General features: G+C 39.4%; 16 protein-coding genes, 1 long non-coding RNA gene and 1 other non-coding gene across 29 annotated transcripts in view; 7 read left to right on the top strand and 11 right to left on the bottom strand.

The window, feature by feature from the left end:
• The window catches only part of LOC104435389 (cytochrome P450 CYP82D47), a 3,032-nt gene extending 1,892 nt beyond the window's left edge, over positions 1 to 1,140 (top strand). Inside the window, exon 2 of the mRNA XM_010048147.3 lies at positions 253 to 1,140. Coding sequence (XP_010046449.3) covers positions 253 to 876 — 624 coding nt within the window. The 3' untranslated portion in view covers positions 877 to 1,140. The remainder of the gene's footprint in view (positions 1 to 252) is intronic.
• Positions 1,141 to 7,666: 6,526 nt separating this feature from the next.
• On the top strand, positions 7,667 to 10,914 carry LOC104432917 (WAT1-related protein At4g15540). Of its 4 annotated transcripts, XM_010045508.3 has the most exons (8): positions 7,675 to 8,048; positions 8,152 to 8,217; positions 8,373 to 8,486; positions 8,975 to 9,221; positions 9,323 to 9,481; positions 9,572 to 9,723; positions 10,115 to 10,325; positions 10,400 to 10,914. In XM_010045508.3, the coding sequence occupies exons 1-7, from the start codon at positions 7,855 to 7,857 to the stop codon at positions 10,275 to 10,277; spliced, it is 1,095 nt and encodes a 364-aa protein (XP_010043810.2). In that variant the 5' UTR covers positions 7,675 to 7,854; the 3' UTR covers positions 10,278 to 10,325; positions 10,400 to 10,914. The 4 variants fall into 4 exon arrangements, 3 of the variants coding, with proteins under 3 accessions (XP_010043811.2, XP_039161829.1, XP_010043810.2); XR_005548024.1 differs by lacking the exon at positions 9,572 to 9,723 and having other exon boundaries at positions 7,667 to 8,048; XM_039305895.1 differs by having other exon boundaries at positions 7,674 to 8,048; positions 10,115 to 10,914.
• Positions 10,915 to 11,767: 853 nt separating this feature from the next.
• Positions 11,768 to 15,071, top strand: LOC104432916. Of its 2 annotated transcripts, none has more exons than XR_005548766.1 (7): positions 11,768 to 12,163; positions 12,249 to 12,311; positions 12,476 to 12,576; positions 13,582 to 13,831; positions 13,921 to 14,079; positions 14,389 to 14,540; positions 14,698 to 15,071. It is a non-coding gene; the product is annotated as a WAT1-related protein At5g40240 (transcript). The 2 variants fall into 2 exon arrangements; XR_001984725.2 differs by having other exon boundaries at positions 11,882 to 12,163; positions 12,463 to 12,576.
• A 2,569-nt stretch (positions 15,072 to 17,640) lies between these two features.
• LOC104432915 (pre-mRNA-splicing factor SLU7-A) lies at positions 17,641 to 22,045 on the bottom strand. Of its 3 annotated transcripts, none has more exons than XM_039307632.1 (11): positions 21,885 to 22,045; positions 21,484 to 21,647; positions 21,271 to 21,383; positions 20,374 to 20,796; positions 20,039 to 20,174; positions 19,645 to 19,944; positions 19,235 to 19,451; positions 18,882 to 18,985; positions 18,445 to 18,513; positions 18,224 to 18,345; positions 17,641 to 17,868 (listed from the first exon to the last, which is right to left on the bottom strand). In XM_039307632.1, the coding sequence occupies exons 1-10, from the start codon at positions 21,898 to 21,900 to the stop codon at positions 18,268 to 18,270; spliced, it is 1,620 nt and encodes a 539-aa protein (XP_039163566.1). In that variant the 5' UTR covers positions 21,901 to 22,045; the 3' UTR covers positions 17,641 to 17,868; positions 18,224 to 18,267. The 3 variants fall into 3 exon arrangements, with proteins under 3 accessions (XP_039163566.1, XP_039163567.1, XP_039163565.1); XM_039307633.1 differs by having other exon boundaries at positions 17,641 to 17,891; positions 18,247 to 18,345; XM_039307631.1 differs by having other exon boundaries at positions 17,641 to 18,345.
• Positions 22,046 to 25,435: 3,390 nt separating this feature from the next.
• LOC104432914 (protein LSM12 homolog) lies at positions 25,436 to 29,065 on the bottom strand. Its single transcript, XM_010045504.3, has 5 exons — positions 28,793 to 29,065; positions 28,443 to 28,602; positions 28,247 to 28,327; positions 26,093 to 26,216; positions 25,436 to 26,004 (listed from the first exon to the last, which is right to left on the bottom strand). Exons 1-5 carry the CDS (start codon positions 28,950 to 28,952, stop codon positions 25,960 to 25,962), a joined length of 570 nt encoding a protein of 189 aa, XP_010043806.2. The 5' UTR covers positions 28,953 to 29,065; the 3' UTR covers positions 25,436 to 25,959.
• Positions 29,066 to 30,267: 1,202 nt separating this feature from the next.
• On the top strand, positions 30,268 to 35,551 carry LOC104432912. The gene is given in 4 exon segments (XM_010045500.3): positions 30,268 to 30,922; positions 30,925 to 31,066; positions 31,652 to 31,934; positions 35,146 to 35,551. Coding segments are annotated over 3 exon segments (939 nt in total). The 5' UTR covers positions 30,268 to 30,396; the 3' UTR covers positions 31,923 to 31,934; positions 35,146 to 35,551.
• Positions 32,187 to 36,381, bottom strand: LOC104432913 (probable serine/threonine-protein kinase PBL28). 6 transcript variants are annotated; one of them, XM_039307304.1, is made up of 7 exons: positions 35,943 to 36,381; positions 35,572 to 35,798; positions 35,127 to 35,325; positions 34,874 to 35,046; positions 34,694 to 34,798; positions 33,231 to 33,353; positions 32,547 to 33,163 (listed from the first exon to the last, which is right to left on the bottom strand). In XM_039307304.1, exons 1-7 carry the CDS (start codon positions 36,154 to 36,156, stop codon positions 32,906 to 32,908), a joined length of 1,299 nt encoding a protein of 432 aa, XP_039163238.1. In that variant the 5' UTR covers positions 36,157 to 36,381; the 3' UTR covers positions 32,547 to 32,905. The 6 variants fall into 6 exon arrangements, with proteins under 6 accessions (XP_039163239.1, XP_039163240.1, XP_039163238.1 ...); XM_018868881.2 differs by having other exon boundaries at positions 32,547 to 33,142; positions 34,883 to 35,046; positions 35,943 to 36,183; XM_018868883.2 differs by having other exon boundaries at positions 34,883 to 35,046; positions 35,611 to 35,798; positions 35,943 to 36,183.
• A 9,264-nt stretch (positions 36,382 to 45,645) lies between these two features.
• Positions 45,646 to 46,996, top strand: LOC104432911 (MLP-like protein 423). Its single transcript, XM_010045499.3, has 2 exons — positions 45,646 to 45,898; positions 46,570 to 46,996. Exons 1-2 carry the CDS (start codon positions 45,712 to 45,714, stop codon positions 46,839 to 46,841), a joined length of 459 nt encoding a protein of 152 aa, XP_010043801.2. The 5' UTR covers positions 45,646 to 45,711; the 3' UTR covers positions 46,842 to 46,996.
• Positions 46,997 to 48,333: 1,337 nt separating this feature from the next.
• Positions 48,334 to 52,594, bottom strand: LOC104435388 (WAT1-related protein At1g70260). The gene is made up of 7 exons (XM_018868880.2): positions 52,380 to 52,594; positions 52,195 to 52,257; positions 49,960 to 50,076; positions 49,553 to 49,802; positions 49,274 to 49,432; positions 48,994 to 49,145; positions 48,334 to 48,484 (listed from the first exon to the last, which is right to left on the bottom strand). The coding sequence occupies exons 1-7, from the start codon at positions 52,592 to 52,594 to the stop codon at positions 48,334 to 48,336; spliced, it is 1,107 nt and encodes a 368-aa protein (XP_018724425.2).
• Positions 52,595 to 55,750: 3,156 nt separating this feature from the next.
• Positions 55,751 to 58,920, bottom strand: LOC104432909 (WAT1-related protein At5g40240). Its single transcript, XM_010045498.2, has 7 exons — positions 58,632 to 58,920; positions 58,484 to 58,546; positions 58,221 to 58,334; positions 56,987 to 57,245; positions 56,739 to 56,897; positions 56,277 to 56,428; positions 55,751 to 56,119 (listed from the first exon to the last, which is right to left on the bottom strand). Exons 1-7 carry the CDS (start codon positions 58,808 to 58,810, stop codon positions 55,966 to 55,968), a joined length of 1,080 nt encoding a protein of 359 aa, XP_010043800.2. The 5' UTR covers positions 58,811 to 58,920; the 3' UTR covers positions 55,751 to 55,965.
• Positions 58,921 to 60,584: 1,664 nt separating this feature from the next.
• On the bottom strand, positions 60,585 to 63,582 carry LOC104432908 (WAT1-related protein At5g40240). Its single transcript, XM_018868877.2, has 7 exons — positions 63,438 to 63,582; positions 63,265 to 63,330; positions 63,009 to 63,122; positions 61,662 to 61,908; positions 61,402 to 61,560; positions 61,160 to 61,311; positions 60,585 to 60,768 (listed from the first exon to the last, which is right to left on the bottom strand). Exons 1-7 carry the CDS (start codon positions 63,578 to 63,580, stop codon positions 60,606 to 60,608), a joined length of 1,044 nt encoding a protein of 347 aa, XP_018724422.2. The 5' UTR covers positions 63,581 to 63,582; the 3' UTR covers positions 60,585 to 60,605.
• A 4,556-nt stretch (positions 63,583 to 68,138) lies between these two features.
• LOC104432907 (WAT1-related protein At5g40240) lies at positions 68,139 to 70,857 on the bottom strand. Its single transcript, XM_010045497.3, has 7 exons — positions 70,554 to 70,857; positions 70,391 to 70,456; positions 70,126 to 70,239; positions 69,403 to 69,649; positions 69,150 to 69,308; positions 68,722 to 68,873; positions 68,139 to 68,477 (listed from the first exon to the last, which is right to left on the bottom strand). The coding sequence occupies exons 1-7, from the start codon at positions 70,739 to 70,741 to the stop codon at positions 68,327 to 68,329; spliced, it is 1,077 nt and encodes a 358-aa protein (XP_010043799.2). The 5' UTR covers positions 70,742 to 70,857; the 3' UTR covers positions 68,139 to 68,326.
• A 3,918-nt stretch (positions 70,858 to 74,775) lies between these two features.
• LOC104435387 (heavy metal-associated isoprenylated plant protein 3) lies at positions 74,776 to 76,415 on the top strand. The gene is made up of 6 exons (XM_039307097.1): positions 74,776 to 74,784; positions 74,894 to 75,062; positions 75,358 to 75,557; positions 75,705 to 75,795; positions 75,902 to 76,102; positions 76,175 to 76,415. Exons 1-6 carry the CDS (start codon positions 74,776 to 74,778, stop codon positions 76,306 to 76,308), a joined length of 804 nt encoding a protein of 267 aa, XP_039163031.1. The 3' UTR covers positions 76,309 to 76,415.
• A 14,156-nt stretch (positions 76,416 to 90,571) lies between these two features.
• LOC104435386 (auxin-induced protein 6B) lies at positions 90,572 to 91,357 on the bottom strand. Its single transcript, XM_010048144.3, has one exon. It carries the CDS (start codon positions 91,247 to 91,249, stop codon positions 90,854 to 90,856), a length of 396 nt encoding a protein of 131 aa, XP_010046446.1. The 5' UTR covers positions 91,250 to 91,357; the 3' UTR covers positions 90,572 to 90,853.
• Positions 91,358 to 98,368: 7,011 nt separating this feature from the next.
• Positions 98,369 to 100,322, bottom strand: LOC104414997. Its single transcript, XR_005547982.1, has 3 exons — positions 100,149 to 100,322; positions 99,821 to 100,067; positions 98,369 to 99,734 (listed from the first exon to the last, which is right to left on the bottom strand). It is a non-coding gene; the product is annotated as an uncharacterized LOC104414997 (long non-coding RNA).
• A 9,078-nt stretch (positions 100,323 to 109,400) lies between these two features.
• On the bottom strand, positions 109,401 to 115,059 carry LOC104432906 (dolichol kinase EVAN). Its single transcript, XM_010045496.3, has 14 exons — positions 114,671 to 115,059; positions 114,006 to 114,118; positions 113,629 to 113,835; positions 113,276 to 113,380; positions 112,935 to 113,005; positions 112,733 to 112,813; positions 112,445 to 112,656; positions 112,003 to 112,192; positions 111,831 to 111,896; positions 111,250 to 111,338; positions 111,048 to 111,162; positions 110,518 to 110,569; positions 110,343 to 110,443; positions 109,401 to 109,907 (listed from the first exon to the last, which is right to left on the bottom strand). The coding sequence occupies exons 1-14, from the start codon at positions 114,868 to 114,870 to the stop codon at positions 109,794 to 109,796; spliced, it is 1,716 nt and encodes a 571-aa protein (XP_010043798.2). The 5' UTR covers positions 114,871 to 115,059; the 3' UTR covers positions 109,401 to 109,793.
• A 2,921-nt stretch (positions 115,060 to 117,980) lies between these two features.
• LOC104432905 (UDP-glycosyltransferase 86A2) lies at positions 117,981 to 120,006 on the top strand. The gene is given in 3 exon segments (XM_010045495.3): positions 117,981 to 118,771; positions 118,889 to 119,206; positions 119,209 to 120,006. Coding segments are annotated over 3 exon segments (1,470 nt in total). The 5' UTR covers positions 117,981 to 118,224; the 3' UTR covers positions 119,814 to 120,006.
• Positions 120,007 to 120,061: 55 nt separating this feature from the next.
• LOC104432904 (ABC transporter G family member 3) lies at positions 120,062 to 127,999 on the bottom strand. Its single transcript, XM_010045494.3, has 12 exons — positions 127,659 to 127,999; positions 126,472 to 127,076; positions 126,289 to 126,368; positions 125,125 to 125,411; positions 124,262 to 124,433; positions 123,924 to 124,037; positions 123,530 to 123,658; positions 122,731 to 122,922; positions 122,391 to 122,477; positions 121,049 to 121,321; positions 120,680 to 120,787; positions 120,062 to 120,355 (listed from the first exon to the last, which is right to left on the bottom strand). The coding sequence occupies exons 2-12, from the start codon at positions 126,941 to 126,943 to the stop codon at positions 120,098 to 120,100; spliced, it is 2,172 nt and encodes a 723-aa protein (XP_010043796.1). The 5' UTR covers positions 126,944 to 127,076; positions 127,659 to 127,999; the 3' UTR covers positions 120,062 to 120,097.
• Positions 128,000 to 138,698: the final 10,699 nt, after the last annotated feature.

Below are 138,698 nucleotides of genomic sequence, written 5' to 3'. Positions count from 1 at the left end.
CTTTTTAACATGTACCGAAAAAAGGTTCTACCCCTTTTGTGTGTGTATCCACCTATACTAATCAAATTTCACGTGTCACTCATAATTTGACTTGCACATAAGAAAATGTGTTGAAATATCCCACATTACTTAACAATGGAATTTATACATAGTTTATATACGTACAATCTCCCTTCACCTATTTATTTGAGTTTTTGGTAAGCAAGGCATCAAGATTCGTGTTCGAGTTGTCGACCATCTGTTACTTTGTAGGCACTTATCTTAGCTGGCTCAGACACTACCTCAGTCACTCTGACGTGGGCCTTGTCTTTGTTGCTCAACCATCGTGAAGTTCTAAAGAAGGCCCAACACGAACTGGACACTCAAATCGGTAGAGAAAGGCTAGTAAATGAATCGGACCTCATGAATTTGGTCTACATCCAAGCCATCATCAAGGAAACCATGCGTTTATACCCGGCGGCCCCACTCGGTGTCCCGCATGAGTCCATGGAAGACTGCACCGTGGATGGCTACCACATCCCGAAGGGCACTCGTCTCCTCTTCAACTTTTGGAAGATCCATCGTGACCAGCACATATGGCCAGACCCTCTAGAATTCCGGCCGGAGAGATTCTTGACCACCCACAGGAATTTCGATGTTCGAGGTCAGAATTTCGAGCTGATACCATTCGGGAGTGGTCGGAGAATGTGCCCCGGAATCAATTTAGCCATGCAACTAATTTCGCTTGCACTTGCTGCTCTTCTGCACGGGTTCGACATTACAACATTGGCAGATGAACCGGTTGACATGACCGAGGCAATCGGAATGACAAATCTCAAAGCCACCCCACTTGAAGTCCTTGTGACTCCACGACTTCCTGAGCACGCATACCGGTGACTCTCCTCTATAAATGGTGAAATGCTCAAGCTCTACATCTGTAGCGTCTCTCTACCATGTCCCACTCAGGTGGTGAAGTACGTTTCTACAAATAAGTTGAAGAGAATACTGATATATGGATAATTTATTAGTCGACAGTTTCACTATGGGGCATGCTTGATCATGTCTAACTTTCATGATTTACTTTTTGTGTTATATGGTAATCATTAAGGATGCTGATGTGTTAGTTTGTGTAACAGTGCAGTTTGAAATATGGACTATTATTGGGAAGGGAATTACACAGTTAATTTTTTTTTTTCCGTGACAAAAGAGCTATATATATATGGTAACACGATAAAGTCTGCAGTTATGTTAAACCTCACGGTGTGCTGCGAACTATGCTTGACTCCTTGCCTGTGCAAAGTATGCTTCGAAAACAATATTAGTTCATTGTAGTAGCGGATTGAAAAATATAAATTGGATATGGAGGGTATTACTTGGGTAGGTTATCGAGGACTTATACGATGCTTTGATTGTGGCCTTTAAATCTATCTTCCCCTTTGTCCATTTAAGTTTTTAGATCATATGAAAAGGTAACCATCATTTGCTAAAAGTACATCTTGAGTTTGTGTCCAGATTGAAGGAAATGTGTGAAAATAAATAGGTAAAGAATTGAAGTGTCTGAGTATTGAACCCTAAATTTCAACATCCCATTTAGTCATTTATTGCATGAAAATTAGGGATTGACCCCATCCCCTAAACAAAAAATAATCAAATTGCATATAGATAAACTCATAAAATTGCATTTAATTTGACCGGCGATGGATGCACTTACTTAAAGGTTTTGAACTTAATTGAGTTATCTAGACTAAGCTCCTAGAGACAAAGCTGTTTGGTAAATTATAACTAAAAAGCTTTGGGCCCGTTTGGTTAGTATTTTTAAATTGCAAAAGAAACAATGACTAAGTTTGCGTTGGGAGCTTTGGGAAATGCCTTGCAAGGGAGAATGCAAATACCTTTGAGGTAAATGGGTTTTCCGAAATACTAGACTGTTTGATAAATTATAATTGAAAAGTGTTTTAGGAAATGCAAGCACCTTTTGTTTGGTAAACTATATTTGAAAAGTCTTTTAGTGTAACCAAATTAAATATTTTAGTTTTAGTATTTTTAAAATTGCAAAAAAGAAACAATGACTATATAACCTTTTATATTTTCATGTTTAGAGTAATGTAAAAGATATGTATTAGTAAATTTATTTAAAAATTATATTAAAAGAATTTGATTATAGATTAGATGCAAAGCTCAAAAAAATTAAGTTTTTTTAGTATCTTTAAAATTGCAAAAAAGAAACAATGACTATATAACATTTTACATTTTCATGTTGAAAGTAATGTAAAAGATATATATTAGTAAATTTATTTAAAAATTATATTAAAATAATTTGATTATAGATTAGATAAAAAGCTCAAAAAATTAAGTTTTTTTTTTTAGTATTTTTAAAATTGCAAAAAGAAACAATGACTATATAAGCTTTTACATTTTCATGTTGAGAGTAATGTAAAAGATATATATTAGTAAATTTATTTAAAAATTATATTAAAATAATTTGATTATAGATTAGATGCAAAGCTAAAAAAATTAAGTTTTTTTTTAGTATTTTTAAAATTGCAAAACAGAAACAATGACTATATAACCTTTTACATTTTCATGTTGAGAGTAATGTAAAAGATATATAACACAAAAATCTAACTGGAAAATAAAAATGTTACGATCCCTTTTCCATGACATGAGATAAAACCGCCTCTTTGGCCAATTCGGATACTTGAGGAGCGAATGGTATTTAACCACCTCGGACGTGTAGCTCATCATCAATCAAAAAGAAAAAACAAAAGAGAGAGACGATCTGCTCCTCTCTCTCTTTCTCTCGATCGCTCGATCTCCGAACTTCGATTTTCTCTGAATCCCTATGCAGCTAAGAGCTCGACCGATTGTAGCTTTCCTCGATGGTGTTGTGCTGAGTTCGTACCGGATAAATCATGGCGATGGCTTCTGGTGCCTACCGACCGTTTGGTTTAGCATTCCCAAGGGGCTTTCTGGCTACCGAAAGCCCATTGGGAAAAATTTAGGTGTTTGGTTCAGCATTTGGAGGTGTATTTGGCCAAATGTTGAAAGCCCAAAGCAGTGGGGACTTTGGGCTGCCAAAGATTTCGGAAATGCAAGTCAACATCTACTGTTCATCCGTTGACTTATTTATTTTTTTTAAACCAATCATCTTACCCACATCCCAACCGCCGTTGATCGGCGACGGAATTTCATCGGATTTTATTTTTATTTTTTTAAAAAAATAATAAAAACCCTTTGCAAATGTTGGGTTCACCTTTCTTCTTCTTTTTTTTTTTTTGTCATTTTTATCTTTTGACAATCAATAGCCCAACTTTTATCAATACACTAGAATGATCATTACTTAACGAAGATGATTAATACTACAATAATTAAAAAAAGATTATTCAAAGTTGAAAACAAACCTAAAAGAACCCTAAGCCAAAAGTTGAGCTTTGCATCTAATCTATAATCAAATTCTTTTCATATAATTTTTAGATAAATTTACTAATATATATCTTTTATATTACTCTAAACATGAAAATGTAAAATGTTATATAGTCATTGTTTCTTTTTACAATTTTAAAAATACTAAAACTAAAAAAACTTAATTTTTTTAGCTTTGCATCTAATCTATAATCAAATTATTTTAATATAATTTTTAAATAAATTTACTAATATATATTTTTTACATTACTCTCAACATGAACATGTAAAAGTTTATATAGTCATTGTTTCTTTTTTGCAATTTTAAAAATACTAAAATAACTTAATTTTTTGAGCTTTGCATCTAATCTATAATCAAATTATTTTAATATAATTTTTAAATAAATTTACTAATATATATCTTTTACATTACTCTCAACATGAAAATGTAAAATGTTATATAGTCATTGTTTCTTTTTTGCAATTTTAAAAATACTAAAATAACTTAATTTTTTGAGCTTTGCATCTAATCTATAATCAAATTATTTTAATATAATTTTTAAATAAATTTACTAATATATATCTATTACATTACTCTCAACATGAAAATGTAAAATGTTATATAGTCATTATTTCTTTTTTGCAATTTTAAAAATACTAAAAAACACTTAATTTTTTGAGCTTTGCATCTAATCTATAATCAAATTATTTTAATATAATTTTTAAATAAATTTACTAATATATATCTGTTACATTACTCTTAACATGAAAATGTAAAAGGTTATATAGTCATTGTTTCTTTTTTGCAATTTTAAAAATACTAAAATAACGTAATTTTTTGAGCTTTGCATCTAATCCATAATCAAATTATTTTAATATAATTTTTAAATAAATTTACTAATATATATCTTTTACATTACTCTCAACATGAAAATGTAAAATGTTATATAGTCATTATTTCTTTTTTGCAATTTTAAAGATACTAAAAAAACTTAATTTTTTGAGCTTTGCATCTAATCTATAATCAAATTATTTTAATATAATTTTTAAATAAATTTACTAATATATATATCTATTACATTACTCTCAACATGAAAATGTAAAATGTTATATAGTCATTATTTCTTTTTGCAATTTTAAAAATACTAAAAAAACCTTAATTTTTTAGCTTTGCATCTAATCTATAATCAAATTATTTTAATATAATTTTTAAATAAATTTACTAATATATATCTTTTACATTACTCTCAACATGAAAATATAAAAGGTTATATAGTCATTGTTTCTTTTTGCAATTTTAAAAATACTAAAATAACTTAATTTTTTAGCTTTGCATCTAATCTATAATCAAATTATTTTAATATAATTTTTAAATAATTTTACTAATATATATATATATATATCTTTTACATTACTCTCAACATGAAAATGTAAAATGTTATATAGTCATTGTTTTTTTTTGCAATTTTAAAGATACTAAAAAAAAAAAAAAACTTAATTTTTTGAGCTTTGCATCTAATCTATAATCAAATTATTTTAATATAATTTTTAAATAAATTTACTAATATATATCTTTTACACTACTCTCAATATGAAAATATAAAATGTTATATAGTCATTATTTCTTTTTTGCAATTTTAAAAATACTAAAACTAAAAGATTTAATTTGGTCATACTAAAGGGCTTTTCAAATATATATTTACCAAACAGTCTTGCATTTCCCAAAAGCACTTTTTAGTTATAGTTTATCAAACAGTCTAGTATTTCGGAAAATCCCTTTACCTCAAACAGTCTTGCATTTCCCAACGCCGCACAAAATAACACCGAAAAAGCTCCAAAACAAGACGATGATCACTTTCCTTTGATTGCAGAGCGAAGTGAAATCGAAACAACGAAATGGGGCAAGCTTCAAAACTGTTTGAGAAGGAAAGAACGAAATCAGCCATGACGATAGGAATAATTTAGGGTCCGTTTGGTTCAGCTTTGGGGATGCCCTTGGGAGAATGGAAATACCTTTGAAGTAAAGGGGTTTTCCGAAATCGATTGGCACCAGAAGCCGTCGCCATGATTTATCCAGTGCGAACTCAGCACAACGCCATTGAGGAAAGCCACAATCGGTCGAGCTCATTACAGACAAAATCGAAACTTGAGTGATAATGACGACCTTATAGACACTTGAGCAGATTGAGAAAAAGAGAGCGCACTATCTATCTGATGCAAATCGCTGTGGTTCCGTCCGAAACGAAGTGATGGCGGAAAGTTATAAGAGGTCGAGAATAGAATAAGGTTTTTTTAAACGAAAAACCAGAGAAAATGCAGGGATGATCGGACTGCTCGGAGGAATGAAAAAAGAAACACCGAAAACAAAGTCGATCAATTGGGATAACATTTAAAGTGGAAAAATTATCCAAAAAAAAAAAAAAAAATCCTAAATCTATTTTATGAATGTAAATTCCAACTATAAATTTTTCAATTGTATTAATTTAGTCCTAAATAATTTGATAATTTGTCAATATAGCCATTCCAGTCAATTTTGGCCTAGAATTACTTATATGGATTCCAACTTTCCTATGTGACATTATTGGTACTAAAGTAGACAATATTTTGGAAATTTTTTATAATTTATAATTTTTTCACTTTTTTCACTTTTTTTTTTTTTAGGCCAGCGAGGGGCGAGGGCTTGCCACTGGCTATGGTTGTGGGCCTCATTAGTCGCAGGCAACGGTTGCCCTTTCCCAAGCAAGGCTAACCCTTGTAGGCTATTGTTCGTGGTTTGTTGCTAATTAGCGAAAAGGGAAAAGAAAAAATAAAAATAAAAATTCTAGAAAAAATTTAAAAAATTATCCACATCAACCCGACCATGTTATATAAGATTGTGGGTGTGCAAAACGGATCGCTCGTTGTAGTTTTTAAAAATAGAACCAGTATTAGGACAATTTAATTCTTGATTCTAAGGGAGAACTAATTTAATTTTCTTAAAATAAAAATAAAAGCAAATTTTTTTTTTTTTAAATCCATTTCTTCATAATAGAAGGCATATAAGCAGTGGGAGAAAAGAAAGTGATTGGCTCCATTGCATTGGACTAGGAATCAATCACTCCTAAATAAGATAGCTGATATTGACTGGATTGTCATGTCGGCGATTTTTTGTTAGAATTAATTGCAATGATTAAATTGACACAATTCGAAAATTTAAAATTAAATTGACTGTTGTATAACAGGTTTAAGAAACCCCAAGGTCAATAGGTTAAAGAATGAGAAAGCCCAAAAAGTGGTGTGTGCATTGTAGAAAACTTGGGAATTTGTTAAGAAATTTGTTGAGACCATAATAAATTGTTTTAAAACTTTAAGTCGTTAAATAAAAACGTGATTAAATATTTGTATATTTTAACGTTTCTCTTACTCTAATACCAGATAAAATTTTGATGGTGCCTGTTGACACCTATTTTTAGCAAATCTAGGAAAATAAAGAAAATAAAAATTATATTGGAAAAAATGAAAAAAAAATGAGGGAAATTAATTTGATTGATTATGCATGGAAATTTGAAATTCTGATGAGCATTCGGATTTCGTTAAATGCAAAAATAATTTAAAAATTATGACATAAGCTTGTGTTAACACTAAAATCCTTCGAATCCTTCTTACTTTTGGGGGTTTCCAACTTCTATTGTCTCAACAAGATCACGCTAAAGATATGTAACTACAAAGGTACCGAATTAGAACCCTGAAATTGGATTCAGTTCGGTTTAGTATATTGTAACTGAAAACGGATCAAAGCTGATCGAGTATGACTAGTTTGGTCTAGGTTCACGATCAATCGGAGACCGGGGCACACCCCAAACTCCCATTGCAACAACTGTTCAATGAACGTTTTGCTAAAGGTAACCAATTAATGTAAAGCAATCACTTTGCGAACACGTACACGTCTAGGCAAGAGCCTTAGAAACTTCTCTCTTTTAACCATTGCGACATGATGTCCATCACAAACTCGTACAAATCCCAAGAGACTTTGACTTCTCTCGCTCTCACACCTAAAACGCCCCGCCCCTTTTCTTACAACAGTAACTATGCGCACGGTTAAATTTGCTCACAACGTTCAGTATTTCTCCTAGAATTTATACTTCTGCACGGTCCCCCGTCCATCCCGAATCCGAACTTGTTACACTACGAATCGTATCGTGCAAAAGGAAGCAATCACGCGTGTTTAATTTATTATGAACTATAAAAAAGCCGCGTCAATAAAGCTCGCCCGCGTTCTTTTCGCGGTTGTTGAAATCGTCCTCTGGTTCGCAAGCTATTAAAATATCACAGCGCATCAAAAGTTGGAGGGAGAGATCTTTGTCTTCCGTCAGTTTTAAAGTCAAACAAAAGCATCCAATCGATGGCGGTCCGTAAAACGGAGGAAAGCTTCTCGGGGTCCTCCAATTATTTCACCCACGAACTGAGAAGAGAGCTAGAGAGCTAGAGAGAGAGATGGAGATGGAGGGGAGGGCCGGGGGTTCGCTGCCGTTCGTGGGGATGATAATGGTGGTTCTGGTTCAAGCGAGCAGCATGGTGGTGGCGAAAATGGCCATGTCCGACGGGCTCAACAAGTACACCTTGGCCTTCTACTGTAATGCCCTCTCCTCACTCGTCCTCCTTCCTTGCCCCTTCATCATCTCTCGCAGGTTCGTGCTCTGCTCATGCCTGTCACTCGCTAGCTCCATTGATGGCAGGCGAAGGGGAGAAGGGTTTTAAGTTCCTGACTTGTTTGTTTGCTCTGTTTGGCAGGTCAGGGTCGTGCCCTCCTCTCACTTTCTCCGTGCTTCGCAAGATCTTCTTGCTCTCTCTGGTCGGGTGAGTGAGTGAAGTGTCCTCGTTTCGCATTAATTTGTGGACTTAGTGGATTTTGCTTTTCTTGGAATTCTTTCGAAGCGAAACGTCTTGATCTACTGCTGAGAGTTTGATACGGGAAAACAAGGTGAATTTTTTTAGTGATTTGGTCGATGCAGATCCGTCGGGCAGATATGCGGGTATGCCGGGATCGATTACAGCTCCCCTGTGCTGGGCACGGCCATGATGAACCTCATCCCAGCTTTCACTTTCATTCTCGCCGTCATTTCAAGGTTCGTTCTTTCTTTCTTCTCGTTATCTGCAGTGCACTTAAAGAACCTCCATTTTAAGAAAAATGAGAGAAGCAGATGCATAGGTTCTGCTTAAAGTTGGGAATGCTTTTAATCGAGTCTAACCAAAGCAAAATCCATAGTTCCTGTTTCAACCAGGCCCGGAGAGATTCACTTCGTTACGACTTAATTCACTTCTCATTTTCTGTGTGTCCGTCCTTCTAAATTTCTAATCTCAGAGATTATGAACAGTTCTATAACTTTTATTTCTGATGATGCTGGATCCCTAAAATTTCTGAGATAGGTGTTGCTCTGCAAATGAATAAATCCCTGAAATGGGACAAAAATCAAGAAAGTCCAGTGCTTCAGCAAGTGGAGGCTGCGCATTCAAACGAAACTGCAAAACACAGCACTGCACAATATGTCTGTCGGACAATGAAACAAGATAAACTTATCTTACTCTTGAATTTGTTCATGAATTGAAAAACTAGGATGGAGAAACTGAATTGGAAAGGCTCGAGCAGCCAAGCTAAGCTTGTGGGAACCGTTGCATCAATTCTTGGTGCATTGGTAATCACTCTGTACAAGGGTCCGACGATTCTCCGCTTGCCTTCGCTGCCTTCTTTTGTTCATTCCCGTCACCTTGTCTCTCTTCTCTCACGACAATTGAATTGGGTTCTGGGTGGGTTTCTCCTCGCGGCCGAAGCTTTCTTTTTATCATTGTGGTTCATTATGCAGGTCAGTACCAACAATCCCTATTTTTTCCCTAAGAATATGAATGACAATAGAACGAATTTAAAAAAAGACTTGACAAGTACAAAAAATCTGTAATCTTGCAGGCATTTATCCTCAAAGATTACCCCGTGGTGTTGAACATAATGTTCTATCTAATGTTCTTCGCAACAATTTTTTCCGGGCTATTATCCTTCATTATGGTGAGAGAGCCGCAGTCTTGGACTCTGAAACTCGATGTGGGTTTGATCGCTATTTTATACTCGGTAAGCGTGTGATTTTGCTTCTCTTAAAGTTTAAACTTTTGGTCGACTTCGAGTTTGAAGATAAAAGTCGGATTAATATTGTAAATGCAGTCTCTGGTTGCGGGTGTCTTTAGAGTCACATTGTGCACATGGTGCCTGAAGAAAACTGGACCTGTCTTTGTTTCCATGTTCAAGCCCTTGGGAATTGTATTTGCCGTGGGATTGGGGTTCATATTTCTAGGGGAAAAGTTACACCTTGGAAGGTACAAAGGCTCTCTCCTCCTTTCCATTGAAATGCCTATACCTCATCTTTTTCTACAATCAATAATCTAGTTCATTAAAAGAGATTAAGAAAAAGATGTGTTCATAAGAGAAAAAAGCTCATTCACGAGCTCATCTCAAACATAGCAACAGATATTCTTAAGATATAAAACATAGATTGCCTTGCTCTTCAGATTAACTTTCTAAAACCAAACGGTTATTGCTCAACTCTGGCGATTTGCCAGAGACTATGTGAAAAACCAGAGTCTCTGTCATTACATGCATACGCGAAGGAGCAAAACAGGGTCGGAAGATGAGCCGCACGAGGACTACTTTCTAATTGTTAAAAAAGTATCTGATTTGGTCCTTTACTTGCCTTCTGGTTTTTGGCAGCTTGATTGGAGCAGCAGTGATTGCGATGGGATTCTACGCGGTCATGTGGGGAAAGTCCAGAGAGGAAGAGAAGATAATCGAGGACAGCGGTGGGGCTGATGGGAGCCTGGCATCCTCCAGCCAAAAGATTCCTTTGCTCCAAAGCAAATCGTTGAGTGCGTAGATACTCTTGGCCAAAAGAAGAGAAAGAATCAAAAGGAAAGAGACAAAGGTGTGTACACATCTACAGAGATGTTCCCTTTTTTTGTCCTTTTGAAATGGATTCGAATTGATTTTTCCTTCCAGAATAGTGGCAGCACCAATAAAATGACAGATTTGATAGGAGTTTCGATTGTGTGTGGACATCGACAACAGTATGATATGCTCGTCTATAGCTACGTAATATTTGATGCTGACGAGAAGCGAAGGGATGTTCAGCAAATATCATGATTCATCGACAGAGCCTACCGGTAACCAGCTAATCTTGAAATTTGGCCTAGCGTTGGACACAAAAAGGAGAGCACATTGATCAAGGATGTCAAATGGAAGCACCAATGCAGAGTGACGGTCGAGTGTCCTAGTGACCTCCGGATTTGTAACTTCTTGTGGATAACAATTGTCAATGCATAACGGGCACACCGGAAATCTGAGGAAAAAAAAAACGTGCACTTGTTTTACCACATAGGGTGATAAGTACTTGTTGTAATAGTGATTAGCAAAGCATAAATACCGATAGCATTCGTTGTAAAGAGGATGGTCTTCTAAACGCAAGCAGATTCCTAATGTCATTTAATCAATGTATTAGTGTGTCTTTTTTATCATCAACACTTGTTTTATCATCTCCAGTACTATATATTTAGAATTTACGTTTTACATCTTCATTTTAGAAGCTTTCTTTTATTTTTTGCCTACAATCACCATAGAATGCATTTCCATTAAAAATCAAGAATGAACTTTTTGGTGAAAGATTTTTTCACTATTTGGGTGCATTCTCGTTTTGGCAAATGGATGTACAGACATTAATGTATATGCTGCTTTTAAAAATCTATATTTTGCAATTAGAGTTTCATTATGAGATTTCAACTTGTATATTCTTCTCACTATCCATATTCTATTTTTGTTAAATGTAGATTTTTAAAAGCAAGTATATACATTAATATTTGTACATCCTCTACAGAAGGCTTGTGCCCGCGGTCAAGGTGAACTATGAACAAAGCTCATGGGATAAAGCTTTGTCCCGTAGAGTTCAAGCCACGAGCTCTTATCCCAAAAGTAAGATTAACGCAAATTCAAATATACCAATTTTACGTGAAGGTGAAGTTATATTTTTATATAAAATCTCGCAATCATGTTTTTTTGACTTTATGAATGTTAAGTAAATGCATAAGATGAGGAAAAAGATACATAAAAAAGTTCAAGAAAATGAATAATTTCGAAAAAGAAAGTGGGAATAGGTGAAGATGAGAGTAGCATACATGTTCGGTCAATTTTTAGTCAACCTACCAAATTTTCATGCATTCAGATTTCGGTCTTGGTCATGCTTAATGTAGAAAATTCATCATATGGTCCAGATTCATTAGTTCATACGAGCTCCATGAATCTCAGCCGTTGAATCGCGTGAGATTCAACGGCTGTGATCCATCGACAAGTGCTCCTCGTACATGCTGAGGTGTCGGCCCGTACCAAACGATGCTGGAATCCCCCAACCAATCAGCTGTGATCTGCATCTTCCGCTTTGCGCAGAAGAAGACAAAAACCAAACAGCTCCAAGAACAGCTCGTCAAACGCAAAAGCGAGCACGCTTCTTGCTCTGCCCGGCGCGGCGCTTCTTCCAGCTCCATCTCCATCTCCATCTCCTCCTCCGTTGAGGTCGGCGGCGGAGCGACGACCGATGGGGACGAGGCTCGCCGCGCCGGTCGCCGGCATGGTGATGGCCGAGTGCGCGCAGGTCGGCCTCATGATCGTGAGCAAAGCCGTCATGTCCAACGGCATGAGCAACCTCGTCTTCGTCTTCTACTCCAACGCCTTCGCTTCTCTCATCTTGCTTCCTGCCTCCCTCATCTTCCACAGGTCATGCCTCTCCATCTGGTAATCGTGAGGTTACCGGCGTTTCTATTGGTTGATTGTCACGAGGCTTTTCCCCCACCGTTTGCAGGTCGGGACGTCCTCCATTGACTCCGTCACTGGTTCTTCAGTTCTTCGTGCTCGGCCTCCTTGGGTGAGTTCGGAGTGAACTGCTTCGATTGGCTTCGAATGGGGAAATCTTTACGTGCCTTCGTTTGTTCTTTCGGTCGATTCCTACTGTTTAGATGGATTTTTCTTGATGCTGGGTTTTGCCTTCGGTGTTCTCTCTTTTTTCTTATATACAGTTGCTTGGCACAGATACTTGGGTACGCCGGGATCAATTACAGCTCGCCCACGCTCGGCTCGGCCTTGCTCAACCTCATCCCGGCTTTCACCTTCCTACTTGCCATCATTTTCAGGTCACTATAGTAGTTTTGATTGGCTCAGTGCTTCTTTATCGCTCGGTTCTTCGCCCGTCAGATGCAGCGAGCTAGTGGTTTTTCAAGTAGAACTTTGGCCTATACCACATGTACCTTGATCATTGTATGCTCTTGGTTGTAACTGAGGGACGGGAAAAGGAGTGGGGAGTACCGCTTGTCTTGAAAGAGGCGTGCCGACTGCTAGGAGCGCATTGTGAGGCTGTTAACCGTGGAGCCGGATATCGTTTGAAGCATTCCCTTGCCTTGTTCTTTCTCTATTTTATGATTGTAAAATGTTCTCTTTGGTAGTTATGTTTGGAAATTGCCAACGAAGTGCAGAATTGGCTACTGACTAACTAAATAAAGTTCGTAATACAATTACACTTCCAGCTTATATCCTGGATTCCTAAAGCCTAAGTTATGTTAGAGAGTATAACATGCCTGTAATACAAAAGATCAGTTTATCCAGATACTTTTCAGTAATGTGCTCCTGAATTTAGGGGTGCCCCTTAATAGGTAAATTGATGAAAATTACGCTGGGAATTACGCTGGGAAACTTATCTTAAATATGTAGTTCCGAAGTATGTCTCCTTTTCCAGTTCCATAGGTAATCTCTTGTCTAGATAGCTTGCACTGAAAACATCAAATCACGAACTGAGGGGTCGACCATTCTGTGAAGTTGTTTGGCTTGTTGCCCTTGGTTTTTTTTTTTTTTTTTTTTTGTACTATATAGCTTCCATGCTTGATATCCGGATGAGGATCCTTCCACCTGTCTTGGCTTGAAAAAATAAACGGTCCTTGCTAGGTATTCAGACTGGTAACAAGTAACATTGAAATTTTTGTATGCTAGAATGCTAGAATACAAAAATGGTGGACTGAATTTCTTGGAATAACCATTGGTGCACACTTCCGTTAGTTGTACATGAAGGATTGGTACACTTGAGGATTCTGGTAATTTCATGTTGTCTCACCTGCTGATTAATAATTACGTGGTTGGTGCTTCAGATTGGAGAGATTAAACTGGAGCAGTTCAAGTAGCTTGGCCAAGTGTGCTGGAACCATAGTATGTGTTGCCGGTGCATTTGTTGTCACTTTGTACAAGGGGCCAGCTATTGTGACATCCTCTCTTTCAAACTTGCATAATGAAGTTTTCAATTTGCATCATAAACTTCTGACACCAGAGTCAAACTGGGTTCTAGGAGGTTTGCTTCTTGTAGCTGATTGTGTGATGGCTTCATCATGGCTCATTGTACAGGTAAGGTCTAGAGGAAACTCAATTGAAGTCTCACTTAGTCAAACCATATTAATTCTAAATAGTTAGCCTTCTGCTTTTAATGCTTCCAGGCATCAGTGCTGAAAAAATATCCAGCAGAGTTGATTATAGTATTCTTCTACTGCTTCTTTGTGGCCATCCAGTCTGCCGCGATATCTTTCTTTGTGGAACGAAAGTCAAGTGCTTGGAGCTTAAAGGACAACATGCGGTTGATGGCAGTTCTTTACTCAGTAGGGTCTTCTGCCAAAATATTTTTCTATGCTAAATTTGGAGCTTGATTGACTTATACTATAGAAGCTTATCCCTATCGTATTAAATGTTTATTTTTAACTTATTCTGTCTTTGTTTCATGTACTGGAGCAATTTTGCTCCAGGTAACCTTTTTTTGTTTTCATTTCATGTAGTGTAGCGATTTTGCAAGGATATTGGTGCCGTGGTTCCATTTGTAGTGGATTTGCAGTTGTTTATTGCCATGTCGTCACTTTCTACCTATGTTTTCTTTTGCAAAATTAGTTGGTAACTTTAGGTTTATGATGTAGGCCGTTTTTGGCTCTGCTTTCCAAGTTGGTGTAAGTACATGGTGCCTGCACAGAACAGGACCTGTCTTTGTATCGATGTTCAAGCCCCTGGGGATTGTCATTGCAGCTGTTGCGGGTGTTCTATTTTTGGGAGATAACTTTTATCTTGGAAGGTATTTCTAATCTATGTACTTGCTTTAATCCAACTTTGTGATGCCCATGTGTTCAATGCTGCTGTTCTTGCAACTGATAGCTTTCCCTTTCTTCTATAATTTACTTTTGTGTTAGTAACTGTGACAGCTTCATTAGTTACATGTTTCATCTTTGCAGTTTGGTAGGATCGGTGGCTATTGTTGTTGGATTTTATTCTGTGATGTGGGGTAAAGCCAAAGAACAGAAAAAGGATCTTGCTATCTCAGTGGGTAATGTGGAACCAAACAAGAAAAAGGTCCCTCTTTTGCAAACTATTGTTGAAGAGATGTAAATATTTAGCAAAACTTTTGTTTCTGGCCATGTAAATTGTGATGAAAGAAGAAATTCCTTTGGACAGAAAATGATACTTTATCCATACATAAAGATGTGGGTTGTCTACATCAGAAAGGTATTGGCAGCTTCTCTATCCTGTACTGGGTTTCAAGGACATTTATGTGAAACACAGAAACTGAAAAAAGTAATAAAAAAATGTTGAGCCCTATACAATAGTCGGTTGTTGGTGGAGAGCAATTCAGTCTTTATCCTACAATTAATCATTCCTCTATTTCAATTTGCTTTCACTCAAACAGCATGCAATTGGTTTAGTGGTTGAGTAATGGATATGTGTGTGGATAAGGCATCCCGTACATGTTCAATTTTTTATACCAATGGTCTTGTGTTTGAGCTAGTAATATGGGCGTTAGCATGTGTTTTACTAAGCCTGCAAGGTTAGTGAGGATACTTCTCCCAATTTAGCTACCTGAGATAGACTTCCTTGTCCTAAGAGTGAAAAAAGAAAGCAAATTGTACATGCCACAGAGCAAGGATACTGAACATCTTCAGCAAGTCAAGTTTGTTTAATGTGCTTGACTAGTGTTTGTTTTAATAGAATGGAGACAGCTGCATTGATGACATGACAAAAAGGAGGCTCTTCTCAAGTCAAAGCTTTCCTTTTTCTTTTTCAATTATCCGCAATCTAGATCACACTATTGCCTGCTGTGGTAAGATATGGTGTCTAAGATGATCTATGTACTTCATGCTTGATTACCACCACTTTTGCTGGAATGCATATTGTGGTTATAAACTGAAATGGTTGTGTTCAAAATCATCGTAAACCCTTGCTGCAATATGAAAAGATAGCATCATGGTTGATCTTCGTGGCTCACAATTCTTGTCATGGTCAGTGTATGTGTTAGGCAAATAGCGGAAATTCATTAGGCTGGGATCATAGGCTAATGTTGGTTCGGTCAGTGTAGAAGTCTCAAGTAGATTGTATCGCTGGGGAAAAGTGTGACTTGGACCATTTTCCCCTAGGTTCACCTTGCAATTGGTGGATATTGGCAACAAAGGAAGAGAGATGTACTTCTGAATCTGATTATTTCTGTTTGAGTCGAATGCTTTGCAGAATTTTTGTCCCAGCTGACATTTCTTATTGAGAAAGAAGTAGCTTTAGCAATTGATAATTATTGTTTAAAGTTAAGGTGTTAGGGGTGTTACCCCCTATATCAATATAACATCTGGCCTTTTCTTTTGCCCTTTTATTTTCAGTATAGTGATACTGATTCTGCCGCTTCTGAGCCAGAGGAGACAATTTTGGCATCTCTTCTGTCCTTGATTCAAAAGAGTCGGTATTAGGCATGTATATATAATCTTAGCTAATTTTATTGTACGCTCAACATTGTTTGAGTTTTAGCGGGATTTTTTAAGCAAGAGATTTCTATCCAAACGCTCATTCAAAGAACAAGATCAATGCACCGGTGGTCAATATTGACTTTTAAGTTGTCTTCTTTTAACATGCCAATCGGTTAGGCTTTGTGTAATCGTGCATGCTTGTGTGATCATACGTATATCTATGATGATGCATGCCCATTCCCTGCTTCCCATTTCCTGTGACAAAAAAAAAAAAAAAAAAATTGGATCTGTTGACGTTTAAAAGAATTTTGTCCTATGGAATGAAATGTATCTTTGTGTCGAAAGCTTATCTTTTGGTGACAATTTATCCTGAATGTTATTGCATTTACTGACCATTTAGGTAAGAAGCTATAGTTTCGTCACATTATGGGATACGTTTTTTCCCTCTAAATGAATGATGTCCATGGACTGCCTTACAGAGAGTCATGCTAAATATAAATTGCGTGCAGCTGTCCCCAAAACATGGGAGGCACGATTATGCTGAGTCTTCTGCAGTCTTATTAGTATTCCTACAAGTGTGGCTTCTATTCCTATCATACCCACTATTCCTGTTGAGTCCCAGACATATGTTGAACGAAGTTCGAACTGGCTCTTAATGCCTTTGAGGGGTCGATTGCTTTGCATTTTTTCTCTTGTTCCTGAAAATGAAGAGACTGGCTGCATACGGTGTGGCCTTTTAGCTGCATTTAGCCTCTTTGCCCCACTCGGCCGCATGAGAGGGTGACTTTGCTTTTGCTGCAAAAATTGCACGTCTGCTTCTTGGCCAAATCAAACAGGCACTCAAGTGTTTTCAAAGGGTCGACTTTAGAATCGGCCAAAAAGTAGAATCTGGTTACCTATGATGCCCATCTTATAGGAGATTCTCGTATATAATTGATTTTTCTTTTTCATATAATTGAGGAGACTACAGACCTGTCTAGTCTCTCCCTTATTACGTTTGGGTCAAAATAAGCACACAGAGCCCTTTCAGTTTGGCTCGGGTCGCATGAAAACTCAACTTGAACCGGACTGTTAGACATCCCTAGCCCGCGCCATATCCATCAGGCTCAATAATGGGAGACAACATCCAAATGAATCGGGGCACAGACTTAGAAAGGCATTGCCTTTTTCCTTTTACTCCAAACACAACCACTATTCTGTTCAGAGTCACGAGGGACTCCTGAATAACAGGATATGCAACCAATGAAGGAATGAATGTACGTTAGTCGATCTAGAGGCGGAGAGAGTAGTAAGTGTTCAGGAAAAATGGGTCTCCCTTAACGCTATGAACTGGACATATCCCTCATCAGGTTCGGCAAAATACCACCACACGTCGCAGACAACTCAAAGGAGGTGAAATGAGGCACCATCCAAACACAGGAAAACAAAGAAAGTGCAACTAAACAAGACTTTATTGAATACATCACCTTCATTATATCAATAAATAAACTAAACAACCAAAAAGCATAAGAATTCCCCAATATTCAGCTTTGTATTCATCCTGCAGCAGAAACAATTGCCAAACAGAACTCCCAACAGATGCCACAAGGCTAGATTCAATACAGAATACTAGGGGAACACACTAGCATATGGTTATTTTGAGGCACCACAAATGATCACATAACATCGATAGTGTATGTGTTCCGAGTAGACCAGCTGACCATTACATGCTATCTATCTACCTAGCTGAGAAAGGCTTTCATTGGATCATCATGGTGTATCTTCTTCATCCGATACACCAGGCCTTTCGGCCTGGCCTCTTCATTCCCTTTTACCTCCCCCGGAGGTCTGGGGCCCGGCATCACGAGGGTCAGAGGGGGGTCCCTTACCCCCCATTTTTGAGGGGGTTGTGGCGGGAGAGCCCTGCGGGATCTTACCCTGTTTTAACGTCTAGGGAGACCCAGTAAGACGGAGCCTTTTAAAGTCCTGCTTGGGACTAAGCATATGGTTATTTTGAGGCACTACAAATGATCACATAACATCGATAGCGTATGTGTTCCGAGTAGACCAGCTGACCATTACATGCTATCTATCTACCTAGCTGAGAAAGGCTTTCATTGGATCATCATGGTGTATCTTCTTCATCCGATACGCCTCCATCTCCTCAGCAGTAACCTGCAGGTAATAAGTAATTGTATCAACACATAAACCACAAAAAATTAGAGTGGAATTCCAGTTCTTCAGTGGTACTCCAAAATAGAGAGAAAGGAATACCTCATCCTCCCATCTGACATTGTACTTGCGCTTCCTTTCATCTTTCTCTTCTCGCTTTCTTATATCCTCCTGTAAAAGTGAATCAAACAAGAATTAGCAGAATTAAACAAGGACTGTCCACGACTGAACCATCGCCTTCCCACTGCTTCCCAAATTCGATGCGTTTACCATACGTTCTGTCACCTTTCCCCTATTATTATACTGAGCCTCCCCTCTGCAGTACGTTATACACTACTAAACTAAAAACTAAATTTATTCTGAGCAACAATGACTAGCTACCCTCAATTTCATTGTCGACTTTCAATGGTAGCCAGACTCCAACATTGTATTTGTTGATGATCTATATGAATTCCCACTTCTTTCTTTAATTATCAGAGGGAATAGGTCGGAAAGGAGAAAATAAAGAACAGACAGAGAACTGAAAATGGTCCAGTTACCTTCTTAAGTGCTTCAGCAAGAAGTTTCTGGTCCAACTCCAAATCATCAGGGACATCAGTTCCCCAGGTAGCCAGCCTCTTCTCCTCCACTGGGGCAGCTACATCTGTTTCCACATTTAACCGGTGCCAGAGCAAAAATCAGCAAAGTGGTTATAGTATCAAAATTCCACTTTAAAAAAGGATATTACAATGACCATGATAAAAACAAATCAAGCGACCAAGAAGCATCTGATAATTTTTTGATCAAAACAATCAACAAAGCTGACTGACAACTGTAAAACTGAGGACAAAAACTTTTTTCCAGCAAATGATCCCCTAAAGGCAGAAAAATTCGGGTGAAAAAGTGGACTGACCTTCTGTGGCCCCTTTTCGAGCAATATTTGATTGCATTAGTTCATTTACTGCCTCGGCGGCTTCAATTCCAGCAGTGCCCGTACAGTAGCTATTTCTGATAGTCTGTTTGCAGCACTTGTAGCCCCATTGATGATCCTTCCACCATGAACCCCAAACACAAGTGTGGTTATTAATAAAAATATCTTCCTCATACTTGCTTCTGGGCAGTGCTGACTCCTGAAATAGCAAAAGAAGCTGATTAAGTACCTCAATACTGTCACATATATCGGTTATATCCTTATGATTCAGGAAAAGCAACCCCGATATTGTCAAGGAGAAAGAAAAATGACATAGCCAATTCAGGTGGAAAGTTTTAGCCTCTTTCATGATTGAATTTGACAACTAAGAAAACCTTAACTAGAAACCCCACCTGCCCCTTAATGATCCTACCAGCACGATCATATTCCACTTCTCTCTCACTCTGTCCCAAGAGCAGCTCTCTTGGGAGCTCTTCCTCTGCAGCTGCATTGCCATACCTCTCCAGGATGGTATCCTTTGTTTGATACTTCAATTTTTCCTTAATAACTTTATAATTCTTGTAAAGCAACTCAGCTTGAGATGGCGCTGATTGCATGTGGATGTCTTGCCCTTTCTCAAATGCTTCCCAAGCATGTATATTAAGCTGCTTAAATTCAAGAGCTTGACCGCTATTCCTGTATTGGTTATCACCCTGAAAGTAAGAATTGATTGATTAGTAAAATATTTATGCCTCAGAAAATAAGGAAATGAGCTAGAGTTACTGCAAAAAACTTCAAAGAACTTACCCCATAAAACTTCTCATTTGGATCAGCATCTGGGAGGGGATCCTCACGCATGGACCGAGTTTTAGGATCATAGTGAGCTGAATTGACATCTAGATTCAGAAGGTACTTTGCCGTATCCTCCCGAATACGAAGGTTCCTAACAAATAAATCAACTTAGTACTGTCCAGAATATGAAGAAGAATGTGGGGGGGGGGGACTCATTCATGTACACTTCGTAAATCTACAAATAGTCACATAAATACTAACAGTTTAAGAAGTTTTAGTTGTTTACTAATGTTCCTAAAACATTGAAAGAAAGAAAGACTGATAATATCAAAGCAAACCGATCCACCTACCTAACAGTTCCAGTACTTCCACCACCTGTTGTGCGAACACGCTTCTCAACCTTTGCAAAGTCCATCTGCTTGCTTTCATCGACCTTTGCCTCATCCACTCTTAAGTCGTCATCATCATCATCTTCCTCATCATCATCTTCCTCACCATCCTCACCATTTTGGTTATTGTTCTTCTCCTCTAATTTCTTCAGCTGTTGTTCCTTAAGATATTTTCTTCGAGCATTATCCCTAGCTTCATATCTCTCAATCACAAGAGCATAGCTTGACGCGTCATAGCCATTCCACCGGTCTCTCTTACCATCATAGTCAAGCTCAAAGGTCTCTATCTTTTCATCAGGTGCAATGTGTGTGTTTGTATATTTGGCTCCCACTTTCCGGGGTCTTTCCATGCATGCCTTCGAATCATGAGTCATGGCACCACAGCTGCAGGAGTCAACAAACAATTGCATTTAGCCACCGTTTTCCAGCTAATAAGGGTACAAGACAAACAAATCACAGTTGACAATATAAAAAAGGTAAAGGCCAGGATCAGATTAAACTAAACACCATGAGGGACCAAAATACCTCATGATTCTCTTCCCCATTGAAAACCAACAACAGAAGGAAATTGAGCATTAAAATAAGTTTCTGAAGAACCTATATTTGCACTTTGTTAAGCCATAAAAACACAGGAAAAAAACTACAAGCTTGCTTTTTGTAGATCCAAGGAGGAGACAAAGTGCGAATAAAGAACTGAAAATGTCAGCCCATGAACCTCCTCAAACATTATTATAATTAAGTCGAAGAAACAGTTCATGGTTTGTGACTCCTGGGACATATGGACTTAAACAAAAGGAATCCCCTAGACTGGCTAGGGGGTGTGCACCCACAAAGAGAGAGAGAGAGAGTCTTCCTTACTTCTGGCATGCACCTTTCCGGTACTTGTCAGCCTGAAAATTTTTTGCGCCTCTGTCATACCAAGATTTTGTGTAATTTGGATCTGATTTCCATTTCCTTTGATGTTTCAAGCTCTGACAACATAAGAAACATAAGTCGATTCAGCCTTTTCTATCATACGCAGTGTCATAAGAACGTATATAGGAAGCAAGAGGAAACAAAAATTCAACTTACAGGTCTCTCGGCATTGAGATACCATGGCGCAGACGACATGTACTGCGGAATATGAGGATTAATTTCCTTGCCATCTTCATCAACCTCAGCTGGAGCGAGTCCGGCTTTTCGTGCTTCTTCCAATTCAATCTGTTTCCTGTGGTCCTCCCTAGATTTAAAAGCCACTGCAGACACCATAACATAAGCTGCCTTTAAAAATCAAAGCAACATACAATACAATTTAATGTCTTCGATCACGGCACCAACAAAAATCCCGAGACAAGGAAAGAATAAACCTGACGATAGGAATAACTCCATCATTCGCACAAAATCACCGGCAAGCAGAAGAAGAGCGAAGAAATGAAACAAAATCGAGAGAAGGAAAGAACGAAAAACAATAATTTAGGGTTTCGGTAGTGTACCAGAAGCCGTCGCCATGATTTATCCGGCGTGCGAACTCAGCGCAACGCCGCCGAGGAAAGCCGCAATCGGTCGAGCTGCGTAGGAAGGGATTCAGAGAAAATCGAGCGATCGAGCGAAAGGGAGAGAGGAGCAGAGAAAATCGTCTTTCTTTTTTATTCTCCTGTCTTTCTTTTTATTCAAATACATTGGCTGAAATTTAAATAGCAAAGGGAGGAATTCTGAACTTTAATTGAAATGAATTTTATCCCATAAGATCTAGAATCAATATTAGACTTTGAGCTTAATTTAAATTTTTTAAACAATATTTTTCACGAACATGATGAATTTAATTTTTTAAACAATATTTGTCATGTCTTACTGTTAATTATATTTTTATATTATTTTATTCCTCCATAATACTTTTCGGTCATAAATTGTATATTTGAATCAACTAATTAAATTGACAAAAGAAAACACGTTCTTATATTAATTCTTAAATATAGAAAAAAAGTGCGACAGTAATTCATCATGTTCATATTTAAAGGATAGGGTAATGAGGGAAAATCAAAGAAAATACTACAATTGATGTGAATTTTTTCGCAAAGCATCTTAGCACCCGCTTTAAATTCTTATTCTTTAGGGTGATCAACTTATCGCTTACAAGAGGAGCTTTATATTAAAAAAGATAAAAGTTTGAGATAACTTTTTTCAAGTGATGTTGAAGATAGTTTTAAGAAGTCTCGATCAATAGAAGAGATTTTTGTCCTTATTGCATCGAAATTCTCTCCATTAGTCTAAAATTCTACATAAGCAAAATCACTATTTAATAATGGAAAACCAAAAACTTCTACTTTCAAAAATAAATTATGTAGAATTTTTATTTGGGATAAATCGATTTTATACGCACCCATCCAAATAGTATTTTCATCTGAAAAACAATTATTTTACTTTTAAAAATAAATTAAAATAAACGTCTATATAAATGTAACCAAACCGCATCTTACTTTTTGTCAACTGATTTGGCAGTCCAATTGTTGCTCATGCTCTATGTAAAGTATATTCCTTTAATTTAGGGATTAATGAAATGATATAAATTTGATTCTCTTCTTCTTCTTCTTTCGTTCCTTTTTTTTTTTTTTTTGCTTTTGTCTTTTGAGCAAGTTACTTCATGATGAGCCTGGATAAGGGGGATTTTAGTACAGAAATATGAGAGAGGCCAGTGGGCAAAGTTGTGTGCATGGGAATAACGTTGCATAGAAAAGGATGGATTTATTCATTTTTGGGGTTAAGTGTGCATTTCGCTCCCAATTTGAGAACTGTGCATTGTATATCTAATCAAATTGATATATTAAGCAATGCGGCTTATTATAGTCGAGTATTCAATAAAATTCACCGATTTAAATGTTCACTTGTCATTCATCTTGTCATTCAATATATAAACTCTATAAGCTAGTCTAATTTATTTTAGTTTTTAGCTTTTCAAGTAGCAGTTGATAGACAACTTTTGTCTAGTGCCGATTGGTGGTTCATAAAGACGAGCATCATCCATATTTATTTTCAATCAAATGTATATGTAGAAAGACATCCTTATTCGTAATTCGTGATTATAGATTAGGTTGAAAATTAAAAAAAAAAAATATGAAATTCTCCCCAGCATGAATAGACAAAAAGATAGGTCCTGCTTTTCTTTCAGACGTGTCTGGCCTCCTATTTCAAGGAGAACAACTTGTGACCGGTACAGATCTCTTTCTCCCTTTTTCAGGTCCTCATAAAAAGTTGCGTTGAATAAAATAGTTGCAGGATGCACTCACTTCACGAGTCCTCTGTTACAACCCTCGATTACCTTAAGTTTCGCCTAAGTTTAGGGGCATCAGCAACAAAATATGCAGCGAAAATCTAGTTTCTGTTTCACTAAATGTCTCTGTGCATCCAGAAATCTCAAATGGTCCAACTTTAATTTGGAATTCTACGGAAAAAAAAGGTATTATATTGCGTGAATGAAAGTTATTCGACCATGCAAGGAATGAAAAGGACAGTCAGGCTGCTTTTTCTCGATTGGATGGCGAGTTCGTTTTCCTGGGACGAACTTCTTGTATCCTGTTACAAAAGGATTGCCTCATTTTATCCGAATGATATCGACATCCGAATTTGTCTTCTAGGACTATAGTTGCAGTTTGGGTTTTCCACATTTCTGAAGTGAGAATTTCTAATATGGGCTCCATCCACCAAATACCTCATGATCATGTCCACTCGGCAATATAGTATACTTAGTTTATTCATCAATCTTCACATGATTCGGAAAAAATTACCTAATGAATCTTAAATTTATTATACGAATGTTAATTTAAATCTAAAATTTTCAATTTCACTACTTTAATCTTAAACTTTTGCACGAAATTTTAATATAGCTCCTGTTCAAAATCGTTAATGTGACAATCAGTCATCTCTTATCATCTCACTTGAAACATCGAGTAATTTTCTTGGCTAAAGAAACCGCAACATCAAGCCTTTTATTTCAACGCCAATCATGAACTCATGACCATATCCATTTAAAGTCTACTCGATCTCTGCAAACAAGGACACAATGGTAAGAATCCTATAAAAAGAGGATATGGTAGTTAGTACGGCTTTTTACAAACAAGGAAATAATTAGGTAATTCAGCTATTGCTTCCAGGCAGATTTCGAGATACAACCTTATAAATCTAAATTAATTCTAGTATTTAATTTAGGAAAATAGGAGAATCGCCAGGATGAGAAACTTTTGTCGCTGGAGTGCTCAAACGAGTTTGTAACATTCGAATATTGTGATAACTGCACATAAACGCTGGTTTCAGGATACGAGACATTTGATCAATTGAGAGCAATGCACAGTTTTCTTGCAAATCACATATGATGGTCAACATAGACCATTGATTCCCCTGCGATGTTCAATACCTCTTAAACCAGGTGCAGCACATTTTTTTTCGTGCCATGAGAAAAAAAGATATTCCAGGAAACCATCGCTCGTATTGGTGGGAAATTCAAAACTCGAGTCCACGCGAAATCGTCACGATCGATCCATCTCATAACATTCGAGTCCTGGCAAGAAACTTCCCCACATGGAGAGATCAGAACCATTACAGATTCCACAGTCTCTTCAAAGAGTTGGCCTTTCAATGGGCCTCTCATCACCCAAAGAACCTGTGAGCAATAGATCAATCGGGCGACTATTGACCGTCAGAGCTATATCAAAGATTTGCTCAACGATCGAGGGCACCGCCAGTGCTCCACGGTCTGCTCTCCTAAAAGCACAAACAGTAACTTTACTCACTGCATACGCCATAGTATTTGCCCATCATACATCATATTCTCTTTGTTTTTCCACCACATTTCTTCTGCCTTCTGAATTGATAAGAATCCGTAATAGTTCGCCTCCTGACCAAGTAAGGAGCCCTGTCACCTTGCCTTAACAATAAAACCAGCCATTCATCCGAAACAAGAAAAGCCTAGTTCTCTGCAAATGGCCCAAACATAACAGCATCACAGAAGCAATTGGAGCTTCCACTTGGTCTTATGGTCTACGAGAACATGAGGCATGAAGATATGAGCATAGCATACCACGGAATAACATAGTAAATCTTCTACAGACAACACACAATACCAGATAGACAGGTATAATATAAAGCTTCGATGTTGTATCTGCACCACAGGTTGATCTGATTCCACAACAAAGAAGGCAACAGAACAACTGCGGCTCACCTGTGTAAGCTTCTAACATGTCGTCAATTTCTTCAGCACATCTCTACCATCACGAGTCACACAACATCGTAGCAGATACCGTTACACAAACTCTCCAAGTCAAAATACAAGAGGCATACAGCAGACAGATGTCTTTAATCATCATCAAAGCTCAACGGAACTGTCTCGAGTCTTCTCCATCTGCACACCCATCTCACAGTGAACAAGAGATTATTTGATGCAGATCAACTAAACCTGACATTGATAGGTGAAAGAAGACATTGCTCCTTGTTGCAGCCCTCAGATTTCCCTTGCCAGTGGATGGCAAATCCGCCTAGAGTTGGTAGAAACCCATGAATTTGAGTATGCAGAGAAGCTCACTGTGTCGGACGCACTTGCAATTTCTTCCTCTCCAATTCCAACTAAGAATAAACATGGACAGTCCGTTAATCACTTTATTAGTCAAGTAATAAAAGCAGATGACTAAAGTAGTCGCATTTTTTTCCTCACCACTTTCTTAACCCGTTCGTTGGCAATGGAAGTTCCTCCACTAACAGATTCAGGAACATATGGGCTGCTGACACGCACTTCATTCAACACAACTATGATACTCTTATCCCAGCGCACTGGCAGCCTGTATGTGAGGAACTTAAAGTTAATAAATTGCTTCTACTGTAAAGCAAATTGGCAAGTTCCATTTCCACATAGCCTACACATTGAAAAGTCTCAACCAACTCGAGGCTTCCTAATCAGCATTTTATGGGGAAAATAGGCAGAGTATTGACAGGGTATACTTACTTTTGTTTGGATACAAAAAGTGAGACCAAGAAAAGACCAACTGACACTAAATCTATAGGATTCACAAAATATGATGGCATTTTTCTCTCCACATGCACTTATTTCTCTTAGCATAATAAAGGAAATAGTGGAAATGCATTAAAATTTGTTCTTGCTTTCGCTTCCTTTTCCTATCTCTAACTCAAACATAGGCTACAAAGCCATGAAGTCCATATAGATGGATAAGAGGTCTACCTCTTCATGAGTGAAACATTGACAGCGTAGTCAAAGGCAAATGGCACATTAAGGCACTAGGGCCCTGAAATGACTAAGGTGAGAGGCAAAGTAAAAAATAGCACGCCCAAGCAAAGGAAGGCGCAATTAAGCAAATCTTTTTAGCATTAATCATCTTAAACGAGAATCAAATTTACATTTTAAATTTAAACTAGTCCAAAAGTGTAAATAGAGAGCATGCAAGAAAAGCGTGCACTTGGCCATAAGGATGGAGTGCAAGATAACCCAAACATAAAGTCATTTAGCTTAGAAGAAAACAAAGCGAAACACCGATTTCTTCTAGATCTAAGAATTATGATTCTAGAAATTTACTTTTTTCTGGGTCCTATCTTTCATCCATCTTTCTGAAATAATGGATAAAAAAAATCATTCAAAAGAAAGACTCCTAAAGGTTTCCATAACCCGCAGTTCGCATCAGGTGAGTGCCTTGTGCCCTGTGTGCCTGATGGCTTAGGTAAGGAAGGCATGCCCCTTGTTGAATATGCCTCGCCTAGACATCGCAGAGGTGAAAAGCCATCGCCTTGCCTTGCCTTCACTTTGTGCCTAGGTGTGCGCTTTGTGCATTTTCAACTACAATGACGTTTACCATTCTACATGTAATGAGCTATAGAAATTATGTCAGCAACATGTACTTGTAAATTTTAACAGGCTAACCAGGCCAAAGCAGACTTAACTCTAATTATATCCAAGAGCTTCGATACAATCTTACTCCAAATGCTTATGAAGAACCCTCTGATGGGTTCAACATCCACAACTATCAGATAAGGGTGTGAGTTAGCTAAACACTCATAAACCAAATTTAATAATTTAACTAGCAATCAACAGCAATGTGCCACACAACAACCTTCTCTCCATATTCTCTATCTCTTCTCCCCTTCTGTGATTTGATAGTTAATTGAACTTCTTATTTTTAGACCATCAATCACAACATATTGAAGTCCCAGGTTCCCTCACCCATTCATCATTGACTTTGTTCCTTGCCTCGAGATTCAAAGAAGAGCTAGAACTGAATTAGTCCAAAATCCTCACTCTAACATGATACACTTCTATGCGCCAAAATCATCAATCTGACAGGTGACAGTAGTTAGTCTGGACAATTTACCACCAATGTTTCCATGATACAGCCGTAACCAACCACTCTTAGACACACCATTTAATATGATAAACCCAAAGCATTGTCCCAACATCTTAATGAGGAGAACAAACTTCTTCATCAGAGTTACTTTCTGTGTCACCTCATATGCCTTTTCAAGATCTTTTAACTTCCACGAATAACAATTTCACATCCTACCATAAGAATTTCGCACCTAAAATCACAAAACATAGGCAAGTAAATGGAAAGTGAACTCTCTTTTCTTAAGAAGCAAACCCCAAATCATCTCACTACCTCAAGCACATCCTATTCCAAACCATACCAAAAAGAGTCAACACATCCTGATCTGAATACTGCAGCATGTACAAGCATGGAAAAAGTCACTATCTAAAACTGGAGAGCATATTCTACTAGATGCTATGAAAAAACCCAAGTAACCATGTAGCAAAAATTGTCAGAATACGCAAGTACTAAAGGGGAAGAAGCGTGAGACACTTTACGTTTTAGACAGTGCATCGAAGATGCTTTGAGCCTCGCTGGTGACACCCACTCCTATCCTCTCGGCCCCCGCTTCGGCCTGCCTGCAGAACCAAAAACCATGGAAACTCCAAACCTTGTGTGGAAAACAGAATCACGAAAAAAGGAAAAAAAATTCGGAAACAGCAACGGAAACGGCGCAGATCACCGACGCCAAACCTCAATGCCGATTGCTCTCGAGCTCGCACGGTGTCGAGATCAATGTAACACTTGCTGAGATCGAGCGGGTCTTCGCCGTGGCGCAGGAAGGTGAAATGCTTGATGTAATCCGCCTTGAGCAGCCGCAAGTTCCGCCGAGACCCAGCCTTGGAACCCTCCTGTGGCAATCGGGAACCCGCGAACGCGACCGCGGTCAAGGAATTCGAACCAGAAAATGACGACCGAAGCACGAACATAAAAGACAAAAAAAAAAAAAAAAAACCCTCAGGGAAAGCACACGAAACTCGAGGCGCGGAGTCGATCGGGAACGCCGAACGAGTCGAGACGGTCGAGATGGGGAAAAAGGATATGGAGGACGAGGATGTTGGAGGGGGCGTCGAAGGCGACGACCTGGGCCTCGAACTCGTCACCGAAGGTGGTCTGGATGGAGAGGAAGCATCCGATGGCGAAGTCGTCCGAGACGGCGGCGGCGGCGGCGGCGGCGGCGGCGGCGGCGGAGTCCGTGGCCATAGCGACGATCTGCGATGGCGCTGGTGTCGTCTCTCCTTTCCCGGCGTGCTGCGCGGTGGCTGGCTAGCTGCGGACGAAGCGAAAATGCGGGCGGATTTGGGTCCGGATCCGAGAGGATTGTTGGGCCTAATCTGAGCCTCGTTGACTTAAGACCGGCCTGTTTTTCTGTCTTCCAAGATGTTGCCTTCGGACCGTACAATACGAGCGCGTATCATCGTCGTATGTTGTCTCCTTCATCGTCTGCCAAATCCTCCTTAATTCGAGGGAAGAGCATTCGAATTAACAAAAGGAATATGGACTTCGATTGCATTAGCGAGCGATGAATGAAAGTTCAAGATACTTGATTGTTCTTAAGGGAAGTAACGAAGCATAAGTAATCGAGATGATGGACTGAAAGCCGAAACTGTTGCGGCTTTATCGATTGAAAGTCGATTTGTTCTCATGCTTTGCAGCTTGTTCTTTTGTTTCGTCTTGATGCCTAATTGAATGATAGTAAGTTTTCATTGTAAGTTGAATGGAAAAATCGATTTACATCAAAAGAAGAGAATTCATGATAAGTTCACTTTCTTAATTTGAGCCTAAAAGATTGTGTTGAGAAAAAGACCTATAGGAACTCATAATTAGAAATTAGAATTGGAATATTTCCTTTAATGTTGCTATTACTAACAACACTTATGGGTTGAATTTCCACAAGAGGAAATTGTTGTTGCGATTTGTAGGTACCACCACTGAGGATTGTTTAGGGTGAAGAATCAATGACTTTTTGGACCATGTCTGCATCTAAGTTTAAGTGTACTTTTTCTACAAATCTTTGTGTTCCTTATTTTTCACATGCTACCACTTAAGGATCTATTTTCCTTTCGAGGTGCTTTAAAGCTTTTAAGGATTTCACTACTCGACATATGCACCCAGTTGTCCTAAATTTTTTACACATCATTTATATCACTATTGTTGATTTAATACATAGACGTGGAGTTTTGTTACCATTAGCTCGCTCAATAGCATATGCACTTTTTTTGGTGAGGAGCGTTGCGCAATTGAACCGACCAATGTGTTTCTTATGAAAGGAGTGATATGTGCGGCATCTTTCCTCGAGTAAAAATCACCGGCCCAAATCGGTGTAATTATGTGCACTAGGGCGCTTAGCAAATTCATCTTAGATCTCTCGACGAATACTTTATTTGATGCTTTTATGTGGATCTATAACATGTCTACGAGACGGCGTTATGACTTGACTTTTGTCCGAAACATCGCCCTATGAAACACAGGAAATAAATGAAAGCATTGGACATCAAAAGGCAAAAAACCTTCGCAGAGCATCGTCAACATTTCCAAAAATGAGATAAAACGGCGATGGAAAAATCCACCGTAAGTCAAGAGTTTTTTTCTCAGCGCAGTGTCCGTCGTAAGCTAATCCTCGAACCCGACCTCGCTCTCTCCTCCCATGGCTGCCACGCTTTCCTTCTCTCTCTCCTTAGACCCCCACCACCACCACCACCTCCACCACCGCAAAGCTCTCCACTTTCTCCATTTCCCGTCCTCCGCGCCCCCCGGTCTCCGACACCCACCTCTCGGTTTCCGAAAATCCGACCGCTCCGCCTTCGCGGCCTCGTTCTCGTCCCCTCAGCCCTCCCCTCCGGCCACCGCGTCGACCGGGACGACCCCCTCCGCTCCGTTCCTCGACGACCCGTACCGGACCGGGAGGTTCTTGACCGACGAGGAGTTCGACAGGCTCCGGTCCCTCGAGGGCTTCGCGTACGACCGGGAGCTGCGATCCGGGTCGCTGCGGGTCCGGGTCATGAGGGCCGAGGAGATGGACGAGACCGTGGGGCTGCTCGCCGAGTCGTTCGCGGAGTCGATGCTGCTGCCCGGCGGGTACGTGTCGCTGCTGCGGTTCCTGGTGAAGCAGTACTTGATCGAGCGGCGGGGCGTGATGCCGCACGCCGCGACGCTCGTTGGGTTTTATAAGGGCGCGGGGAGGGCGAGGAGGAGTTGGCCGGAACCGTGGAGGTGTGCTTCGACAAGAGAGGCACCAACGCTTCGCCGCCGACGCCGACGCCTCCACGAAACTCTCCATATATCTGCAACATGACCGTCAAAGAGCAGCTCAGGAGGTAATACTGGAGCCCTACTAATTGCCTTGCAATGCCGTTGAACAGAAAAAAAGGGGACCTATTTATTGCTTTTCTTGGCTGTTGGTGCTAGATATGGTCACTTACTTGTGCGTTGGTTGTTGGTGAGCACTGAACGTTGAGTTTTTGGAAATCAAGAAACCAAATTGCATGTTTGTACCAGCTCTGTTGCAGCTCTGTTGAATGTCATCTGTTCCATTTGTCGCATAAACTGAGAATGAGATGGTTCATTTGCACAGGCCTTTTTGTTTTAGAATGCAATTAACCTGATTGATGTTGATCAAGGGCTTTCCCTCTTGATTTAAGCATACTTTGGACTAAGGTTCAGATTGTATTCTTGTAACCTGGTTCTTATCCCGTTTAATGGGTTGAAAGTGGATAATCTAGTGTGAAAGTCTGTCAGTAGCTTTGATTTTACTGATAAAATAATTTCGACTTCCTAGATAGCTCAAAAGTCATGTAAATTGTGTTAGCAAAGTATCAACTTCCTAAATAGCTGAAACTTAACTGGTGTATCAACCATGCCTCGTGGTGAATATATTAAGTGGAGATGCTTTTAACTTTCAGGAGAGGTATCGGCTGGCATCTATTGAAGGCTAGTGAGGAACTTATTTCCCAAATGTGTTCCTCAGGAGAGGTGTATTTGCACTGCAGAATGATTGATCTTGCTCCATTCAACATGTATACAAAAGCAGGTTACAGAATCGTTAAGACAGACAATGTTCTGGTCCTGTTGACACTTCAAAGACGCAAGCACTTGATGTGCAAGAAACTTCCAGTACTACATAGTCCTTCAGAATCAGATGAGTCGGGCCCTGACCAAGAACAGACCTCTTGAATGCATGTTGAGGTAATGTCATACCATATCATTTTCCTAGTTGCCAAGGAAAATCACTGTTACTCAATTTTTCCCGTCTGTAACATGTGAATCAATTATCTTTGTACAGTGTCTGACTTGAATGATAATCTTGGTCTTCCCTCTTTGAAATTCTCTCCTCCAAGTTTCTATAGATGTCCTGTTACATTTTCCCACTCCCTTTTATATTCAGATGGTTCATAGTGGTGTCTGCTGTATAATTATTCACATAGCTGAGCCTTTGACTCAAACAAGAATCTAATTTATTTCTTAATTCTCTTTTAGTGCAATTTAATAACAACTTCAAGTCTCTAGAGATCTCCATTTCATCTTTGCCGCTATCAACTTTGATTGGGGATGAAATGTACTATGATTTTATGAAGAAGGAAGCTTCATTCCTTGTTTACTTTTGATCTTGTTGCTCTCATGATTTCTGCCTTCATTGTGAGTTATCATGATATATCTTCTTGAATTGGATTCACCATGCATATCTTTTAAGATATGATATGGGTTGTACACAATAGTGATAAAGATGAGGTTGCATAAAGCAATTCAATCTGGCAGTATCTGATTGGGACAAATCTCTGCACATTTGAAAGAAAACTCTGTGAAGAAAATAATGGTTATATGCATTCCAAATAAACTTGCCACTGTACAGATAGTTCAACTTGAAGCTGGCAGTAGGGTGAAAGAAATAAATACAGGCATCTTATACCTAGCCTAGACTTAATAATTCAAACGCTTCCTAGATTCATTACAATGTAGCCCAAAATCTTTCTTAAACTTTCTTTCGATTATGTTGTGCATAGCACGCAGCTTGTGCTCTCTCTTCACAGAGGATAACTAAACACTCCTTCAAGAATCTTAGGCTCATGGAGGCCCAAAAAGTGTTCTTGTAGCAAAAGAGGTCATGTTCCTTTGTAGACATTATCATATCATTTTTTTGTCGGGAGAGATCTCATATCTTAGATCAATTCACGTTTGTTCACAGCTGTGCCCAAACCTTTCGAGTTAATGAAGGATATTAGGTGAAGTTCCTTTACACATTCCCCCATGGATGGCCTCTCACTACTTTCAGGTCGGACACAGCGTGATGCTAGGTTAGCATACATGGCTACGGACTCCAGTGTGTATGAATTTTGAGTGAGGTCTGGATCCATAATCTTCCGCAATTTTTTCCGGCTGTTCAGTAAATTCCTTACCTGCAACTCAAAGTAGATTTTCTGTTGTGTCTTATAGCTTTTGTAGATTGCCTGGGAAATATTGAGTTCCAAGTTGAAATTAATCTACCTGAAGTACTAGATTCTGATCAGTTGGACCCTGATTTAAGTCCAATGCTCTACGTCCGGTCAAGAGTTCGAGGAGCACCACACCAAAAGCGTACACGTCACTTTGCAGTGTGAGTTTTCCTGTCTATTGCCAAAAGCCACTTTAAGCCAACTGGAACAAAAAGAAGGCGAATTATGCTGAATCTACCTGTGATTTGGTCCAAATTCAATTTGCTAAATTGTGGTTTACGAAATTGCCCTGTTTTGGATTTGGTAGACACTCATGCTAACTGTCAGCTTTGGCATGCCTGGTTTTGCGATCTTAGAACCATAAAAAAATTCAATAAAGCATGGTAACAACTGGGTAACTTAGTTTGATTTCTATGTGAGAGTGGATTTGTTGTTTTTTGAAATTTTTTAGTTTGTAAAAATGGAGCAAATTAAACCCCTAAAACTTCTATCACAAACCCATCAGGAAAACCCTGGAAAGAAACTGAAAATGGCCACTTATAAACACATAAGATATTTCTAGAGATAGGAAAAGAAGTCCCCTTGGATGGGACGAAAAGCAAGCTACAGAATCAAAACAAGTTTTATTATTTCAAAGCACAGACCCTGAACAATCAATCTCTTCCTGGATGATTGAATTCATTTTGATAGAAGAAGTCTATATTGGAGAAAAATGGAAGTGAAGAATGTTTAGTGTCCCTGTCTTTTCATTTGAACAGAAACTTTAAGGGAGTCTATATGGTCCAAAACTGAGTTGGGCTCAATGCAACTTTTGAAACCACAAGGTGATGAAGTTTGCAGTTAGATTCTTTTCTTTTCTTTGTATAGCTTTAAATAAACCAAGTCTAGAGAACCATCTATTTCACATCTCCCTCTTTTGTAATATATCTCAAAACAAAACCATGCTAGAGATTTTTTTGTTGTTTCCCTTGCAAAAAAATGAAGGTTCCCTAATGTATCTTATTTCTAGTGTGATGAGACAATTCAGTAGTTTCATATCAATCATTAGCCTGGCTGTAACCTAATTTTCATTTTATTTATTTGATATATATATATATATATATTTTTTTTGGGAGACTTGGGGGGTTGTTGTTGAACTTATTTTGTGGGAAAATTTGGGAAGGAGAAGAGCATTTTAACATATTGTAATACGTGAACAGACTTCCTGAGCTATTTTTATTGCCAAGGTAGAGCAATTGATCAATTAAATGTCTCTGCTGCAGTGTACTTATGGTTGAGTCTTTGTGTGTGGATATGATCTTATATTATAAAAAGCAGGGGAAAAAAACAAAACACATGCCTATGTGGACAAGATGTTTTAAAGTAACTTTCTGCCATAGAACTGGAGAGAAGTTCGCAACCTCAAATACTCTAGGAGGAACTTTGAACTTTTTGAACTGATTAGGCTTTAGAGACTATAAAAAAGGCTTAGAGACTAAATGTATCAAGAAACCATGGGTGACAATAATAGCTTACCGATGTATACTCAGGATCGAAATAGCCGAACGTACCAAGCATTCTGGCAGTCTCACATATTTCCTGGCCCTTGGGCATCAGCTTGGCGAGTCCAAAATCGGATATCTATTTCAAATAGCCTCTGAATAAGTTCTCTCATGCCCTTAAAGCTGGCCATACTAAGGGTCGAAACATTTTTACCTGGCTTACCTTTGCCTCAAAATCAGCCGTTAGAAGTACGTTGGTAGATTTGAAATCTCTGTGGACAATCGGGATTCCCACAGCCGAACCTGAATGGAGATAGGCCAGCCCCTTTGCTGCTCCTATTGCTACTTGGAGCCTCGAAGGCCAATCCATCTTTGAATCCCCAATTCCTAGCACAAGCGTACAGTGATTACTTATCAAAAGTCATTTTACCGGGAATACATGTTATCCTGAGCGTCGAGAAGCTAACCATTTAAGTGATCCTGCAGGTTCCCATTTGGCAAATATTCATACACCAAGAACCTCTGCTTTCCATCAGCACAATAGCCGATTAATGACACCAGGTTGGGGTGATCGAGGCGGCTCAAGATATCAACTTCCACCCGGAACTCCCGTTCTCCATCAGCTTCTTTAGATGGTGGCAGCTCCATTTTCTTGATGGCAACCACCTTCAGGTCCAAATTAAATAGAAGATAATCATAATATGTTTCAACAAGAATTCAGGGGATCAAATAGGTCCTGTAGGAGATCTCTAGGAGATCTCTTTAACTAGAAAAGGGCACGAGAGCGAGAGCCTGTGCAGGGAAGCATTCATTTGTTATTTGTTTACAAGTAATCGTAATCCATTGCTTTATTGATCCTGAATAGCTTAATTCACATAACACGAGATGAGAATTGCTGTCTTTTGTACTTGCCTCGGCAAGAAACCTAAAATTACGCTCTTTGCCTTGTACCTGTCCTGACCTGAGAATCCCCTTGTAAACTCTTCCAAACCCTCCTTTCCCTACCAAGTTAGCATCGTCAAAAGATGATGTCGCCTCTTCCATTTCTTTCAGAGTGAATACGGACGAGCCATTGCGCCTCTTTGAGGTTGGTTGAGATTGATATTCGAGCTGCCAGAGCTTCACCGGCTTATAGGTCCCTGCATCCGCAGCAGTTAGCAGCAAGATGGACTGTACCGTGAGATTTTGTAGTCCTCGAAAGTCGCCAAGAAGCCATAAATGTTAGGTATCAAATTGATTCTACTAAAATTTCTAAAAGAAGAGGCTTGGGAAGAAACAATTACAGGGGTCCGCCTGTTCCAGGGATTTGCTTCTCCGTCGCTTGTTCCATGTCGAGACCAAACTGAACGGCATGACGGCTTCCGAGAGAGAGAGAGAGAGAGAGAGAGAGAGAGAGAGAGAGAGAGAGAGAGCTTCGTTATAAGAGGAACTGGGGATCTGAGGAAGAGCGATTGGGTTGATGTAACAGAGCATCTGATGAAGAGAGAACTGAAGCATCAGTGCAGGGGGGTTTATCTCTGTAAAAGCTCCAACGTCCTGCTTTTGATGGGTGGGTGGAATACGAATACGAATATGGGTTAAGTTAGAATTACCGCCTGAGAGAACTACGTACGACGCAAGTGAAGGTCTACATCATTTAGGAGGGAGAATGCATTCACCATACCAGCTGATAGTAGCCTCCAACAACCTTAAAAAACCAGCGGTTGTACTTGAAGTAGAAGATAAAGTCGATAGTGGGAAAGAAAAGAGGGGAGCTGGCATTTGCGTGGTCGCTCTGCATGAGCATTTCAAGTTCGGTCTTTGTTTTAAAAGCAAGCAAAGAGATGAGATCTCTCCCTCCTTTTCGATTTGATTTCGCCTTGTCTGTTTTCTTCTAGAGGGGATCAAAATGTGGCCGTTGAGAGGGCATTTTCATCTGTTTGAATTGTAGAGCTAAAGTACCGTAGAGATGGTACAAAGAATAATTAAAATGAAATATAGAAAACCCAAATATTGGCCACAACGACATAGTCCAAAGAACTAATTTAAAATCATAAGATGACTCATGATATTTTGTATTCTCTATAGTAATAATTTGATATGAGTGGTTAGTGTGGTGATAAGTGAATCGAGGACCGCTTCGCTTTTTTGGCTAAGGAAAGGACGAGGGTTCTGCAAGAGTCGGTTCAGATCAGATTACATGTATGAAATCCAGATGATTATTCTACAAACGCATGAAGTGGGGGGAGAAAATTTACATTCTCAGTGACATTGAAGAAGCACGGGGCGTCAGCCGCAAGGCAGAGGGTTCACCAACAAAGGGTCAATGAGCTACTCTCAGTGATGTTGGCTCAACGATTGCTGTGGATCTGGACAAGTCAGGAACAACTTATTTAGACAATGACATTATCCACACGAAAACCAAGAAACATCAACATAAAGAATAAAATTAAGAAGACAGTTTTGTTGGTCCGTCATGCTGATAGGTGTGTTGGAGATTCTTGATAAAAAAAAAATGGCAGGAGGTGTGGTCAGAGATCAGAGGAGTAGAGAAAAGAGCATGAAAGTGTGATTAAGCTGATGAATCGAGCTCTAGGCAGGGACAAAATTTCACGCCGCCCTCTGTGAGCATGGATTGTGAAACAAGTAGAGCATGGATTGTGGAACAAGTAAATCGTTTTGCTCTGCGCAACAGAGAGTTGCCAGACTTCCTTTTTTGACACAGTAGGCTCTGTACATTCCCAGCTGTTGTCCCTTCTTAAAGCAAGCTTTACCCTCACATGATTCTCTGGATTTTATTTTTGGTTATAATTATCATTTATAGAAAATTATAAACTTGTGGGTGGTGTTTTAATATTGGATTGGACCGGACAGTTCAACTAATTGAACAGAGGAATCGAACCATCATCCGACCCGTTTCCCTCATGAACTGAAATGATCAAGAACAAGTCAAATCCGGAGTTGAGCCAGTTCAGCCGGTGACTAACCCAGTAAACTACTCAGTCAAACCGAATAACCAGTTGAGCTAGGCACTTTTGGTTGCTAAATAGCTTCAATAGACATATGTGTTATGTGCAAATCATCACCTCAGTAGTTCAGCCAATTGAACCAGTTGTCCAACGAACCGAAAACCAGACGTGTTTATTAACCGGATCGCGTTTAAAAGCGAGGCTTGCGGGCACCTTCTCATTTGTTCGTGGATTAATGGGTCAATTTTTTGGGGCTTTTATGATAAGGGGACCAACCAATTACTCAATTCAAGGATCTTGTTTGGTAATTATGACATAGTTCATCAGAATTGAAACTCAAAGATGACAATCTCCTGGCAGAGATTTTCGAACTCACATGTGAATCACTGCAAAGAACTGTGAGAGTTCTATTGCGAGCGGATTCGTCCGATGCATGTGGATCAGGGATCCTCGACTTTGCCGGAATGGATCTTCGTCTGCCGTGTTCAACATGGGCTCAAACATTAAAACATCGCATTCTCAGGGATTATTGTGCTGCAGGAAGCTTCGCCATGGAAGAGTTCAAGAACATATCAGCTCGTGCTCACCAGAAAATACATTCTGGGGCTCACTTTTAAGGGACAAATTAGTCAGCTCGATGTATACTTGTTGGCCTTCTCAGAAATTTCAGAGAGAGAGAGAGAGAGAGAGAGAGAGAGAGATGTAATTTCTCCTTAAGTTTGTACTAAATGTCCTTTCTTTCTTCTGTTTTTTGGGTCAAATCCTTTCTTTCTCATTTGAAATAAAAAATAAATGGATTAGGCAAAATTTCCACCATTCTTTACTTTTTAATCCTTTAAATATTGTTGCAAAAAATAAAAGAAGAAGAAGATAAGAACGCTTTTAAAATGAACAATAACAAAAGAAGCCCATGAAAAAATTAAGAAAAACGGACCCTTTAAGAAACTGGAAGTCGACATTACAACAAAGACCATTTTCAAGAGATATGATTAGAATAAATGTTTAGTTGCCTAATCTCTCTCTCTCTCTCTCTCTCTCCCCCTCGTGTGCCTTTGGAGCTTCATCATGACATCCTAAATATTTTCCGCTTCCTAAAGTCTATTAATGTTTACCTTTATAAAGTTTAGTTCACCGAATTGATAAATTATATGATTTGAGCCAAATGATACCATTAACAAACCTTTCAAATAGCTTAGAAACCTTGTTGCCTTTTCTACACAACGATCACTTTAGATAATATATTTTTCCTATTAATTTTCATGTCTATTTATCTTAATTTATCCTAAAGTATAAGGTTGGGGGGGGGGGGATAACATATGAATTTTGGAATTTGGATTAAATACGCAAGGGATGCGTGGAAATGTAAAAGATAGAGATGTAACAATCATCTAATAGTTAAGTTGTGTTATCATGTTTTTCCACGAGGAAACTAAATATAAATAGAAAATATTTGAGGAACATTACCTCACTTATTATAGGGCCGGAGGAAACATGGATAACAGAAATTTGAAGGAATGTCATATGAGAATGTTTACACGTGATGATAATGCTGGACCCTGACCGACTTAGATACCAATTGATGCCACGAGCAATCGAATAAAAGGGTTCTTTTTTTATCTTAGAAGATAGGAAGGAAGAGATTAGATAATCTATATCTTAGCTAAATCACCATATCGCTCTCTTGATGACTCACGAATCCTAGAAATCCATAAAAAAAAAAAGGAATAAAGAGAAAAAAACAATGAGAAGGACAAGATGGGAACAATTCCTAAGAACAAGTTCATTTTTTTTATGGGTAAGTTCTTTATTCAACCATAATAGTCAACAAAAGTTAACGAGCCAACCATGCCTTGAGAAGCAATAATAAGGGTCTATTTGATAATGTTTCTATTTCTCTCGATTTCTGTTATATTATTTCACAGAATAAAAAAAGAACAAAAATCTGTTTGGTAATATTAACTAGTTTTTTTATTCTTGAGAATAAAAAAGTGGTTGGAGAATAGATTTGAAATAGAAACAAGAAATAAAAAAAATTAATTTCTTATTCTTGAGAATAATTTTAGAAATAAGCTATTTTTTCTTTTTCTTTTCTTTCTCCTTGGTCCCCACCGTTGCTTGTTTCTGTCTGATCACCGCCGGTTGCTGCTCATCGCCGTCGTTGCCCGCTGCAGACACTGGCCGCTGCTATTGACCACTGGCCGATGGTCGATTGTGGCCGTGGTAAGGAAGAATAACAAAAGAAAAAAGAAAAAAATCTTAAAAAATATTTAAAAATTAAAAGAAATTATACATTATAAAAAAATTTGTGAATCGTACCAAATGCATTCATGTTATTTGTCAATTTCAAGAATGGATATTTTGTATAATTATCAAAAGCGTCCTTTTACTCAGAAATTATTATGGAGAATAGAACTAGAAAATGACTACTTTTGAAAAGAAATTATTATCGGGAACATAAACGTTACCAAATGGACCCTAAACAATTGCTAAGCAGACAGTTCAGCAGCTCTTTGAGAACAACACAAACATCTAAATCTCTCATTAAGAATGATTGACTAGAACAGCAAAGACACTCGGCAATTAGAACTCAATATGCTAATTTGAACAAAGTTGCAAGAGCCCAGCAGAGATAACTTTCTGCTTGAGGACACGATGACCTTCATGCTACGTTGGACAGCAAACAACCAACTTCAGTACTTGATCCACTGAAGGGTTGTTGTGACCGTGAAGAACGTTAGTTCTGGCCTGCTATTCATAAGTAGACGCAACCATTCCAAACCAACTTGCGGAGGACTGAGGAAAAACTGGAACCCTGACTTGCTGCTGAAGCCACATAAATTCAGATTCCTGCTCTCCTGGAGTTCTAACAATTAAGCAAAGATGCAGAGGCAAAGTAGGCAAGAAACAACAGCCAAAGAACTGGTGGTCTCAAGACTCATGGCATTGCCTACAATGAAAGCAAACCAGAGAAGTGGAAAGAGAAACCAACTCCAGATTCTGCCAAGAGCTTATTCAAGATTGCCATCCGAGAAATCAAAGCAAACTTGGGAACATTAGGTGCAAACAATATGATCCTATGTCAACACACTTGAGGACCCCCTTCCTAACCAGATCCCTAGTGGAGGAAAGGATCAAAGCACCGTTGGAAGTGTAACATTTGGCCTTTCTTTTTGTCTTGGTCAAAAGTGGGCTTTTTAATAATAAGAAAAGGGAAAAAGAAGAGTTATGACGGGAAAGAAGCGCGTCCAGGAGAAGGGGAAAAAAAAAAGAAGGAAGAAGAAAAAGAAAAGACTGGACAAAGAAGAAAGGAAAAAAAAAAAACTCTCTTGTACACGCCACAAGAGCCTCAGGTGTAGGAGTTATGAAATAGCATTTTTATTGCATAAAAGTTTGGATTGAGCATAAACTACTTTTTAATATTTGTGAATGCTTTGACAATGGTTTCAAAGAATTGTTTTGTGTATATATATGTACATACTACTTTGCAAATCTGATTTATGAAATGAATTCTGAAATGTTTTGAAATATTGATGACGGATGAACTAAGTTGTGAAATATTATATATTTTAGTTTGTGATATAGATTTTGGATTGACTTTGTGGATCTTAGAGGATGTTGTTGTCGGTTTATATTAATGCTTAATATCTCTATGAACCCATTAAAGGATTTGTGAGTATGAATACTAATTTTAAAATATCCTTGTAGATCGGCTACTAGTGATATAGGTGGAGACTAACAAGCGAATCTCGGTAGCCTTTGTCACCAAGCATTAAGCATGCTTATGATTAGATATTGAGCATAAGATTTGTTAATGGAATATGTAATTTGATGAATTGACGAATTATTGATGCTTGTTTTGATATTATTGTTGAAATGGGTAACTCTACTATGATTATAATTACGTTAAGGTAAATATATAACAAATTTTAATCTTGTAAGTTTGTCATATTCTAGATTTGGCATAAATGAGTTATGTTTTTGTGTTATAAATATGTATAGTGGATACTCAATCTACTTAGCAAAGTTATATTACTTATTGGACGGTGGTTCCTCAATTCATTCGTCTTAAATGTTTTTCAAGTTTCTCAATTAGTAGCAAATAGAATGAGAGCCTTCGTGTTGTCGCCGGAGTTTTTTTTTTTATAAAGGGATAATTTTGTATGAAGTTAGTTAGTTGCCTAATTTTTATCTTGAGCATTTGTGTTACTAACTGAAACTCAATTAATTTATGTTATGTTCATTTGGAAAGATAAATATATAACAACAAATAAATAAATAGTACAATTACCCACCTGATGTGTATGTTACAAGAAAACCATTTTTTTGGCTTCCTTGATTAGTCAGGTTTGAACTTTTGGTTACTTGCCAACTGAATTACTCATCCTTATCTTCACAAGATTCTAAATAAGTTTCTCCATTTGAAACTCGAAACTCAATTATAATTGGCACTTTCAAGGTGTAATAATGTAATGTAAATCATATATTTCTTTTTACGACACTTTTGCACTTGGAATGTCATGAAATAATCTTACGGATGAGAAGATTCTTTTTATTTTTTTTATTTTTATTTGATTAGGCCATACAGCTATAACATTGCAGGATTTTGACAGGTTGGAAATCCGGTTTAATTTTCCAACCGTCTCCAAGTCCCAATAGATTTGAGGTTAAGACTTGTCTCGCTTCCTCAGGCACTCACTCACGAGATCTGACGGAATCGCACGGCCATTCAATGAATCTGCCACACCAACATTAATGCTGGACGAGAAAGCTCAGCTGAATTGGTCGGCCTTAAGTTCCTAGTTCTCGGAAATGTCAAGGCTCAATGCAAAGGAAAAAAAGGTTTAGGTGAGATCGTGATTCTCGATTCAATCGGGTTTATCCTCGTCCCCATCTGATGCGACGATTCAACCTGGGCAGCTACTTCATCGGCGTCACTGTTGCCTTTTGATTCCGAATGCGACCATCCACATTCCATATGTTGGCCACTGAGAAGCTTTCCGATGAAATAAATTACTCGACGTCGGGTGGTCCCATGAAGAGTCCGTTTTGGATTGTGTTTATCATCGAGCTGTTGCTATGAGCCATCCAACTAAGCACTCAGTGATGGAAATCGGTCATCTTTCGATGGGTCGATCTTCCGAATGGTATAATTTATTACGACAGATAGTGTGACAATGACGTGACTGATTGATCGTGGATGTAAATGCTCGTGACCTAGCAATTGATACAAAATGATGGTGCTACTGCCCAAGGAAATTTTTGAAGAAGAATTGGCTTGATGAATTCGAACCCACCATTCAGTAAGAAACGCCTTGTCACCATTCCAATGGGATCTGAACTTGTGAAGGACCTGCCATGTGTTTGATGAAATTTCTGAAACATTTCTTTGAAGAAAAACTGGTCTGGTGAAATTCCTCGAGGAATTGTTCATCACAAGATTGGCAGCCCTCTCATCACAATAAAAAGATCTCGGCTTATTTTAGGAAGATTTTTAGATATTCACTTGTAGACACACTTTTATAGAAACTACAATAAAAATATATTTGATGCAATGCATTACAACATTAGATGAGTCTTTTGAAAGATCATATCCTCTAGGGGCAACCGCACTAAAACTAAATCGAACAACATCATTTTGGTCGCGCAACTCTAAACATGTGGCCTATTGTTTGCATGTATTTCATAAGCTTGTGCTATTTTATACTCTAAATAGCTGTGACATGCCCTGACTTATTAAGTTGGTGAAAACAATCCCAAAAGAACTAATTAATTGAAATTACCAAAGGAAACGGTAAAAGTTGATGTCCATTGAAAATGCAAAAGCTACAAATCACCATAGAAATATAAGACTCCATATTAATCAATTGAATTATGTTTCATCCACCACCTTTGATTCGTCTTTTTACAAACTTCCATCTCCCCTCTTCTACCACTAATATGCTCGGGCTAATTTCTTTATAGGAGCTCTGGAAATGAGTATAAACTTTGTTGGTAATCTTTGTTAATTTGCATATGTTAAGTGTAAAGTATAATCATAAATAATTCACAACTTTCACCAAGGAATGCCGCTGAAAAGAAAAGCTTGAACTAAATAATTGATAATTACAAGGAGTTATTAAGAATAAAACTTTAAAGAGACATTCAGAGTAAATATACTTTATTGGCGCTCTTTTATATAGAATTTGATCATTGAATTTATTAATATACTCAAATCTTAGATAGTTCTCACACAAAAGTAACAAACATGTAAATTTCCTTGATTTAAATACAAAAGAAGAAGAAACAACAATTTAGAAAAGATTGATAAAAATCATTAGATTGATTGATCTACATGAAGACTCCATGTGTCTTGTGGAAAATAAATAATTTGGAAAATATTTTTCTGAAAATGATCGCTTGTATCGCTTACAAAAAAATGAATAAATGAAAAATATTTTTATTATTTATGAAAATATGTAAACATAAGTTATTATTGACAAAAAAAATATTTTTTTATTGACTAATTATGAGAAGAGATACGAGTGATCAATTTCAAAACAATGATTACAAAATTATTCATTTTCCATGAAATAAACCCGTGTCCAAATGAGTGTTTTTTTTTTTTTCTTTTTTCAATCTTAGCATTAATAAGGTCCCATGAAGATTAGATTTCTAAAGTTTTTTTAGAGGTGAAAATAGCGGGAGCCCTTCTATATACAATCTAATGAATCCATGATGATGGAAACACTCCATTTAACTTGAGAATGCATTGACTTTTTTGGAAATGAGTATAAACTTGTTGGTAATCTTTGTTAATTTATGTATGTTAAGTATAAATTATAATCATAAAATTCATAACTTTAACCAAAGAATGCCATTGGAAAAAAAATAAAAATGCTTGAACTAAAGAATTGATTATCACAAGGAGTTATTAAAAATAAAAGTTTACAAAGACAATCATAATAAATATACTTTATTGGTGCTCTTTTAAATTGAATTCGATCATTGAATTGACTTATATGCTCGAATCTTAGATAATTCTTGTACAACAGTAACCAACATGTAAATTTCTTCGATCTAAACACTAAAGGAGAAAAACAACAATTTAGGAAAGGTTGATGAAAATCATTAGATTGATTGATCTACACTAAGGTTTCATTTGTTTCGCGAAAAATAAATGATTTAGAATACATTTTCCAAAAAATAGTCATTTGTATCACTTACAAAAATGAATGCATGAAAAATCTTTTTATCGTTCACGAAAACATTTAATCAAAAACTATTGTTGATAATTAAAACATATCCTATCAATTAATAATTGCAAGGACTTTAAGCGATCAATTTCAGAAAAAAAAATTTGTCTAAATCATTCATCTTTTGAAAAATTGGAGCCTAAAATAAATTTCAATCTTGCCATTAATGAGGTCCTAGTGAGGGCTACTTTGATCCATTTAAATTTTAGATTACTAAAATTATTTTAAAGGTAAAAATAGCGTGAGCCCTTCCGTAGACAATCCACGATAATGGAAACACTCCATTTAACTTTAGGTTGCAATGGAATTAACGTACAGTTTATCCACCTGCCTCCCTTTGTCTTAAATTAAAGGGGTTTAGCAGTGACTTCTCTACCTGTTTCCGCGGTCGGACATTTATTCCACCACCGCATAGGTACGATCAAGTCAACAGGTCCAGTAAGGAAAGGGTCATGAAATTTCCAGTGACTTTAATGTTTCTGCCATCCGCGGCACCGACACCATGCTTATCGGTGGAAGGAATGGCGATGTTTTGCTATGTTTACGAGGCATGGACAATGTGTCTCGGTTGATAATCTTGGTCCTGATCAGGCAAAAGAAAATGGAATATTTGCTTGGCCCCCCAGCTTTGAAAGTTGCTGTAAGAACACACTCACCTTGCATTTATACGATGGTTGTGAGCAGTGCAGGCTGGTGGTGCTGCAAATTTATGATGCTGATGTGATAGGCAGATGAATGGCAGTTGAGCTAAGTTAAAGCCCTCATACATAGATCAAAGCAGGAGGAGTAGTATATATAGGCATCTTGGCAAGTCCCTAAAACAGCGGCTTCGTGTATTCCCACATATTCCTCTCTCGTTAGAACGTTCAGAAATGGGTGGCCCTTTAACTCTTGATGCAGAGGTTGAGGTTAAGTCTCCTGCAGACAAGTTTTGGGTGAGCATGAGAGACTCCACCAAACTGTTCCCAAAGATCTTCCCGGACCAGTACAAGAATATTGAAGTCCTTGAGGGAGATGGGAAGGCTCCTGGCTCAGTTCGCCTCTTCACGTATGGTGAAGGTAATATGATGGTGATCATAGTGAAGTATCTTCGTTGCTTTTTTTCCCCTAAATTAATTAGATGGCAAAGTGCACTTACTGCGAAAATCTTTAGCAGTTGAACTTGATCCGACAAACATATCACCTTTTAAATGGGGGACTTGGCTCTTTAAATGTACCTTTAATCTAAAAAAACTTGAAACTGCAGATGCCATGAGCATGATGAGGTGAATTCTTCAATGAAGATGAAACTGATGAGTAGTAGCGATTATTCTCAGACATCTTGGATATGAGGTTGCAAAAGGAAGGCATGCAGTGCTTGTCTATAAAATAAGGAATTCTCCTTTATAGATTAGATTTGAACTTTTGTTGTCCATTGGTTTGTGCTGCTTCCTGTGATTTTGGACTGCAATTTTGTAAGAATGAAAAGTAAACAACAAGACGTTATATGACTCAGCTAGTGTGCTGACACTGAAAGAGGCTGAGTGAGAAAAACAGCTTGAGACTCCATTTCTTTATTTACCGGTGTTTTTGGCCAAATAACTTATTTTCCTGTAAGCTATCAAGATCTAAACAGAAAGATCATTTTGGCCTGAATTGCACTTAAAGCGGATCCTTGTCACAAACATCCTCTATGCTCGAGTTAGAAGTGTGGCTCTTATCGCTTCTCCAACAAATTTTCCATGCTCTAGGTTCTCCACTTGTTAAAGTATCAAAGGAGAAGATTGATGGTGTGGACGAAGCAGACAAGGTCGTGACCTACAGCGTTATAGACGGTGATCTCCTGAAGTACTACAAGAATTTCAATGGCAGCATCAAGGTAATTCCTAAAGGAGACGGAAGCTTGGTGAAATGGTCGTGTGGGTTTGAGAAGGCAAGCGATGAAATTCCTGATCCCCACGTAATCAAGGACTTCGCAATCCAGAATTTCAAAGAGCTTGATGAGTTCATCCTCAAGGCATAGATGCCGCCAATCGTCTATCCGGATTTGCACTAAATATCAATAAAATAATGCGGAGCTGGACTCCGCACTTCTATATGCATCTAGTATGAGAGTCCCCTGCTGTCTCTGTTTGTATTCACTTGAAGGGTTTTCTATTAAGCTCTCTTTACTGCCTCCGAAAATTCCTTCCCCCTCCCTTGCAATCTAGATTTAGTAACAGATGAAGTTCGCAGTGGTAACTGAACCTGCATCTGCCTGATGAATCATCCAATCATAAAACTAGAGATCAGTTCTGACCAAAACAATAAAGAGGACGACATTTAAGTTGAGAAACAGCAAAGCGAAACAGATCAAACAGCTCATGCTTATGACATCTCCGTTTGTTCCAGTCGAGCCACAAGCGAACTAATCTTTAGTGTTAATCAACGAGCGAGGGACATCCTCTCCAATGCTGGCAAGCAATGACATTCTCGAGTTCACAGCAGCCTTTCAGTCTAAGAAGCTGACATGCATCATTCTCTGATGAACACTTGAATTAGGTGGTTTAGGATCACCTTAAAAGTTCCCCCCAGTAAATTGGTATCCGAAGGAGAGATTAAACATCCCAAGTCTTGAAAGGGTTCAGTATTATTAACCTTAGAAAACTATGAGAGGCATGTCATATAAGATGAAGTGCATCAAAATTCTGCTGCCTCCTTGACTCTCAAGCACCACAGTGGCTGTCACCATTAGAAAGTTTAAAGCATCACAAATGCTATGTTGCCTTCCAGAACTCGTCTTTCATGCCTCCCGATCCCAACCTTTTGGCTTCATCAATACAGGATGAGGGATTGGATATTTTGAGCTAGAGATGGCTCCGAAAGCCGAAAGCTTTTCAAAGTCAGTTTCGTTGAGGGCAAGAGAGATAATCAAAGAACCGAACAGCCAAGAGAACTGAATCAGTGCAAGTGCAATGCTCAGCCTGTCTTGTAAATAACATCCCCAGTAGGTACAACATATACTTTGCTAATTCCATTTTTTTACATGCCATGAAAACCAGCATGTATGTCAACAGAAGGAAAACCAGGGACCTTTCGGGAAAAAAGAAAAGGCCAGTCTGACAAAACTACCAAACAGAATGTAGAAGAGGGAAACGAAAAACCAATGTACATTACAAAGTTTCTCATGATAAGATACAAGCACACGATTTCTGATTGAGGTGTTAGCTACAGAGTAAACACCTCTCCATCAGTAACCTGGACCGCTGCCCAAATGTACCTATCTCGAACTTCTGGCAAGAGGAACCAGATTGGCATGAGTTTCCTCTGTCAAGTCCCTCGAGCACAATCAAGCAAGAAATAGCTAGTAGAACTAAAGCTGGAGGACGGTCCTTCTCTCACCATCACAGTATGTATTGCGTAAAGATTCAGCCACCAGTCAAGGCATGTCCATTAAGCAAAAACTAAAGAGCTCACGTTTTGAGGCTTGCCAGGAGCATTGTTTCGTTTCCTTTGCTTATACCAGGCATGATATTCTAGACTTGAGTCTCATCTTGCAAAAGGGGTACCTTGTTATCATGAGAATCCCCATTTCTGTTGTCATGATCGTCGCGTGCTTCGCCCTCTCTGATTTGTCCCCACATCAATGAATAATATCCTATTCCTATTATGAATGCTCCTATGACGCTGCAATTAGCCAACAACATACTTGCGAGTGGATCATTGACAGAGACAAAGGCTAAATGGATGCCTAAAATTACAAAGATATATCACAACCAAGGCTCAGGCAGTTAATTTCTCGCACTTTTGCAATGATGAGCTGAATAATTGATGAGAGTGCAAGGCAAGCCCTAGCATGAATATATACTTTAGTCCTCTGAATTGGTGAAGATCACATGAAAGAAAAGATACAAGCAGCATGTGCCCAATTCCTGCCGCTGTGAAATGGAAGCATATGTGCGCTCTTTGAATCTTATGAGCTTCCCATTGTAATGTGTTATTGATGGAATAGAAACAGAGAAAGTCTCTGCAGGCAATAATGTGCTAGATTCTGTGTTTTCAAGTTCCCAATTTGTAATGAAATGAACGTTCAAATTCCTCTCCTGGACTAATTTTTAGGTCGTTTTCAAGCCTCACGCAGTTGCATCAATAACCTTTGAAAATCATTTGGGGTGACAACAAGACATGAGTTTTACCTTCCATAATGAAGGCTATTTGCAAAGAAGCAAACAGCGAAGAAGCATGCATACAGGATCCCAAACGGCTTAAACATGGGAACATAGAAAGGACCCTTTGCTTGAGTGCACCATATTTGAACTTGGGGCCGAATTACTCCTCCGAAAATCGCCTGTGGCATGTATAAGTTATAGTCAGCGGGCATCATGACATGAGCATTTTTATTTTTATTTCTTTAATTTCTGTAAATTTATGCTTTGGTAAATGATACTGAGTGAGTACAAGTGGCCGTGTACTTACGGTTGAAATTATCAAGAGAAGCTTCAAATCCAGTTTTAGCTTCCATGCGCTTAGGTTTCTCTCTACAGCAAAAGAGACTGCTGCACATTGAAGAGTCCCAACTAAACTGTAGAAAGATACCACCTTCATCACTTGTGGGTATTGCGTCAATGTTCCAACCTGACAAATAAAGCAACATTATTATAAAGCATGCAAAAAAACGTACAAGACTGTTTTATCTACTTTTCAATTTTGTGGCTGAATAAACTGTTGGAGTTTTATTAAGGAATGAAGCGGTACCTGAATGATGTTCCATATACAGACAGATAAAGATGCACCAGCGAGCAAAATGCCACCAACAGCCCAATGCTCAGGCATCGAGGAGTAGACGAATAGTTGCCGATATTGAAGTCGATCGGGGGACGAAACTGAAGATCTACTGACGACAGGTCCCTTATAGAGATCAACAAATACTGCCCCCACAACTGAAATAAAGGTACCGATTACTTTCGCTCGGATGCTTGAGCTTCTCCAGTCTAGCTTTGTCGCCCTAATATTGGTAAAGTATAGTTCAGTCACTATTTAATTTCCAGAGGTGCACCTTTATGAACTACCAGCAATCCTTATTTGCTCAGGACTCTGAAATAAGATCATCACATTAAATATCAGACAGAGAAAGAACTTAACGGTTTAGAAACGGTGAAGACCTGAGTAGTAAGGCCAAGAGGAAGGAAAATGTCGGAACCAAGTGTCCCATTGCACAAACAAGAATCGGAGAACTGAAATCTAGGCCGATGAAGGCGAGGTACTGAGTTATGGTTATCCTGCAAGAACACATCAGTAACAGGTTACCCTTCATTCTCAATGCCTTCGTGGACCAAAAGAGAGGAGAGAGTTATGTATTGATCTAACAGGTCCATTTTAAATTGGTTCCCACTTGTCAAACTTCAAGGTACATATATCGAGTCTATCTCATAGACTTTCAAGAGCTAATGACTATAGGTCCATACTACACACGGTCTACGCAAAGCACCACAACAAAGAACATTCCAGGAATGAAGACCACCAATTTAGCCCCTACAAGTACTGAAGCAAATTAGATATTGATTGAGCGAAAAGTGTGAATCGGACGGTGGCCTCGTGAAATGGCTTGGCTGGTTGGCGCTTGAACCAGCCTTTCGTAGATTACCAAGAGCAGTGTCGAGCCAAGCCCAACTTCAAGCCTTGGGAGCCTCACGGACGCCACCACCGCCAGATGTAACATCTTCAAAGAAGGTGTATATAACTTCTGGCTTGGATCAGCCTGACGAGGCTGAGCTCGCCCGTAAAGAAGAGCTGACATGTCCAAGTCCTCCCAACTCAAACTTTCCTTGAATTTGGACCCAAAAACCCTGCAGAGTTTGGTCCAGTGATTGGAGGGCCTCTCAAGCCCATTGAGCCACCAAGCAACAATTAGGTGTAGACCGCAGGGTGAGCAAGCTCAGTTCCAACTAGGGGTGTGCAAAAAAACTGAGAACCATCCAAACCACCTGGGAACTGGACCGGACTGACCCATAATTGGCAATTCCCAAGAGAGCCGGTCCAGTTCTTAGTTCTAATTTATTGGAATTGGTGAGTATCGGTTCGATTTTCGATTTTAGATGTGGAACCGCCCACCCCCCTATCCAAATCAGACTAGTAATATATATAAATATATATTTAAATTTTAAGAAAAGTTTCCAACCAAAAAACAATTTAAGAAAAATGAAAATCTTAAGTGTTTGTCTTGTCTCATTCTTACTTCATCTAAATTAATTTATTATCTTGACTCTTAACTTTTTAATATGAGTTCAATCTTTAATTGATATTGCAACTAAGAATATGGAAGTTCTTTGTTTTTTGCTTTAGCTTGCTGGAAAATGTCGCACCAAGTGCGTAAAGATTGGTGGGACTAATTCCATGGATCCACTTAGAATGGACCGAACCAGCAGTCTGGTTTTCAGGTAAATCCATGGAATCAATAGGTGATTCTCAGTTCCAATTTTTCAAAACCGATTCTTAATGGGCGGTTTCCGATTTTAGGGTGGGAACCGCCTACCCGGACCATGCTCACCCCTAGTTCCAATTGAAGAATTGGATTAATCTAGCTTGCTCTGGATTGTTCTTGATTTCGCAAAATTGGAACTGGTGGTTCTCGATCCGTTCCCAATTTCAAGTGCGGAATCAAACCGTCAAAATTAGACCGGACTAATATGTTTTTTTTTATAATTCTTTTTTACTTATAGAATAAAGATGCTTGTTTGGCATTTCTTTTTTATCTTCAAGAGAAATAGAGTAATTACTACGAATTTGTTGGTCCATATAAATGCATTCTTTTATTTTTCAACATATGTTTATATGATGCCATGTAATAGAGTAATAAGTATAAAATCTAGTGGGAGATTGGTCGATCATCAATTAGATCATGTAAACATTTTTTTAATGTAAAATTGAAAATAATGCTCTTTTTTGTCCTTTAATGTTGGGAAACTCCCACTTGTAGCTCTTTAACCAAAAAGATGCATATGGAAGGGGGCAAACGAAAACTTTTGGAGTTCAAGATGTCTAATAGAAGAAACCAAAAAATTAAAAATTTTAAAAAGAAATTACCAGTTCCAAGACCGACTCTAGAATTGGACTAGATGGGTCGGTTTGATTCCAAGACCAAATGGGCCGGTTCCTAATTCTACAAACTAGGAAACCTGCCTGATCTAGTTCCAGATGTCGAGATAAGTTTAGGGTAGGACTCACCCTATAATCGATCACCCTGACATAATAGCAACTGCGTCTTTCAAACAAGAAAAGAAAGCAAGAACATAAGGGGAGAAGAAATGTTGAGATTGTAATTTGGTGTCTAAGACCTCAGAAGTGCATCTAGCATACAGAGGAGGGAAGAGACAAGGATCAGGAGGGAGAGAGCGAACCCAGTTAAACCCAAGAAGAAGAGACGCAAGAGTAGAGTCCGGGTGATGGCTGCTTCCTCTGTTCTACAAGCCAAAACATATAGACAACCAGCAAGCGCCCCGTGTCAAATTATTACATGATTACATGGGAAAAGATCCGTACACAAAACAAACTGATTGTCACAAAATACAAACGCGCACACGACCTGTCTCTATGGAAGACGAAGGAATAGGGGAGGAGGATGAGGGAAGCGAGAGCATTCGTGTAGAGGACGAAGACGAAAGGGCTCACGCCGTTCGACATGGCCGTCTTCGCCAAGATGGTCAATCCGATGGTGCAACCCTCCATGATCACCATCACCACGAACCGCGCCACTTCCATCGCTTGACCGTCCCTCGTCACCTCCATCTCATCCCTCATCTCTCACTCGCTCTCTCGAGCTAGTAAGCCGAGACCTTCATCCTCTCTTCGATTGGAAGGATTCTAAGTAAGAATAGATGAACGAAACAATCTCAAGATCAATGCATAATTCAGGCACGAGTTATATACATGCGTTGCTCTAGCTAGAGCATGGTGTAGCTCCCACGGAGAGACTGGAACTCCATGTCCATATCCTTGGCCTTTATCTGAGAATGCCCACATCAACATGTAAAAATTAGAGAGAGAGAGAGATAGCAACCCTTCGAGGAGTTGTGAGGGTACTGAGAGGGAGAAAACGCTACTCGTTTGCGTCAACGTCCGATCATTGCATGAAAAATAAATCGCGAGGCCACAAGTTTCTCTTTTGCCCTTTTGCCCTTGATTTCGTTTTGGGAAAGACTTGAGCACAACACGTCTGGTGTCCATTTGTCACATGGTCCCTTCGGTAATCCTGACGGAGCACGCGGCAATTCTCGACAATTTTACTAAAATTATCGAATTAAATAGATCCAGGGACCATACGTTTGTTTTATAATTCTCTATAGGAGTGTGTTAGTGGTTCACATTCAAAAAGGTCCCATCCCATGTCCTCGGGGCCAGCCAACTTGCTTCTTCTTTTTTTAATTTGGGGTGAATCAACATATTTTTTTTTATCTTTTATCAAACTCAATATTTCGACACATATATATATATATATATATTATTCCGACATTTAAATTGAGTATGTCAGATTAAGATGAGCTCCTCTTCCTCACTCGTGGTCCACTGACATCTCCTGCTGCCCGTTTAAGCCTGAACCATCGGTTAATTAATTATGATTCTTTCTGGACTTAGCAGGATCAGCTACTCCCCTAACCGCGCAATTTCTCCATGTCCCCCATAATGAGATCTAAAGAATTCAAAGTCGATTTTCGGTCACAAATGAATCCACAGCGTTTGCAAATTGAATTGACGACATCTTTTATGAGCAGAGAATGTTCTTGAAAGAGCATATATGATTATGGGTTTGGTCGCTAGCCAATGCATAATTAGATGTGTTTTGAAAGTTGAAGTTCATGTTCAATCAATGCAAAGCTCCCTAGCCATGATTCCCCAACTCTCCATTGCCCAGAAAGTAACCCCAACCAGTCACCAATTCCAGCCGTATCTTATCCCATACCGTTGTCAATTCCGGGATCTAATCAGCTACACATTCACTTGCGCGCACTAATCATTGGCACCCTCCAATCAACATCACCTCATTGACAAACTACACGATCGGATGCAGCAGTTGAGTCTGCCCCCTTGTTTCTTTTCCCAATTTTCTGGGGTTCTCTCTTTTGCTCCCTCCCTCTTTTTTTCATGCATGAGTCGTTGCCTCACCGTAATAGGGGAGAGACTAGACAGGTCAGCAGTCTCCTCAATTATATGAATAAGAAAAATCAATTATAGACGAGAATCTCCTGTAAGATGGGCATCATAGGTAACCAGACTCTACTTTTTGGCCGATTCTAAAGTCGACCCTTTCAAAACACTAAAGTGCCTGTTTGATTTGGCCAAGAAGCCGACGTGCAATTTTTGCAGCAAAAGCAAAGTCACCCTCTCATGCGGCCGAGTGGGGCAAATAGGCTGAATGCAGCTAAAAGACCACACCGTATACAGCCAGTCTCTTCATTTTCAGGAACAAGAGACAAATGCAAAGCAATCGACCCCTCAAAGGCATTAAGAGCCAGTTCGAACTTCGTTCAACATATGTCTGGGACTCAACAGGAATAGTGGGTATGATAAGAATAGAAGCCACACTGTAGGAATACTAATAAGACTGCAGAAGACTCAGCATGATCGTGCCTCCCATGTTTTGGGGACAGCTCCACACAATTTATATTTAGCATGACTCTGCAAGGCAGTCTATGGACATCATTCATTCAGAGGGAAAAAACGGATCCCATAATGTGACGAAACTATAGCTTTTTACCTAAATGGTCAGTAAATGCAATAACATTCATGATAAACTGTCACTAAAAGATAAGATTTCGACACAAAGATACATATCCTTCAATAGGACAAAATTCTTTTGAAACGTCAACAGATTCAATTTTTTTTTGTCACAGGAAAAAGGAAGCAGGGAATGGGCATGCATCATCACGGATATACGTATGATTACACGAGCATGCACGATTACACAAAGCCTTACCGATTGGCATGTTAAAACAACTTAAAAGTAAATATCGACCACCGGTGCATTGATCTTGTTCTTTGGATGAGCATCTCTTTCCTAAAAAATCCCGCTAAAACTTAAACATTGTTGCGCGTACAATAAAATTAGCTAGATAATATATACATGCCTAATACCGACTCTTTTGAATCAAGGACAGAAGAGATGCCGAGATTGTCTCTTCTGGCTCGGAAGCGGCAGAATCAGTATCAGTATACTGAAAATAAAAGGGCAAAAGAAAAGCCAGACATTATATTGATATAGGGGGTGACACCCCTAACACCTTAATTTTAAAGAATAATCATTAATTGCTAAAGCTACTTCTTTCTCAATAAGAAATGTCAGCCGGGACAAAGATTGTGCAAAGCATTCAACTCAAACAGAAATAATCAAATTCAGAAGTAAATCTCTCTTCCTTTGTTGCCAATATCCACCAATTGCAAGGTGAACCTAGGAGAAAATGGTCCAAGTCACACTTTACCTCTGCGATACAATCTACTGAAGAATTCTACGCTGACTGAACCAACATTAGCCTATGATCCCAGCCTAATGAATTTCCGCTAGTTACCTAACACATACACTGACCATGACAAGAATTGTGAGCCACGAAGATCAACCATGATGCTATCTTTTCATATTTGCAGCAAGGGTTTACGACGATTTTGAACACAACCATTTCAGTTTATAACCACAATATGCATTCTAGCAAAAGTGGCGGTAATCAAGCATGAAGTACATAGATCATCTTAGACACTATATTATACCACAGCAGGCAATAGTGTGATCTAGATTGCGGATAATTGAAAAAGAAAAAGAAAAGCTTTGAGTTGAGGAGCCTCCTTCTTGTCATGTCATCAATGCAGCTAAGAGGCAAGCTATATGGCCCTTGGGACGACAGAGTCATAACCGTCTCTCTATGAATTTGACCTTCTGGCGTCAATTAACTCCAGCCAATAGCCAGGTTTAACAAAAAGGGCACTTTTTTTTATTACTTTCTTCAGTTCTGTGTTTCACATAAATATCCTTGAAACCCAGTACAGGATAGAGAAGCTGCCAATACCTTTCTGATGTAGACAACTTACATCTTTATGTATGGATCAAGTATCATTTTCTGTCCAAAGGAATTTCTTCTTTCATCACAATTTACATGGCCAGAAACAAAAGTTTTGCTAAATACTTACATCTCTTCAACAATAGTTTGCAAAAGAGGGACCCTTTTCTTGTTTAGTTTCACATCACCCACTGAGATAACAAGATCCTTTTTCTCTTCTTTGGCTTTACCCCACATCACAGAATAAAATCCAACAGCAATTGCCACCGATCCTACCAAACTGCAAAGATGAAACATGTAACTTATGAAGCTGTCATGGTTACTAACATAAAATTAAATTATAGAAGAAAGGGAAAGCTATCAGTTGCAAGAACAGCAGCATTGAACACATGGGCATCACAAAGTTCGATTAAAGCAAGTACATAGATTAGAAATACCTTCCAAGATAAAAGTTATCACCCAAAAATAGAACACCCGCAACAGCTGCAATGACGATCCCCAGGGGCTTGAACATTGATACAAAGACAGGTCCCGTTCTGTGCAGGCACCATGTACTTACACCAACTTGGAAAGCAGAGCCAAAAACGGCCTACATCATAAACCTAAAGTTACCAACTAATTTTGCGAAAGAAAACACAGGTAGAAAGTGATGTCATGGCAATAAACAACTGCAAATCTGCTACAAACGAGCCACAGCACCAATATCCTTGCAAAATCGCTACACTACATGAAATGAAAACAAAAAAAATGGTTACCTGGAGCAAAATTGCTCCAGTACATGAAACAAAGACAGAATAAGTTAAAAATAAACATTTAATACGATAGGGATAAGCTTCTATAGTATAAGTCAATCAAGCTCCAAATTTAGCACAGAAAAATATTTCGGCAGATGACCCTACCGAGTAAAGAACTGCCATCAACCGCATGTTGTCCTTTAAGCTCCAAGCACTTGACTTTCGTTCCACAAAGAAAGATATGGCGGCAGACTGGATGGCCACAAAGAAGCAGTAGAAGAAGACTATAATCAACTCTGCTGGATATTTTTTCAGCACTGATGCCTGGAAGCATTAAAAGCAGAAGGCTAACTATTTAGACTCAATATGGTTTGACTAAGTGTGACTTCAATTTAGTTTCCTCTAGACCTTACCTGTACAATGAGCCATGATGAAGTCATCACACAATCAGCTACAAGAAACAAACCTCCTAGAACCCAGTTTGACTCTGGTGTCAGAAGTTTATGATGCAAATTGAAAACTTCATTATGCAAGTTTGATAGAGAGGATGTTGATGTCGTCACAATAGCTGGCCCCTTGTACAAAGTGACGACAAATGCACCAGCAATGCATACTATGGTTCCAGCACACTTGGCCAAGCTACTTGAACTGCTCCAGTCTAATCTCTCCAATCTGAAGCACCAATCACATAATTATTAATCAGCAGGCGAGACAACATGAAATTACCAGAATCCTCAAGTGTACCAATCTTTCATGTACTACTAAGGGAAGTGTGCATGGATGGTTACTCCAAGAAATCCAGTCCACCATTTTTGCATTCTAGCATATAAAAATTTCAATATTACTTGTTCCCGGTCTGAATACCTAGCAAGGACTGTTTATTTTTTCAAGCCAAGAGAGGCGGAAGAATCCTTAACAGGATATCAAACATGGAAGCTATATAGCATGAATAAACCAAGAGCAACAAGCCAAACAACTTCACAGAATGGTCGACCCCTCAGTTCATGATTCGATGTTTTCAGTGCAAGCTATGTAGACAAGAGTTTACCTATGGCACTGGAAAAGAAGACAATCTACTTAGGAACTGCATATTTAAGATAACTTTCCCAGCATAATTTTCATCAATTCACCTATTAAGTGGCACCCCTAAATTCGGGAGCACATTAAGGAAAAGTAATTGGAACAAATTGATCTTATGTATTATGGGCATATTATACTCTCTAACCTAACTTAGGCTTTAGGAATCCAGGTTATAAGCTGGAAGTGTAATTGTATTACGAACTTTATTTAGTTAGTCAGTAGCCAATTTTGCACTTCATTGGCAATTTCGAAACAAAACTACCAAAGAGAACATTTTACAATCATAAAATAAAGAAAGAACAAGGCAATGGAATGCTTAAAATGATATCTGGCTCCACGGTTAACGACCTCACAATGCGCTCCTAGCAGTCGGCACGCCTCTTTCAAGACAAGCGGTACTCCCCACTCCTTTTCCCGTCCCTCGGTTACAACCAAAAGCATACAATGATCAAGGTACATATGAGATAGGCCAAAGTTCTACTTGAAAATCCACTAGCTCACTGCATATGACGGGCGAAGAACCGAGCGATAAAGAAGCACTAAGCCAATCAAAACTACCATAGTGACCTGAAAATGATGGCAAGTACGAAGGTGAAAGCCGGGACGAGGTTAAGCAAGGCCGAGCCGAGCGTGGGCGAGCTGTAATTGATCCCAGCGTACCCAAGTATCTGTGCCAAGCAACTGTATATAACAAAAAGAGAGAACAGCGAAGGCAAAACCCAGCATCAACAAAAATCCATCTAAACAGTAGGAATTGACCGAAAGACAAACGAAGGCACGTAAAGATTTTCCTATTCGAAGCCAATCGAAGCAGTTCACTCCGAGCTTACCCAAGGAGGCCGAGCACGAAGAACTGAAGAACGAGTGATGGAGTCAATGGAGGACGTCCCGACCTGCAAACGATGGGGGAAAAGCCTCGTGACAATCGACCGATAGAAACGCCGGTAACCTCACGATTACCAGATGGAGAGGCATGACCTGTGGAAGATGAGGGAGGCAGGAAGCAAGATGAGAGAAGCGAAGGCGTTGGAGTAGAAGACGAAGACGAGGTTGCTCATGCCGTTGGACATGACAGCTTTGCTCACGATCATGAGGCCGACCTGCGCGCACTCGGCCATCACCATGCCGACGACCGGCACGGCGAGCCTCGTATCCATCGGTCGTCGCTCCGCCGCCGACTTCAACGGAGGAGGAGATGGAGATGGAAGAAGCGCTGCGCCGAGTAGAGCAAGAAGCGTGCTCGCTTTTGCGTTTGACGAGCTGTTCTTGGAGCTGTTTGGTTTTTGTCTTCTTCTGCGCAAGCGGAAGATGCAGATCACAGCTGATTGGTTGGGGGATTCCAGCATCGTTTGGTACGGGCCGACACCTCAGCATGTACGAGGAGCACCTGTCGACGGATCACAGCCGTTGAATCTCACGCGATTCAACGGCTGAGATTTATGGAGTTCGTATGAACTATGAACTTGGACCATATAATGAATTTTCTACGCCAAGCATGATCATGACCAAAATCTTAATGCATGAAAATTTGGTAGGTTGACTAAAAATTGACCGAACATGTATGCTACTCTCATCTTCACCTATTCCCACTTTCTTTTTCAAAATCATTCATTTTCTTGAACTTTTTTTTTATGTATCTTTTTCCTCATTTCATACATATTACTTATCATCCATAAAGTCAAGAAAACACAATTGCGATATTTTATGTATAACTTGACATTTACGTAAAATTGGTAAATTCGAGTTTGCTTTAATCTTATTTTTGGGATAAGAGTTTCTGGCTTGAATTCTACGGGACAAAGCTTGATCCCATGAGCTTTGTTCATAATTCACCTTGACCGCAAGTACAAGCCTTCTATAGAGGAGTGAACTCATGACCATGGTGGGCTCAATTCGCTCGAGCTCAAGCTCCATGCCCAAATTCATGTCAAGCAGACCTTAAGTTGGACTATCATGGAGGTTAGGACCATCGTCGGCCTCAAGTAAAGAAAGTGATACTAATAATCTAGGAAAGAAAATGGCAATTGAACAAAAATAGAATATGGATAGTGAGAAGAAGATAGAAGTTGAAATCTCATAATGAAACTCAAATTGCAAAATATAGATTTCTAAAAGCAAGTATATACATTAATGTTTGTACATTCATTTCGGCAAAACGAGAATGCACCCGAATAGTGAAAAAATCTTTCAACAAAAAGTTAATTCTTGGTTTTTAATGGAAATGCATTCTATGGTAATTGCAGGAAAAAAAAAAGGCTTCTAAAATGAAGATGAAAAATGTAAATTCTAAAAATAAAGTACAGGAGATGATAAAACAAGTGTTGATGATGAAAAGACATACTAATACATTGCTCAAATGACATTAGGAATCTACTTGCGTTTAGAAGACCATCCTCTTTACAACGAATGCTATCAGCATTTATGCTTCGCTAATCACTATTACAACAAGTACTTATCACATTAAGTGGTAATACAAGAGCACTTTTTTTTTTCCAGATTTCCGGCGTGCCCTTAATGCATTGACAATTGTTATCCACAAGAAGTAACAAATCCCAAGGTCACTAGGACACTCAACCGTCACTCTGCTTCCATTTGACATCCTTAATCAATGTGCTCACCTTTTTGTGTCCAACGCTAGGCCAAAATTCAAGATAGCTGGTTACCGGTAGGCTCTGTCGATGAATCATGATATTTGCTGAACATCCCTTTGCTTCTCGTCGACATCAACATTACGTGGCTATGGATAAGCATATCATACTGTTGTCATCGATGTCCACACCACAATCGAAACTCTTATCAAATCTGTCATTTTATTGGTAATGCCACTACTCTGGAAGGAATAATCAATTCGAATTCATTTCAAAAGGACAAAAAAAGGGAACATCTCTGTATATGTGAACACACCTTTGTCTCTTTCCTTTTGATTCTTTCTCTTCTTTTGGCCAAGAGTATCTACGCACTCAACGATTTGCTTTGGAGCAAAGGAATCTTATGGCTGGAGGATGCCAGGCTCCCATCAGCCCCACCGCTGTCCTCGATTATCTTCTCTTCCTCTCTGGACTTTCCCCACATGACCGCGTAGAATCCCATCACAATCACTGCTGCTCCAATCAAGCTGCCAAAAACCAGAAGGCAAGTAAAGGACCAAATCAGATACTTTTTTAACAATTAGAATGTAGTCCTCGTGCGACTCATCTTCCGACCCTGTTTTGCTCCTTCGCGTATGCATGTAATGACAGAGACTCTGGTTTTTCACATAGTCTCTGGCAAATCGCCAGAGTTGAGCAATAACCGTTTGGTTTTAAAAAGTTAATCTGAAGAGCAAGGCAATCTATGTTTTATATCTTAAGAATATCTGTTGCTATGTTTGAGATGAGCTCGTGAATGAGCTTTTTTCTCTTATGAACACATCTTTTTCTTAATCTCTTTTAATGAACTAGATTATTGATTGTAGAAAAAGATGAGGTATAGGCATTTCAATGGAAAGGAGGAGAGAGCCTTTGTACCTTCCAAGGTGTAACTTTTCCCCTAGAAATATGAACCCCAATCCCACAGCAAATACAATTCCCAAGGGCTTGAACATGGAAACAAAGACAGGTCCAGTTTTCTTCAGGCACCATGTGCACAATGTGACTCTAAAGACACCCGCAACCAGAGACTGCATTTACAATATTAATCCGACTTTTATCTTCAAACTCGAAGTCGACCAAAAGTTTAAACTTTAAGAGAAGCAAAATCACACGCTTACCGAGTATAAAATAGCGATCAAACCCACATCGAGTTTCAGAGTCCAAGACTGCGGCTCTCTCACCATAATGAAGGATAATAGCCCGGAAAAAATTGTTGCGAAGAACATTAGATAGAACATTATGTTCAACACCACGGGGTAATCTTTTAGGATAAATGCCTGCAAGATTACAGATTTTTTGTACTTGTCAAGTCTTTTTTTAAATTCGTTCTATTGTCATTCATATTCTTAGGGAAAAAATAGGGATTTTTGGTACTAACCTGCATAATGAACCACAATGATATCAAGAAAGCTTCAGCCGCAAGGAGAAACCCACCGAGAACCCAATTCAATTGTCGTGAGAGAAGAGAGACAAGGTGACGGGGATGGACAAAAGAAGGCAGCGAAGGCGAGCGGAGAACCGTCGGACCCTTGTACACAGTGATTACTAATGCACCAAGAATTGACGCAACGGTTCCCAAAAGCTTAGCTTGGCTGCTCGAGCTTTTCCAATTCACTTTCTCCATCCTAGATTTTCAATCCATGAACAAATTCAACAGTAAGATAAGTTTATCTTGTTTCATTGTCTGACAGACATATCGTGCATTGCTGTGTTTTGCAGTTTCATTTGAATGCGCAGCCTTCACTTGCCGAAGCACTGGACTTTCTTGATTTTTGTCCCATTTCAGGGATTTATTCATTTGCAGAGCAACACCCATCTCAGAAATTTTAGGGATCCAGCATCATCAGAAATAAAAGTTATAGAACTGTTCATAATCTCTGGGATTAGAAGGACGGACACACAGAAAATGAGAAGTGAATTAAGTCGTAGCGAAGTGGATCTCTCTAGGCCTGGTTGAAAAAGGAACTATGGATTTTGCTTTGGTCAGACTTGATTAAGGTCCTGTTTGATTCGGCATTTGCAATGGGTTTTGAGACTCTAAAGTCTCTTGGCCAAATGCAAATGCATTTGGTTCGTGTTTTTACTCAACTATGAGAAAATACAATTGCATCTCCAAAGGATTTTAAGGGCCTTGAGTCCAAAATAGATCCCTAGTGACTGTCGCCAGACCTCAGGCGATGCCCAGGTTGTGCGACCCAAGCGGCTGAGGGCCTGAATCGCGCCCCCAAGGCGGCTGCCTGAGGTCGCGTGACCCACGCAACGGCCACCTAGGGTTGCGCAACCTCAGGCAAGGCCATCTGAAGGCCAGATCTGGCCATCTGGCAACCAAATTCGGTGGTCCGGCGGCCAAATGTGGCTAGTTGACCAGTGGACTTCAAAAAAAAAAAATTACAAAATCTTTTTTTTTTAATTTAATAAAAGTCATTTACAAATGCAATTGTTACCAAATGGCATTTTAACAAAGTTATTTCATAATACACTTTAAAAACTAAATGCTATTTGCATTTCGGAAAATTTCCTCGAGCCAAAGGTATGTATTTACATTTTTCCAAAAAAATATTCCCCAAACGAAGCCTAAAAGCATTCTCAACTTTAAGCAGAACCTATGTGAAATCAAACCTCCATCATCATCCAATTAACACATCATCATCTGCTTCTCTCATTTTTCTTCAAATGGAGGTTCTTTAAGTGCACTGCAGATAACGAGAAGAAAGAAAGAACGAACCTTGAAATGACGGCGAGAATGAAAGTGAAAGCTGGGATGAGGTTCATCATGGCCGTGCCCAGCACAGGGGAGCTGTAATCGATCCCGGCATACCCGCATATCTGCCCGACGGATCTGCATTGACCAAATCACCTCGTTTTCCCGTATCAAACTCTCAGCAGTAGATCAACACGTTTCGCTTCGAAAGAATTCCAAGAAAAGCAAAATCCACCAAGTCCGCAAATTAATGCGAAACGAGGACACTTCACTCACTCACCCGACCAGAGCGAGCAAGAAGATCTTGCGAAGCACGGAGAACGTGAGAGGAGGGCACGACCCTGACCTGCCAAACAGAGCAAACAAACAAGTCAAGAACTTAAAACCCTTCTCCCCCCCTTTTGCCTGCCATTAATGGAGTTAGCGAGTGCTAGGCATAAGCAGAGCACGAACCTGCGAGAGATGATGAAGGGGCAAGGAAGGAGGACGAGAGAGGAGAGGGCATTACGGTAGAAGGCCAAGGTGTACTTGTTGAGCCCATCGGACATGGCCATTTTCGCCACCACCATCTCGCTCGCTTGAGCCAGAACCACCATTATCATCCCCACGAACGGCAGCCAACCCCTGGCCCTCCCCTCCATCTCCATCTCTCTCCCTCTCTCTCTCTCTCTCTCACTCTTCTCAGTTCGTGGGTGAAATAATTGGAGGAACCCGAGAGGCTTTCCTCGTGTCAGGGGACCGCCATCCACTGTATGCTTTTGTTTTGACTTCAAAACTGATGGAAGACAAAGACCTCTCCCTCCAACTTTTGATGCGCTGTGATATTTTAATAGCTTGCGAACCAGAGGACGATTTCAACAGAATATATCAGCAGATTAGTGCTCTTTGCAAGAAGCATCAGGCAGGGCAAATGATGACCAAATCGCACATATAATATGTCATTAGAAAGCTTGAGAAGTCTCCTATGAATCCTTAGAAGGTCACGAACACAATTGAAATCATTTTCTAGCTCAAACGAAGACATTTAGCAAAGAGGTCAGATCAGTAACAGAAACAACCGCACAGACCAGAACAACTTTCCAGATTCTGGAGTAGACTTTTAAAGAAGATTTCATGTGGCTAATGATATCGGATCAGGGTGTATTATAGCTCGTTAGAAAGCTAATCAAACCATCTTCGACTTTCATTAAGACATCGAACACAGAAAACCACAACAACTAGCTCATATCAATTCATTTGCACAGAAGGTTAGATCAGCGAAAGAAACAGAAAATCAGCAAGTAATGCAGGTCACTGAGGAGCGGAACGCGGGCGAGCTTTATTGACGTGGCTTTTTTATAGTTCATAATAAATTAAACATGTGTGATTGCTTTCTTTTGCACGAGCTTTATTGACGTGACTTTTTTATAGTTCATAATAAATTAAACATGTGTGATTGCTTCCTTTTGCACGACACGATTCGTAGTGTAACAAGTTCGGATTTGGGATGAACGGGGGACCGTGCAGGAGCATAAATTCTAGGAGAATTACTGAACGTTGTAAGCAAATTTAACTGTGCGCGTAGTTACTGTTGTAAGAAAAGGGGCGGGGCGTTTTAGGTGTGAGAGCGAGAGAAGTCAAAGTCTCTTGGGATTTGTGTAAGCTTGTGATGGACATCATGTCGCGATGGTTAAGTGGGAGAAGTTTTTAAAGCTCTTGCCTAGACGTGTGCATGTTCACAAAGTGATTGCTTTACATTAATTGGTTGCCTTTAGCAAAACGTTCATTGAACAGTTGTTGCAATGGGCATTTGGGGTAATGCTGCAGTCTCCGATTGATTTTGAAACCAAACTAAACTAGCCGTATTTAATTAGCTTTGATCCGTTTCTAGTTGCAAGATGCTGACCAAACCGAATCCAATTTCAGGGTGCTAATCGGTGCCTTTGTAGTTGCATATCTTTAGTATGATCTTTTCGAGACAATTGAAGTTGGAAACCCCCAAAAGTAAGAAGGATTAGGAGGATTTTAGTGTTAATAGAAGCTTATGTCATAATTTTTCCTTATTCATTCGGAACCTTCGTCTTCTCTCATTAGTCGCTCACCTACTATTAGCCTATCACTCTCTTCCTTACCATTGGATGAATCATTTTTCAATTTATTGGCAATCGTTTGATTGGTTGCCCAACAACCACCCGAGAAAAAAGGAAAAAATTGTATAAATTATAAAAAAGAAATTCATGGAAATGCAAAAATATATATATTCATATCGAGCCAACTATACCACATAAAATGATTAATGCCCATGTAAGCGATGCTCAACAAAAATTAGCTGGAAGAATTACATTAGCAATTTGTCAAAAGATTTATGATTAAATTGACAAAAATTAAAAAAATTAAAATAGAATTAGCATTTATACAATAGATTTATGACTATTGTGATAATTACCTCTTTGGTAGACGTATTATGTTTCGTCAATATTTCCTTACTTCTTTCTTAATTTTATGATGCTTCATTCAGTAGATTCATTAAATTTTAACAAAGCATGATTTGTAAGACATTACTATATTCACACTCTTATTAAAATTTCTATATGTGTGATTGTGTGCGCACAAATAACTTAATTCTTGAGTGCTTTGCTTACTTGGGATTCACTAGGCTAGATGCTCTTGTTTCCACCCTAGATCTATCTTCGAGGCAGACTAAGTATACATAAATTCACTAAAGTCGATTATGTATTCGGATCAACAATATCTTTATATTAGTATCGTGTACCCTCCATCCAAAGAATTAATTTAGGTTTTGCCATAGTCTCCTCCGAGTATAAAAGAGTTGTAAAATATAATTGAAAGAGAATCTTTGTTTTTTGTTTTGTTTTTTTTTCCTTTCTATCGCCGCTTGATTCACAATTCCCGGAAGTATTGTAACGAGGAGCATGCTTATTGTCATGGAAAGACTATAGGGCAAATGCTATACTTTTGCATGTGGGTCAATTAATATAGTTGACTTAAACGTATTTCTTCGTGTATATACAAAGATAAGTATAACAATGCATGCTATTTCCACAACAACGCATAGTGCATAAATACTATATTAATGTACAAAGTACTTGTGAGCTCAAATTTAGACCCTCGCATGTTTCTTGATGGGGAGGGTCCGGTTGCCATTGCGGTTGCCATTGCGGTTGCCTATTTGAACCGTGACTAACACAGCAATGCACGGATCGGGCGATCTGCACTTCTAGAGCTGGACCTGAACAGGTCCTTAAACTGCTCCGTCGAACTGGAGATGTAAACTCGAGTCGTTTCTCTCGGAGTCAACTCTCTAACATAAAAAGAGAGTAATGATAAACCTCTGGGGGCTTGAAACCAACTTGGTAGACCCCCCAGGCCGGATTCCCATGATGGCCTTCTCCTAGCATACTAGGCAAGTTACAGGGAAATGAAGGCAGCAGGTTGGGTTTAGCAGGCCCAAGGACCCACATGGGCTGCGGAAGCTGAGAACGGAAGCCCAGCCATCGAAAAGCCCATACGAGGCCCAATGCGAAGTCGCTAGGAAGTTGGCGCACATGCTTTCTTTGCCCACATCTTAACACACGCACATATACGTCGTCCCCTTTCACATCGCATCAAGTACACGCGCGCACACTCCTTCGCATTTCCTAATACAGGGGCTCCCTATTTCAAAATAGGATATTTAAGTGAAATAATGTTTTTATTTAACAATTCAAACCTTTTAAAACAATCAGTAGGAGTACCATCAAAATTTTATCTGATATTAGACTAAGAGGAGATTTAAAATATACAAATATTTAATCACACTTTTATCTTACGGCTTAAATTTTTAGAACGGTTAATTATGATCTCAACAAATTTCTTAATAAGTTCCCAAGTTTTCTACACAGCATACACTACTTTTTTCGTTTTCTGGTTCTTTAACCTGTCGACCTTGGGATTTTGAATGGGGAAATTTATCAAAAAATTCACAAACTTGTTATACAACGGCCAATTCAATTTAAATTTTTTTAATCATGTCAATTTAATCATTGCAACTAATTCTAACCAAAAATCGCTGACATGACAGCTTAGTCAACGTCGGTTATCTTATGTAAGGGTGATTGATTCCTAGTCCAATGCAATGGAACCGATCACTTTCTTTTTTCCAACTACTTATATGCCTTATATTGTGAAGAAATGGATTAAAAAAACTTGTTACTTTTATTATTTTAAGAAATTTTTTTAAAAAAGTATATGTAATCAGTCCAATTCTCTTTTAGAATGAAGAATTGGACTGCCCAAACACCAGTTCTACTTTTAGAAATTGTGATCGGCAATTCTTTTTGCATACCCACAATCTTATATATCATGACTAAGTTGAGGTGGATAATTTAAAAAAAAAAATTCTAGGTTTTTTTTTCCTTATCTATAAACTAGTCATTAGCAACAGACCAAGGACAACGGCCTACAAGGGTTAGCCTTGCTTGGGCAAGGGCTACCCTTGCCCGCAACTAATGAGGTCCACGACCATCACTAGCGACAGGGCTTCGCCCCTCACTGATGATGTTACGTAGTACAATTGAAATCCACACAAGCATTTTCAGGCCAAAATTGACCGAAATTGATATATTGATAAATTATCAAAATATTTAGGACTAAATTAACATAATTGAAAGGGTTAGAACTGAATTTACGTTCATAAAATAGATTTAGGATTTTTTGATAATTTTTCCACTTCAAATGTTATCCCAATTGATCGGCTTTGTTTTTTCGGTGTTTCTTTTTTCATTCCTCCGAGCAATCCGATCATCCCTGCATTTTCTCTGGTTTTTCGTTTCAAAAGACCTTCTTCTATCCTCGACCTCTGTTACTTTCTGCCATCACTTCGTTTCGGACGGAACCACAGCGATTTGCGTCAGATAGACAGTGCGCTCTCTTTTTCTCAATCTGCTCAAGTGTCCATAAGGTCGTCGTTGTCCTCTCAAGTTTCGATTTTGTCTGTAATGGTGAATCGGCGATTGGTTTTTTCCTCTCTGTTTCCTTGGGTGGGCGAAGGTGTGGAGAAGACGAAGGTGGAGGGAGAGGCGGAGAAGTTGACGGTGGAAGCGAAAATGGATGCCGTGAAGCTTCGCGAGAAATTGCAAGAGAAGACGAACAAGAAAATGGAGCCATTGCCCAAGATGGTCATGAATTTTTCCGAATTCTTCATTTTTTGGTACTGCCCCTGTATTGGTATTCGTATTTTCACGTGCGTTTCACATTGGAATATTCAACTCGAATCCATTTCAGCAGGACAAAAGGGAACATTGCCGTAAACATGTATAAACCTTTGTCATTTTCCATCTTTTTTCTATTCTGCCAAAGAATATCTACACGCTTGAAGCTTTGTTTTGGAGCAAAGGAATCTTATGGCTGGAGGATGCCAAGCTTCCACCCTCCGTTGTCCTCTCTTCCTCCTCTTTAGACTTTCCCCACACTACCCCGTAGAATCCCATCGCAATCACCATCGCTCCAATCAAGCTGCCAACATCCGACAAGAAAAAAAAACATAAAAAAGAAGAAGAAAATGTTAAAGTAAAGAGTATGGTGATTATAATTTATATCTTAAGGATGTATGTTGCCAATGCTTGAGATGAGCTCGTGAAGGAGCTTTTTCTCTGATGAACACATTCTTCATAATACCTTCAAATCGATCAGATTGTTGATTATAGCAAAAGATGGGGGTGTAGGCATTTTAATGGAGAAGAAGAGAGAGAACTCATACCTTCCAAGGTGTAATGTTTCGCCTAGAAATATGAACCCCAATCCTACGGCGAATACAATCCCAAAAGGCTTGAACATGGCGACATAAACAGGTCCAGTTCTCTTTAAGCACCATGTGCACAATGTGAGGCTGAAGATGCTAACAACCACAGCCTGCATATGCAATATCATGGCGAGTTTGTTTCATTCAAAAGGAAACTATTTTCCATGAAAATCATTTATTTGGTGATTTCCAGAAATTGATTCTTTATTACTAGAAGGACAAGCTGTTCTATCCCAATCTCAGCTTGTTGTTTTTAATCCATGGAAAACATTAAACTAATTGATTTTCAGTCATTCAAACAATTGAACTCTCGATACTACTTTTGTCTTCCGATGCAAAGTCAGATCAAAATCAAGACTTGAAGAGTCGTGGTATTATGCTCTTACCGAGTATAAAATAGCGATCAAGCCCCTGTCGAGTTTCAAAATCCATGACCGTGGTTCTCTCACTGTAATGAAGGATAATAGGCCGGCGAGAATTGTCCCGAAGAGCACTTTGTAAAACATTATGTTCAGCACCACGGGGTAATCTTTGAGGATAGATGTCTGCAAGATTCAAGATTTCTTTACTTCTTGAGTCTACTTCTGTTTAACGTCGGTAAAATTATAAGTGAAAAAAATTAAGGATATTGGTGCTGACCTGTATAATATACCATAATGATAATAAGAAAGCATCGGCCGTGAGGAGAAACCCGCCAAGAATCCAATTCGACTGTCGCGAGAGAATCAAAAGAAGGTGACGAGGTTGAACGTAAGGAAGAGGTGGAGGTGAGCGGAGGATCGGCGGACCCTTGTAGAGAGTGACTACTGATGCACCGACGATTGATGCGATGGTTCCGACAAGCTTAGCGTGGCTGCTTGAGCTTTTCCAATTCACTTTCTCCATCCTAGTTTTTTTGAATTCGATAAAACCAATTCAAGAATGAAATAAGCTTGTCGTTTCATCGTGGATGACATGTCATGCACTGCTATCTTTTGCGTTTCGTATGAACGTGCAGCCTGCCTCCACTTGCTAAAATGAAGGTTATAGAGCTCTTCTACTCTATCTGTTCTTTCTTGATTCTGTCATGTTTCAGGGGTTCATTCGTTTGCAGAAATGAAGGTTATAGAGCTATTCTACTCTCTGAGATTAAAAGGACAGATGCACAGAAGAAAATGATGAGTGAATTGAGTGGTGGCAAAGTGAATTTCTCCGGGCCTGGTTGAAACGGGAACTATGAACTATGCTTTGGTCGTACTTGATTAAAAGCACTCACAAACTTTGAGCTGAATCAAACGCCCATCATCCAATCGACACACCATCATCCGCTTCTCTCGTTTCTTCAAGTGCACTGCAGATAACGAGAAAGGAGAGAGAAAGAACCTTGAAATGACGGCAAGAATGAAAGTGAAAGCTGGGATGAGGTTCATCATGGCCGTGCCCAGCACAGGGGAGCTGTAATCGATGCCGGCATACGCGCATATCTGTGCTACCAATCTGTATCAACAAAATTACTCAAAAATCCCTCTGTTTTTTGGTATGAAATTCTCTGCGGTTGATCAAGACGTTTTGCTTCAAAAGAATTCCAAGAAAAGCAAATCCCAAATCTGCAAATTCATGTGAAGTGAAGAAAGTTCCACCCACTCACCCAACCAGAGCGAGCAAGAAGATCTTGCGGAGCACGGTGAAAGTGAGAGGAGGACACGACCCTGACCTGCCAAACGGAGCAAACGAACAAGGCCAGGACTTGAAACTATTTTTCCCCCTAAAACTGGCATTAATGGATTTAGCAAGTGACTGACAGCGCAAACCTGCGAGAGATGATGAAGGGACAAGGAAGGAGGACGAGAGAGGAGACGACCTGACAGTAAAAGACCATGATGTACTTGCTGATCCCATCGGACATGGCTATTTTCATCACCACCATGTTGCTTGCTAGAGCCAGAACCACCATAATCATCGCCACAAACGGCAGAGAACCCCTCGCTGTCCCCTCCATCTCTCTCGTCTATCTCTTTCTCTCTCTCTCTCTATCTCTCTTCTCAGTTCGTGGGTGAAATAATTGGAGGACCCCGAGAGGCTTTCCTCCGTGTTACGGGACCGCCATCGATTAGATGCTTTTGTTTGACTTTAAAATTGATGGAATGCAAATATCTCTCCCTCCAACTTCTGATGCGCTTTAATATTTTAATAGCTTGCGAACTAGAGGACAATTTTAACAACCGTGAGAAGAGGAGAAAATATTGGGTGGGTTTTACCCTCCACCTACATTTTTAATAGCTGAGTGGTTTCCTACGTGGAGGGTAAAACCCACCCAATATTTTCTCTGAAAAGAGCGCAGGTGAGCTTTTATTGATGTGGCTTTTTTTTTATAGTTTATAGTAAATTAAACATAAATGATTGCTTCCCTTCGCACGATATGCTTCGGAGTGCGACAACTTCGGATTCGGGATAAACGGTGGACCGTGCAGAAGCACAAACTCTAGGAGACATGCTTAATCTGGTAAGCAAATATGACTGCGTATAGTTACTGTTGTAAGAAAAGGGGCGGGGTTGCTTTAGGCGTGAGAGCAAAATATGTCAAGTCTCTTGGGATTTGTACAAGCTTGTGATGGATATCGTGTCATGATGGTTAAAAAAGAGAAGTTTCGAAAGCTCTCCCCGAAACCTGCACGTGTTTACAAGCTGATTGCTTTACATTAATTGGTTACCTTCAACAAAACATTCATTGAACAGTTGTCGTGATAGGGAGTTTGGGGCGTAATCGAACCGAACTAGCCATACTCGATTAGCTTTGATCAGGTTTTTGATTCCAAGATGCTTAGCTAAACTGAATCCAACTTCAAGATGCCGATTCGGCACCTTTGTAGCTGCATAGCTTTAGCATGATCCTGTCAAGATAATAGAAGTTAAAAACCCTCAAAAGTAAGAAGGGATTAGGAGGATTTTAGTGTTAATAGAAGCTTATGTCATGATTTTTCCTTATTCATTCGAAAGTTTGGTCTTCTCTCATTAGTCGCTCACTTGCTATTAGCCTGTCACTCTCTTCCTTACCATTGGATGAATCATTTTTCAGTTTATTGGCAATTGTTTGATTGGTTGCCCAACAACCGACCAAGAAAAAAGGAAAAAAATTATATAAATTATAAAAAATTCATGAAAATGCAAAAAAATTACTCATAGCAACGTCGACTATGTCACGTGTGTAAGCGATTCTCAACAAAAAATTGGCCGAAAGAATTACATTGACAATTTATTAAAATGTTTAGAATTAAATTGACAAAATTAAAAGGTTTAGAACTGAATTAACAACCATACAATGGATTTATGATTATTTTGGTAATTACCCATTTGGTAGATGTATCGTGTTTCATCAATATTTCCTTACTTCTTTCTTGATTTTATGATGCTTCATTCAATAGATTCATTATATTTTAACAAAGCACGATTTGTAGGGCGTTACTTTATTCATAGTCCTATTAAAATTTCTTTGCGTGCAATCGCTTGTGCACAAATAACTTGATTCTCGAGTGCTATGCTTACTTGGGATTCACTAGGCTAGATTCTCTTGTTTCCACCCCAGATTTATCTTCAAGGCAAACTAACTAAGTATACTTAAATTCACTAAAGTCGATTATGTATTCGGATTGACAAAACCTTTATATTAGTATTACGTAACCCTCCCTCCAAATAATTAATTTAGGCTCCTTTGGTGTCCCATGGAGAAAATATTAGCAACATCTATCGTGCCAACATAATCAATTGAAAGGACGGATGGATTTTGTCATAAGTAGAGGTGTTAAAATGGGTCACTTGTTTATAACAAAAGATAGTTAAATGGGTCTCACAATTAAAGGTTTGAAATAGGTGGGTCTTAAGTAGGTTTTTAAATGGGTTGGGTTGAAAACTCATTTTCAACAAAAACATTATAATCCCTCCCTTCTCTATTTAACTTTATAAAAATCGAAATTATAATTTTTTTTATTTTCTCTTTTCTTTTTCTTCCTTTTTTATCTTTTTCTTCTTCTTTTTTTTTTTTTTTTCTTTCTCCTTCCTCCTTCCGGTCGCCAAGCACGGTGATGGCCGGCGACCGGCCAGGCGAGCCTTGAGCTCGCCGGGCGTCGGCGAGCTCAAGCTCGCCGGATCTCGGCGAGGCGGAGGCCTCATCGACGCCCGAGCCTCGCCCGATCTGGGCGAGACCCGAGCCCGCCGGCGTCGGGCGAGGCTCGAGCCTCACCAAGAAAAAAAGAGAAAAAGAAAAAGAAAATTATATTTTAAAAATAAAATAAAATAATTAAAAATTTAATTTTAAAAAATAATTAAATTTCGATTTTTTTAAAATAATTATTTTAAAATTTATAAAAATGGTCCATTAAATTTGTATTGTATAAAACTATTTTAGCAATACAATTTCAAAAAAAAAAATAATATATATAAAAGCTTGAAAGTATTTTAATAATATAATTAAAAAAAAAACATAGGAATAAGTTTTTCTAAATTTGTTAAATATGAAAACATTTTATTAATATGAGTTGGGTCGGGTCGGGTATGGGTTGGTTGGGTATGGGTCGGGTCGGGTTTGGATCGAAAAATTTACATTAAGATAAATGGGTCATAAATGGGTTAATGGGTCAATTTGGGTCGAACCATTAATGACTCGACCCAAACCCGACCCGACCCACCCGTTAGTTTAACGGCTCTAGTCATAAGTGGAAAGAACGAAAGCAAGCTTGATTCACGTGGCTTTTCTTTAAGTTCATAGAATATTAAACATCAATGATTGCTATTACATAATGATACTAATGTTAATATACAACTATAGTTCTCTGCTTTTCTTTTCTCGTCGATTGTCTCTAGTGCATTATTGGTATGCGAGAAGGAGATGATCGGTTCAGGTTTCAAAATGGATCTGCCAAGGTACCTGCAAATTCTGGGAAATTTCTGCTCCTTCTCTCGCCCATCGTCCTGTCAGCATCAGTTTATAAAGGATCTTCCTTCATGGTGCATGTGCAATTGTGCATAGGGCGGTGCTTATGCGTCACATCCGCTATACAGTATGATACCGGAGTCGGTCGACTCTCGATACGATCCATTTGCACGGCACAATACGTCGTTAAACAGATTCGAATTTGGCATGAATATATAAGAGTAGAGCAGCAGTTTAGACATAATTTTTGTAAAAATTAAATTATGTAGAGAGCGCATGAAATTATAAAAGTTTTGTAAGCAAATAGAACTATACATGAAATAATTACTCGTGGAAAAACGGGCAAACTATTTTGTAATCCATGATGATGCACAATCATATAAAACATTAGGATTGATTAGTTCCTGGTCCGGTCTAATTCTGAGATGGAACCAGGAATCGGACCGACTGGTCTTGGAATCAGGAATCTGGACCGACTGACCGGTCCGGTAGAACTAGTAAATTTATTGTTTTTAGCCAAAAATAAAATGAAAAATAAGAGAAATTTGGAAGAATTTGGATTTTTTATTAAGAATTTAAAAATATATATTATCTATATATAAAATTTAACTGGTCAGGTTGGTCCGATTCTCACCTTGGAATCGGGAACCAGACCACCCTCACTTTTGGAATCACCCCAAATCGGCCAATCCGGTCCAATCCGAGTGGTTTCCAGTTCGGGCGATTCCTAGTGCGCACCCTTATAAAACATGCATTTTTTTTTTTTCACGATGATGCACAGTGCTTACAAGTGCTATAAAAACGTACGAACTTACTTAGCTCGAAAGGGAGCGACCGCCCCTGACCTGGCAAGCGCACGGACGGGGCGACTCCGCCCATCTCGCATCTCGAGCGGCTATACCGGGTCCACAGCAGGCCTACGTGGGCCGGAGAAAAGCCCATGCCAGGCCCAACGCGAAGGTCGCTGAAGGAAGTCGGCGCACGTACATCCTTCGCCTCCGCTCGCCCAACGGACACTCCTTCGCATTCCCCATTCCCTCTCTGCAGTTTCTCTCTCTCTCTCTCTATTCCTCTCGCCTTCTCCAGAGCGACGCTGCCAGTTCGCCATGGGCAAGGTGAGTCGACTCGCTCCTTCCTCTCCGTCCTCCGGGCGTTCGTATCTTCCTCTGTTCCGACGATCGCGTCATCCTCGGTTTTTTGCTTTTTTGTGTGTGCTTTGCGCAGCAGAAGAATGAAGGTGGCGACGGGGCGATGGGAGGAGGAGGAGGAGGAGGAGGAGGAGGAGGTAAGGCCGGCGAGCAGAAGGACGGGCGGGTGGCGGTCGTCTTGAAGATCGACCTGCATTGCCGAGGTTGCGAAGCCAAAATCGAGAAATTCCTCAAGAAATTCCCAGGTTCGGTTTTCTACATAGTACGTACTGCCTTTTACCGTTTTTTTTTTTTTTAAAACTTTTTTTCCCGGTTGAGCCTGGGGTTTCGAATGCGTTCCCGGGTGATCGGCTTCGTTTCCGATGAAACCGCGGACGGAATATGGATATACATCAGCGAACTATTGCGCTTTCTGCCTTTCTGAATCTGCTCCAGTTTCTCTTGGTTTGTCATTATCTGCTCGAGTTTCGGTTTTTGTCTGTAAAGTTGAATCGAGCTTTGTTTTTTTTTTTTTTTTTTTTTTTTTTGGGGTGGGCAAAGGTGTGGAGAAGACGAAGGTGGATGGAGGGGCGATGAAAGTGACGGTGGAAGGACACGTGGATCCCGCGAAGCTGCGCGAGAAGATGCAAGAGAAAACGAAGAAGAAGGTGGAGCTGGTGTCTCCACTGCCCAAGAGAGACAAGGGTCAGTCCAGCGACGAGAAGAAGAAAGCCGATGAGGAGAAGAAGAAACCCAAAGAGGTATATCGGCTTTTTCATTCTCATTTTTTTTATTTTTCTGGGGATTCCGCGCGTTGCATGGGAGGAGCTCGTCGGCTTGCTTGCTTCAATTGAATGTGCATTGTCCATGAACTTGAACACGTCCTGGCGTACAATTCTCTGGTGCAGCCTCCGGTGACGACGGTGGTTCTGAAGTTCAGTTGCCTCCACTGCGAGGGGTGCATCCAGAAGATCCGCAAGATAATCACAAAAACAAAAGGTTATCTATACTGCAATTCATTTGCGTGATTCAGCCCAATTCCCATTTTTCTTTTTTTGCCTTTTTTTTCTGGGGAAGGATGTTCATGATGGTACTTGGGGCGCAGGAGTTCTGGACGTGGACTTCAACAGGGACAAGGACACGGCCACGGTGAGGGGGGCCATGGACGCCAAGGCGCTGGCGGAGAACTTGAGGGAGCAGATGAAGAGGGCGGTGGAAATCGTCCCGCCGAAGAAAGACAAGGATGGCGGCGAGGCCAAGGACAAGGAAGGCGGCGGCGGCGGGAAGAACAGGAACGTCGGCGGCAGTGGCTGCAGCTGCAAGGCGGCGGCGGCGGCGGCGGCGGCGGGGATCGTGGGGGGCTGCTGGTGGGAGAAAGCGGAGGGCCAGCGGATGGAGTACCAGGGGCCGTGCGGGTACGGATACGGGGGCGGCGTGTATTGGGAGCCGATGCACTTGCACGCGCCGCAGCTGTTCAGTGATGAGAACCCGAATGCTTGCTCCGTCATGTGAGATGAGAGCTCTTTAGGCAGAGGAAATTAGCATTAGACAAGGAGAGAGAATAGAGAATACAGTTAAAATGAAGAAGAAAAGAAGTGACACGTCGATGAGGTTGATCAATGTCTGGCTGGTCAAAGACTACGAAATCGTTTACCACTTTCTTGTTCTTTTTTTTTTGCTGTGGCCTTTGGAATGCGTTGTTAGTATTACCGGTCGGTTGATTTGGCTGGTCTAGCCTTCTTTGTTTTTGCCTTGTTTCCTCTCGTCTTGCCCATCATTTCGCTAATGTCGGTATCCATATTGGGAGGGACGCGTGGTCGCGTACTGGTCTGTAAAAATTCGCCTGCCAAAACGTGAACAGATTACCTAGATTAATAAGCTCTCGACGTCGTTTTATATACTATTGTGTCGAGTTTTAGTACGAAGAGGAATCATTCCTCCATAGCGGGATTAGCAGCGGGAGCAGAGCGGCTCTACTTTTTTGGAGGGGAGGAGGGGGGGCAGGGCCTGTGAAACTGCAGAAATTTGCGGGGATGCAAAAGACAACTTACAATGAAAAAGCAGCCTCCCTTTTTACATGGAGCAGGGGCAAGTGTCGCTCACTCCCTCATCTGACACATAGGTATTTTTTTTTTTCCCTCTTTTTATTTTGTTATGTATGTGAAGGGAAAAGAGATAAAGAATCAACGTTGGTTAAGTAATTGAAGAGAATGTGGCTACCTTCAAAACACAAAATCTGATTTTCCCATGCAAAATACGCAAGCTAACGGCCTCAAACGCTAGAAAAATGATTACATGACGCTTTTTAATATACTGTAAAAAAAAGTTGAATTACTAAAAATGTATTTGGTTTGATTTTTAGAAAAAAGCCCAAAGAGTTTTGATGAAAGGAATTTTTCAAAATGCAAATAGCATATTGTAAAAGTGTAATAAAATGCATTGGAAAGTAATTTTGATTTAAATGCCATTTCAGAAAAATTATACTTTATGAATAATTTTTGCTAATTTTTTTAAAAAAAAATCTTAAACGTTTCCAGCAAAACTCAATCGCTGATTAGCCATATCGACAATCAACTAACCATCGGTGGCCAGATCTAGCCTCCTACCAGCCTCATCTCAAGTTGCATGACACCAAGCAATGATGCCTAAGGTGCATCACCTCAAGCGAGGCTAGGTTCTCCAATGGTTGAGGTAACATTAGGGTTTTCGACGGATATTTTTGTAATAATGACAATATAATGAGTGAAAAATTGGAAAGGAAAAAAAAATTCTAATTACATTTCAAAAAATGCAGCATTTTAAATCATCTTCGGACTTGCCTTAGGCCAAAGGCTTGAAAATGTATTTGCATTTCTCCAAAATTTTCCAAAACATTTATCGAATGCCATTTGCGATTTTGCATTTGCTCATGGTGGTTTTTGGCAAAGCAGAACCGAACGCTCTCCTATTGCCAATGAACAGCGGCAGCATTTCGAGAATGATCTCTTTCACCTTTGTGTGCCACGATAAGTGACAGACCCATGCACATCCAATCTAATTATTCTTTTTTATTGTTAATATATATATATATGTATATATATGTATATATATATACATATACATGTATATGTATATGTTTTAAAAGATTTATCTCCTCCACTCAATTTTGGAGGGACGTAAGAGTCGTTATTAATGGATTGGGGTGTGTTCAGAAGAAAGCACCCCTCCTTCCCTGTCCTCACCAGCCTTAAAGCCTGTTGCGCTACCCCCAAGTACTTCCCACCTTTCCTTCTCTTTTCTTCTTTTTGGCCCCAATAATATAATAAAACAAAAACAAAAACAAAAACCTCGGATTAAGGAGACTCGCCACGTGGGAATTAATGTTTTTCTTCTTCTTTTTTAATTCCTTAAAAAAGACTCACAAATCAGTTTTAATCAACTCCATTAGAAGAGTTAACAAAAGAACCCTTATTGGCTAATTTGCTCCCTGATCGTTTCCCTTCTGGTAGCCCCAAACGACTCGTTTGCTGTTCCATCGATTCCATGCATTAGTTGGGCAAGTAGTACCAGCTGCATCCATTGATCTCTAATTGCAACCACTACAACTTTTGATTTGATCATGTTGGTTCCAATTCCTATTAAGAGATGTTGCGTTTCGTATTTCCACATTCTCTAACAAATCTCGTTTAGTAACAACAACGAGACATGAATCGATGGTTAGAAAGCTGTCCGTCAGCAAAATTTGAGGGGGAGAATATTCCCATATCCTGTTACCTAATCAAAAGACTTCCACCATATGTCAACCCAATCAAATTATGAATACTGATCTTTGCAATTTCTCTATATAGGAGTTGTTCTGGTGGTGTAAGGTAAGGTCATGCCTTTTGGTTTTGGAATGATGCATGAAAACGATAAATTTTCCTGAGGCAGACTCCAGTTCCAGGTGACCGAAAAGAGGGAGGTTGCCCTCTGAATCCCTTCCTTCAAGAGGTGACAATCACATGTCCATGCGGAAAAAGGAAAATGGATTGTTTCTTCTCCCCCAATAGAGAATGGTCATTTTCGTCTGTTAGAGATCTTGCAGTTGCCAAATTATAATCAAAAGGGACAATTCTCTTTTCCCATTAGACTACTACCAGAAGAGGAAAACCATCATCACCCCATGAATAAGGTTATCCAGATTTGTTTAATTATCGCTACCTTGTCATCATAATAACCATTATCATTGAAGCTTGTTAAAGAATGTTAGTTGAACATCTCCTCATTAACCCGAACTCGATCGTCGATGTTCCCCATTACTTACTTTCAGTACAGGCTTGTTCTTAGCAAAAATACTGGCATAAGAGTCGAGCCCGGCCCCACTGTTGCACGCATGTGTGCAGGTGGATAAAGCTATTTGCTGAACCCTTTATGAACCTTTCCATTGTCTGTGTTGTCAATCATCGCAATGTTTTCCTGTTCTTTGGCTTCAATAATTAAGAGAACGCAGCAAGCAATCGAAGAGCAGTAAAGACGGGGGATCAAAGAACTAGAGAGCCCCCTGTTTGCAACAGCCGCGCAGGCTCTTTCTTTGACCACTCTGAATGAAAGAAACATTACCATCAACAAGACCATTCAACAAGAACAGCAACACTGAGATGACAGGACTTGAAGACTAATTTTAGCAAAATCCGCAATTTCTGCTTCTTGGGTCACTGGAGAGAGGTTAGGTGTTCGCAGAGACTTGTAGTATCCACTAGAAGAGGAACCATTTAAAGCTTCCGCATTTACTGCTGCAAATTGCTATTCAAGAGTCCCTGCAAAAACAATAGCTATGTAAAGGGGAGGGGAAGAAAAAAGGAAAGTGTGCTGAAACAAGCATTTGTATGGTGCCTTAGTTTTCGAGCACTTTCCTTTTATGTTGCGAAAATAAATGAGCAAGTAATTGCACAAATAAAGGAAAAGACAAGAAACTGGGAGTCTAGGGCATTCATATTAATTCAACTTATCCAACTTTAGGAGAAAATGAACAAGATATGTTATTGTTAATTGCTATGGGGATCCAAGCATTCGCCTTATCAATGAGATAAGGTAGGATTAAACCTGACATTGCTAACTGTCATTAGACACGTTATCAATGAGATATTATCATATCAGTACAACAATGCACCCCTATATTGGACTCCAAAAGCGTTTTTTACTATCCTAGAATCAAGGTATCAGCTGGCCTTTTCCTTAACAAAAGTTCTGTTTATCACCAAAGTGGTATATGAATTTTCTTTGAAACTCTCTTTCTAACTAATGAATATTAGCCACCTGAAATCCTCTTCTTTTACAGCCTAAACCTTATGAACATACTTCACAACCTCAAACTCATCCTCGGAATAAGTAGGGAACTCTCACAGCCAATCTTGTAGAAGAACCAATGGTCATAAATAGGACTTTCTTATAAGATTGAGGTATGTGCACATAACTTCACACTTCTGATTTCTCTAAGAATGCATGACGGTGCTCCACAGCATTTGTGAGTAAGATGTGGATTTATCGTTCTCTCATAAATGAAGATGAAAGCAGCAACAGAAAAAACAAACTACGAGTTGTCCTTCATTTAAAACAGGACATATATGTACAGAGAGAGAGAGACTTTATATTTTCGAAATTTTAAGATTATGAAGCCATAGTTGCCATTCATTCATACTCAAATGGGCCACTAATGGCGAGAGTAACATGTCTAGGCATGGTTTGCATCTTAGCATTGCCAGTCCTCCGCTTGAATCAGCAGCCGACTGCAGAAATTGCAGAAAAGGCAGTTGGCTGCCTTTAACTCGGACATAACTCGGATACTTAGAATTGAGTGCAAAAGAAGCTATCGAAGATGTACCGTCTCTGCAGATTACGTACATGATCATGCTTCTATTTGACCGCATTTGGCAAGATGGTGAATTTCCAAGCAGATCAGAAACAACTAAGAAGTTGCTCAATAACTTGGTCAAGCATGATCCTCGTTTTCGTCAAGTATGAGTTTGACTCCATCGTTTTTGAATGCATTGACGATGGCCCAGATCTTTGTTCTGTTCTTAAAGCCTTTCTTCTCCATCTCCTTGTTTATGTCCACATGAATGCCCTACCCAATCCGTGCTCAAGGCCCTCCACCTTAAGTCGCATTCCCAACACCTCCCCAATGACACCTGCAGCCTTGGCATTGCAAGATCTGCCACACTCCAGAGAGTTCTTAATGGAGTGCTCAACTGTTGATGCTGTCGCCACAATCCTGCCATGATTTCTGTCCATGACATTGGCCGTGACATACTTTAATGATATGAAAAACCTCAACACGTACCTCTTTAGAACTGTCATTTTTCTTCAAGTGATCCTGCAAATGTCTAATGAGCAAGACCATTCAAACAGAAGAAAAATCAACATCCAACAGTAAAATATTATCCGGTGAGTAATTTGCAACCCAAACATCCAAAGGAAGGGACAAAAGAGTTGACCCTTCAAGCTGAAATTTCCAGCGCCTTGCCATTTGCAAGCTGCTATAATTGTTTAACCAGCTTGGAAACAGGACAAATATTCACAATATCATCTCATTCTAGCATCTGTGCCTCCTAAGTTCCAATGTAATTAAAATGACATTCACTTCTGTCCAAGCCCTTGCTGTTTCTTCCTTTGAGGGGAAGCTTAAACTTGTCCTTTATGTTACTCAAGAATAACGTCCCTCATTAGATGATTTTCATCATTATATAAAGAGAATTGTTAGACTATCAAACCTCACATCTTCCCTGAACTTATGAAGTGTTGTTTCTATAAGATAGACTTCTTTAGTTGGATGTTAAGAGGTGTACCTATGTTCCATCAATTAACTGAGGCTTTTGAGAGTTCTCGTAGGGTTACATGTCAACCTCTCTATTTGTATTTGGCGAGAGCGACTATAATAGACTTCCCTGTTATGATTTTCTAACAAGTAGAAAGGACAACATATTAGTTACGTGCTGTCAAAATATTCACAATCCCAACGAGCATCCAAATAGAAGGATTTATTATAGAGAAAATAATCCAGAGCACCAAGCAGATATAATACTCTTAACAGAAACAGGAGGCACATTATTGACAAAGTTGGACGAAGCATAGTGAATATAGATGCACTGCTAAGGTTAAATTGAACTAGGCAGAGCACAAACCCATAATTATTTGCTATTACGGAAGTAGCTAATTGAATTAAATCAAACTTATCCACATCCATCGACAAGAATACCATGGCGGTGTCATCTCTGGTCTCTCCAGTTTCCACTCCTATCACATTCAATTTTCTTTCTCTTTTCTCAATATATGACCCTCCACAATCCGCCAGTCATACTGGGTGGAGCACACCCTATGCATTTTCCGCCCTTCGATTTCATGGGTGCCATGGGACCCGAATGATCAAAGCTTAGGGAGTGCATTCATGCACTCTGCCCAACGCCCCTGATGTTTTCTCTGTAATGGGAAGCTCATCACCTAATTTTACTGAGACACTAATTTCTGCAATCCTTTAAAATAGCACAATGCAGGAAGCTGATGAAACTAAGCAAACTCAGGAAACTCGTGTTATTGCAGGGCTAATTCTAGCTAATAAACAAAAATATTGCAACCAATGAATCTGCTCAGGTCCTGAATTTCTCCTTACGGGTGGCGATAGATATGTTTACTCCATTACAGCACCCCTTCAGAAGAAAAATCGAGTCGCGGAATAGGCCAGTCCAATGTAATCCAAAACTAGAGATTAACCAGAAACTCCGCGCAAAGTCCACAACTTGAAAATACAGAAAGCAAAAAGACTAACAGAGAAAGCTAATCTGAATAAGCAGACTTACAGAGAACCATAGGAGAGCGACTACCAGCAGGAGGGAAACAAAGACCGTGCTCAACTGGAGCACAGGAAGCTTCATATGGAGAGAGAGAGAGAGAGAGTATGGGCCTTGAAAAAAGAAGGTGGAGTCTGACAAAATCGTGGGCTCTGCCTGTATAGATCTTTGCCTGATGCGAGTGCCTACACTGAGATCTTAAACTACGGGCCGTTCTATAATGAAAGTACGTATTGCACTAGAATAAAATATGACAGATTCTGTACTTGAAACAGTGAAGTTCTTGCGACGTATACATTCCATTGGCGTATCGTACACCGTATGTATCCTCACGTTATTTCGAATCGTTGTCGAGGTCCGTCGTGTCGTTCTTCCTATGGGATAATGTCAAGTACTGACAGGGTGACTCGTGGTCAGTTCATGCTGTGTTGTGGAGTGCAAAGGAATGAAAACATGTTTCTGCATGTCGTCCGTGCAATAGAGACTACGCATGGCGTCGGCAACGGGAGATCGTACGTTCGTGCAATGTGAGCTGTTAGTCATCTATATGCATTGACTGCCTCCCACTTGTCTAGAAGGAAGCTTCTCTTCTTTTCTTTATTGGGAGAATTGCACCAGAAGCAGTGTACGTTTGATCTGATATGTAATCAAATCCTAAATATTTTGATCTATGTAGTAAAATCTCGAGCTTTTAAAATTAGATGCAATCAAATCCTTCCGATGACGTTTCATGCGAATTTTGATGACACGTATGTTGGAATTTGACTTGGTGTTCATGAATATTTTTTCTAGCATATATGGCACTGATATTATTGCACAACATCAGAAAAAGTAGACTTTTTAAAAGAGAAAAAACACGATTAGTTTAGAGGAAAAATAAAATAAAAAAGCCACAAAAAAAAGAAGAAGAAAAGGAAACCGAGTGAGAGAGAAAGAGAGACTCCGAGAAAGTATTCTTTGTGCAATGAGGATTTTTGAAGTTTGAGAGCACCCCCGTTCAGGCATGACAAAGGCCGACGGGCATTAGGAGAGAGTCTATATGAGGGCTCGCCTCATCTCACCGGAGTCGTCTCTCCCAAACGTTTTCTCCTTATAGTCTTTGGTTTTTCTTTTCTTCTATTTTCAATTTTTAGCCAATTTTATCTTCTCTCCAATTTTTTTTTTAACTATTTTTGACATGACATCACATCTATAGCATCCTTAATTTTTGACCTATGAGAGATAGCTATGAGTCCAGTGTGCTAGTGGTAAAGATCGACGACTGGTCATTCCAAGAATTGACCATGGACCGATCGGCTTGACCGGAAGGGTAACCGAGACATTCACCATGTATTGATCAATGAATTGGCCATGGATTGATCAAGAGATAGACCATGGACCAATCTCATAACCACACAAGTGGACCTGAGTAGTTTAATCGATGGACGACTATGCAACTATAAAGATTGATCGAGGGATGGTCACGTTCCACCATGGATTGATGGGCGATCATGAGTCAATCCTGAACGGTCATTTTTCGATTGCAGGTGATTCTGCTTAATCATGTACCAACCATGGATGACCATGAGTCAACCTAGTATGTGTCGGTTACAAATCGATCCATTTCAAATAACCACATGATAATTGGGAGTCAACCTAGATTAGGCTTGGGGTCAGTCCAAGAGCCGGTCCACTTAGCTAGAGCCAATTCAAGGGCTAGCCATTGAGCCCATGTCCGAGGCCACCAACCTAGTCAAAAGGCAAATTTTGCCTACGACAACTACATCAAGAATGACTTTACCATGAATCTCGGGTATATTGAAATGGTCGATAAGAGATATACACAAAAAACCCTTACCCAACCCCGGTTATACTTCCAATGGCCTATCTCCCATATTTGTTATATTCTTTAAAAATGGACAAAAGAGAACATTCTAGAACCCCTAAATCATTCATGAGAGGGGTGACTCATCACTATAGGTGGACACTTCTAGATTTGGTAATTATTACCAAAGACTTCTTTGAGAATTAAGCAAAGGATTCTTGACAAATGTACCAATAAGAATGAGACACCATAGACAATTATTACTATCCTATGGGCTAGGTGCCACCTTATCCTTCTTAGAGTGCCACCTATTTATGATGACTTATTCTTTAATAATGAATCAAGGACTTATGTGGGCCAATGGAAAGGAAACAAATGAACCTTCAAATTATTACATTAGGTCATTAGATTTCCACCTTATAAGCCTAGGTGTGCCATCTTGCAAATTAGGCTTGCCACTTCAATTTTGTAGCCATGCCACTTCAAGAAAGATAATTGTCATTTGGATAAGTAATGATGAGAATGGTGCCTATAAATAGGATAAGCCCCTCATTCATTTCCACCATTTGAGCTCTCTTGCCATTCACTTGCTATTCTCCTATTTCTTTCCTTTCTCTTGACCTTGTAGCGCTGCCCCTCACCAAGCTACTCACCCTTACTTTCTCGAGATTCATCCAAGTAAGTAAGATCCTATTTCTCTTCTAGGGCAATAGAATCCATTGTTAGTCTAGTTATGTGCTCACCCATTCAAGCCATGGATAAGATATTGGATCTTTTGCATGGTTTGTTCATGTTTGTTCTTAAATATGTGCTTGAGTTGTTCTAGGGGTGATCGGTTCCTGGTTCGGTCCGATTCCAAGGTGGAACCGGGAACTAGACTAGGAGAATCGGTTCCCAATTTTAGGAACCGTGGACCGGATCGTTTGGTCCTAGGACTAGGAACTAGACCCGACCATTGGTTCCGGTCCGGTCCAACAGAATCGGCACTTTCTTTTTCACTAAAGAACAACCATTCACTAAAGAATGATCATGCTCCGAACCGATCAATCCAATTCGATTCCCAAGCAATCTAATAAAACTACTCACACATATTTTCATGTGTAAAATATTCAAACTTTACTTGCGTGAATATCAATTATAGTTTATGTGTTTCACGCTTAATTTTAAGCATAAAAGCCATGAACAATGTGATTAAAGGTTGTGCTTGGCTTAGGTTTTATAGACAATCTCTATGAAATTAACAAGTAAGTTTTCTCTATAAATAAAGAGTAACAACAAGAGTTTTGGTGGTCTCTTGGCCACATAAGAGATTGTTACCTCAAATGTAATTCCAATTGCAATAAGTTTCATATATAATATTCTTATTTTATATGTGTTTATATATTATATGTATATAAATTATATATAAAAAAATTTGGTCCGGTCCGGTTCCCACCTTGGAACTAGGAACCGGACCAACCGGCCACCGGTTCCAAGATTAGGAACCGGGAACTGGACCGCCGACCATGGGAACCGTTCAAAACCGGCCGGTTCGGTCCAGTCCCGGTTTGGGCGGTTTCCATTGCACACCCCTAAGTTGTTCACACCCAGAATAAGACCAAGGTTTGCTCGAGTTGAGTTTAATGCAAGGAAAGGTCACCCAAGGCCACAAGGCCTTGGATCAGCATTAAAGCATGTCGATTCCAAGTCTCATACGATTTAGGAATGCTCAAAATCGTGAGGTCTTGGATCAGCATTGAGGCATGCCGTTTCCAAGTCTTGATCGGTACAAGGGACGCCTAAACCCACAAGGTCTTGATAAGGCATTAAAGCATGCCAATTTTATGTCTTCATTGGTATAGGGACTTTGTCCTTAGCGATTGAATCAAGCCATGAACCAAGGGTCATTCACAACATGAAGTATGTTCATGCTAGGTCAAGGCTAAGGTCCATCAACCTTAGGGTCTTCATGTAAGTGAGGTATACCCAAACCTCAAGGTCTTGGATCGACATTGAGGCATGTTGGTTCCAAGCATTGTCTAGTGTGAGGATTGATGCTAAGTATTTGGTTCAAGTCACGGATCAATGATTGTTCCTGACATATTGTATCGTACAAAATTAGGATACATGGCACACGGTATGAATGAGCACGCTTTTGAGCCATGTATGAGTCAATTAAGAAGAAAAGATAAGAATCGACTTGTGTGACACACTTCTGTGTACACTTCAAGGGAAAAAGTACATGTTGTCACATAGCTTGATGGCAAGATCTCGTTCATTGGATGTGATGCCCTAGTTGAGTTAGGATACCTGGATCTTAAATTCGAAAGCCTCGAAAAGCTACTCTCGAGAAGTCTCGATTGAGCTAAGATGCCTTGATCGAGACAAGAAGCCTAGCAAGAAGCTAGAAGCCCTAATTGAGCCGGGAGAGCTTGGTCGAGCTAGGACGATGATAAAAGAATCATTTTATGCATGCCAATATATGCATAAGTATGATATGTTGATATACTCATTGTTAAGCCGATGATAGTTTTACATGGATATCATGTATTTAGTTAAGGCATGGTAAGTAATTTGCTAATGATCTGTCATTGACATTGTTTGCGAGTGTTGTACTTGCTAAGCTTCGATGATGAGATGTTTTCCTAGTAGAGAACTAGAATTTTACTTACTAAGTTTTTCGACTCACTTCCTTATCTTCCAAACTTATAGTCATTGAAGTGTTATGTCAGTTTGGGAGCTGTAATCACGCTAGAAGAGATAGAAATTCTCCTGGCCTATGTGAAAATTTGTAGTGTGATGTAAAAAGGAAAAATGGCTCGTAGAAAAAAGGCTTATGAATGTACTATTGTAATATTAAGTAATATGTTATGTGTGATGTATGTCCTAGTCTTTTAACTGTTGTTTGTTTGGGGAGTTTGTTTGTTCATGCTTTTACATGTGTTCATTAACAAGATAAAAGGAATAAAAACGGTGACAAATCTGGGACATCGCAAAAATAACATATGTTACTCAAGAGCTTAGAGATGGAGTTGGGGTCGGTACAACACCGGCACCTCAAATGCAAAGATAAACATGAAAATGCCACATTGAATCCCAACATACTTTGGCAACGAATTTGATCGTCAACTTGCTAAAAGGACTAAACTACACCTGATCAAAAAGCATTTTGAACTTTGATTGCAAACATTTAAAACTTTTGGTGCAAGTTTTCCATATTTATTTTGCCCAAGGGTTTGTCCCAAGTGAAGCTAAATTAGCTAGGTGGCTTATTTAAACTATAAGAAATGGAAAGACAATTTTTTAACCAACCAAAACATTAAATATGAACATAATATTCTATGATAGAGCACCCCCCATGGTGCACACTTGCATAAATGACTTCTATGGAGCACACTATCATTATTATCCATACCTCAAAAAACACTTACAAAAAATAGTATTTTAATAGGATGAGAATTTTTATAATAGATAAATAAATTTTGTGCACACAAAATTTTTTATTGACCCTATAAAATCCGTAAGATTTAAGGCCAAAAACCCATGAACGGCCCAAATATATAAATATTGACATTGAATGGTGTGATGTACCGACGCATAAATAATCCATTATTGATGATCTTTCTTAATTTCTTCAAGAGTATTTCAAGAGAAAAGCAGCACAATAATCATGAGATACCGAAATATTACCACATCAACAAGGGAAATGTTGTTGAGATCAAGAACATATATTCATGAGAAATATTAATCCGTTTTCTTCCGGTTGGGGAAAGATAAGTCATAAGAGTCAAGAGAATTATATATATATAAAGGAAGAGAAATGAAGAGAAACCTATTCTTTATATATCTTCCAAAAAAGCACGGCATTACATTTCTTATTAGTTCTTAGAAAAAAGAAAGAAAGAAAGAAAGAAATAGAGAAGAAAAAGGACATTTATCGTTAGTTGTGACAGGTGATTGCGCGTGATGGAGTTGGGATCGCCAAATATCTGTGAGCAGAAGAAGAGGACAAACAACGTCCAAGTCCAACCATCTTTTCTTACTATTCATCAATATATTTACCCACGTGAGCAATTTGAGAAATTGATTCCGGCTCCATCTTCTTGTATGTGGTCACTGTTCATTTTTTCCCCTTTTATGATCTAGATATGCGAAAGGTGACGATGCTTTGTTTATCTTAAAGCTCTTGAAACGCCTTGCAATCTTCATGAACCGGTGAAATTTAAGCATTCAATTTGTATGTGTAGCTCAACTTCGGAGCAGTAGGCACAATTTGAATGGATAATTTCAAGTTTTTAATTGAAAATATTTTGAAGCATCTAACCGATTACATCAATCATGAGTATTTTACATAGTTTCAATCAATTAATATAAATAAAAAAAACATTTTCTCTCTCTTCCATATATTGAAAGTGAAACTCAATTTCAATAATTGATTATTTTTTGTTAAAGAAAGGATTTGATTCATCATATTCAAATTCAGATTCAAATTCCATAGACTACAGACTAGTTGATTCAATCAATCCATAAGATTGGATATTTAGATAGTAAAATAGGAAAACATTATCTTGTACTGCAAATATGCTTACGTACATGTATAACATATATAGCAATACTATTACAATTGCTCCAATGTTCTTCAATTTCTTGTACTACCTAGCAAATGGTTTTGTCTAACTACACATTGATGCTTTTTTTTTTAATTCTCTTCTCCCAAGTGTAAATTAATGGATAGTTTGCTCAAATTTCATCAAGTTCTATTCACTTGCAATTTAGTTCGCCAACTTCTCATCATGTAACAAAAGTCGCTTTCTAGAGTCGACAATCAAAAGTATGTTTACACGTGCAAATACTATCTACAAAAAAATTCCTCAAAGGTAAAAATTTAAATGCAAAGCCCTTGTACTCTTTCTTGTACACGACCCATATGTATACCCAACAAATAAAATTATAGTTAACTGGCGAAACAATGATTATAGATATGAATTGTGTAAAAATAAAAAAATAAAAAGCACACGGTCTATGTACCGTAGAAAAATCATCTTTTATAAAGACCACCGCAAGGAGTATTTCTCAAAACCTAATATATCTGATAAGTGTGGAGAAGAATTCTTCCGAACAAAATAAAAGTTCCTTGAAAAATCGAACCAAAGTTGTCTTCTATTCAGCCAAGTGTCCAGGTCTACTTTCATCTTGGGTTGGAGAATTGATATCGAACTTAGATTATAGATCCAAGCCAAAAAAACAACTTGTAAACGAAAGCATTTCCATCGAGTTCCCCAAAAAGACTGAATTTCATGCGAGTTGCTCTTGAAGACAAAGTTTCCTCATACTGATACCATGGGGTCGGTAAGTGGACGAAGGATTAGCTCCGCTGCTGGCCCACAAACAATTTCAGTAGGTCCATTGCTGGTGGCATCCGGACTGAAAAGACCTAACAAGGTAGTTTGGATGGAACTATAAGTTAGTCGTACCTACTTGTTGCGCGTGCTCGAAAAATCAAGGCTTGAAGGGTTTTTATATTTTGGAAGCACTAGTTATCAAAATAGTTTCGCATTGATTTTGTTTACTCAAACAGTGTTAATCGAGTGAATTATCACGAAGCAGAGTCCTTTGTACTTAGAAAAATGGACATTTTCTAACTAACCCCTTTAAGGTTCTTCCTTATCATCTTTGAAATATCTTATATATGGATTTTCTACCTCCACACTATCGAGATCATAACAATCGTTAACCCTAGATTAAGAGAATCCAAAACCTTCCTCTTTTTACCTTCCTCTTTTTGCTACGCGTGAGACCTAGATGTTGCCCGTGAAATTATTGTAAGATATTGAATTTATATCATCGGAGTTCTCCTCACATTTAGATTTTCACTTGAGACAACCTTAATGGACTTGTGATCGAGCAACTCGATCAATTTTGAACAAAAGTGACTAGCATTGATAGGTTTGCTTTGCTTGCTTTTATGGGCGGAGAGAGGCACTCAGATGAATCTCAAAAACATCACTGAACATACGCAAAGGAGTTTTTTGCGAGAGCGACCATGTTATTCCATCTAGCTAGCTAAGGTATAACGTCTCGAGCTTTTGGACATTAAACCAAGCATACTAGTCACAGCATGAACCTCCAATGAAATCTTGAGTAATTAAGTACATTAGTCATCACTTGGACATCCAATGCTTAAATGCACTACATGAGCTCAATTACAAGTAAATACATGGGGACTAGAGGAAGAGTCACCATCATCCACTGGCTTGACACCACTAATCTCTGATAAGACTAGGCAAAGGCCTAACCTATCTCGTACTTTTATATACGATCATTTCTAAAAGAGAAATAACAATAGTTACTAACCTATTTGATTCACGCGGATCCACACAAGAATTCAACTCGGTCTTCGTTAGAATCAACCCTAGTCGACTACTCCTCTCGTCACGCTAAATTATCGACTGAAGGGTCATCTCTCTAGACTCTAGCTAGACAAAATCCTCTCGAGCTCACTAGGCTCGCAAGGAATGGCAAGTGCACCTTCATGCTCAAACCCGTATTCTTCGGCCGCCATCTCCAAGAGCCTAAGGAATGTGGGGTGCGCCAGATAGCTCAAGGGAATCACGAACCTCTTGGGTTGGTCTCCTTCAAGAGCCACCACCGCGAAATGACCTTCCTTCACATCGTCGGGCACGGCATCGCCATTGTTCTCGCGCTCATTCGCATCTTCGCAATAGTCATCCTCTCGGTGATAATAAGTTGACCATGAAGGTGGTGATCTCCTACCGAGTGAGAGGCTCTTTTGTAGCTTCTCCACCACAATCTTGAGGTTCACAATGCCCCTCTTTTTGCTACCACTGGATCTACTAAGCTTAGCCATTCGGGATTCCTTTCTTTCTCTCTCTCTCTCTCTCTTTCCTGGGGGTGGGGGATAGGGAGAAGGGAAATCGAGAACTTTGAGGAGTGTTGCCTTATGAGTAGAGTTCGATTTGCGCTTGCTGTGGGTCGTCGTCTGCTGGAGGGCTATGCGTATATATAGCGATGGGAGGCACATGAGAGAGAGATAGAGAGAGAGAGAGAAATGAACGGTTATGATACGAACATCATGACAATAAGGGTTTAGATGTGAGAGGAAAGAGAGGAGAAAGAGAGAGGAAACGACACGAGAGAGAGAGAGAGAGAGAGACGCCGACTGGAGAAATAAATACTGGGGAGACCAGCGCATGTGAGTAAGATACACCTTGGCTTACCCCTTACCATGAAACGTCCCTTTTCACTTGTCACGTCTGCCTTCTGAATTATTAACTCTCTCTCTCTCTCTCTCTCTCTCTCTCTCTCTCTCTCTCTCTTCTTCCATGTCATGCCTGCAGCCCCTCCGCTCTGGGTTTATCTACGACCAACGACTGCCCGACACTGTTGATACTAGTTGAATGTCCTTTCGCAGAGTCCCGTATATGCCACTCGGAGAAAGATTTGACGCGAGGAATGTATGTCCGCACGTATATCTTTTTTCACGCACCAGTTACATTCACATGTCAGTATCTGATTCATTCATGCATGCGTGCATGACCATGTCTTCTCTTTTCGAGCCTGAACATTGATCTTAATGAACCTGTGCATTTGGTATTTACAGATTGGCATTTTTATTAAATTTAGATGCCGAAGTGTAACGAGATCGAAGTACAAAGTAAAAGGTAGGAAAGGAACATATGCACATGTGTACTTTTCCTATAAAAGCCAATATGCGCTATTTTCTTGTCCTGTGAAAAAATGTTGAAAAAAATTCCCTAATTAATTTTGAAGATTGACAAAACTTTGCTTAATTGTCTTTTGATTCTAATGGTAAGCTTTTTCAAGTGAAAACTCTTATATGTATCACCAGTCCTTACTTTTTAAACTCGAGAATGTAGTAACGATATTATCCTTACTATTTAATCTCAACAGAATAAGGATATTGATCTTGCAATGAATCATTGTGCTAAAGGCTAAAAAGATTGGCGTGGATTTCTTGCCTTATATATCCTTTATATATATATTGATTGTCCAAAAGGAAATTATTGAATACAATCTTACTTATTTGGAAAATCTCAATCCATCAACAGGACAACTACTTGAAGAAGAAATATTCTCCAAAGGAAGGACTCAACTTATGAAAACCCTATTTGTTGTATGGGTGGTAGATCTTTTGAGTAACTTCATTCTCAGCAATCTAGAAGCAATCGGATCTTCTTCAACATTCAAGTCCAACAGGTTGATTGGTTGAATGATCCTCAGAGCTTGGGTCCAACGGTTAGCTTGGACACTAAGGAGTATAAAAAGGAAGTTGTAATGCCGAAGGATGCCAACAGAGTACTCAAGTTCTAAATTCCACAAGTTCAACAAGTCTTATCCTAAATACTTTCATCTTTTATGAGATGTTCGTTATAATCTCTTAGAGGTCGAGAGTGTGAGATCAGATATTCTTTCACACTAGCTTAAGTAGTGAATACTCAGTTCTTGTAACCTCTAATTGATTGACCATAATGGAATCTAACCAATAGGTTGTCAACGTAGGAGAGTGAATGCAAACTAGTCAAAGCCGAAGCACTATAAATTTGTTGTGTGCAATTTTTCTATCCCTTAAACTCTTATTTATATTTTGTTATAGATTATTGCATATCGATAAGATTTAAACACTGCACAGTTTGTTACCAGACGTTGTCCTACTACAATATTAACTTAATTTTGTTTTAATTTCACATTATCATCTATTCATCCCTTCTCTAGGTGATAAATCTAGCTCTAACAAATAGTCACATTTGTAGCAGTTTTATCGTTGGCACTAGATGTTGATATTAGTGAGTGAAAATGTAGTCCTTCCACAAACGTGGTTAGTTATAACAATCCAATGTTATTTTCCTTCCATTTTGTTTGGCAATGAGTAGATGAACAAGGAGAGACGCTGGACGAAAGAACCGGCGATATGTATGCATATAACCCGCATTCATATTTCTCTCGATTCATCTCTGATTTTAAGCTATTACAACAAGTACGTGTTCGAAAGTAGGTTTTGGAAAAACGCATGAAAGCCAATACCTTCACGCGCAATGCCGACCGACAAAAGTCTATGAACTATTCGTGCATAGTCTATTTGAGTAAACAGGAGAAACACGGGGAACGAGATTTAGGTTAAAAACCACGCATGCATTGTATATGAACATATCATTTTAAGTGCATATTTGTCCGACACGCATGTAGATACGAGTTTTGCAAAAATTCCATTGGAAGTAAGATCGATGCTGAAAATGTTAGTCACACACAGGAAGCTATTACAACAAGTATGTGTTCCAAAATAGGTTTTGGAAAAACGCGTGAAAGTCAATACTTTCATGCACAACGACGGCTGACAGAAGTCTGTGGACTATCCGTGCATAGCCTATTTAAGCAAACAGAAGAAACACGGGGACCAAGATTCAAGTTAAAAAAATATGCGTACATTGTATATGAACATATCATTTCATGTGCATTGTATATGAACATATCAATTCATATACGGCGTCACCTGATACACATGTTGATGCAAGCTCTCAAAAAAAGCTGTTGGAAGTGAGATCGACCCTGAAAATGTGCGTCACACAGAAGAAGCTGAGCTCGATGCATGTGGTGCGTCTCAGACTAATTCAATGAGTATAGTCTTTTCGATTGCATAGGGGCAGGTGATTTGATTTCGCACGTTCAGAGGGGACGAAGAAGTTTCCAGATAGGTAAATCGAGAGGACAAATCTCTGACAAACTCGTGTGGCTCGCCTGCCTATGGTCCTGCTCAGTACGAATGACTTTACCATAAAGTTTCACAGAGAGAGATAGAGAGAGAGAGAGAGAGAGAGAGATGACCGTCGTGAGAGTTAAAGGGAAAGCAAATACAATGCATACATGCCCTGCATTTGCATGTCTGCGTGTATCCGGGCATGCATGCAATTTCCGGCCCCAAAATCGCTCTAATTTCTCATCACCAGCCGACTCGAACGTAACAATTCCTTCGTGTGGACGAGCGATTAGCAGCTTTACATGCTGGTGTCGAAAGGCCAGGGCTGCTTCTTACGTTGCGGGGTCCTGGATGCCTCCCCGACCTACTCGACCTTTCCAAACCACCCCCATTTTGCCATGTGGACTTCTGGGACATTCGAAAATCGGATTCTTTTGACGAAAAACAAGAAAAAAGATCGGATTCAATAAAGTCTGCGTCCATATCCTTTAAACACGTAGTCATGAAATGAGAATTCAACTGAGAATTCTCAATGGGGAACAGTGCATATGTGTCGGCATCGGAATGTTAATTGTGTTATAGTGTTTTACTTGTGAGTGTATCATATAAAATTTCTTAAGATCTCTCTTTTCTCGGGAACCTTTTTTATTCATATATCTTTTTCTACATAAGTAGTTATAAATGGAACTTCTCATCTTATTGCGGGGATTGTGCAAACCATATAATTAGCGACTCATCTTAAAAATTGTCCTCGGGTCTATCCTCAATTTTGTCGATCAATAACTGAAACATCATATATATATATATATATAGGTTAGCCTGCATTGAAGTAAAGTTCTTCTACCAAGCTCTTATTTGTGACGATATCTAGGTGAGTAATACACAAAAAACCCTCCAAGACACTACAATACTTATTTCTTCTCTTGCCCCTTCCTCTCTCTCTCTCTCTCTCTCTCTCTCTCTCTCTCTCTCTCTCTCTCTCTCTCTCTCTCCCCTCGCTGATTGCAAGTAGCCGCACCCTCACCGCAGCTCCGCCTGTAGTCCAGTGTTGCCGCTGCTTCAAGAATCAGCCTATCTGTCGTTGCCCAGTCTTGCTACGTCGTCTCTCTCGGGACTTCAGATCGAGATTGATATGAGAGGCATGTTGACCTTCGATTGAGATTGATGTGTCTACCTGAATCTAGGCAAACCTACAGCTATATGTCAACCAAATCTTGGAAATTATTACACGGGCTGATCGATAGAAAATGAAATATTCTAGAAAGAGCATGAGCTTGCATGTTCTCTTTTGAGAAGAATAGAATGAGTTTTCACTCTTTGTTTGAACTTTTGAAGCACCTTATTATGTGAAGAACCGCGGTGCACACTATTAAGCATATAATGTTACCATATTTAGGTTGCTGTCTTCGATTTTAACTCGCTTCTTATTCGGCAAATATAATCTCTCTGGCTTTGGGGACAGCACCAACTACCAAGGGCACGGACAAATATATTTTAGTAACTATTCGTGTAACAAGACTAGGGAATTATCGCCCTCAATTTAAGTAGTTGGGTATTCAAAAATTTGGGATACTTCATTCTTTGGGAAGAAAGGGATAACTATTTGAATATATGGACTGGCTTGTTTCTATCTTTCAATATCCACCTGTCGATATTTTTCTCACACGTAGTTAGATTATCAAGTGTACCTAAGGTTTAGTCTCGTCTAGACAATTATGTTTATGCAATATAGTAAGATGTCAGCACGATGTCATTAAGCTAGGTCCCACCATCCAGTTTGTCACGGAAATTGGACATTCCTTGTCGACTGAACTTCGCAAATGCAACAGTCTTATGACAAGACTGAAATGAACAACTTTCATTTATGTCATCATACCAGTAAGAAATATTTTTGAAGATATTTTTCTCTATTAGAGATAATTATCATATTTTTCTTATTTTGTCTCATCTCTCAAGGTTGAGCATATGCTTTCCTTTAATTATATATATCATTTATATGTTAACTTAAAAAATCATATCTACCAGCGGCTTTTTTGTCAAAAAACGAAAACCACCATCGAGCTTGCCTCCCTCATATGAAGCACATTTGCGGCCACGACAGGCTTCTGTACACCAGTAGCCTCCTGTTATTTAGCTTGCAAAGCATCCCTCTTCAGCATATCGAATCGTTTCAAGGATCCACTGGGGCATTTTTCAATTCATTTATTTAAACTCAAGTTGACATCTTCTATACATATAGAGTTCGAGGGAATGTTAGAGATTTATCTCTAAGATATTTACCTAAGTTAGAAATAATTTAAATATTTATCTTCGTTCTCTCTGTATCTATCAATATTGTACATATCTTTTATTTGATTGTGCATATCCTTGATTAATACGTTACTTAAATAATCATCAAATAAAATCTACGCCTTCTATCTTTTCGCAACATGGGTATTTGTGGAAAAGTGGTCAACAGACAAAGGGCTTATCTCTCTGTCGTGACCATGTGATATAACTCTGTCGCACTAAATATCTTTGCAAGTAGAAGATGCGTGCTTGCTTTCAAGACGTATTAATGCCTGAAAGGGACTTGATAAGCATATTCCATGAGAAAAATATTCAATTTTTAAAGTATTATTGCACATACATAACAGAAATTAACGTACTGGAAAGTACAACAAGTGTTTTAGGTGACACTTTCTAACAAAATCATTTCGAATCTAAGGCTTACGTGTCTCTGATTTCAAAAACAAAGACAAAAATAAATCTTCGAGATTTATTCGCCGTCGATTTCGCTTGGTCTACCTCATTACTTATCATGATATTTTGGAGGAAAGAAGGGCAGCTCTCCAACGATATTTACAAGACATTTCAAGGGGACCCCACTCCGACCTCTTTTTCCATTTTTTTGGTCAAACTTTCCGACTTTATATCATGAGAATCATTGGGACATAAGCACGTTTTAGTCCATGTAAAGCACGTGCGCATAAGCTGGACAATGAAAAGAGATGAATAGCGAAGAGAAAACTCAGTTGTCTGACGTGGATGCTCATTGTGAGGCCACTCGACCCTAGCTGTCATCAGAAATATTATCGGGGCAGCATGGGTTTCAATTTGATGAAGAAGAAACAACACAGGTTAGGGCTTTTCTTCAGATATTTTCCTGAATTGAAATAAAGGAATTGTATGATATATTCAAGATAGGAAAATAAGATATCTCCTTTGTTTCCTATCCAATAATCAAATTTTTGAGCTCAATATACTTTATTGTTCTCCGGTTTAAGCAAAGAACACGATCTTTCATAATTTGACTTCCCTCACGTACATCCCATATGTGAAATTTTGGCTACTAGGGGCCGAATTTTGTATTCTCTGAGACTTAGTTCAGATAATCCAATTAATCTCATAGCATCATTGCTTAACTCAATTCAATTATAATGCAGTCTATGTGGGCTTATTACTACTAAATGACAATGCTCCTAATATGCAAATGTAATTAAACAATAGGATCGCCAAAATTTAGTTGTCAACGGTTATCCCTGTTTGAAGGAGAGCTCAAAGAGGTTTCATTGAAAGATGAAAGATACCTAAATCCTTACTATGCAAATGCTATATTAACTGTTTTTCTTGGGAATATGGATACCCCTCTCTAAATGAGAGCTTGAAGAGGTTTCAATGGAAGATGAAAGACATCTAAATTTAGCATATGTAAATGCACTACAATGGCGATCGGTCGTTGCCAAGGAGTTTCTCTCTCGTTTTGCAGAGCTTACCCTCTACCGTCATGGTAGTTTGACCTAATCAACCATCAATCCATCAAATCTTCTTCCTCTCGCTGAAGATACCTTCTGTCTGACGTCTCGTAGAAACTGGATTTCCTTTCGCCTCGCTCGATTTCACTCCTCGACTGAAACCCTCGCTTCCTTTGTTTCTTCGCCATCGACCCCCCCCCCTTTTTCCATCGCCTTCTTTTTTCACCCCAATCACATCGCAACCTGCTTCATCTGCCTTCTCGCCCCATCACAATCCTGTTCGTCATCTGGATTTATGGAGGAGAAGGACTTGGAGGAAGACCCACGCCTAGCCGCTCTCTGTAAAAGGCTGGGTCGGCTTTGCGCTGATCATGAGATTGAAGTTTGGGATGACCCGCCGCCGATGGAGAAGATTGATGAATGTAAACAAATCTTAGTAGGTAAAATTCTATCAGACCCTTCGGTAAACTTTCAAGCATTACAAAATACTCTTACACGAACATGGCGATCAGACAAGGTAGAACTCACACAACAGGATACTGGCCTTTATGTAGCAAAATTTACATCTGAAGAGGAAAAACGGAGAGTTTTAGAGGGAGGTCCATGGTGTTTCACCAATCATCTAGTCATTTTAAAGCCATGGATTCCTAATACACCTTTGCATTGTTATGATTTCTCCTCATGTGAATTTTGGGTTCAAATCTTCGGATTACCACTAGAATGGTGCACGGATCAGATGCTAAGGAGAGCAGCAAGACATGTTGGGAAAGTACTTACAGTTAAAGTAGACACTAGAGAAGGTTCCAACTTCAGGGCAGGTAGAGCTCGGGTGGAAATAAATCTAAGTCAGCCCTTAAAAACAGGGCACTTAATTCGTATTGACGGAAGGAATATATGGTTAGATTTCCGATATGAGCGCCTTCCACACTTCTGCTTTTCATGTGGTAGGCTGGGACATTATGCCGCACACTGCGAGGAAATTCCCTCCACTCAAGCAAAATTTGAAGGAAAGGAAAAAATGGCCTTTGGACAATGGTTGCGTGCTGAAGTCAAACAACATAATCCTTACTGGGTTACTTTTTATGGTGTTCAAGACAAAGCAGCACAATCAGAGGAAGTGATACCTGAGACACCTCCCTCCTTGATTGCTAAGGCCCCAGCACTCCCTCCGATAGATAATCCCACCAGGCCAATTAATAATGAAGGACAGACAGTAGAGCCATCTTCCATAGGTGAAATGGCCCTTGTTTTACCTAATAAGCAGGATATGCTAGACATCATTCATTCTGATATACAGCAAAGAGAGGGGGGTAAGCATCTATCAGCGATACTTCAGTCAGATGGTATGGGAGAAAAATCTATGAAAGGTGTACAACATGTGCCACAACCTAGTTTAGGTTTTTTAAAGAAGGATCTAACTCCTGCATCTGCAAAATTAAAAGGTGTTTAGGATCAGCACACTATTGTCCAATACCACAAAAAAACGAAGCAATCAAGAGCACCTACTAAGGCGGGGAGTTCCAAGAAGTTAAGGAGATATAATCCTTATGAATCTAGAGCTCATATTGCTGAGGATTTTGATGAGACCCAATTAATGGACACTCCGATTCTCATTGCTGCAGAGAACAACAAAGGGGCCGAGGTGGCTTGCCCTCAAAAGCCACCTACAGGAAAATGAAGCTTGTTAGTTGGAACTGTCAGGGTCTGGGGTCTTCCCTGACAGTTCAAACCCTTAAAGCCCTAGTGGCTAAAGAAAGACCCGATCTGCTGTTTTTAATGGAAACCAAAAATAGACCGGAGGTGCTTACTAAAATTCAGCAGCGGCTTAAGTTCCCTAACTCCTTTTTGGTTAATCCTGTTGGTTCCGCAGGAGGTCTGGCCATTTTCTGGCAGGCAAATATTTCTCTCAAAGTGATCCAGTCAAATCAGGAACTCATAGATCTGGAGTGTATAGAACCAGAGAAGAAAATACCTATTCGTGTGACTTGTCTCCATGCACCAGCTGTGTTTCGGCTTCGCCAAAACCTGTGGCAGGACCTCCGACGAATTGCGAACTCTAACAATTCTCCTTGGATTTGTGTCGGAGACTTTAATGAAATTACCTATCACTGGGAAAAGGTTGGTAAGCGTGCCGCAGATTTCCAACGTATGAATTCTTTCCGAGAGGTTCTTCATGATTGTTCCTTATTAGACATGGAGAGTAAGGGCTGCGCATTCACCTGGACAAATAACCGAGAGGGTGATGAAATTGTAAAAGAAAGACTGGATAGGATCCTCTGCAACCTTGATTGGAGACTCACCTTCCTGGAAGCCGAGGTATTTGCTTTACCAGCAGTAGGATCAGACCACAGCCCTTTACTTTTAATTACTGAAGCATTTCTGAGGAGAAGACGGAGACCATTTATCTTTGAAGCGTTTTGGCTACAAGAACCGGACTACAGGATGATAATTGCTGAAGCATGGAAATTTGCAATCAACTCCAATTCTAACCTACCTCAGAAATTAAAGTTAGTTGGGGCTGCACTTACCAGATGGAGTCGGGAAAAGTTTTCCAAAGTTAAAAATAGAATATCAGACTTGCAACTTCAGCTACAACAGATCACAAACCAAACCAACTTCAACTTTGATAAAACAACAGCAACCCAAATTAAAACAGAACTTCAAAAACTCTGGCAGCAAGAGGAGCAATATTGGGCTATGAGATCAAGGATTAACTGGCTGAAATGTGGCGACAAAAACACGAGATTCTTCCATGCAACTACAATCCAAAGAAGGCAGAGGAACAGAATAAGAATGCTCATGGACAATAATCATGAATGGGTGCGAGATGAGGATACTTTGAAGCAAATGACACAACATTTCTACTCTGATCTCTATTAAACGGTGGGCTACAGAGATTATAACCCCATTCTAGAACAATGCTCAGCCGTAGTCACTGATGATATGAATTCCAGTCTCACAGCGGAGGTCACTAGAGAGGAGGTACGCGTTGCAGCTTTTCAATTGGGAAGTACAAAAGCTCCGGGACCAGATGGATTGAATGGTTTGTTTTATCAATCTAACTGGGACACACTTCAAGAAGACATTTTCCTTTCAATTCAAAAGTTTTTTCAATCAGGTTTGATGCCACCAGACCTTAATAAAACGACTATAATCCTGATCCCAAAGATACCACTCCCAGAAAGTCTAAGCCATTTTCGCCCTATTAGCCTATGCAATTTTGCCTATAAAATCATATCCAAGATCCTAGCAAATCGGCTAAAGCCCTTATTGCCAGACCTAATCTCTATGGAGCAAACAGCATTTGTTGCTGGACGTCAAATCCAGGACAATATCCTCATGGTTCAAGAGATTCTACATCAAATTCGGATTCGAAATCGACGAAGGAATTTTCCAGCAATATTAAAAATGGATATGCAAAAGGCATATGATAGAGTGGAATGGGATTTTCTAATGGCCTATTTACTCAAGCTGGGGTTCCATCCTATATGGGTTCAGTGGGTTTCACAATGTATCTCAACAGTATCTATCAGCATCAAATTCAATGGCGAGCAACTACCTTACTTCCACCCAACGCGAGGTCTTCGTCAAGGCGATCCTTTGTCCCCTTATCTGTTTATCCTGCTAGCTAATCTCCTATCAACTCTCATTAAACAAGCAATTAATATTGGGAATCTGCGGGGAATCAAACTAAACAGGTCGTGCCCTACTCTCTCCCACTTGTTTTTCGCTGACGATGCTATTTTCTTTTTAGATGGCACGATTAGAGAATGTCAGAACTTGGCTAACATATTGAACCAATATTGCCTAGCCACGGGACAAGAAATAAATAGAAACAAGTCAGGTATCTTTTTCAGCAAGGATTGCCCTACATGTCTAAAAGAAAATCTGGCTAGTGAACTCCGAGTTCCTATACTTGATAAAACAGGAAAATACCTAGGTATTCCATCGGACTGGGGGAGATCAAAAAGGGATATGTTTGCATGGCTGATGGCTAGAGTGAATAAAAAGCTAGATGGTTGGAAGGAAAATCTTATTTCCAAGGGTGGCAAGGAAATCCTAATTAAGACGATTGTGCAGGCTATACCTCAGTATTCCATGTCTGTCTTTAAAATCCCTATATCCATTTGCAAAGCTATTGAGCAAAAAGTTGCTAGATTCTGGTGGCAGAGTGATTGTCGAAAGTCAGGGATTCATTGGAAGCGCTAGGAGGTTCTAAAATGTACAAAGGCAATGGGAGGATTGGGATTCCGAGATCTAGTCGATTTTAATAAGGCTATGTTGGGAAAACAAGCTTGGCGTTTACTACAACAGCCTCATTCCCTTTGGGGCAAATTGTTTAAGGCATTGTATTTCCCTTCCAAAGACTTTCTAAAGGCGGATACAGGAGCCCGCCCCTCTTGGGGTTGGCAAAGTCTATTAGCAGGAAGAGAGGTAATCCTACCTAATATCCAATGGTCTGTTGGTGATGGAACTCAAATCAAGATACGTGAAGACCGATGGCTACCAAGAGGGCGACTAATTGGTCCGGCAGCGAGAGAGGAACCTATGTTTGTAGCTGATCTATTGGACAATAACTCAAACAGATGGAATGTGGCTATGCTTAATCAATTCTATGATGCCTCTCTAGTACAGGAGATACAAAGAATCCCAATTAATGCTAACTTTGCCTCAGATCGTCTAGTATGGACAGCCTCAACATAAGGAATATACACAGTCAAAAGCGGATATCTGTCAGTCAGGAAAACATCATTGAGCGCAACCAGTAATACAAATTGTCAACCCTCATCTTCCTATCAAGCCCCTTCACTTCTTTGGAGGAAAATATGGCAGATCAAGCTCGCACCAAAAGTAAGAATTTTTCTATGGACTATCTGTCACAATGCAATGCCAACTAAAGATAATCTATTTCGTCGACATATCAGTACTGATCCGACTTGTATACTGTGCCATCAAAACCTACCCGAGACTATCGAACATCTCTTTCTCCTCTGCCCATGGACTCATAGAATATGGACTCATCATAATATTCGGATTCACATTGACGCAAGAGATATAAACCACATGGAAGAATGGATAACAGATCGTATTATTCAGAGGCAAAACTCACCTGATCTGGAAACTATCGCTGCAGTCTTCTGGCAGATTTGGAAAGCTCGAAACAGGTTCGTTTTTAATAGACAACGTCCAGATCCGACCCTTGTTATTGAAGCTGCTCTTGCCCAAGTCAGAACTACTCAAAATCTTCTCCATCTCTCGAATGGACCTCACTGCAACCCCTCTGACCGAAATAATTTTTGGCAAGCCCCTGCTCCAGGCACATTGAAGATCAATATTGATGGGGCTTACAATGCAGACAATATAGAAGGATCTATGGCATTCATAAGCCGGGATCACACAGGGAAAATGCGAGAAGGTTTCGCCAGAACGGTACCTGCGTCTTCTGCCTTGCAAACGGAAACTCAAGCTTTGATCGTGACCCTTCGACATCTATTGCAGCAAGGCAACAATGAAACGCATCTTGATCGAGTCGATTGTCTTCTATTGGTTGACTCCATCAACAACAAGATTGATCCGCCATGGGAGATTCACACTTTGATAGCAGAAGCCGCCGCTCTCCTTTGCCGTTTCTCGTGTCTCTGTATTAGGTATTGTAAAAGACAGACAAATTTTGCAGCTGACTGGGCTGCTAGGGCCCATAGCAAAGGCTATCTTATACCTAGTTGGGCTGACTTCCCCCCTTTCGAATCTTCTTGTTTCAGATGCTGTAGCTGCTGGCTGTATGACTCGTTCCATCTAATATTATATCTTTCTGTCCAAAAAAAAAAATGCACTACAATGGCTATTTTTGTTGGGAATATGGATACCCCACTCTAAATGAGAGCTCGAAGAGGTTTCATTGGAAGATGAAAGACGCCTAAATTTAGACTATGTAAATGCAATACAATGACTGTTTTTGTTGGGAATATGGATCTCAATGAGTCCAAGACCCAAATATATTTCTTTTTGGTCAAAATTCCAATTCCCATATTTTAAAATGCAATAATATGTAATGAAAATGAATATGTTAATGCAAAGATAGAATACACACCGGTCATTACTTACGTGGAGATCCAGGAAAGTATACTAGGACCAAGACCCTATATGCCTTCCTTATGTCATATTTCCATGCTCTAGTGTTAGATCGAAACCTAGCCTATGTAAGCCTTCGTTAAATAACTTGAACCTTCAAAATAATTAATGGTGATTTCACAAAATCTCGCAATACCAACTCCTTATTTGTATATTTTGTCAACTAATTTATGCAAAGGGGTTAGTATAGTAGCCACAAACTCAAGGTGCAAACCACATATTATCAATTGTAATTATATATTAGTGACAGAAGCTGCACGTCACACGGGGGCAACTAATGGTATTTGTCAGGAAGAAGAAGAAGAAGAACAGGAATTAGGAAAATAGAAAATATTATCAACTTGTGGATAATGTGGCAGGACGGTGTCCAATCTGATTGCGAGAAAATATATGGCATGGTGGCCAATCAGATTGCGAGAAAATATATGGCCTTTCTTGTTTGATGTGTTGTGGACGAAGTACAGCTTCCGTGTTTCTCTGTATACGGTTTTTATAATGCCGTGCTATGAGCATGTACGCTTCTTTCTCGTTGAAAGCATAAGATATTTAGAAAGTAGGTAGGCAATGAATTTATTCATTTCAGATGTCATTGTCGCCACATCATATTGAAGAGATCTAACGAGTGAGATTGAAGGAGTTAAAAAAATTATATACAAAAGTTACATATATTTAGATTTGATTTTTGGATGATGGGTCTACTTTTGTTGTGGTGGATGCATTGGATCCGTTTGGACTTATAGAAGGATCCAAATCCTTTCTCGCTGGACTTGTACGAAAAAATTATTCCTTCTTAGCGTTTGGTGCTGTTAAGTATGTCTCGAGTTTTGGCTAACATTTAAAGCAAGAAACGAAGTTAAAAAATGGATAGGCACGAGGTGGAGTCAGCGGGGCTCTCGAATGCAAAGAGCGCTCAAGCGGGCAGGCCTAGGCAATGGTCGGGTACTCCAGCAAAAGCTAGGTTTGGCCCCGGAACTTTAGCCACTTGCCAGGCACTCGACGGTGCCTAGGATGCCAACTTTGGGGCACCGAGGGTTCCAACCCAATGGTGCCGGGCACCTGAACCTTGACGACATTTTGGCCTAGTTGAAGACCTTTTCGAGAGAGTAAAAGAAAAGGTAGATTACCCATCATAGCCTCTTGAGGGTGTCTCTAGGCTTTTTATTTGAGAGTTTGAGAGTACACTAGAGATATGGAGTGAAACACCATGTGAGGATTGTTTGGGTGCATTCCGAGACTTGGGTACAAGAGACCTTTGGATTTATATATCAAATTACGCTTTCATCTAACCACTTAAGTATTTAGAACAATTGATAGTGGCCTTACAATATTGCATATAATATTAGAGCCAAATTTTGCCCTCTTCACGTGTGCATCTCCTTTTGTTAGTCAAATTCCACGTGTCACTCTTAATCTCTCGCATGTGTTAAAATATTGAAATATTAAATTACGTATTCATTTAAGAGCTTAAATTGTTGGCTCATGCTGCTATTAACCTAATTTTAAGTTAATGGGTTGAGGGAGACCATACGTATATAAAGAATATGTAACCCATTATCAAGCATTACAAGATATTTTAATCCCATAGGCAATATTTACTCAAATTAGAAGTAACACATGGAATTTGATTAATAGAGGTAGACACACACATAAAAATAAGCAAAACTTAATATAATATGAGACTTTATAAAATCAGTGCTAACTATTCTAAAAATTAAGATTTTCATAAGAAAGTTTGGTTTAATAATTAAATATGACATATTCAAAAAGTGTAGTAGGCGACACTTTCTAACAAAATCATTTCGAAATCTGGGGCTAAAAAGATAAAAACTAAAGACAATAATGTTTTGAAATTTATTTGCCGTCCATTTCGAAGGGTCTACCGCATTGATTGTGCCTTGTGGTGATATTTTGGAGGAACGAGAAGGGGCAGTTCTCTGAGACGAGATGTCTTCAGGAGTTGTCATGGGGGGACCCCACCTCCCATAATGCCTTCAAGGCCCGGAATCATTTATTTGCCACTTTATATTATTGGGTCGTAAGCGCTTTTTAGTCCACGTAAGCACATGCGCATGAGCTGGACGACGAAAAAGAGCAGAAAAAGGTGAATCGTCTGACGCGGACGCCCGTCGTGGGGCCCTCGCCTGGCTGTCGTCAGAGAAATTTCCGGGGGCCGGCATGGGGGTTTCGATTCGATGAAAAGGAAACCACACGGATCGAAGGAAAAAGAGCCCCAAGACATTATCGGAAAAATTGGACCACTTTCTCTTGGGACATCATGTTGTTCATCTTCAAGCACTACTGCAATTTATGAATTGGCCGCCACATGCGATCCGAGAATTCTATTATTATGCAACTGATTGTTGATATGGTATGCCCCATTGATCAGAGGCCCGAAGCACTTTTTTCGCCTTTTTTCAGTGAAAAGTTGCATTAGAAATGAAGACGGTCGATTGAATGCCAGACACAAGATGAGTGCAAATGATGCGTATATGGCTTCATTTCTACACACATGGGATGGGGCAGTCGAAGGGTTTCTTCTGCTGAATTTCTTTTCGTTTAGTTTTCCCCGTCAATCCGTTTGTTTCGGGGACCCCACGCGGGTGGGGTTTATGAGGAGTGGATGGGCTTGATCAGGTCTTTTTCTATCATTCCAGATAAGAACAAATGCCATTTCATGTGCAAGAACGTGCCAAGTTTCTCTCAAAATTTTATCCACTTTGATCAATGTTGGTTTCCGCTAGAAAGGGAGATTCTTGTTTTGTATGGAAATGTCAATGGTCGGTCATGACATGCGCCCGAGAGGCATAGGCACTCGCTCGACCCACCGGCCTTGAAAGAGGAAGGATATTCAACTTTATGCTCGACAAAGAAATAAACTAAGAGCCGAGATATTTGCGACCTAGAAAGCTCGACAAGGATTCCTGTTCTGTTCCAATGCTAAGAGAAGGACCATAGGTACTCCATGAAAAGCTCAAGCTCAAATTTGTTCAAGGTGGTTTCCATTATAGGACATATGGAGAAACCCTAGATTGATTAATGTTAGCTCTTTCGAAAATCAAAAAATTGGAATGTAGATGCGAAGTGGGGGTGTGAATGCAATGCAGAGATTCTCAGGAGGGTTTTGCCAAAAGGGCAGACAGACAAGCATGGGGATGGTCGAATGGCCCTTTAAGAGATCAGTGCCTGGCACAAAATCGATCAGGAGGATATTGTCTAATTGGTACTCTGTTCCGACGAACGTCAATCATGCCGGTTTTGCGGGCTCCTTCCATGATGAATTCCCACCTGCCCCATTATATATACAGATAAAAATGAAAATGAAATGAGAATAAATGAAAAGGGTTTCAATTTCATCCTTCAAGACGACCAATTTCTATTTTAGAAAAGAGAAGCATCCATTTTTGCATGAAGAAAATAACATAAATGTTCTATGAGCTTTAACCTAATATATAATGCTTGAACTTTTAATTTGTTTAATGTAATCTTCAAACATCAATCTAATGTACAATATCCCCCTTTTAATTTTTTTTAATACAGTTTTTGAATCGGTTCAATATTCAATGTAATCTATAAACTTTTCATATAATACCAGTAGTGTATGGATCAAATTTAATAAATTAAAAATTTCGGAAGGATGTATATTAAGTAAAAATTCATAAATTATTTATGCTGTAACCTCTTTTGATTGAGGTGAGTCAACTAATTGGTAGCTCAATCGACAAGGACAGTGCAATGTACGGCTGATAACCAGCCAATCAGAGAAGGATAGAGAGAGGGAAGTTAGAACATCCATAACGCCAACGTGGATGGGGACTCACAGCTCACCGCACAACGTACAACACTGAATGCTTCTAACGCTTCATTGCTTTGGAAGGCACCGGGGGGCCATTGGCCTCGCGACGACGACAGCCCTAGTTGCCAAGCGACTCGAGTGTTGTCATCGTAGCACAGCTTAGATCTACTCAAAAGTCCGACACGATTGGAGACAGAATGGGGAAAGAGAATCAAAAGTTTTACCTCAGTGACGTCAATGACTTCCCTTATTCAGTTCGAGAAGGAACTATCAAGTTCTTTTCGATTGACACTGTGTATCACATCGGTCGCTTCAATCGCATTTTCTTCTTTTGGATTGAGAGCTAGGAAAGAGATCAATCCACGGGGTATGACCCGTCATTGGCCATCACTACGTCACCATCGTCATTCCATACTTGGCAATCATCCCATACTTGCAAGTTTTTGGAAAGCACATGAATGTTGCAAATCAAGTACAAATTATAAATCATTGAGAGTTCATCTTGTGCTCTGCTCAGTTGACCTCAAGGTGCACTGCGGCTGAGTTCCTAAGGTGCCGAGTGATTACATAAAATTTGGGAGAATTTTAAATAAAGGCCCAAAATGTTCTCAATTTTCTTAATTAAGGGTTTGAAATAAATCTCATTTCAAATAGCCATGTTAATGTCAAAAAAAGGCTTGATCTCATTGGCCGATCGAGGGCATTTCCGTCCTTTATATTTTTTTTATTTTCTTTTTTTCCATAAAAAGACAAACTAAAAATAGGGAAAAAAATAATAATAATTTAAAAAATAAAGAAAAGAAAGCATGAGTCAAATAGAAAAAACGCAGGCAAGTGGCTACCCCAACCCTCTTGCTTGTAGACATCACCCTCTCTTGATTCTAGCAAGGGCCTGACCCTCGCCGAGGTGCTAATGACCCTACTAGCCATGTTTGATACCCCACTAGCAATGGGGTAGCAACCGTAGGTGGGGCTTGCCTATTTTTTTTTATTTTAAAAAAACCTTTTTTTCCTTTTTTGGAATGAAAAAATAAAAAAGGGAATAAAGAAACAAAACAACGAAAGAAAATAAAAATAAAATTAGAGGACAAAAATGTCATCCACAATCAATGAGGTCAAGCCCTTATTTAAGACTAACATGACAACTTCAAACGGTTATTTGAATAACATCTATTTCTGGTTTTATTTATAAAAAATATGAAAACATTTTATATCATTATTTGACCCAAGATTCATTTTAAACTGTCATTTGGAATTTTCCCACAAATTTAGCTGTTGGGGCTCACCGTCTGGGTTCGGGACCTTCGGGTTCATGATGGCTCCACCTTAAAGTTCGTTCCATGACTAAAGTAGAAAAGCGCATGTGATCTGGACATGTCAAAGCCCGAAGGCAAGTGAGCAATTGGTCCACGTAACGACTACAATTTCGCCGGCCACAGAATCAGTCGAACTTTACTACTCTGATATTTTCTTTTGTGCTGATTTCAAGTAATTTAATCTTATAGTTATGCTCGTACATTGCGTGGATGCTGTAATATACTATAATGACGAAAATCGAGAGAGTCAGGAGATGGCCATGAGGCAAGATACTGATATCAGATATGAGGAACACAGAACAGAAAGAACGGTGAGAAGGCAAATGCATCATCTATTTATTTCTTATTTGGACATCATGTGACGCAGGAATTTTTACATCAGATTCCCTATAGCCAATACACAAAGAATAAAAGAAGAATCCTCGATCGTCTCTAAAACTCCGAAAGAATGAATGCCGTCTCCAATGCTTCGCTTCTCCAAATGCGGGTATTCAATCTTGTATGGATGCTCTCAGTGTAAATAATATGTTTTGTTAGTTTGAAACCTATCTAGGGGACCTGATTGCGATTCATGACCCTGTATGAATTGTTAGTATTACTAGTATCTACCTAAGAGAGGTGTTGAGTATCTACAAATTACATGCCCGACCTCAAGCACACTGCTTTCATCGTGCATCTTTCTGGAAGGAGATAAAAAGCTGCATCTACAAACAGAGGAGACTATAGAAGACTAATGGGATGAATGCGTTGTCCAATTGTGCCGTGTAGGCCTCCAACAAACCACTTGCAGTTACGGCCAGGAGAAGAGAGAACCAGTGCTGCACAAATTTGGAAACTTACATCAGAGTTGAAGCACAACTTCATCGCTACTTACTACCAAGAGGGCAGAAACGCAGAAGATATCATAAACTCAAAAATCTCCCAGCAAACAGCAAAATTCTCTCAGCAGTGACAATCATACCCATATGCAGAACACATGGCTCCAGTCACATGGACTTTGCAAGCTGATTCTTATGGGTATGTAAAAGAATTACCACTCTACTGAACATTATACTTCTAAAAGATCATTCAAAGCTGAAAAGTCTTCTAACCCTTCCCTAGCCAGTAATTATCAGGCACAGAAAACAGAAGGCACGCTGTCTCTGTATTTGCAGAGCCATCCATGTGTGAGCACTGTGCACTTTGTCACAAGGGCACACACAAGCACACGTGCATACAAACCCACAGAGAGAGAGAGAGAGAGAGAGAGAGACCTGTGTCATAACATAACCCGTTGATGCCAAAAGTGGAAGGAGAGCAGAACATGCAACCAGGACAGAAGTTATACCAGCTGCAGTACCCTCAATTGTTTTCTCTGAATAAACAGTAGGTTTCATGCATCAGTTACCTCAACAAGGAGCCAGCAACCAAATTAATAAGGACACTTACTGCCAGTTTTGCTCCACCTGAGAACCCCATACTTGTGACCAACCAATGATGCCTGAATATAATTGTAAAATGAATTGGATAGCCAAAATGCAGAATGCCAAGTAGCAAAAAGACGGTAAATTCCAGCACTGGATAAATTCTAAACATACATGTTTCCACATCTGCCCTTATTACACACCAGATGCACAAATAGATGATTACTGTAAATAAGCAATTCATGAAGATTGTCTAATAGATGAAAAACGGAAAAATAGGTTCTTAGGATCTGTCTGTTACCATCACTTATGCAGCGAATTTACTCAGTTCATTCAGTTCTAGATTTTAAATTTGGAAGATCTCATGCTTTTAGTTCAGTCTTGACCCTTCTTATGACTAATTTCAGCAGGCTTTACCTGATGATTAAGCTAATATGTCTTCCATGATGAGGAAGAAATTAATTATACTGGAAATTCAAAATCAAGTAGATTTCTTATAATAAGAGGACAAGGAAATAATACATGATTAACAAATACAAAGTAATATGCCCTCACCATGGTATCTCCAATTCCAAGGCTCAAAATTCCAGCAAAAGGAGCAAGTGGGCGATCGTTGTATCCAAAAGACAGCCACATAGGTAGAGCGCAACCCAATAATAGCGAAAAATGGCTAATTACAGACAAATAAAACAAAATCAGATAAAGTTACCTCTATTATATTACAGAACCATGAATTTAAGCTTTAAGGAAATTGCACCTGACAATAAGGAGATCAGAGTCACGGTGGTCAGTGAAAGCATTCATGAACTGATGAACAAGTTTTCCCAAAGGCCATATTCTCCAAACCTGAATAAGAAAGCAGGGTCTAAAAAGTTATTGCAACTCCGTAGAAAGAGGCTGTAGAAAATTATATACACATTTGCAAAACGATGGGCAACCAATTAATTTTATAAACAGAAACTGATGAACCATAAGATGTAGATCAACAGAATAGGCTGTAGAAAGCAGGGTCTAAAAAGTAATTGCAACTCCCTGGAAAGAGGCTGTAGAAAATTATATATACATTTGCAAAACTATGGTCAACCAATTAATTTTAAAAACAGAAACAGATGAACCACGAGATGTACATAGACAGAATAGGTGCAGTCTTCTTTACATAATTAATTTTAAAACATGGCCAAAATGACTGAAAGGAGAATCCTCACTCTCTGTCTCCAGCTTCATATCATACAGATTACAGACATAAGCTTTAATACACCACTGGATATATGTTAAGGAATATACACTAAAGGACAAGGATCAGGCAAGAATATGGAGTCCAAAATCTCATGCACTTACTCGGATTATTTCTATAACCAGGAAAACTGCCAAAGCTGCCCCAAATGCAAGATCAAGAAACTCAGGCTGAAAGTAACAGTCAAGTCATCAGTAAGTATGAGAAAAATAAACTGCATAGATGACGAGGTTACTGTAAAAATGACAACAAATTCTGCTTCAAAGTCCAAATCACCTGTAAGATAAGAGCAGGGGAAAACATTGAAACAGCCATTAGATGGTAATATTTCCGGAGAAGTATCCTTTCAACCTTGCTATTCTTCGAAATGTTGTAAAACTTGATAACTGATGCATATATCAAACACACCCAATAGACACACAGTGATAGTCTTTTCACTGGTTCCCCAAAAACAAATGAAAAGACCCTGCAGTCACAAAAGCATTCAAGAATAAGAACATATTGCCATGAGATGAAGCTGAGTGATTCATATTCTGTGTAAACCATTAAAAGTGATCAGCCACTGTCTAGAATCAAGACCCCAACCCCCCGAAAAAAGCAAGGGTTGTCTACAAATGGGGATGGAAGAAAGGAAAAGATAAAACCCAGACTGTGCTGTTTAAAATTTAGAGAACTTCCAGCAACTCATAAGAGACTTGCAACATGAGAGAGTTATTACCATAAAAAAGGATGTGACTGAAAATCTTGAGCGAACTGCATCCAAGAAGGGGCGATAACAATCAACATACATGCAAGGGATCCAAAGAACAAGAGAGATCTTCTAACTTCGCTCAGTGTCCTTGCATCGGAGGTCATAGTCGAAGGGCATTCCCAAAGTCGCAGCAGCAATTTAAAAATAAGTGGAAAAACAAGAAGAGCAAGTAGCACGCTCTGCATTACGAACATCTCCAATTAATATCTTTCCAGACCAGAAACTATGAGACGCACAAACACCCAATCATCATACCTGGATGATTATGCTCCTCTCACTTCTGTTTGTTGAATACCATGGAGAAACCAAATTGAATGAAACAAATCTTTCATTAATCTGTTGAAAGTAAAGTGGTTACTGATGATCTGATACTAGTCATGCAAGTCACCAAGAATGGCAAAAGAAAGATCCTCATTCTTCATAGGCTCAAAAACCTTTGTAAGAAAAGAATCCTAACCTTTGTGAATGTACACGCTAGCATGTCACCAGAGTAGAGAACTATCCCGGCACTCAACAAAAGGGCTTCACCTGAAAAGATGGAACAGAACTAAAACCTTCAAGAAGAGAAACAAAAATTTCACTGAAACCAATAGAATCTTAGGACATCTCTACTCTACCCCAGCCATTTCCCATGACGATGCATCCACAGGGTTGGTCTCTGCCCGTGACTGAGCCACTAAACTGTACTGCTCTAACATTCTAGCCTCGACCGTCTTCAAAGCTAGGGCCGACTAAGAGACAAAAATGTAAATTTCATTCATTGAGGGTGATTGCCAGAGGCCTAGACAAAATGCATACCAACAGAAGCACAGGATGGAAAAGTATTCAGAAGATGCTGAATTAGCTTCACAGCTGCAAATCCATGACAGACCACCCAAAATAAGTTGAATGCAAGTTGCAAACCTGCAAAAGAACCGTGAAAGCATCGAAACGTTAAGCATCTGTAGCTGATAAGTTAAAAGATGCCACATTTAAACCTAAGTTATACAAACACGCCAACTCAGGTAGTACTATGAATATGATTCTTCAGCGCTTATGTTAAAGGCCATACAGGTATGCTTAAAAGAATTAGTACCCATAAAATGATCTTCTGAAAATTGAACAACAGCTAAGAATGAGAGGTTGAGGGAGATCTTTGATGAGATACTTACCGAAGTTAGACATAATGGCAAGGGAGACACAACATAATGCAGCATAGAGGCCAATGCAACATGACATGAGCCATGAAGTAGACTGGATATTTGATGAAGGGGGATAGGCCTTGTCAGGTGAATGCTGCAGAGCTGAATAAAGGAAAACAAGCACACCAAAGGAGCTAACAGATGCAGCCCAGTACAGCATTTTCAAATATTCAAAATCTGCAACAAAACGGAAGAGTTTAATGATTACTTGTCACTTCTCAGCAGTCACTGAGTATATGGGTGAATCAGGTATTGTGCCAGAGCACTGCTAATAAAAAAAGGAACGTGCAATGTGTGCTACGTGTCTCACAATGCAAAGAGAAGCTACGGTGGCACAATGCTCATACCCTCATAGCTGACTTGGTGGGGTGAGACTGCTCTAGATAGCTGTATCAACTTTGAGATCAAAACAGTAGGAAGAGTAACTGCCGCCAAGAGTATTCCAGATGAGGCACCAGGCCTGAAATAAAACACAAAGCCAAGCCATTCATCAATTGCATTCTGACTACTTCATCGACTCAGTTGTCAAAACAAAGGGCAAGCAAAACTTCCATTATAAGCTTATGACCGGTGCTGTCTCAGCTGCTCCCGATTGAAGATTTCAACTCAATTTGTAATCAATTGATTTTGCAAATGGAGCTTAACACAACTAAAGCATCTTATAACAGAATTTAATCACACTCTCGGCAAATGAGAAGACGCAAGGCAAGTGCAAGCCAGTCATCACTCGCAATTCCGACTGCATAACGATTTCAGTAGCCTAAGCTTCAACAGAATGACACAACGATAAGGACTGTAGTAAATGTAAGTCCAGAAATCTTCAACTGAATTTTTTTTTTTTGGTAAAAGGTAAGAATTTCTTCAACTGAAATTTGATCCAAGTTAAACCACAGAAACCGCACAGAGCAAAATTGAAGTGCAAGAACATCACATCCGAAAAAAAAAAATTCATTTTGAATTGAGAGAACGGGAAAAAATCAAAACATTCGAGAGGGCCGCCAAGAATTTTTACCTGGTCTTAAATCGGAGGAGGGAAGACGAGTTCTCGAGGCGAATCTCGACGTGGAAGGCGGCGGCGGCGAGGGAGCAGAGAGCGAGGCCGTGGGAGAGGAGGCAGGGAGGGAGAGAGGAGAGGACGCGCAGCACGAAGAGCAGCACCACCGCCCGCTCGCCGTTCATCAGCGACGAGGCCGCGGCGGCGATCGACGCCATCGCCCGGTCCGCCAGCTTCTCAAAACTATCGCGGCGGCGGCGGCGGCGGCCTTAACGGTCGAGGAGCCCGAAGATGCTCGGAGAATCCATGGGAGGAAGGATTTCGCAGGATCAGAAGAACCGATGAACTCCAATTCTTCAACGTGAAGAAGATGGAAAGCGTCGTGGTTCTCGAGGGAAAACGTTTTTCAGCCGCACCTGCGGAGAGCGCCCGGACGAGGTCGCCGCCGTGGCGGATGTCTTGCGTGGAAATTCCACGTGGCGGATCTCGATACGCGGGCACGGCCACGCGGTTTTTTTGGGGGGCCCCGTCAACGAGCCCTTTCCGCGGGAAGGAACCTTTGATTTGTCAAATTCGACACCTAACGAAGGGCGAGTAATCCTAGGTCGTCTTGTTGTATTTGTTTAGATAATTTAGGTCCTTAGCTTAGGGTTAACGTCCATACAATTCCAAGATCCGACTTCGGGCGCAGTTGGAAACCTGATTAAATAAACATAATTTTAGAGAATTTTTCAAAGTTAACGCATATTGAGAAAGGCAAAATGAAAATTAAAGTAAATGCGAGAAATCACGGATAAAAGGATTTGTTTATTATAATTGAAATTATATCATAAAAATGAATTGAAATAAATGAAATTGATAAATGCATATTTTTCAAATTATTTTGGGCAGGTTGGTTGTACCAAACTATCTACCCTCTTTTAAAACGGAAGGTGCCATGGATATTCTCTTCATTTTGCTTTCCTCATTGAGTGCGGGGTGGGAATATGGACCATATTGACCGAAAATTGGGCTATTGACGGGTCTTTTGGGTTATTGGCCCGTTTGACATCTTCTAATGCATTACATACGCAATGTACAAGGGAAAATTATCTTATTATCCCTAAACTTATCTTATGAAATGTCAATTCAGTCATGAACTTTTTGACTTAATCATAATTTTTTGTGCGAAAATCTAATTTAGTCATTTTTACATATTTTTGTCAAAAATTACTAGCATAACAGTCCATTCATTATCAATTGTCCGTACGTTATGTCAGAGATCTCTAGCGAAAGTTAGTCAATAACTAAATTAGTGCATATATGTTTGACTACACTGATAAAAAAAAATTATGACTAAATTGACATCCGTACAATAATTTGAGATTGATTAGACAATTTCTCCGTAAATGGGGGAGCCTCCTCACATGTGATGTGATGGAGTTTGTAAATGAGAATGAAGTATGGACAAAAGACAAATGAACACATAAAATCTCCCCCTCCCCCCAAAACACTAACCATCTTCTGAAAAATTGTCCAAAAAATCTTAAACCTACTACGCTCTTACCAATATAGTTATAAATCTTTTAATTTTGCCAATTGAATCACAAACATTTTTACATTTTATCAATTGAATTAATCTGGCTAATTTTCACAAAAAATCGTTAACATGAATGTCATATGTTCTACATACTATGTAATATGGGTGGCACTGACATAAACAATTTTTTTTTGTTCATTTTTTATTTTAATTCAAATTATTTATTTATTATTCTTTTCTTTTCTTCTCTTTTTCTTCTTTTTTTTTTTTTTTTTTTTTTAAACTATGTCCAAGGCAGTGAAGCCCCCACTAATCGTTGGCAAGGCCACAATGCTCTCACTGACCACAAATGATGGTCACAGCCCTTGCCCAGATTTGGTCCACCTCACCGGCAATGGGTGAGGACATCCTAGTCCTTACGTGCGGTCAATGAGGGCCCCACCTCACCGCCCCCCCCAAACTTAAAAAAAAAAGAAAGGAAAAGAGAAGAAAAAATGAAAAACAAAATAAATAATAAATCAAAAAAACATTAAAATATTATTAAAAATTAGTTACGTTGACGTTGATTGTATCACATAAGATGACTAGCATCCACATTAGTGGTTTAAAATGTGGAAAGGTTTGGAACCAAATTAACAAAATCAAATAATATAGTACTCAACTTAATTAACAAAATCAAATAATTGAGTACTAAACTGGTAAAAGTATAATGGATTTATAACTTTTAAAATAATTTTTCCATTTTTGTGCACCATCGCTATATCAATAAACTATGAAAGTTTTTACCAAAAAAAAAAAAAAAAAAAAAACTATGAAAGAGGCCGTGACTGATTTAGTTGATATAATGCAAATCCCTAGTTTTAATTGCACTAACACCTTGACAAGCCATCAGACAATGTATATATGTTTCTTTCATTCTAATGGATATAATTTGTTTATATTGAATTTTCAAGCTTTCACTTGCATCAAATCTATGTATATTATGGACAATTTTCATCCATGCTACAACTTCTAAATTATCAAAACTTACTGTGTAATTCCTGCTTTGTATGAATTAATCTATTGGGATCTCTTTAATCAAGTGGATCTCACATGAATCCCATGTAATTCACTGAGACATGACTCTGACAACTAAATTACAGATGCCACTTCTTGCTATCAATTGACCTTTGGAAGTCCGAACTCGAACCACGTGATAATCTACATCATGAATTGCTCGAATCCCTTGATATATATGGAGATGACTAAATATCTAAATAAATTCCCAAGTACACTTATATACATTAAATTCCATAAACATAGAGGGGGTGATGGATAATTACATAACAACTCAGCTCATTCCATCTGATTAATTATATAAGGGGATGACTAATCAAGGGTGGATGCTTACTCATTGATAACTCGACGAGTCTCTTCCATCCAACATGGGGTCTTAAGATATCACAAACTCTCCCATTCGAAGAGTTAAAGTCCTCATCAGTAACTCATACGGTTCATTCCCAGCCCCTCCGACATCCTCCAAATCTTGTCTAATTCCTCCCACCCTGGCAATCGATCCCTGGCTAGATAAAGTATGGGCCCACTTTATCCACAAACCAAACTCCCACTGGCGCTTGTCCAAAAAAAAAAACTCCTACTGGCGAGGTCTTGCTCTGATATCATATATAAGTTACAACGACCCAATCCATTCTACGTGGACCAAGTTCTCTGAAGGAGTATTCGAGTAGCCACACGAGGTGATGACATCTGGGTGTTTATTTATAAATCGCTCCGGACCTCTCTCATCCGATACGAAGCTCGGAACGTCAAGTCATGCATGAAAATTTTGGGTCAAACCCTCTTTGGGAAATCGTATGGCGTGCCGGGAGTCGCGAGCGAATGCCCGCAGATTTCCTGTCCTCAAATGGAAACAAGCGAGTGAGCCAAAAATGAGCCGAAACCTTCGGCTGTAAAAAACCTCAATCGTCCTCAAAACTTCCTTAAAATGTACTCGTGCACATACGCATCCAAACACATACACTTGCTATAATTCTCTCTTGCTTTGGGAAACGGCATGGCAGACAACCATAGAAAGCCTCACGCCATCATCATTCCTTACCCTCTCCAAGGCCACGTCAACCCGTCGGTGCACCTGGCCATCAAGCTCGCGTCGAGGGGCTTCGCCGTCACCTTCATCAACACGCAATCCATCCACCACCATACCGTCAAAGCCCTCGATCAGAAACCGGACGGCGACGGCGACGGCAATGGCTCCTATGACATCTTCGCCAACGTGCACAGATCGGGGCTCGACATACGGTACACCACCGTGTCAGACGGCTTGCCAGTGGGGTTCGACCGGTCGCTAAACCACGACCAGTTCATGGCGTCGCTCCTGCACGTGTTCTCGGCACACGTGGAGGAGATCGTGGGGAACATCGTCGCAACACCCGGCGAGGGGGCCGACTTCTTGATCGCTGACACGTTCTTCGTGTGGCCGTCCAAGGTGGCGGAGAAGTTCGGGCTGTTGTACGTGTCGTTCTGGACGGAACCAGCGCTGGTGTTCACGTTGTATTATCACATGGATCTCCTTCGGATCAATGGCCACTTCGCTTGCCAGGGTAAAAATTCACGTTTCGCGTTTGCATGGCTAAGATGTCTGCCATGTTTTCGATCTCACGTGCATGTGCATGTTTCAACGTCAACAGATCTGAATTTGAAAGATTTTACCTGATCAGATTGTCGTGAGGACCCGATAGATTACATCCCAGGAGTGCCGCCCCTACAGCCAAAGGACATGACGTCGTATCTCCAGGAGAGCGACACGTCATCTACCTGTCACCAGATCATCTTCAACGGCTTCCAGGACGTCAAGGCAGCGGATTTCATCCTCTGCAACACCGTCCAAGAGCTCGAGCCCGGCACCGTGGCGGCCCTGCAGGAGCAGAAGCCCTTCTACTCGATCGGGCCCATGTTCCCGGAGGGCTTCACCAGAAGCGACGTGGCCACAAGCCTGTGGCCCGAGTCAGACTGTTCACAGTGGCTCGACACCAAGCCCCCGGCTCGGTCCTGTACGTGTCGTTCGGGAGCTATGCCCATTTGTCGAGGCCGGACCTGGAGGAGATTGCCCATGGGCTCTTGCTCAGCAAGGTCGACTTCGTCTGGGTGCTCCGGACCGACATCGTGAGCTCCGAAGACACCGATCCGCTGCCTGATGGATTCAAGCAAGAGCTCGGCGACCGGGCAATCATAATACCTTGGTGCAATCAAAATGCAGTGTTGAGCCACCCAGCAATAGGCGGGTTCTTGACCCATTGTGGGTGGAACTCAATATTGGAAAGCATTTGGTCTGGGGTGCCAATGCTGTGCTTCCCTCTGCTTACTGATCAGTTCACCAATAGGAAGCTCGTGGTCGGTGATTGGAAAATTGGATTGAATTTGAGTGATCGGAACAAGACCACTCGAGAGGAAGTCGCCAACAAAACCTCCCAGCTTATGAGCCAAGATTCAGGGAGCAAATTCAAGAACGCAGTCGGCGCACTGAAGACGAAGCTGGAGGAAGCATTGATGCCCGATGGTTCATCGACGAAATATCTCGATCAGTTCATCGTGGACATAAAGGATAGGATTCATCAAAAGGAGCACCTTTCCAATGATGCTTAGATCGATCATGTAGTCACTGGCCCTTCTCGGTCCAGACATACATTTGTAATGCTCAAAATGTACACTTAGTGAAAAAGTGATGGATGGAGAAAAAAAATACCTCTTGAATAGTTTGAGCCTGACAGGGTCTTGCCAAATTAATGAGTCCGCGAGCTTCAAAACGCGAAACATCGTGAAGAAACCAGAGCAGGAACAATAGCAGACGGTACACAGGCTGTAGCAGCATCAAGCAGCAGATGAACACAATGTGGAGCCAAAGCCAAACAAAAATTTTATTGTACAGTTCATCTCGTGTTGCTCGTGTCCTGTTTACACTGGAAAATTCTACGCACTGATGTGCCTGCTCCTACGCAAAATTGTAACAGAAAAAATGATAAAATTCGATAAACAGCTGCCATGACAAACAGCACTAGGAGATTCTCCCACTTGGAATTACTGTTGCGAGATATGTCGTACGTGTTCTGGATAGCCTCGTAACCTGATATCGTCCTCACCTGCCCCACGGCAAAAGAAGTCCCTAGGTATTCATTTTCCAGGAGACCCTATCCAAAAAAATAACATGAATTACTTTGCAAGAACAGGGTCAAATATGCCCCCAAGCTCAATTTGATTCAATCCAAAGCCAACAACATATATGAAGTGTTTTCCTAGCCAGAACAACGTGAACCCAATATCCAAGTCAACAACAAGCAGAAATTGTTTTCTTCACCTTTTTTAGCTGGAAATCAAGCAGGGAAATTTCGTGCAGATAAGAGTGTTTCCATGGTATTACATGGATAGGAAGCACAGAGAAGTGCTAAGGTTGGTCACTTAGGCAAAATGGTACATCATAAACTATTTTTAAGCAGTTTCATTTTTGCTTCTACCTGTATAGAATAGGTATGAAAGGCAATGTAGGATATTGGATATGTCCATAATGGTCTAGGCAAAGCATCTCGGATTCTGAAGTAGCCAGCAGAAAGCATCATTACCACCTGACAAGTAAGAGATGTAAGCCATTAGTCCAGCCTATGCACATGAGCACCAAAATAGATAGAATGTTCCACAAGCATAACAGCAATTTATGAATCTGGTGAGCAACTCAATATCTCTCTCTCGTCCACCATGATAAGGACTACCTCCAGGACATTTAGCAGTACTCCAAAAGGATAGAAGAAAAGCCATGCATTTTCCCATCAATTGATGTCAAATTAAACAGGAAAGATCAAGACAGGAGTTTAATAGAACCAACTCACATGTATGGATACTAATGTCAAGATGCTCCAGAAAATATCTTGCCAAACAGAAGCTACTACCAGCATTAGCCCCTCATTTACAAGGAGGCACATGAAGAAATTTAGCACAAAGTACATCAATAAGCTGAACTCATCTCGTAGACCAGTAAGGAAATAGAAGACGAGGCTTGACGAGATGGAGATCAGAAACAGGAAAGGAATGCTGGAAAGAAGTTGCCCAAGCAAGAACACCAGTGGTCCAGAATGGTGATTCGATTTTTCACTGGCATATATCTGCACAGGAGAAAGCAACGCAGTGTTTCAGGATGCCAAATTGAAGCAGATGGACAAATAAATTTCTTGCCCGAAGAGCAACACTGATTCAAGTAGTAGGACCATCAAGTATCTAATCTTTGCCAATTAGCACCACTTGAGCATCTCACCCACCCATAAACATTAATAATGCCCTATCAAGGCTGACTTTTTCTAGCATACAAGGAGACCATTTACAACTCTCAATTAAATATGTAACCTGCTGATTTAATTATTTCTAAAATGAAGAGTGGTTGAAAACACAATATCCACATGACGAGGTCTCCTATTCTGACGGCAACTCACAGAATTTATATAGTTGTTAGATCATTAACATAATTCAAAAAGTAATTAATAGTTACTAAGATACGAAAGGCATTTTTCTGAATAATTAAATAAACATGGACAAACTGATTTTTCACAATCATAGACATTCATCTTTTCTTTAGAAAAATAGCCAGGGCCCTGATACTACCAATTGGATTTCATCACACAGCTTTCAGCATTCATCCCACCGAAACACTCTTGTGGCAAGAATAGATCCTCTATATCATGCCCTAAAATCTGCTTATGCCACGTGATCAAGGGGTCATTATGGAGATAAAAGTCATCAAGATAAAGGTGAATGACATCATAAAAGTGCAATTGTTCCAAGAGATGATAGGACAAATCAGCAAATCATGTCCTAACATCAGCAGCCTTCACTAACAACACATTCACCCAATACACGATCCCCCAAATCCGCTGTAAATTTTCACACATGCTACTAACATGCCATAAGCTCAACAGCTATAGTATAGGAGAAAAAATTCACATTCCCAAAAGACAGAAAAGGCAAGGGCAACCTGCAAACGACCCTTACAGGTACAGAAGTCAACTAGGCAGGCAAATATGCATTCTCATAGAGATGAAGTATAATATCCTGTTCTCAAATATTAACAGAGTATGATATGGCTAGGCAAGTTGATATTTTCTGGTTACTCAATATATCATATCACGGTGGATTTTCCAGATAAGCCAGATGAAGCTTATGGATGTTGGTTAGCATTACCTTGATTTCTTTAATATGTGCCGGTACTCCAGCAATGCTAAGGAGGGAAGCAAATGACACGAACGAAAATATTGCTGCAACCCTTGTCTGCAGAATGAGAGATTAGCCAAAAAAACAGAAGAAATTAGTAGAAACAAGCATGTTGTTCGTAGGGAACCACAAGAGTAGACTCCAAATCTTAAAGATTCAGAGAGCAATAAATGGCCGTGGGCCCAGAGAATAACACAAAAATAGCCCACATAGCAAAGATGTTCCTTGTGAGATGAGAAATCTGATAAATTTCCAAAGGACATCTAAATGCAACCAGATAACATAAATCCACAATTTCAGGGAAACTCACCGCCACAGAAGACAACGAATGTTTCAAGCCAGAAAAAACCGTGCCAACACAGAGTGTGAGAAGCATGCAAAGAATCAAGCGGAGCCAATAATATTTCCACTCCCTTGACATGATAAGTAATGATCTCCATGTCAGGACCGCAATTCGGGTACCACAGCTAGCTTTTCCCTTGCTTTTTAGAGTTGGACCTTCCTGCAAAAACTCACTTAGTTAAGCAGACAAGAAGATCCTGACAAGAAAAAAATGGAAAAAAATTACCAGAAAGCATGCGCACCAGCTCTCAAACGATGAGCATGAAACCATAAGTGCTCGAGTCTACCACACTAGGAAGATTGCAACATGGCTAATATCAGCAGCACAGCATAGAAAGACAAAGTAAACAGTTCTCTCTTTTTGCTATTGCTTCATTGCTCTACTTTGCTATTACAAAGTAAAGCAACCAAAGGCTGTGAGTACCGTGAGCTATTGTTATTAAAGAAAATTACTATTACTGACAACGCATTGGGGGCCAAAGTTAAAGCATTCCATGACCAGCCCGATATATGTTTATTCAAGTACTAACAACTTATAAAGAAAAAAACACTTCAAGCAAATAAATTGCTTTGTTAAGCATGGACTGATGGTTGTCCACTTAAGTTTATGAGTTAAGTCAAATACACAGCTTTTAGCCAAAAAAAGAAGTTAAGCACTGCCATTTGATGTGTAGCTTTCTCCAGATATCATGTTGCTAAAAACTGTAACCAACTACCCATCAAAAACTTAAGAAACAATGCAACAAACAGAAGACGTGTATGTGTACCTTCTCAGTGAGTTTTGATATCATTGTGTCAACTGCAGCAGCATCAGTTGACGATTTATAAGTTGCTTCAAGGGTACGTATTGCCACAGCAGTATCCATATTCACTGAAGAGAGATCGCCATGGTCATCCTGCCAAACATGCACATAATGTTTAAACAGAGGCTGGAGATGACTGAGCGCCAAAACTCAGTTTCTCTCACACAAAAATAGAATATAACTGCTGGATTAATAAAATATGGACGGAAAACACAGCAAGGCATTGCTCATCTTCTCAAACAGATATCATTCCAAATCATAAAGGCCTAATCTCCACTGGAAACAGAATCATTCTACTCCCATCAATCACTAAGCAGAGGAAGACCCATCATTCAGCAGTAAGTACAAAAACAAGTACCTGCCAGTTTTTGCACATCGCAATTATCCTGTCAAAGTCTGTGTTTATTGCACGTAGGAAGTGATCAGAAGGACTTTGCATTATCGGGCATGGAAATCCAGCATTGGAGAAGTGCTTCAATAAGAAAAGAGAGATTAATTTAGCAAAGCAAACAACGCAACAAAAAGATTTTGAAATTTTACAGTCCAACATCACAAGAGCTCAACGTCTATCCTAACATAGAATCATTAAAATTTATTCAAGGAACATTCCCTTCGTACACCTTTAAGGCAATAAGTTCACTCTATCTTGCTGAGAAACCACATAGAAAAGGAATTGAAATCTAACATGTAGCTTACCTGTAAGCAGGCCAATGTTTCTCCAAAAAATAGAGTATTTCCATTTGAAAGCAGGCATATCCGGTCAAAGAGGCCGAATACCTCAGTACTGCTCTGATAAATAGTAAATATAAGGGTACACCCAGTGCTTGCAAGTTTCTTCAATGTAACCATCATGAGAAGTGCAGACACACTGTAGGACACAAAAACAGAATCATGAACTTGAGATCATTGCACCCTGAAGTCAAGTAATGCAACAAGAAAGCCCTCGACAAGCACATATCAACCAATACATGATTACGTACACACTGCATGTATGAGGCACACCCTAAAAATGAGAAACCATGTTGAAGTTGACAAAAAAACATTCCTCACAATATGATTTTCCCACTGACTAGAATCATCTAGAGCAATAATCTAAAGAAACTGCACATGTTTGAAGAATTTCAAAAACAGAATCAAGTCTGTATTTAGTATATCTTGATATTTGCACCTCTTAATAACCCGGCAGCATGAAGAACCTTGTGCTCTCTGTTGCACAATGCTGCATGACAAAATCTTTTGACACAGATTACTTTTAATGAAGCTTAATATTTGTTCCAAAAACTGTTTTTGGTGATCATTTTTCCCTCTCTGATAAATCTTCATTGAATAGATATCCAAGCAACAAAATCCATTCAATAACAACCCATCAATTGCCTAAAATCATGCTAGGCTCCTACAGTTGTTCCTTACTACAGCAGCATGATATGTTAGTCCTTTCTGAAATTATGTATGAAATTGCCGTGCATCACAAGAGCTCCAAAATCCATTAAAGCAATCAATTGAACACAAACAAGACAAGCCCCACCCTGCCCCCCCAGCCAAAAAAAAAAAAAAACTACCTGTCTAGATGATAAAGAGGCTCATCTATGAACATAATATGAGGCCTCATCACAAGCTCCCTGGCAATGCTAATACGTCTTCTTTCACCACTACGCAAGCCCTTCATATAACAATGACCACCAATTAGCTTGTTGGCATAGTCACCCAAAGACATAGCGGTTATTGCATCCTCCACAACACTCCTTTTCTGACAGAAGAAACCTGGTAGTTGAAGTAACGCTGAGTAGTACAAGAACTCTTGAACAGTTAGGGATCCGATTAGAGTGCTTTCCCTCTCCACAAAGCCCTGCAACCCATTAAAAAGATAAAAAGAAAGAAATCAAAATCTATCCTCATAATAGAAATATTAAACCTTAAAAGATAACACCAATTAGAAATTTAAAAGACAGTCACATTCCCTCACAAAAAGAAATAGAACCAATATGGTAAACCAGAAGATAGTGAATACACTTGAGGATTCCTTTCCAAAATAAGTTACTAATTCTTGAATCTGGCCTCCCAAGATGGATAAAGGCTCTGAACAAATAAGCAGAGTTGCAGAAATATGAAGACAAAGCTAAGGAACCTTCAGGATGCTAGGCATCAAATAGAAATGCTGGACAGAATGTCACTTCTGGAGGCAAATTATCTAACGTTATGTAAAGGCAACAGAATGGAAGAAATCGCATGACCCGCGCTAAAAGTATCTTCGCCTGGTAAACTAATCTTCTTTCACCGGGCATGCATCCACATAAAATAACAAACTAGATCTCACTTTCCAACCACAGTGGCAACAACAAACAATATGCTTGACAGGTAGCTCAGGCATTTGCAGTTGATGGTTAATATAGTATCATAGCCTATATTCAGGAGACCCCTCACAGTGTGTCTGAAAGTTGTATTTGCAATGGTCAACACTCTATGCGCAAGTGGGTGTTATTGGTTTCCCAGAACATAAGCTTTCGAGAAAATGACTCCAAGAGAAATCTAGTGTGCTTGTCTGAGTACCCATAGTAAATTAGCAAACTTGAACAATTTACATGATGGCATTCTAATGTTATTAGTAGGAGAGTTCCTAAACAAAAGAAGATTGTGCATCAACAAAAGATTACAGAATACCAAGGAAGTAAAATCTTCTAGAGAAAAATTAAGCATTATGACAAGATATAGCACAATGTACTTACATATGACCCATAAGGCATACGAGATTTGGCCCCGTTCACAAACACTTCACCATACATTCTGGCTGAATCAGGCAATCTACCTGAAGAACAAACATAGAAGATACAGTATTAGTTTCGAGCTATTAAGAGCAAAACCACTTTCAATATGCTACCTCACTAAACTAATCAATCAAAAGTAACTACCTGCAATTGCCCTTAATAAAGTGGATTTCCCCGATTTGGCAGGGCCCATGATAACCGTCATTGTTCCAGGCAACGCATAGCCATTAGAACTTTTCACAACCTTGTCAGAATACTTCCTTTTACCCTTGATTGTAACAGTTAAGTCCCTCCAAACAATGGATGCCCCTGCAATCTTTCTAGCGACCACTGCACCCTCTGGTAAAGGGGGGGATGGCATGGACCCGCTATTAAGCTTTGAAAGAGATGGCGAAGCTGGAGTGGTCGCAACGTGGATAGAGTCTCCGCCATCCTCCACTCTAACATCGACATCAGTGTCCTCCCACTCTGGGGAATCCTCAAACGAAATGGGCTGCCGAAGAGAACCAGGTTTTCGCAGATAAAAGAAGTTGCTTGAAGGCACCCTACTCGCAGGGCTGCTTGCGGAAGACGATGAAGACCTATAATTATCCGACTGGGATTGAATTTCTTCCATTCCGATCTCTTGATCCTCAAAACGCAGAACAAACACCTGAGATTCTTCTCCTTAATGAGTAATTTAAGGTATCAAGGTGTTAGACTGTTCTGAGACTAAACACCGTACCCCAGTCCCTGAACAGGGGTGGATCCTGCATCAAGTCAGAACAGAAACGTGAACACACTTTCATTCAACCCATTGCCACGGACAAACAGAAGTAATTTAAAGAAACAGAATTAGCACACCGACGCCTGCACCCTTTTCAATATTTCGAACCCGGTTCATTCACCCGATGGATAGACTCGCAGATTCCCTCACATGTAAAAGATTCATCGCACTGGCGCGCGGCATCTTTAAGCGAGCCGAAACTCCCCAATCAAGCTCTCCACATTCTGCTTCTAAAAACTCCTCGCCTTAAAACTCGCAACAAGTTCACAAATTTTAGACAAGGGTATCCACAAAAGCTAACAAGGTCACCGAAAGCGCTCCCCAAAACCCACAACCGTAGATCTTCCGCCCCGCGTCCCCCGACAAATCCTCAAAGCACTCGAAAAAAAAACAAGTCGAACTAGAGAGCCAAATACTCCAACCACCCTCAATGTGTGAACTCCTTTCGAACCGTTTAACAACCGTCTAAAAAACCATTCACGCGAGCCGAACAAACATGGGAAAGGAAAATAAAGGTCGGAAGCGAGCACTCAAAGCTCCCACGGGAACCCGCCAGTGCCTGTACCTGCCGCCGAAGCGTCGCTTGCTGAGCTATTCCCCGCTCCAACAGAAGGGCCACCGCCGCCTACGCAGCTACGTACAGCTAACACCGAAGAGCGGAGGCGGGGGCACGGACCTGGATCTGCCGAAAGAAAGAGCGCGAGCTCTGCTACGAGGAAAGAGAGAGAGAGAGAGATAGAGAGAATGGCGAAAGGAGTGTGAGCTCGACACTGTCAAGTGATGTGAGCCCCGAGGGGGGGGGGATGATCCGACCCGACTGAACCGGGTTCTTTTTGCCTCGCGGGTTTTCTGGCTTTTTGGCTTTTCGTAAGAGGTGGCATCTCCCAGCTTTGGCTTTGGTCGAGTGGGGGCTTCTCTTCTTTTCTTTTCTCTTCCTTCTCCTCTTCTGTTTCTTCTTTTTTTTTGTTGCCTTTTCAATTTATTGAGGAGTCGGAGTCGCATCCAGTGATGGAATGCTGCCAGCGCAGCATTCCTAAAAAGCGTTACCTGTCTGAATCCAGGCTCCCCCACTCTTCTTTTTCCCTCCAGCGTAGGGTCAGCAGTTTCAAAATTGATCCAAAATTCGTGTGAAATTCTGAAATTCAGCCTTCGAAGCCAGTTCTCTAGTTTTTGCAAAATCGGGAGCCGGCAATTCCTTTTCTTTTTCTGGTTTCTTTTTTTCCTTCATTCTTCTATTTCATTTTTAGTTGAGCAAAATGAAAATGAATGCCCCAACAAAAATCCCAATTTATCTATAGCAATGATTCGTAAAAAATAACATGTGAAGTAAAATAAATGATAAAAAGTCCAAAATATGTAACTACAATTCATCGGTTCCCAATTCACAATTTGGTTCTCGACTAGGAACTGATTCGAGGCCATGACCTATCACGGAGCACTTTACGCACCTAGGGAATAGTCGCTTCAAAGTGAATTTTGTTTGGAGACGTCGCATCCAATATTCTGACAATATTAGGTAGCATAAATATCATTACAGGAGAAGCTGATCATTAAATGGATACCAAACCGCACAATACCCAAAAACCACAAAATGAGACTAGTTCCTATATTCAGTTTTAGTTCTGCCCTTGATCAAGGCTCACACTAACTCTCGAAATATCTCCAATCGTGTCCATCACACACAACAAAGTCAAATCAAACATCGGAAAGCATCACGACCGCACTAACTGCTACTCTCTTAATTATCACATGTGAAATTACTAATGTGCGAGAAGTTTTTAAATGTGTTTTGACGACACCAGTTGTATTAATAAAAAATTATCATGGCTTGTCGATTTGAAAGAATATCTGAAAAATCGTAATATCTATTCCTCATAATGATTTAGTGGAAAAACCGTTATGTTACATTTAATCGTCCGAATTTCCAATAAGGATAAGATTGGATTTATGAAATCAAAGTAATTTTGTTATATCATATAAACTATTTGGTGATTATAGTAATAAAGTCGGATATATTCACATCATATTATATATATTGTTTGATATAAATGACATGTCAATATAAACGAATCACATATTTTACAAAAGAAAATGATAAAATCTCTCACGATACTTTTGTCTACTTTATTTTTATTTTATTTTGCTTTCTTTTTTAAGTAATTTCTTTTTTATTTCTTTCTTTCCCTTCCTTCATCCTCTAATAATTTTTTAAAATATAAAATTGTACTAATACACCTAAAATACTAAAACATCCAAAATATGTAATAAATATATATATATATATTTATATGTTGAATTTATTTTATAAGATAAATTTAAATTCAAATATATAAATAAAAATAAGATTAAATTAAAAATATTTTTTTATTATTTTGTTACTTCGAATGTCTTATATTAGAATTCAAATATTATTTATATTGAAATATAATTTAAGAGTTTGTTAATTCGGCAAACAACTTGATTCTAAGACTAGTAATTCCTATAATTTTCTTTCTTTCTTTTCTAGGGTGTTTAATTTTAAAAATCATATCCACGTTTATCCCACTTTCTCATGGAATAATTTCATTCAGTCTATATCTTATTTATATCCAACTTTATATTGTATTGAATAAACACCAAATTTTATCCCATCATGAATTTTATCCCAACCACAAAACACAGCTTTAATACTTTTCGGTTACTTTTGCCCATAGAAGTAATGGAATGCTTTTAGGCTAAACATATCCATAACCCCGCGATTAGTGGTGGGGGCGTAAAGAGGAACGGAGAAAGAGCACATGATTTAGCGTTGGGTGGGGCCCACGTCGACTGGGCTCAATGATAGCAGTCTACTCTTTCCTTCCTGTGGCTCACCTTTCTTTTGTCCCCAGAGCCAGAGGTGACCAGAAATTTACAGAACCGGACCAGAAAATCCAGCCATTGCCCATGGCGATGGGTCTCTAATCATCCACCGAAAAAATAATAAGATAACATATAAAAATAAAAATTTGGCCCGGCCATCACCGGATAACATGATCTACCATCGATTTAAAATTTGTTCAGTATCCATCATATTTTTCTATTTTTCTCTTCTTCCATGAAACGGGAAAAAAAAAAAATCCATAATAATATCAGCTAATTAATCTATTTTTCAAAATAAAAAGATGACAAGGAATTATATTCGGAATAGAAGCAGAAACTAAAAATATCTACTTCTTTATATCAAACAAACATAATTAGAAAAACTATTTCGAAATGTAAATTGTTTCCAAAAATAAAAATATTATAAATTGATTTATAAACTAATTTAGATAACTCGGAAATGACTTGTCCTGTGATGTCATGAGATGGATTTTATATTGGAAGTTTTTGTTTTCTTTAGCACTAAATTTCGAAATTAGCGGCGCGGCTTTGGGTAACGCGGAGATTCAATCGAGGACAAATGTAAAATGAACTGAGCTCACCTGCTTTTTCCACTATCGGGGCCTCCTCTTGGATTCGGAGATCGATTCTTTTGGTTTTTTCTGGGTCCCCCGCAGTTCAATGATTTAGCCATCCAGTGGTACACTTTGCTGTATTCAAAAAGGAAAAAAGAGGATATATCAGCGATGCAGGCTGTAAACGTCCGGCGATATGGTCAATCCGGAAAATTGCGGTCGGCCATGATAGGGGAAATGGTACGGATAATCCGCAAAGTTTGACCATTACAAATTAACATTTTTCAATTTTTAACTCTTGCAAAATAATCCTTAAACTGTTTTTAAATATTCAATACGAGAAAAAAAGTCATCATAAATCTTTAAATTATTATGAAATGAGTAATTTAATCCCTAAATTATATCTTCCCATAAACTTTCGATGCAGTCTTTTTGTTTATCCATACAAGGGAGAAAATGACCATAAGTTCCTAAAAGGTAAGAAATGTACAATTTAATCCCTAAGCTTGTAACTTTTTCGTGATCAAATAAGGGTAATGGTCATTGCAAGTACCTAAACTGTTACAAAATGTGCAATCTATTCCTTTAACTTTCTATTTGTTACCCTTTGTCTAGTTAAACAAAATAACTATAGCTACATTTGGTTTAACTTTCCTAGCGAGACTTTGGGTTTCTAAAGCCCTTAATAGAAATATTTTGAATTTTTTTTTAAACATTAGATGGAAGTTAGCATTGTCAAAGTTGAAAAATTCAATGTAGGTGGGCTTTTAACCATTTTCGAAATGCAACTTTCATGCTTAATAAACCATTTTCTTCCAACTTTACCCACACTAACATTTTTAGATTCCCATCTTGCCCTATTTTTGTATTGTTCATCATTGTCTCTCTCAATCTTTGTCGCACTAGATTTGATTGATACGAGTACAGAGTTGACGATTGCTGGTGGAGGGTAGTTAAGAGACTAGCATCACCGAGAGTTAGGGTCACAAGATAGAGGTTCGTCTTCTTTCTCATTATTCATATTCTCCCTTGCCGATTTACAAATATGGTCATCAGTTTGACATCCTGCCCACAATTACAATCGGCTCGCTGATGGATGCTAATAGTGGTGAGGGTCATCAAGGGTCTAGGTTTGCACGTTGATCACGGGTCTTGCTCATCAACCTTATATGCGAGGTAATTATTGTCACAACCTTAGGTCTAAGCTTCTAATGACGTTGGATTCGAGGCCCAACACCTTTGATCTAGCCAAGTGAGAAGAGATGGGGATGGGTGACATGGCCATGGTGATTGGATAGTGGAAGGAAGTAAAGGTGAGAATGGTGATGAGGACGACACTAGATTGAGGTGAGTCGGCGATGGAAGATGCACATGCACAAGGAAGAAGAAGCAATGAAAATGTGAGATTTTTACAGGACTACTACCAATAATAGTTCCACTAAAATTCACATGGTATTAGAGTTAGGAGGTTTTAAATTTTTTTTCCAAGTCCCTATTTACTTTCTCAATTACATATTTCCATACTTTACTTTTACGCCAAAATCTAGTATATATGTGAAGGGGGAGTATTAGAATATTTAAATAATAAATCACATTTTCATTTGACAATTTGAATTCTTAGAACTGTTAGTGGAATAAAAAAATTCAAAAAAAGATAAATAAAGAAAAAATAAGGGGGAAGAGGGGAGAAGTGTATTCCTATTTTACCGACTATAATAATATATCTTATAAGGAGTCCACACATATGGATATCTCCATTCTCCAGGTATGCTTCCACAATGAATATCTCCATTCTCCAGTATGTATTCCTCTATCTTCCCTTATACCCATTCTCCAATCTTGCTACGATGGTATTTCTCTGTTTTTTCTTTCTTATTCGCTTACTTCAAAGCTACTTTCCAAAAAAACATAATAAAAGTTACTTAATGAAACTGTATTTAATTTGAGCAAATAGACCTTAAGTCAAAGATTTTTGGGAAAATGAATTCATATTTCCCTAAAGTTCAACTAAACACAACTATATTAAATATTTAGAAATAGTTTAATGGTCATATTACGTTAATTAAAAGATCAAAGAAGATATTATATATTAAAAAAAATTTAAGGATTACTACTGGCATTTTTCTTAGTGTGTATATTAAACATCCACCGCCACCCTTTTTAGAGCCATTCCTTGTGTCCACAAAAAATATGTCAAAACAAAGAGATACCGCAATCGATATACTCGATGCAAGCACAGGGCACAGAAAGTTGCTTTGAGTCGAAGAAAGGATGATGGCACATTAATGCTCGCAATCATGGTGAACAGCCAATAAAATAAGGGCTCGAGCAGATCTCTTGTTTCTGGTCGTGGACTTCGATGCGAAATGTCGACTTTCCAGACCACGTCTCGATGAGAGCTCAATGATTTTCTGACTCGGAGGCATTGAAACTTCTAGGATGACATAGTCTTAATCTATACGTCAAAGGTCCATCATTTCAACGGCAAGAGGGGCGCCAGCCGCGTCCATTTATGGCTCGATGGCTTTGCTTCGTGGGGTCACAAATTTCAAATCGGAATTGTTTCGTCCGTGGAGAGAGACGATGTATCCGAGGTGCATTTAATAATCATTGTATTTCTGAAACTAATATTTTATTCTACTATAGAAAACAATTTCTAAGCATTTTAAAAAATTTAATAATTGTCCAAATTTTATATTTTTGGAAAAGAATTGTAGATTACTAATCTAAATCATTTTCTTTTAATTCTTTTTAGTAATTTTGTTATTTTTTCTTTTCTTTCTCTTTTTCTTCTTCAAGCTTTAGCTGGTTGCCGACTTCGGGATGACTGGCAACCGGCCAAACAAGGGTCGGTGACCTCATTAGAGCGTTGCTAGCCCTTAGCAAGGCCACGCCTCGTTGGTTGAGTGAGGACCCTCCCCCAGCCATGGCGTAGCCAAGGCTTGGCTAGGTGAGGCTCATCGATGGCTGGGGAATGCCCAGGCGAGGCCTGTTTGGCCATCAGTGAACTTGCCGAACCTCACCTAATCGGTTTTCGGCGACCGGCAATGGCGACGATGGCTACAATGGTGGCGGTGAAATAAGAAGAGAGAAGGAAAAATAACAAGAATAAAATTTAAAAAAAAAAGAGAGAAAAAATCGATTGACTTGATTTTGGAATTGTTCCCGGAAACAAATAAACAACTTTTTTAACTCCTTGATTCTATTTTAAATCTATTCCCAGAAATTAAAAAAAAAAATTACCAAATGGATTTCTATTCTAAATCTAATTGGGAGAACAAAAGAATAAAATCAACCACTATTTGACAAGTAGCCAAATGCACCCTAAATAGACAAAAAAAATGAATCGACAGAGCTAGATATTGATCTTTGATAGTAAGTGTTTTACTGGTTATATAATGGAGATCTTGAACCAACGGAATTCTACTCCAGTATATGAATTTCGGTTACGGAGCTTCATAAGTTTTAACAGTGCTCAGCTTCACTCCACTAAGCTCCAGTTCAATTAATCAAGCTAGAATTTGGTCATCAAAACGGAGAAAAACTTTAAATAAAAACAGTACATTTAGGATAGAATTGAAACCCATAATACATATTATCCAGAAACATGCTGGACCACAACACGAGCACGAAATTTTTTTTGTGGAGTCATGGGATGAGTCGATACAATATCGAGTCAAATCTCTTACGCGAGATGAGTTTAGATATGTACTTGTCTGGGAAATGGGTCTATGAAAATCGATATCAAACGGCTTGTTCTCTTCTCCGATTTGAATCATAACCATACTCCATTAGTTGTTAGTTCTCTCGATGCCACCTCCAAGGACATGGATAAGGAGACAACGTCCTTCGGTAACGTTCTTATATGCTGGGTTGTGCCGACTGCAGCCTGTGGCTTAGAATTAGTCGGGTGCTAAAACATTCTCCGGCACCCTAAACAAAGAAGAAGAAGAAGAAGAAGAAGAAGAGCATCGATATCATATTCAGTAAGCATTATTGGAATGAACCCTAAAACCCTCTCCCCAAAAGTGTTTAATGGCCTCCAAAATGGGTCACTGGATGAAACTTTAGGCCCAGAGGTTCCCTTCCTTTCGGAGTAGCCTATTATTCTTAAATCTGTGAGGAGCCCATCTCCCAGAGAAGAAGGGGTAATATGCATGAGATCGAACCGGGCAGACTTCTGAAGCCGAACAGTTTTCACTTGGAATGTGATTTCTGAACATGGCGCGCACTAGGGACATGAAACCCTAGGACCATTGAAACAGTGCAAACAGACCAACATGTCAGCGTGCCCAAATGATTTGAACAGGCGAAGAAAATCGTGATAGACTGTTTGGTCAATTCGATCGCAAGTTGGCCTGGTCTCGGTCGTGCTCAAGCCCCGTACAAACCCACGTTGAGGGACCCCTGAGAAAGCAAAGGGGACAGATGCTAAAATTCTCCAGTCACGGCCTGAATCGTTATTAGAAGTGAATTGGCGTGATTGAAAGGCACGAGAACTTGTCCTTGGGTTTGGAGGACATCCAATCGTACACAGCCTTCAGTCACATCTCAAGGTTTTGGTTTCCGTGTGCAACTCCGGTATCATGTTGATAGGTCAATAAATGTCCTATTGTCTATATTGATCATAAATTATATCTATACATAAGATTATATGTCCACCCTCTTGTACCTTGATTGGTCTCTCATTTGGGACCACTTTTTGCACGCTTTGAAGTTCCTGGTAGTGAGATAAAGCGTTAATTAATGTTAGAAATATTAAACCGCATTTTTATCTATATTTTTGTTTGGAGGTGAATTGATAATGATGTGGACAAATTTTATCTAGAGTAAAGCTAGCATAAAACGTGTTGTAAGTCTTCAACATGAAACAATGACTTCTCCACCTTTGATTTTCCATAGAGACTGCTTAACTTGTTTAACTAATTGCCTTTGGAAAATTAGAATTCAAAACTCTCAAGGGTTTTCCTTCAATCCACCTAAGTGACATTTTTTTATATGAAGGGAAAAAAACAGCATAAGGAAACTAGATAATTCTAAACCAAATTGAATACCGAAATATAGATAATCAAATGTAGAAGAATACTATAAGTAGCTCCAAAGAAATTATTAATGTCATTGAAAACATCTAATTTAAAAAATCAACTAACAATTTTCAGTTTTAATTTATATTAGACATACAATTTCCTACTTTTTTGAGTTCGTCTTTTTTTTGTTTTTGTTTTTTGGAGCAATATCCACCGTATTTCTTTTGTCTACTATTTTAGAAGTTGTAATTGAATCATCAATAAATCACTTATTTTTGTGATTATTATTGACTTTAAGCAATAAATGATCATTAAAATCCCAAACTATATTTGATGTTACGCATTTAGCCTAAACTTTTTTTCTATTATACCAAAAATCTAAAATTTGTACTTTTATGATAAAATTAGCTCCCGTCAATGAACATTATTAAAAATCTATCTATATAGATACTTGAAAGTAAATAGTATTGAATGATAATCACATGACTTAAAGTGAAATAAAGACAACATTGTTTTGATTGAAAAATCATCCAACAAAATGTTGACAAAGAGTAAATATGTCACATAGGTACAAGTTTGGAATTTTTATAGGTCAAAAGGTATGTCCCGATAGATATTAATAAAAGGTTTTTGATAGCTTTTTCGTTAAATGAAATAAGGAAATATATCTCATCATCCCATCAATAGAGAGTTTTCAATTGAAAATTTCCCCAAGAAGCCGAATAAGGAAAATTTACAGGCGGAGGATCGACCGACCGTTTCGAAACGAAGACAAGCAGTACCGTCAGTTCATCATTTTTCTCGTATGAATACAACGCGTCATCTACTCTCCTAAATAAAGAAGTCATCAAGAACACCCGACTGTCTCTTCTGCTCATCTTTCAAGCTAACCACAGACCAAATCCGAACATCACATCGAGCCACGGGTGAAGAAAGCGTAAGAGCATACATCGAAGGATCGACGGGCTCGATGATACCGCAATCAGATGTGAAGTGGACTGACAAGACTAAAAGTCAAAGGAGCCATCAAACCATGGAGGACGAAGCTATTATCTACAGCGGGAAAAAGAAAAGGAAAAGTGTGTGGGGGAGGATTCCAGCTCGTGACTGATGTTTGCCTGAGCTTTTCTCCATTATATCGGATTCGATCCAAGATATTTAACCCCACAACCTGCATATGTGCTTGTATCCAGACAAAAAAAAAAAAAAAAAAAAAGATGGAAGGCCTCCTGTTCTCTCTTCAGCAGTTTCCGATTTCTCATCTGGTCGTGTGCACGGGATTAACCCAGTCTGACAACGATTCCCATGAAGCCCAATGACCATTGTCTTAAATCCAAGGCGAAGATCGCAATGTGATCGCATCGGCCTAACTCGATCATTCCATGCCGGGCCAGAGGTTGAAAAGGCGATTGGATGACATAAGAAAGGGCATATACGCATGATGGCGAGCAGGACCTGCAGGACACACACCCAAACACACTGACGTTGCTGTCCTTCCGACCGGCGCCACATCACGTGGGCTTTGGCCCTGCTTCGTACGCAGCTTTTTGAGCGAGGGATGGTGCGTCCCACGTGACAATACCTGCGGGGTTTTCATGTCTCGAATACTAAACATGGCGTCTGAACTAAACAAGATCCGCTTCCTGCGTTTTCTTTTTGTTGTTTGCGCTCCATCGATGTGTGTGTTCCTAACGGGCCTACATAGCTCCTCTCCCCCCTATGGCAAGAGAGGTTCTGTTGCCACTGCACTGCCTTGTCCATGCCCTACCATACGTACAAACGCCAACATGCAGCCCCCCATCATATGATGCGCTCGCCCCCACCCGATTATGCAATGCCCTTAATGTCCTTTCAGGTTCACAAAATAATTCGAGTTAGGGCGCGATGCTTACAGTTCCGTGCTGTGTCGGGTTTGGGTCTAATTCGGATATGGGCAACATCTGTTTATACCCGACTCCGCTCTAATCGTTCGTCATGTCTCGCTCCACCAGATTGCGACATACGTCTGTTTCCATCCCCACCTATCTCTGAAAGCTGGAAGCTCTCTTGTGGCCTAGATCTCTGCGAGGTCTCAACAGTCTTCGCCGAGAGAATAGTGACCAGTGAACATTGAGAAGGTGCCCCCCCCCGGCGGAGCTAGAATTCTCATTGACGAGTCTTGTCCAGGACGACGAAGCAGAGGTCGCCTGTGGCCTCAGGCTCCATCAACGGTGATGAACCTCAAGGTCTGCGCGAGCTTCCTCCACTACACGCACCCAACAACATTTCCGGTTTCCCCAAGTATTGAATAAAAAGAGGTTGATCAATCATTTGTAACATCCGTAATTTCGGATCAAGGGCTCGAAGTATTATCTTGTGTAAAGATGAAGTAGAATACCTAAATGTTGCGATATGGTGATCAAGACAACAAACAGGAGCGGATAACGGATCCTCGTCTGTAAACACGGCATGTTTATCCATTGAATAAAGCAGCATGTGAAGATAGAGTAGAGACGGTATTCGAATTGTTCCGAGGCTACTTCCCACAGTTTTTTTACAACTAAAGAGGAACTAAAAATATGATTATCAAACAGCTTATGCTTTAGAATAGTGATATGCACCGTTGAAAATGTGTTTAAATGCAAACATTTCATTCTATATATATATAATGACAACACAAGTACGATCTTTTGTTAAAACATGTATATACGTACCTAAACTTGTCAAATTAACACTAGCAACATGTGTTTGCCTACTTTATTAAACATGTTTAATGATATCATAAACGGGCCAAAATGATCAACTCGTACCCAATATGCTTATTACTTTGTGTACGAAACCCCATTTATACTATTTACATGCGAGCACGATTACCGTAATTCCAAACATGCTTAGTTACGTGCCATACATGTAATAAGAAAAATTTATTGACCTTAGTTTAATTCATTGTTTTTACGCAACATTGAATATCTAAATATGCCGGCTGGACAGTATTTCCCATGGCTGCGTGTAAATTGTCTGATCCACGTGCATCGGTGCGGTTCTATTCAGACGGCTATTGCCCTTGATGTTGAATTTGAGTGAAAGACCTTAAAATCCGAAAAGCAAATCCATTACATCTAAATCAAAGACTCGGAGGACTCGACCAATCATAGTTGCGCGAGCGACATTTCATAGGTTATT

Source organism: Eucalyptus grandis, chromosome 2 (genome assembly GCF_016545825.1).
Source record: "Eucalyptus grandis isolate ANBG69807.140 chromosome 2, ASM1654582v1, whole genome shotgun sequence".
Taxonomy (NCBI): domain Eukaryota; kingdom Viridiplantae; phylum Streptophyta; class Magnoliopsida; order Myrtales; family Myrtaceae; genus Eucalyptus; species Eucalyptus grandis.
This window is presented reverse-complemented; position numbering and strand designations above follow the sequence as displayed.

What these genes read in the sequence shown, in the direction of transcription:
- LOC104432914 (XM_010045504.3), bottom strand. Translation starts at nt 28,952, where the DNA reads ATGGCCACGGACTCCGCCGCCGCCGCCGCCGCCGCCGCCGCCGCCGCC. An exon ending in TTCGATGCACTGTCTAAAAC is followed by an intron (nt 26,217 to 28,246) that starts GTAAAGTGTCTC and finishes CCTCACATACAG; the next exon opens with GCTGCCAGTGCGCTGGGATA. An exon ending in ACGAACGGGTTAAGAAAGTG is followed by an intron (nt 26,005 to 26,092) that starts GTGAGGAAAAAA and finishes GTTTATTCTTAG; the next exon opens with TTGGAATTGGAGAGGAAGAA.
- LOC104435387 (XM_039307097.1), top strand. An exon ending in AGAAGAAGAAACCCAAAGAG is followed by an intron (nt 75,558 to 75,704) that starts GTATATCGGCTT and finishes TCTCTGGTGCAG; the next exon opens with CCTCCGGTGACGACGGTGGT. An exon ending in GAACAGGAACGTCGGCGGCA is followed by an intron (nt 76,103 to 76,174) that starts GTGGCTGCAGCT and finishes GGTGGGAGAAAG; the next exon opens with CGGAGGGCCAGCGGATGGAG.
- LOC104432908 (XM_018868877.2), bottom strand. Translation starts at nt 63,580, where the DNA reads ATGGTGGTTCTGGCTCAAGCGAGCGAGATGGTGGTGGCGAAAATGGCC. An exon ending in ATTCTCGCCGTCATTTCAAG is followed by an intron (nt 61,909 to 63,008) that starts GTTCGTTCTTTC and finishes TTGAAAATCTAG; the next exon opens with GATGGAGAAAGTGAATTGGA. An exon ending in GAAAAGTTACACCTTGGAAG is followed by an intron (nt 60,769 to 61,159) that starts GTACAAAGGCTC and finishes GGTTTTTGGCAG; the next exon opens with CTTGATTGGAGCAGCAGTGA.
- LOC104432917 (XM_039305895.1), top strand. Translation starts at nt 7,855, where the DNA reads ATGGAGATGGAGGGGAGGGCCGGGGGTTCGCTGCCGTTCGTGGGGATG. An exon ending in CCCTTCATCATCTCTCGCAG is followed by an intron (nt 8,049 to 8,151) that starts GTTCGTGCTCTG and finishes TCTGTTTGGCAG; the next exon opens with GTCAGGGTCGTGCCCTCCTC. An exon ending in ATTCTCGCCGTCATTTCAAG is followed by an intron (nt 8,487 to 8,974) that starts GTTCGTTCTTTC and finishes TTGAAAAACTAG; the next exon opens with GATGGAGAAACTGAATTGGA.
- LOC104432909 (XM_010045498.2), bottom strand. Translation starts at nt 58,810, where the DNA reads ATGGATACGAGGCTCGCCGTGCCGGTCGTCGGCATGGTGATGGCCGAG. An exon ending in GTACTTGCCATCATTTTCAG is followed by an intron (nt 57,246 to 58,220) that starts GTCACTATGGTA and finishes TTGGTGCTTCAG; the next exon opens with ATTGGAGAGATTAGACTGGA. An exon ending in GATAACTTTTATCTTGGAAG is followed by an intron (nt 56,120 to 56,276) that starts GTATTTCTAATC and finishes TCATCTTTGCAG; the next exon opens with TTTGGTAGGATCGGTGGCAA.
- LOC104432906 (XM_010045496.3), bottom strand. Translation starts at nt 114,870, where the DNA reads ATGGCGTCGATCGCCGCCGCGGCCTCGTCGCTGATGAACGGCGAGCGG. An exon ending in CCACCAAGTCAGCTATGAGG is followed by an intron (nt 113,836 to 114,005) that starts GTATGAGCATTG and finishes GTTTTGTTGCAG; the next exon opens with ATTTTGAATATTTGAAAATG. An exon ending in CGGGTTATGTTATGACACAG is followed by an intron (nt 109,908 to 110,342) that starts GTCTCTCTCTCT and finishes AAATTTGTGCAG; the next exon opens with CACTGGTTCTCTCTTCTCCT.
- LOC104435386 (XM_010048144.3), bottom strand. Translation starts at nt 91,249, where the DNA reads ATGGCTAAGCTTAGTAGATCCAGTGGTAGCAAAAAGAGGGGCATTGTG.
- LOC104432904 (XM_010045494.3), bottom strand. Translation starts at nt 126,943, where the DNA reads ATGGAAGAAATTCAATCCCAGTCGGATAATTATAGGTCTTCATCGTCT. An exon ending in TATCAAAACTCACTGAGAAG is followed by an intron (nt 122,923 to 123,529) that starts GTACACATACAC and finishes GAGTTTTTGCAG; the next exon opens with GAAGGTCCAACTCTAAAAAG. An exon ending in ATTCGTTGTCTTCTGTGGCG is followed by an intron (nt 122,478 to 122,730) that starts GTGAGTTTCCCT and finishes CTCATTCTGCAG; the next exon opens with ACAAGGGTTGCAGCAATATT.
- LOC104432913 (XM_039307304.1), bottom strand. Translation starts at nt 36,156, where the DNA reads ATGCTTCAGTTCTCTCTTCATCAGATGCTCTGTTACATCAACCCAATC. An exon ending in CCTGGAACAGGCGGACCCCT is followed by an intron (nt 35,799 to 35,942) that starts GTAATTGTTTCT and finishes CTGCGGATGCAG; the next exon opens with GGACCTATAAGCCGGTGAAG. An exon ending in ATTTTAGGTTTCTTGCCGAG is followed by an intron (nt 35,326 to 35,571) that starts GCAAGTACAAAA and finishes TTGGACCTGAAG; the next exon opens with GTGGTTGCCATCAAGAAAAT.
- LOC104435388 (XM_018868880.2), bottom strand. Translation starts at nt 52,594, where the DNA reads ATGAGGGATGAGATGGAGGTGACGAGGGACGGTCAAGCGATGGAAGTG. An exon ending in TTCGTCTTCCATAGAGACAG is followed by an intron (nt 52,258 to 52,379) that starts GTCGTGTGCGCG and finishes TTTGGCTTGTAG; the next exon opens with AACAGAGGAAGCAGCCATCA. An exon ending in TTCTCTTGATAATTTCAACC is followed by an intron (nt 49,146 to 49,273) that starts GTAAGTACACGG and finishes TACATGCCACAG; the next exon opens with GCGATTTTCGGAGGAGTAAT.
- LOC104432907 (XM_010045497.3), bottom strand. Translation starts at nt 70,741, where the DNA reads ATGGAGGGGACAGCGAGGGGTTCTCTGCCGTTTGTGGCGATGATTATG. An exon ending in CCCTTCATCATCTCTCGCAG is followed by an intron (nt 70,457 to 70,553) that starts GTTTGCGCTGTC and finishes TCCGTTTGGCAG; the next exon opens with GTCAGGGTCGTGTCCTCCTC. An exon ending in TTCTTGCTCGCTCTGGTTGG is followed by an intron (nt 70,240 to 70,390) that starts GTGAGTGGGTGG and finishes TTGTTGATACAG; the next exon opens with ATTGGTAGCACAGATATGCG.
- LOC104432915 (XM_039307631.1), bottom strand. An exon ending in GGAAGTACTGGAACTGTTAG is followed by an intron (nt 20,175 to 20,373) that starts GTAGGTGGATCG and finishes TTTATTTGTTAG; the next exon opens with GAACCTTCGTATTCGGGAGG. An exon ending in CAAATGAGAAGTTTTATGGG is followed by an intron (nt 19,945 to 20,038) that starts GTAAGTTCTTTG and finishes TCTTACTTTCAG; the next exon opens with GGTGATAACCAATACAGGAA.
- LOC104432911 (XM_010045499.3), top strand. Translation starts at nt 45,712, where the DNA reads ATGGGTGGCCCTTTAACTCTTGATGCAGAGGTTGAGGTTAAGTCTCCT. An exon ending in CCTCTTCACGTATGGTGAAG is followed by an intron (nt 45,899 to 46,569) that starts GTAATATGATGG and finishes TCCATGCTCTAG; the next exon opens with GTTCTCCACTTGTTAAAGTA.